General features: G+C 37.6%; 13 protein-coding genes and 2 long non-coding RNA genes across 33 annotated transcripts; 12 read left to right on the top strand and 3 right to left on the bottom strand.

The window, feature by feature from the left end:
- The first annotated feature begins 3,731 nt into the window (after nt 1-3,731).
- On the top strand, nt 3,732-7,411 carry LOC126618725 (receptor-like kinase TMK4). Its single transcript, XM_050286871.1, has 2 exons — nt 3,732-6,131; nt 6,574-7,411. The coding sequence occupies exons 1-2, from the start codon at nt 3,869-3,871 to the stop codon at nt 7,083-7,085; spliced, it is 2,775 nt and encodes a 924-aa protein (XP_050142828.1). The 5' UTR covers nt 3,732-3,868; the 3' UTR covers nt 7,086-7,411.
- A 15,095-nt stretch (nt 7,412-22,506) lies between these two features.
- Nucleotides 22,507-26,691, top strand: LOC126618724 (probable glucan endo-1,3-beta-glucosidase A6). 4 transcript variants are annotated; one of them, XM_050286869.1, is made up of 4 exons: nt 22,507-22,753; nt 24,512-25,519; nt 25,903-26,220; nt 26,471-26,691. In XM_050286869.1, the coding sequence occupies exons 1-4, from the start codon at nt 22,723-22,725 to the stop codon at nt 26,506-26,508; spliced, it is 1,395 nt and encodes a 464-aa protein (XP_050142826.1). In that variant the 5' UTR covers nt 22,507-22,722; the 3' UTR covers nt 26,509-26,691. The 4 variants fall into 4 exon arrangements, with proteins under 4 accessions (XP_050142826.1, XP_050142827.1, XP_050142825.1 ...); XM_050286870.1 differs by having other exon boundaries at nt 22,507-22,757; XM_050286868.1 differs by lacking the exon at nt 22,507-22,753 and adding an exon at nt 23,515-24,396 and having other exon boundaries at nt 24,512-25,524; nt 25,908-26,220.
- A 2,771-nt stretch (nt 26,692-29,462) lies between these two features.
- Nucleotides 29,463-39,056, top strand: LOC126618722 (probable acyl-activating enzyme 16, chloroplastic). Its single transcript, XM_050286865.1, has 18 exons — nt 29,463-29,940; nt 30,447-30,644; nt 30,850-30,964; nt 31,073-31,160; nt 31,521-31,726; nt 32,198-32,316; nt 33,035-33,184; nt 33,520-33,587; nt 33,905-34,010; nt 34,843-35,001; nt 35,363-35,416; nt 35,496-35,576; nt 35,886-36,023; nt 37,090-37,249; nt 37,971-38,050; nt 38,188-38,333; nt 38,551-38,608; nt 38,692-39,056. The coding sequence occupies exons 1-18, from the start codon at nt 29,722-29,724 to the stop codon at nt 38,782-38,784; spliced, it is 2,238 nt and encodes a 745-aa protein (XP_050142822.1). The 5' UTR covers nt 29,463-29,721; the 3' UTR covers nt 38,785-39,056.
- A 2,438-nt stretch (nt 39,057-41,494) lies between these two features.
- LOC126618723 (F-box protein At3g07870-like) lies at nt 41,495-43,058 on the top strand. The gene has a single exon (XM_050286866.1). It carries the CDS (start codon nt 41,668-41,670, stop codon nt 42,892-42,894), a length of 1,227 nt encoding a protein of 408 aa, XP_050142823.1. The 5' UTR covers nt 41,495-41,667; the 3' UTR covers nt 42,895-43,058.
- Nucleotides 43,059-46,999: 3,941 nt separating this feature from the next.
- Nucleotides 47,000-54,547, top strand: LOC126618720 (probable acyl-activating enzyme 16, chloroplastic). Of its 11 annotated transcripts, none has more exons than XM_050286863.1 (18): nt 47,001-47,450; nt 48,730-48,921; nt 49,563-49,677; nt 50,191-50,278; nt 50,535-50,737; nt 50,910-51,028; nt 51,283-51,432; nt 51,638-51,705; nt 51,775-51,880; nt 52,065-52,223; nt 52,337-52,390; nt 52,471-52,551; nt 52,788-52,925; nt 53,188-53,347; nt 53,661-53,740; nt 53,836-53,984; nt 54,160-54,217; nt 54,313-54,547. In XM_050286863.1, the coding sequence occupies exons 1-18, from the start codon at nt 47,220-47,222 to the stop codon at nt 54,403-54,405; spliced, it is 2,244 nt and encodes a 747-aa protein (XP_050142820.1). In that variant the 5' UTR covers nt 47,001-47,219; the 3' UTR covers nt 54,406-54,547. The 11 variants fall into 11 exon arrangements, 2 of the variants coding, with proteins under 2 accessions (XP_050142820.1, XP_050142821.1); XM_050286864.1 differs by having other exon boundaries at nt 47,330-47,450; nt 48,654-48,921; XR_007621831.1 differs by lacking the exons at nt 54,160-54,217; nt 54,313-54,547 and adding an exon at nt 53,429-53,490 and having other exon boundaries at nt 47,000-47,450; nt 53,836-53,909.
- Nucleotides 54,548-56,883: 2,336 nt separating this feature from the next.
- LOC126618719 (pentatricopeptide repeat-containing protein At4g14050, mitochondrial) lies at nt 56,884-58,988 on the top strand. The gene has a single exon (XM_050286862.1). It carries the CDS (start codon nt 56,982-56,984, stop codon nt 58,812-58,814), a length of 1,833 nt encoding a protein of 610 aa, XP_050142819.1. The 5' UTR covers nt 56,884-56,981; the 3' UTR covers nt 58,815-58,988.
- A 2,754-nt stretch (nt 58,989-61,742) lies between these two features.
- Nucleotides 61,743-66,395, top strand: LOC126618717 (selenium-binding protein 2). Its single transcript, XM_050286861.1, has 7 exons — nt 61,743-62,007; nt 62,994-63,189; nt 64,029-64,256; nt 64,562-64,793; nt 64,911-65,018; nt 65,130-65,402; nt 65,988-66,395. Exons 1-7 carry the CDS (start codon nt 61,851-61,853, stop codon nt 66,267-66,269), a joined length of 1,476 nt encoding a protein of 491 aa, XP_050142818.1. The 5' UTR covers nt 61,743-61,850; the 3' UTR covers nt 66,270-66,395.
- LOC126618718 (uncharacterized) lies at nt 66,186-68,240 on the bottom strand. The gene is made up of 2 exons (XR_007621822.1): nt 67,017-68,240; nt 66,186-66,602 (listed from the first exon to the last, which is right to left on the bottom strand). It is a non-coding gene; the product is annotated as an uncharacterized LOC126618718 (long non-coding RNA).
- Nucleotides 68,241-75,597: 7,357 nt separating this feature from the next.
- LOC126618714 (thaumatin-like protein 1b) lies at nt 75,598-81,210 on the top strand. The gene is made up of 2 exons (XM_050286858.1): nt 75,598-75,754; nt 80,362-81,210. The coding sequence occupies exons 1-2, from the start codon at nt 75,703-75,705 to the stop codon at nt 81,045-81,047; spliced, it is 738 nt and encodes a 245-aa protein (XP_050142815.1). The 5' UTR covers nt 75,598-75,702; the 3' UTR covers nt 81,048-81,210.
- A 2,638-nt stretch (nt 81,211-83,848) lies between these two features.
- LOC126618716 (uncharacterized) lies at nt 83,849-99,372 on the top strand. Of its 2 annotated transcripts, none has more exons than XR_007621820.1 (3): nt 83,849-84,398; nt 97,994-98,313; nt 98,915-99,372. It is a non-coding gene; the product is annotated as an uncharacterized LOC126618716 (long non-coding RNA). The 2 variants fall into 2 exon arrangements; XR_007621821.1 differs by having other exon boundaries at nt 83,849-84,621; nt 98,208-98,313.
- On the top strand, nt 93,538-94,828 carry LOC126618715 (thaumatin-like protein 1b). The gene is made up of 2 exons (XM_050286859.1): nt 93,538-93,694; nt 93,970-94,828. The coding sequence occupies exons 1-2, from the start codon at nt 93,643-93,645 to the stop codon at nt 94,653-94,655; spliced, it is 738 nt and encodes a 245-aa protein (XP_050142816.1). The 5' UTR covers nt 93,538-93,642; the 3' UTR covers nt 94,656-94,828.
- Nucleotides 99,373-108,177: 8,805 nt separating the features above from the next.
- Nucleotides 108,178-116,381, top strand: LOC126618713 (BURP domain protein RD22-like). The gene is made up of 3 exons (XM_050286857.1): nt 108,178-108,262; nt 108,600-108,723; nt 115,093-116,381. The coding sequence occupies exons 1-3, from the start codon at nt 108,224-108,226 to the stop codon at nt 116,007-116,009; spliced, it is 1,080 nt and encodes a 359-aa protein (XP_050142814.1). The 5' UTR covers nt 108,178-108,223; the 3' UTR covers nt 116,010-116,381.
- Nucleotides 116,382-126,793: 10,412 nt separating this feature from the next.
- On the bottom strand, nt 126,794-129,333 carry LOC126618712 (uncharacterized). Of its 5 annotated transcripts, none has more exons than XR_007621817.1 (3): nt 127,497-127,716; nt 127,265-127,412; nt 126,794-127,139 (listed from the first exon to the last, which is right to left on the bottom strand). XR_007621817.1 is itself a non-coding variant. In XM_050286855.1 (3 exons), the coding sequence occupies exon 1, from the start codon at nt 129,001-129,003 to the stop codon at nt 128,329-128,331; it is 675 nt and encodes a 224-aa protein (XP_050142812.1). In that variant the 5' UTR covers nt 129,004-129,333; the 3' UTR covers nt 126,794-127,412; nt 127,497-127,594; nt 127,725-128,328. The 5 variants fall into 5 exon arrangements, 2 of the variants coding, with proteins under 2 accessions (XP_050142812.1, XP_050142813.1); XR_007621819.1 differs by having other exon boundaries at nt 126,794-127,231; nt 127,315-127,412; XR_007621818.1 differs by having other exon boundaries at nt 127,315-127,412.
- A 7,233-nt stretch (nt 129,334-136,566) lies between these two features.
- Nucleotides 136,567-137,135, top strand: LOC126618711 (protein RALF-like 32). Its single transcript, XM_050286854.1, has one exon. It carries the CDS (start codon nt 136,628-136,630, stop codon nt 136,964-136,966), a length of 339 nt encoding a protein of 112 aa, XP_050142811.1. The 5' UTR covers nt 136,567-136,627; the 3' UTR covers nt 136,967-137,135.
- Nucleotides 137,136-138,040: 905 nt separating this feature from the next.
- On the bottom strand, nt 138,041-141,008 carry LOC126618710 (uncharacterized). Its single transcript, XM_050286851.1, has 9 exons — nt 140,906-141,008; nt 140,683-140,796; nt 140,518-140,580; nt 140,274-140,340; nt 140,008-140,108; nt 139,178-139,222; nt 138,782-139,099; nt 138,594-138,696; nt 138,041-138,315 (listed from the first exon to the last, which is right to left on the bottom strand). The coding sequence occupies exons 1-9, from the start codon at nt 140,915-140,917 to the stop codon at nt 138,233-138,235; spliced, it is 906 nt and encodes a 301-aa protein (XP_050142808.1). The 5' UTR covers nt 140,918-141,008; the 3' UTR covers nt 138,041-138,232.
- Nucleotides 141,009-143,049: the final 2,041 nt, after the last annotated feature.

The raw sequence follows: 143,049 nt of genomic DNA, 5'->3' as shown, positions 1-143,049 counted from the left end.
CACGAGTGTTGTCTAAGTACTAAATACCTTCTAGTGACCCTATGAACCTATGTCTATCTCGGTTTCCCGAAATTCAATTGTTTGATGTGGTGATCAAATTGGACCACCACTTGTTTGTATGATTGATGATAATCCGATCATTGGATGGTCGAACAATTTTGTGAGCACCTTAGTTATCAGTTGTTGGACCTTTAAGAACTTACGGATCAGAAATCCTATGTGCGGATCTTCCCATTTGAATAACCTTAAATTGTTGATCTTAATGGAATTACCTTATCGATGGTTGACGTTCTAATCAACGTGCTATACTCTAGAGTGTCGTTTATCTCTAGTTTGTTGTTGAGGCTTGATGGAACTTAGTTGGCTCATCACGATGACGTGTCATTCTCGGTTGACATGTGTCTCGATATATGTATTAGTGGCATCATATTGAGTTATACTTGTTAATTAAATGTGCTTTCTATTGAAGTGTTATTTTATTTTTAGCATTGATCTATGTTTCTTAATTGTGATTCAACTGTAGCTTGGGAACGTTTATGAAATGTGGTTAGATATGTATGATCAGTATGATGTGTATGATTGTTTTTAGGATGATGTGAACCCAAAATCTTATGAGAAGTATTATGTATAACTTTCATGCTTGTATGATAAGATAGTTAGTGGTCTTGAGAAGTTGATAGTGCAAGTGATTCCATTGAGTGATGGTCCAGAATCGTGTCCTTGTTTGGATTCCGTTGAGTGATGGTCCGGAATCCCTTCTATTTCGCGATTCCGTTGAGTAATGGTCCGAAATCGTTTCTTGGTTTAGATTCTGTTAAGTGGTCCAAAGTTGCATCACTTGACTTGTTGGTTTCTTAGATTTGATATCAGCTTCAGAGATGTAAGCTTGGCTTAACTGTGTCACTCTAGCCTTAGTTTTAGAATATTTGTGAGCAATGGTTTTAAGAATCTTGTGAATTGAATTAGAAAAGATGTTGGACGTTTGGGTGACTCCTTCAGGATTTTCTATGATTCGATTATGATTTCATAAAGTATGAATTTAGAAGATATGGTTATAGTTGTTATTATTTTGGGCAAATTAGTTAATTAATGTGGCTAGAGAATTGTATTGTGCTTTGTCGGTTCCTTGATATGATATATGTTGTGAATTGCGGTATCTTGTTGCGACATAATGACTTATATAGAAGATGGAAGGGAAATCATGATTTTCATATGGGTTTGTTATGTAACCCTGGGTCTAGTAATTTCATGATATTGATTGAGAAACGTTATGCCTTTCGGCTTAAATGGACTGTGACATATGTCAATTATAGTGCATGACGAACTATGAATGACTTTATCCCTATTTAAGGTACGTAGGCAGTCTAACGAGGAGGTTAGATGCAGCCATAAAGCATACGAAAAATTACTGTGTGATTCGATTATCGAATTGTGCTCTGCCCATATCCCGAAGGCGGGGTATGATAGATACGGGTATTAGGTGACGTCACGTGTCGATCCTAGACGTATGTCGGGATTGGGGTGTGACATGCTGATTTTATGGCTCCAATGCTATTTACCCAAACCAAAGGTGTTACCGGTTGCCAACACAGTAATGTTTATCTAAACTGAAGGTATGTTGGTGGGAAAAAAGGCAATAAAAATCTCAAGATGTTTGAGAGGTTTCACGTAGAGCGAGAGTTTGAGCAGGGTAATTCTGTGTGTTGATTTGGGGAGACTTGAATGATGTACTCTTCTATCTATTTATAGTAGTGATTCCTCACAGTCGAAGTAGAACCCTACTCGAACCTCAATTCCTTGATTAAATCCAAATGGGCTTTGGTCAGTCCTGGTTCATGTGGGATTCTAAATCTAGCTTTATTATCACCCAAATTGAACCCTTGATTCTTGACATCTTTTCCTATTTAGAGCATAACTGGTCTATAAAGATTCTTTATTATACTAGGACTCGGCCACTCACCCTTATCCAAATGAAACCATTTCCTAATAGAACTCGACCGTATCCTTATTGGGCGGGGCCTTTGGTGAGAATATCCTGAAATTCATAACACCTTTCTTATTGGACCGAAAGTGATTATGGGCTCAACCCAAAAACGTCATTTTGGGCCCAAACAGAGGTTTTATTTATTTATTATTTTATTCATTATTTTTAAATAGAGATGACCAAATCAATTGTAGGTGAGGTTTAAAAAAAAACCAACATTTTATTCTTTAAAATTACGTTACTATCCTTAACATTTTTGTCGTGATAGAAGACAAAAATGTCTTTTGACTCTCTTTTGGTTGACAAATAGGGTTTCAATAATATGTAGTTTAGATATGGGTGTTGAGAATAAGTTGGCATAGAAAAAGGTTCAATAAAATTCCTACACTTTCTATCAATGGCAGAGCTAGCATGGAGTCTATGGTTATTCTTGACCCCAACACTTCAAACGCCCCATGTATTTTATTTGTGTATTATGTTTGACTTCTATAAATAACTAAGACAAATTAAATTACAACTTCCTCCTATTTCTTATATTTTATTCTATCATATTTGGCTTTCTTTTCTCTTTTATTGTGTGTGACTTTATTAAGTGCATCATATGCTCGATAAAATGCCTTATTTGACAAGTCTTGACAATCTTTAACATTACTTTATAGTATTCTGCATTCACCCTCGACAAACCTTTATAAATAATAGTAGTTGTCGACTTATGTTAGCATAAGTTTTCGACATATGTTGGCATGAATTGACAAGTGTCTAGTAGGTGTTCAACGAAATTACTCAATGGAGTATTTTTGGTTAGTATTATGACCTATTATTTGAAAATCATGACCCCACCGCTCTGTTTTTATACATGATCGTACTTTCAGCTCACTAAAAGAATTCTCAAAAAATGAGAAGCTTGGGCTTTACGTGATGTTCAAACGAGCAATCCGCAAATGGCGTTAATTAACGCGAAACTTCGGAAATAATAAACCATCGGTGTGATGACGGAGGGATCGTATTTTCTGCCGTTTTGGTGAACTTGAAACGGTGGGAGGTCCACGCGTTATCAGTGAAGCACCAGCTCATTCTCACGTGGGGGACCCACTGCCACTTCAAGTCCAGAGTGTATCAGTTTGCGTCTGTGGGCCTCTCATCTACAATCTACATGTACATGTATGACCCACATCAACCTTTTTTCTCTTTTCCTTGTTTTTTTTCTTTCTAAAAGCAAAAAGCTTCAATTTTTTTAGAGCTTATTATTATGGAAGATCGAAAATTGCTCTCTAATATACAATAATATTTCTTATTCTTCTTGTAGACTCGTTTTGACTTTATTTTTAAAATTATTGAAAGTATTTTTAAAAAAAAATTAATTTTAGATTTCTAAAGCATTTTAAGTATTTTCAGAAAAAATACCATATATGTGCTTCTTAAAGAGATATACTTAAATTTTTACTAATAATTGATTTCAAAAACATTTTACCAAAAAACACTTTCATTCATTTCTCAACGCGTTTTCAAACAAGCTCTTTATAGTAAGAAAATAATTTAACTTCAAATTCGTCATCCATGAAATCTGAACCTAACCCCTCTTGTTTTTACTAAGCGGCTACATTTCTCATTCATGAAGGGATTAATTGAAAATGGGTATTTATATACATTCTATAATACAAATTTAAAAAAGAAAAGAAGATTGATAAAGGAAATAAAAAGTAAAAAAATAAAAAAGAAGAAAACCTAAGGCTTCAACAGCCGTAGCGAACAGAGGCAGCATCCTTCCTTTCGTCGTCTTTCTGTACAAAACGCCTCCCTCTCTAAACCAAAAACAGAAACACCAAACCAAAAAACCAGACCCCCTCTCTCTCTCTTTCTCTTTCTCTCTCTAGAAACCCAGAAATGGGTAAGCAGAAAATCCTACAAGCTCTCATTCTAGCTCTCTCTCTCCTTCGCCTGATCGCCACCGCCCCCACCGCCGCCGACGACTCCGACGTCATGTCAAAACTCACAGCAAGCCTCAACCCCGCACCCAAAGGCTGGTCAACAAGCACCGCCTACTGCAGCTGGGACGGTGTCAACTGCGACACTTCAAAGAGAGTCACCTCCATCAACTTAGCCTCCAAAGGTCTCTCCGGCTCTCTCCCTTCAAATCTCAACTCTCTCTCCCAGCTCACCACTCTCTCTCTCCAGAGCAACTCTCTCTCCGGCGCCTTTCCTTCTTTGGCCAACCTCTCTTCCCTCCAAGAAGTCTACCTCGACACCAACAACTTCACCTCCATTCCCGCCGGCTGCTTCACGGGCCTCTCGAGCTTGCAGATTTTGAGCATGAGCCAGAACATCAATCTCGACTCTTGGGTTTTCCCCTCGGAACTCACTGAAGCTTCCAGCTTGGTCACTTTCGCTGCAGGTAATGTGAATTTATATGGGTCGTTGCCTGATGTGTTCGATTCGTTTCCGAACTTGCAAAACCTGAGGCTTTCTTACAATAACTTTACTGGTCCTTTGCCCAAAACGTTTTCTGGATCTGGGATTCAGAACCTCTGGCTTAACAATCAGCTACTTGGGTTGTCTGGCACCATTGAAGTCTTAGCAAACATGACCCAGTTGTCCCAGGTTTGGCTTCAAAACAACCAATTCACTGGTCCGATCCCAGATCTCTCAAAGTGTGTAACTTTGTTCGATCTTCAGCTTCGCGATAACCAGTTTACCGGCATTGTGCCCGCCACATTGATGTCCATATCTTCTTTGAAGAACGTTTCTTTGGACAACAACAAGCTGCAGGGTCCAATGCCGGCTTTCGGGTCCACCGTGGAGAAATCCACAGTTGATGGTAATAGCTTTTGTCAAACGACTCCAGGGACTTGTGATCCGCTGGTCACCACGCTGCTTGAGGTTGCAGGGGCTTTCGGATATCCGGTTTTGCTTGCTGATTCTTGGACAGGAAACAAGCCTTGCAGTGGATGGAGCTTCATTGTTTGTGATCCACAGGGAAAGGTTTTCACAGTGAATTTTGACAACAAGCATTTCAATGGGACCATTTCGCCTGCTTTTGCCAATCTGACATCTTTGAAAAATTTGGTGTTGACTCGTAACAATTTGGTTGGGTCGATACCGGATAGCTTGTTAAGCTTGACTCAGCTTCAGCTTCTTGATGTTTCCAACAACAATCTAAGTGGGGCAATTCCGAAATTTCCATCTACGGTGAAGTTAGTTACAACTGGTAATGTGTTGATTGGGACAACTCCGAGCACTGGAGGTGGAGGAAGTACTCCGTCGGGTACTGGTTCTAATGGAACTACTCCTAGTGGGAGTCCGGCTCAGGCAACAAATGGTCCTTCGGTATCCCCTGGTATGATTGCTGGTATAGTTATTGCCCTTGTTATTTTCATTGTGGTAGTATTGTTTGTGTCCTATAAATGTTATGCTAGTAAAAAGCATAAGAAATTTGGAAGGGTGGCTAATCCATTAACTGGGATAGAAATTGCTAAGAGTGATGTTATGAGTAGCGCAAATGGGTACAATGGAGTTACAAGTGAACTGCAAAGCCAGAGCAGTGGTGACCTTCATGTTTTTGAGGGTGGAAATGTTGCGATTTCGATCCAAGTTCTAAGACAAGTGACAAACAATTTTAGCGAGGACAACATATTAGGCAGAGGAGGATTTGGAATTGTTTATAAAGGCGAATTGCATGATGGGACTAAAATTGCCGTCAAACGGATGGAATCTGTGGCAGTAGGCACTAAGGGATTGAACGAGTTTCAGGCAGAAATCGCGGTCCTTACTAAGGTCAGGCATAGGCATTTGGTTGCGCTTTTGGGATCCTGTATCAATGGCAATGAGAGACTTTTGGTCTACGAGTACATGCCACAAGGGACTTTAACTCAGCATTTATTTGAATGGCGCGAGATTGGAGTGCCTCCACTGACTTGGAAGCAGAGAGTAACAATAGCATTGGATGTGGCGCGAGGAGTGGAATATTTGCACAGCTTGGCTCAACAAAGTTTCATTCACAGAGATTTAAAGCCCTCAAACATACTTCTGGGCGATGACATGAGGGCCAAGGTTGCTGACTTCGGACTGGTTAAAAACGCGCCCGATGGGAAGTATTCTGTTGAGACAAGGTTGGCAGGGACATTCGGGTATCTCGCACCAGAATATGCAGGTAAGAGAAACCCTCTCATTTTTAGATATTCATCTATTAATTGAACAATCATGCATTTACCTAAGCTTCAATCATTCCAGACTTATAGCATATCAAGCTAACTTATATATGTATGCAGACCTGCAAGTTAATATTGCCAATGAATTGCATTGAACATGTCAACCAATTCCTTTGGAGGAGGAAATAGTATTTGTCTCCACTGCATGTTTTGTTTTGACTAGATTCTAGAACTCAAAAAGAGTAAGGAAAAGAGACAATATAATACCCTTACGTAATTTGTTGAACTGGACTTTTGAATTCACTGGGAACAGATGCTACGATTTAAGAGTTTTGTAAATTCGTTGTTCACTTTGAAATTGTGAAATTACATTTTTCTCTATGATTTAACTGTCGTTGTGTCATTATTCTAGAACGTTGATGTGATTTGTGTTCCTATAATCAGCTACTGGCAGAGTCACTACAAAAGTAGATGTTTATGCGTTCGGAGTGGTTTTGATGGAGTTGATAAGCGGTAGAAAAGCTCTAGATGATACAATGCCAGATGAACGGTCTCATTTGGTCTCATGGTTCCGCAGAGTCCTTGTCAACAAAGAAAACATTCCGAAGGCTATTGACCAAACTCTTGACCCCGATGAGGAGACAATGGAGAGCATATACAAAGTTGCTGAGCTGGCAGGACACTGCACTGCTCGTGAGCCGTACCAGAGACCAGACATGGGACATGCTGTCAACATCCTGGGTCCTCTTGTTGAGCACTGGAAACCTACCACCCATGAAGAAGAAAACTCTGGCATCGACCTGCACATGAGCCTTCCGCAAGCGTTGCAAAGATGGCAAGCCAATGAAGGTACTTCTAGGATGTTTGATGATATGTCCTTCTCTCAAACTCAATCAAGCATCCCTTCAAAACCTTCCGGATTTGCTGACTCGTTTGATTCAATGGATTGTCGATGATAAAAAAAGAAATAGACTATAACATTTTGGAACCAAGAAAAAGAAACTCGAAAGAGTTGGGATGGGGAAGATATGATCAAGTAAAGCAGCAGGTATCACAAATTTATTGTATTTGTTGTTTTTTTTCTCGTTCTTTCCGCGATCTTTATGTCACTAAATCTCATGCGTGCCTGAACCTTCAGTTATTGATCCTTGTATTGCTAACAGCTTGATTGAGTTGCTACTGATCGTGAGAAAGAAAAAAATTAAAGAAATTAAAGAAAGTTTGTTGTATGATATTTCACATACTCATTAGTGATTGTTTAATTATATTCCTCTTTCCGTTTTGCTTTCTTCTTTTGACAATTCATTCATTGTATTTGGTATAAGGCTTTGTTGGCGTTCTGGGATTCATAAACCCAACCCTATTTAATGGGATAAGACTTTGTTGATGTTGTATTCATTGTGTTAGGTATATCTGTTTAGATGATGCCCTAGGCTGTAGAACAACATGGCTGCTTAGGATTCTGGTCATTATGCTTGCAAGATTTAATCAAAAGAAGCAAAGATTTTGGTTATTAATGGGGTAGGTTGATATGATTAGATTTAAAGCTGGAAGAGAGAGAAAGAGAGATCTTGAGAGAGACAATTGCACATGGAAGAGAGCAAGTTAGATGGAAACATGTTAGGTTGGTTGTAAGGGTGGACCTTTTGTTTGAAAGTGACTTTTGTAGTGCTGCACATGTATTAGGAAAGTGACGGGGATGAGTAGTGGAGTCCAAGCTACATCTAACTTCATCGACTTAAACTATTTATTTTTTAAATTGCACCTCTTGAATGATTCTTGCAAAATATTAGTCAAATTGGAAATATTTAAGCCATCTAATTGAGTTCAAAGAAATTGACAATCACTATGATCTAAGAAATATTGAAATTTCATCGTGACAATTGAATGAGTAAATGGTTTCGAATTGAATTGATTTTTGCAAAGATGACCTATGAATTGAGATTTATAATATAGACGGTTTGAATAGTTGGAATTTGATGTGGAATGGGTCCCACAATTTATCCTCATTCTTTCTTTTTTCAAAATTGTAGATCCCTCCCCTAAAAGGCTTGTGTACATACAAAACATACATCTATATACATATATATATATATACATACATACATACATATATATATATTTATATATTCTTTCATGTCTACCAATTGTTAATAATTTAGAAACGTAAGGAGGAGACGGAGACCATAAAACCAATCTGATTGATTGTTTACGTGGAAAGATAGTGAACGATTTTATATACGGTTGAATGTCAAAGCCGCATTAGGAGGTCATGTAATGCAAATTGCAGTGGTTACAGCTAGATGATAGGCCGGGCAAGGTGCCTTCTTCTATGTTCTTGCTCAAGTTGTAATAACTAGTGTTAGGTGCTTTGAGTGGTAGTGTTGTCTTTGAGTGTAATGGCCCGCTCGAAAAAACGTAACCACTTTGACGATGTGAAAAAAGTGCACACATACTGAAGAAAAACCGGCTGTTGTGTAGTATGAGTTGATGAGCAAACAGAGAGATGCGAAAAATCACTTCAAACACTACTACAAGTAGGTTCGTGCTCTTAAACATGTCCCTTCACGACTAACATCTCTCTAAGTCAAATACATAATTAAGCAACCACCACGGGTGACTCAGTGGTTTGCGGTGAATTTATGGCCATATCCCACAAGCCACATTCTGGGCTTGATTTCTGGTGCTGGTGAAGCACACGATGGGGTCAGGGAATGAAATACCTCTGTCAAGGTCTAAAATATCGATATTATCCCGATATTTCTATCGAAATTTCCGTGTTTTTGGACTACCGATATTTCCAATATCATCGATATTTTAGACCTTGATAGGAACTCTATGTGGTACTAAGTCACTCATGTCTCTTACCATGCAATGTATAAAGTGTAAAATATTGTACTAATTCATTATATATAAATGATTATGGTGTGTTTAAAGTTCTTTCATTAATTGCTACATATTTTCTACACTTACAATGTTTGCCAGCTCGCTATATAATCAACTTAAATCAGTTAAATCCATCATGCAATGCATTTCCTTCCAATTTTTTTGTGATAAACTAATTGATAATTGACTAAATAAACATCCTGCAAAGTTTCAATAAAAATTTCCAAGTTTTTCTTACAATTTCCCTGGTTTTTATTCAATTTTTATCGATATCGATAATATTCCGATATTTCCATCGAAATTTCCATATTTTTTAACTACCGATATTTCCGATATCATCAATATTTTATACCTTGGCCTCTGTGAGTCTTTCCAACTCCCTAAAGAGTGGACCACTATGGCGAAGTCACCAGCTAGTTCTTTAAAAATATATATAATTAAGCAACCCATGCGTAATAGCATGCTTCATTAGGTGATGTTGAAGCACGTACGGTGTGGTCCCTCAATACGTAAATAGCATATTATAACGTGATCATCCTAGCATGTTTTTAAAACTATAATGCAAGACTTAATTTCCGTTATGCAGAGGATACTAGTGTGGACATGTATTGAAGAAAATTTGTACAACAGCGGATAACAGCTCATAGAGTTAGTTTATTCAGTAGTTAGGATTGTTGATTTATTGGTTAGATTGGTAAGCTAAGTTGATAAGCTGTCACAATTAATTAGTACTTGGTGAAAAATGTAAACATCTGTGTTTTCCTTTAGGTTTTTTTAGTCAAAATGGTTCTTGAGATTTGCATAACACATCACTTTAGTTCCTGAGATTAAAAATCAATAGAAATGGTCCCTGAGATTGTCCACCATCCATTATTTTGGTCATTCCGTTAAAAACTCTGTTAAGTGTCCCGGAGTTCTTAGCTGAAAGTTTGGACAATTTTCAAAGTTTCGTAACTCAATCATTTCTTAACCAAATTCGACCCATAATATATCAAAATGAAGATAGGAAAGTGTAGAACAAGATTAATAGCTTGAAAGGTGACTGGTCAGCGGGAAAACTGGAAAACTCGCCGGAAACTGAGTAAACTTTAAACGTTCATAACTTCTTCAATACTCAACGAAATCGAGTTAGCCATTTTCGAGCCATTTTCCAGCCAAACCACGACGAATTAGCCATTTAGAAAGGTACCATTCTCTTCGCCTCGTTGAGAAGTATGATTTTCAATTTTGAATTACTCGATTTCGTTGAGTATTGAAGAAGTTATAAACGTTTAAAGTTTACCCAGTTTCCAGTGAGTTTTCTAGTTTTCCTACAGACCAGTCACCTTTCAGGCTATTTTTAGACCATCTCCGTCAACCATTGGGCTTCCAAATAGGTATAATCTTATTCTACACTTTCCTATCTTCATTTTGATATATTATGGGTCGAATTTAGTTAAGAAACGATTGAGTTACGAACCTTTGAAAATTGCTCAAACTTTCGGCCAAAAGCTCTAGGACACTCAACGGAGTTTTTAACGAAAGGACCAAAATAATGGATCTTGGACAATCTCATGGACCATTTCTATTGATTTTCAATCTTAGGGACCAAAGTGATCTGTTATGCAAATCATATGGACCATTTTGGCTATAAAGCCTTTCTTTTATAATAATACGTAATAATCGTTTCATTTACTAACTTGATAATTGATGTTGGATTAGATACAAATCTAACAATAAGAGCTCATTTTGGGATGCTTTTAGAATAGCTAAAAGCGCTTCTCGTGAAAATGTTTTTGGAATCAATCCTTAGTAAAATATAAGTGAATTCTGGGACCAAAAAAAAAAAAAACACTTAAATTTCTTTTTAGCCCTTTTTTTTTTTTTTTTGACTAATGCTTCTTGCAAGAAGCACTTTAAGTGCTTTTTAGAACCTAAAAACATTTTTGCTAAAAGTAATTTCAATCATTTTAGAAAGACTTCCAAAGGAATTCTAAATCAACATCCTAACCACATACATGTTATTATGGATAATACTTAAGTACTCACTAGTGAGTACCATATATACGCATTTTTGATTTGACTTGATCAAAATATAACACGTGTTTCTTGTTTTAAAACCTAAGAAAAATTAAATAACACGTGAACTATTTTTTAAAACAATAAAACATATGTTAAAATATTTTTGGGTCAAATCTAAAAAGTGAGTATATAAGATACTTACTAGTAAGTAACTAAGTATTATAATGCTGTTATTAGTCACCCAATAACTTTTACCATAACTTTGTTCTTTATGGTTTATTTGTTGTTAGATTGTTGATTTATGGTTGATTTATCATAAAGTTGAGAACTTTCATGAAAATGGCTTGGGCTAAGTTTATTTTAACAAAAAACCATGTATAACTTTATTTAATGAAAAAGACTTAAATTTTATGGAAAAACTCTTAAATTTTAATAAAAAGGGAAAAAAAACTTAAATTTTAATGAAAAAGACATAATTTTAATATTAAAAAAAATTAAAAAGACACTGACGGTACTACACTATGTATGAAACTTAACAATACTACACTGTTTATGAAACTTAACGGTATTACACTATTTATGAAACTTAACAGTATTACACTGTATATATATGTCCTGAGCGTCCTCACACATACTGTTTATGAAACTTAACAGTATTACACTGTATATATATGTCCCACGCGTCCTCACACATATTGTTTATGAAACTTACTACACTATTTATGAAACTTAACGGTACTACATTATTTATGAAACTTAAGGTATCGTTTGGTATGCAGACGAGACAGGATGGGACGGAACGGAGAGGGAGCAAAGATGCCCTCGGATGGAAACAAGGAGGAAGAAGAAGGAGACGGAGAGGTTATAATTTTGTGTTCCACGAATATGGAACGAGTCGTTCCAGGGGGTGATGCGGAAAGAAAATTCACCCAAAATTTGTCCCGTGGAACAGCGCGTTCCACCCCTTTTAGGCGTACCAAACATGGGACGGAACGCCTCGTCCCACTCTGTTCCGTCCCGTCCCACGTACCAAACGGTACTACACTATGTATATATGTATATTATTTATTTTGCCTTAAGTAGGTACGAGTGAAATCTACATATATCACTTATATATATTATTTATTATATACATGAAAATACACCTTAAGAGATTATAGTATCAAACATGTGTTTGTGTTATCTTGTTTTGTCAAAGGCCAAAAAATAGGAGTCATTGTTGTTATAGTTAGCTAATTCATACATAATATAATATGTATGTGTATTGATGAGTCGATATTATACTTTATATTTTACCCTCATCTTAGTTATAATTTAGTGGTTATTTTGGTAAAACTTTGATACTTTGGTATGTATTTTCAATGTAGGACATTCGACTTCCTCTTAAGCAAAAAGTGATCAAACGGATGAATTTTGGAGTGATTCCAATTGGAGGATGTTCGTGAGTGTTTCAAAATTCCAGATTTTTCTACCAAGCCGTTTGACTATGGCAATGAAATAAAAACCCAGCGCGCAGATTTCCCAGATTGACGTTTCTGGACATTTTGGGTATTTAGAAAGTCAAGATGGCATATTTTAAGGAAGATTCCTTTTGATGATTTGTTAGGGACATCTCAAGCTTTAAAAATAGTCATTTTGGGACCAAATCAGAGTTGATTTGGTCGGTCAAAAGTCTGATTTTCTGAGAAGTCTGAATTTCAATTTAAATATGAATGTATTTCCTAGTTATCTTATTCTATTATATTTCCTAGTTTTTAGAAGACATTTTTTAGGCAGAATTTTATTTTCTAGTAGTATAAATAAGGCTTATTAGCCATTAGGGGGAAAGAACGCATTACTTTAGAGAGGGCGCTACTTTAAAGCTTTTGACGATTCAAGTTTATTTTCAAGGTGTTTTCTATCCATATTCTAAATAATATTTTGTTTTATGATTGTTCGTAACTAATTTCGTTTGCTAGGGCAAGGCTACAAGCCTTAGCAATAATATGTAGGTTTTTTTCAATTTGCTTATGATATTATGCATGCAAGTTTTGAATTATTAATCACCGTATTTGAACCTATCTAATTGTCTTGATGATTGGCCACCATTAGGGTATTTAGAAAGAAAAACTAACGAAAAGTCCAAAAAAACTTTAGTTTTAATGAAAAATGACAAATAAAGATGTAGTGAATAATACTAGGAAAAGGTAAAAATGTGATTTTTCGTTAAAAAGTGAACAGTACCATGAGTGTTTCGTTAAAACTCCCTATTTAGAAAAGTAATTTGATGCAATTTTGGTGGAGGACTGTCCCAGAAATTGACTAAGGCTTCTTGTGGTTAATATGTGTAAATTCTTAGGATGGACGACGCGTCTTAAGGGTTATATGGTTTTTCAAAAGGATTACACAAAACTTAATGAGTCTTGCATGTTCACATTCAATCTGGACGCCACGGACGAACTGACACACCCTGACCCGGGATGTCCACTAGGACTCCGAATCGAGTTGTGCTGGCCGATACCTAGAAGGTGACGAAACCATAAAGTATGATGATGTGGAAAATGTGAATAAATTTAAACCTAAGAGTGCCTAAACACCAGAGTGAGCTGGTGAGCGGGAATGAACCCACTTCACACGTGACGTTAAAGCATAAGTAAGTACAATAGAGTGGATTAAGAATCATACCCTTGAAAGAAATCTCCAATACTAAGATTTGCCACGAATCCTCGACGATAAGAAAACGCAGCTAATAAAACCTGGAGGGTGAAAATAAAACAAGGGTGAGTGGCCCTATAGATAAAATTTTAATAAAAACCTTCTAAATCGTTATAACCCCTTGCTGCAACACCTGTATAGTTTCCAAAAAATCATACCACGTATCAATGTGAAATCAACAGGATATCAACAGTAAATCCATAATTAAACCACGACACAACATCTCATCAGCAATATAAATAATCATGTGCTCAATAATCTATATTAGCACGCAAGTCGAAGTCACCTAATGTGACCTGTACAACTGCACCCATAGCTCATTAATCAATGCTAGCACATAAGTCAGAGTCCCCTATAGTGACCTGTACGACTGCACTCATAGCTCATCAATCAATGCTAGCACATAAGTCGGAGTCACCTATAGTGACCTGTACGATTTATCCATATCTCATTTATGCTAGCACATAAGTCGGAGTCACCTATAGTGACCTGTACGACTTATCCATATCTCATCAATCAATGCTAGCACATAAGTCGGAGTCACCTATAGTGACATGTACGACTTATTCATATCTCATCAATCAATGCTAGCACATAAATCGGAATCACCTATAGTGACCTGTATGACTTATCCATATCTCATCAATCAATATCCCAGTAATATGTCAGCCGGATCCACCTCTTGTGGCATGTACGGCTGAACCCATAGCTCATCACACATCCCTGCAAATGAGTCGGAACCACCTCTAGTGATCTGTATGACAGGCTGGGTGTAAATAATTACGCTCAAGTGCTACGATCACGTGAAAGTTGTGCGAAGTATCGCAAGTCACCTACGAGTCGGAACCACCCAATGTGGTTTGTATGACAGGCTAGCACCTACCTTGAATCCAAGGTGAGGGTGTGGTGTGAGAGGTAACCGATCACGTGAAGGTTAGGCCATGTCCTCGGGTGAGAGCACTAACACTGGGGTGCAGGGTTATGAGCTCTAAATGCATCTAATATGACATGTACGATTTATAGACAACATGTACGACAATGTTGGAGTTGCCTCTATTGCAACCTGTACGACATGGTCGGAGTTGCCTAAAACATACATGTAGTCATGCCATAACTCCAATCATTTCAACTAATACCATAACTCACCTGAACTTACCTGGGTGTCCTGCGTTCACCTTTGCACTTCAAAACGTTCACAATAATTATGTGCAGGTAATATACTTATAGATAAAACATGATGCAATCTAATACTCAACCATGTTATAACATTTTCAATTATATGCATATATATATATATAATATGGCATAAAAATGCATAAGTTGTAACGCCCTACTCCCGAACTATTTATTTTCGGGAATAATTATCGGTGATAAGCCCACCTAGACACTAGTTTAATTAACTATCATTACTTACATTTCCTTACTTCAAATTCTTGATTCTTCACACATTGATTTATGACCAACATTTAACCACCAAATCATAAGGTTAAATCTCACATTTTCCACCAATGTCCCTCACATTACTCAATTCCCTAAACAATGCTATTGTCTCAATTAATTAGTCTCATTTATTGTATGGCTGCATATAACGTCTCGTTAGACTGACTACATACCCTAAACAGAAATCAAGCCATTCGTAGTTCACAATAATTACTTCAAAGCATTCACAGTAATCGTAAGGAATAATCAACTTATAAACGTTTGTGGAATTATCAATCATATATATACACAATAGAAAAGAAAAGACCCACTTACCTGAGGTTCGCGCTACGACTCCCTAGCACGAATATCAAGACATCACGAACCATTGTCGCCTGTGACCAAGTCCAAGTTGGCCGGGAAAGGCTCTAATTTCACTCAAACCTGCAGGAACCGTAAAATGGGTGAACTTCTATTCTCCTTCCTCGATGTTCCAACGCACATAAGGCTGTTTGGGCTTTGCTCTAGTCCTCAAGGGAAGTCTAATGGTGGTGGTAATTGGTGGAAAACGTTTCACAATTGGTGGATTTCGACAAGGCTTACCGCCGCACCCGTGGTGGGTTTTTCACCAAACTACAACCGTTTTTCTTCTGATTTTGGATGGAAAATGGTAAAGATGAGGTTATGGGTGAGGTTACAGGTGATGGATAGGTGAAAATCGCTTGAAAAACGGTTGAGAGCCGTCGGAAAACACCCCGGGTCGAAACCGGGTTGTGTGTATATGGATGGTCGACAAGAAGGGGATAAAGGAAATCAGTCTCTCTCTCCTCCCCTAATTGGTCCTCTCACTCCAACCTTTATTTCTGATTGGCCATAATAACACAACCTGATTGGGCTTCTTTTGCCACAAAGTGGGAGTTTAATTATTTCCTAAACAAAAATTAGAGTAAACAATTTCAAACATCTGTAACTATACCATTATAATCCGAACTCGTAATCGGCTTTCGCCTATGTGTTCATACCAACGAGTACTACACAAATACGCTAAAAGAATAAGTCTTACGTTTCTCTAGACGATGATCAATGCAAGTCAAAGTCCTTGCCTCTAGGGTATTTTCGCCAATTCCCTCGGTTAAAATAAAAAAAAACGTAAATTTAGGAACGGGTTGTCACAATCTACCCACCTTAAAAAATTTGATCCCCGAAATTTAAAATCATTTGTCATACAAAAGTAGTGAAAAGATAGTAGAAAACAACTATGTAAAAATGATATCAAGTTAGAGCGATTGTATAAAAGAGATTGTCATTCTGTCACGATCAGTTTGCAATGGTTCTTCTTTCATGTCTCCAAACTCAAACTTTCTTTCTCCTTCAACGCAATACTAAAATATAATACTACAATATCAAATCCTTTATGAAAACATTAAGCCAAAAATAGATATACAATAACATATCGTCAAAATATACAAATCATATAATGTACCATTTAAATAGTTGTACTGAAATCAAAACTGAACATAGAAAAATTTCACCTACACTCTCGCAACGTAACTTACTCCGAAAATAAGTGTGTATTATCTTTGGGTCAAACCCAAACAATAAATAACTAATAAAATAAGTGAATTTAGCTGCTAATTTAGAATGACCTACTTGTTTACTTGCTTAACGAATCCAATAATAAGTTATTGATATTACGGTCTGCAGCTTGCAATACCGACAACTCACTTTTGTCTCAATAAGCAAGTAACAATCCCCGAGGGTGCATTATTACCATCATGCCTCCTATTGAAAAATACATACATCGCCTGAACAAAGCCTCAATCGTGTTCACCCTATCTAATGTTACCAAGCTCAAAACCAGGAATGTAATTGTAATTACACATAACTCTAACAAAGATAAGTATCTATCAATCATGTATTGTACGTAAATCTTTATATGTCGGCTCCAATGGTACTATAACTAAACCAATATTGTAACCGTAGTTACAAGCAACTAAAATACAGATAATGTTATGTTGCAACCATGCTAATTGTAGGGCCAACAAAATGCGACATATCCACTAAGGTCTAAGTAGCTCGTTTAAGACTAATCGTTAGTCACGTTGAACAAAATATAATACTTATGACCTTCAAAAACTTCCAAAGCTTGGAAATGAACCACGTAACATAATGAAATATAAATACATCAAGATGATAATCTGTTCGGTTTTTGTTTGACTGAACTTGCATAGAAGTTTAGAAACAGCTATTTTACAATGCCATCTTCCTCTAGAAGCAACCAAAGAAGAAACTGTGGTTGTCCATAAAGTTTGAATTGTATATCCTCAAACATCCTTTCAACTCTAACCCAAGGCGAGACGCCTAGACTGAAAATTCTCTTCAATCACCTCAAGTGGAGCCTCAATTTTAATTTCTGTTTTATCTCCACATTTGATCATGTCACGAATTGTCTTCACAAGTGTCTTCCAGCCCATTTTAAGAAAATAAACCATCGCCAATACTTTAAGCTTTGAGGCTGGAAGAATACTGCTTTCTACTTAAGTAAAACTACCACTAATTAGAACACCACATGAGCGTAACATTGGTTCAGCATCACGATTATTGATCTTCACATTCTCTACACATACAAAATACTTCGAATTGAGAGTGTATAATGATACTTCCCAACTCCATTCATATAACAAAATGATTATAATCATTCAAACCATTTCTTGATAGGTTAAAGGTAACTCCATATCGATACTCGTATTTTCCAACTGGAATAGAATAGGACAAGCTGAAAGTGTTCAAGAGTAAATATGTTCTTTTCATACAACCGGAAAGATACACTATAGTGCACTAATAGCTACTGATTAAATTCTTCTACTGCCACTGTCAGAAACTTAGTCCTTTCCAAAAAGTAAGTGTATTTAAGAAGTTCTAAGGTTGATAAAGATTTTTAAACACGTTCTCCATAGAGAAATGTCATTCGATTTCCAAGCAAAGATGATAATTGTTAACTTTAAATCACGGATAAAATAGTTCATTCCAAATGGTTCTATACATTGGTAAGACTACTATGAATTCAACAAGCTTCACAAGAAAACTCTGAGTTTCAAAAGTTTGTTACATAGACCACCAATTTGAAATAGGATTCGTGCGAAAAGATGCAAGAAAACTAATGTAGTACAAAAAGTGGAATGGTGGTATTCTCCCGAATATCGCCAAGGAATCAAAACTATTTTTTATTTCTACTCTCAAATGGTTTAATAATGACGGTTAACAATAGTGGTGAGATTGACCCATAAATCCCTGGTGATACACCAATATTGATACATTAACCTCACGTTAGGGCCATCAACTAGTCTCAATTCCACACCTTTCCTTGGCAGAAAAGTTCTTTGCTTATAATCTAGAGACACTCGCCAAAATGGTCTTCTAAAGATCTACGAGTCGTCAAATCTGCCCAAAACTTAGGAACAACTAACATATTTTCCGTATTCGACGAGGTGGCAAGATTCAAACATTAGATTCGAAAACCAAGAATGCTCACATCACGTGTGTGATGAACGCACTACTACCCAACTTATGCTCTGATACCAAACTGACACACCCCGACCCGAGATGTCCACTAAAACTTTGAATCGAACTGTGCTGGCCGACACCTGGAAGGTGACGAAGCCATAAAGTATGATGATGTGGAAAAATGTGAATAAATTTAAACCTAAGAGTGCCTAAAAACCAGAGTGTGCTGGTAAGCGGGAATGAACCCACTTCACACGTGACGTTAGAGCATAAGTAAGTACAGTAGAGTAGATTAAGAATCATACACTCGAAAGAAATCTCCAATACTAAGATTTGCCACGAATCCTCGACGATAAGAAAGCTCAACTAATAAAACTTGGAGGGTGAAAATAAAACAAGGGTGAGTGGCCCTATAGATAAAATTTTAATAAAAACCTTCTAAATCGTTATAACCCATCGCTGCAACACATGTATAGTTTCCAGAAAATCATACCACGTATCAATGTGAAATCAATAGTATATCAACAGTAAATCCATAATAAAACCACAACACAGCATCTCATCAGCAATATAAATAATCATGTGCTCAATAATCTATATTAGCACGCAAGTCAAGTCACCTAATGTGACCTGTACGACTGCACACATAACTCATCAATCAATGTTAGCACATAAGTTGAAGTCACCTATAGTGACCTGTACGACTGCACCCATAGCTCATCAATCAATGCTAGAACATAAGTCGGAGTCACCTATAGTGACTTGTACGACTTATCCATATCTCATCAATCAATGCTAGCACATAAGTCGAAGTCACCTATAGTGACTTGTACGACTTATCCATATCTCATCAATCAATATCCCAGTAATATGTCAGTCAGATCCACCTCTTGTGGCATGTACGGCTGAACCCATAGCTCATCACATATCTCTGTACACGAGTCGAAACTACCTCTAGTGGTCTGTACAACAAGCTGGGTGTAAATAATTACGCTCAAGTGCTACGATCATGTCAAGGTTATGCGAAGTATCGCAAGTCACCAATGAGTCGGAACCACCTAATGTGGTATGTACGACAGGCTAGCACCTACCTTGAATCCAAGGTGAGTGTGTGGTGCGGGAAGTGAACGATCACGTGAAGGTTAGGCCCTGTCCTCGGGCGAGAGCACTAACACCGGGGTGTAAGGTTATGAGCTCTAAATGTATCTAATATGGCATGTACGATTTATAGACAACATGTACGACAATGTCGGAGTTGCCTCTATTGCAACCTGTATGACAAGGTCGGAGTTGCCTAAAATATACATGTAGTCATGCCATAACTCCAATCATTTCAACTAATACCATAACTCACCTGAACTTACCTGGGTGTCTTGCGTTCACCTTTGCACTTCAAAGCGTTCACAATAATTATGTGCAGGTAATATACTTTTAGATAAACCATGATGCAATCTAATACTTAACCATGTTATAACATTTTCAATTATATACATATATATATATATATACACACATATGGCATAAAAATGCATAAGTTGTAACACCCTACTCCTGAACTATTTATTTTCGGCAATAATTATCGGTGATAAGCCCAACTAGACACTAGTTTAATTAACTATCATTACTTATGTTTCCTTACTTCAAATTCTTGATTCTTCACACATTGATTTATGACCAACATTTAACCACCAAATCATAAGGTTAAATCTCACATTTTCCACCAATGTCCCTCACATAACTCAATTCCCTAAACAAGGCTATTTTCTCAATTAATTAGTCTCATTTATTGTATGGCTGCATCTAACGTCTCGTTAGACTGCCTACGTACCCTAAACAGGGATCAAGCCATTCGTAGTTCACAATAATTACTTCAAATCATTCACAGTAATCGTAAGCAATAATCAACTTATAAACGTTTGTGGAATTATCAATCATAATATATATATATATATATATATATATATATATATATATATACACGATAGAAAGGAAAAGACCCACTTACCTGAGGTCCGCGCTATGACTCCCTAGCACGAATATCAAGACATCACGAACCATCGTCGCCTGTGACCAAGTCCAATTTGGCCTGGAAAGGCTCCAATTTCACTCAAACCCACCAGAACCCTAAAATGGGTTCAACTTCTATTCTCCTTCCTCGATATTCCGACGCCCCTAAGGCTGTTTGGGCTTTGCTCTAGTCCTCAAGGGAAGTCTAATGGTGGTGGTAATTGGAGGAAAACGTTTCACAATTGGTGGATTTCGACAAGGTTTACCGCCGCATCCGTGGTGGGTTTTTCACAAAACTACAACCGTTTTTCTTTTGATTTTGGATGGAAAATGGTAGAGAGGAGGTTGTGGGTGAGGTTACAAGTGATGGATAGGTGAAAATCGCTTGAAAAATGGTTTAGAATCGTCTGAAAACACCCCGGGTCGAAACCGGGTATATGGATGGTCGATGGGAAGAGGAGAAGGGAAATCAGTCTCTCTCTCCTCCCCTAATTGGTCCTCTCACTCCAACCTTTATTTTTTATTGGCCACAATAACACAACCTGATTGGGCTTCTTTCCCACAAAGTGGGAGTTTAATTATTTTCTAAACAAAAATTTGAGTAAACAATTTCAAACATCCATAACTATACCATAATAATCCGGACTCGCAACCGGCTTTCGCCTATGTGTTCGTTCCAACGAGTACTACACAAATACAGTAAAAGAATAAGTCTTACGTTTCTCTAGACGATGGTCAATGCAAATCAAAGTCCTTGCCTCTAGGGTATTTCCGCCAATTCCCTCGGTTAAAATAAATAAAAACGTAAATTAAGGGACGGGTTGTCAGAAGTTGCATGTTAGATATACGTTCTATGTTGGAGGTTCCACGTAGGGCATACTTAAGGAAAACCTAACCTTCAAAATATGCAAGGGTAATTTATAAGTAATTGGAAGAACTACGTAGAATTGCTAAGGTGACGGCGGAACCCTAGTGCTTAAATAGATTTTCAAAATTATTTTCTTTTGTTTTCTTTACTTTCCCAATTTATTTAATTATTTTTAATTAAATTCGTTTTTAATATTTTAGGTCATAAAATCACATTTTTCCAAACTTTGTTTTCAAATAATTAATTAAGAATTGGGTTTAACATAAATTATTCATTCAATCCTTGTGGAAAAAGATCTTACTTGAGCTGCTATACTACGATAACCTTATACTCTTGCAATTATAGATGGTTTTTGTTAAAATGCAAAGTTTTGAAACATTTTTTTATTAATTTTCCTAAAGATTAAACCAGCGAGAGAGTTAATCAAAATAAAAGGAGAAACGAAACACGGCATCAAAAATAAATTTCTCTTTTATCGAAACGACTTGGAAATCTTTAAAGTATATAAAAATAAAACTCCTAATTCTCTCCTCTAATCCAACCTCAGCTCGTCTAGCTCTTTGCCATTCTCATTCCAAATATGTAAGGTCTAGTGAGCAAAACCACAATTCAGTAGGGACATAAGTCTTATTAAAGATCATTGCCAAAGCTAAGCTCAGTGTCACAGTCACGTAATTCAATTATAGCATGTTATCAATCATAAAGGATACATATTATATTGGGTTAATCTCTGTTTACTACCCTGAAGTTTCGTGGTTTTCAACATTTAGTACATCAAGTTTTTTTCGTCCCAGAGTCATACCTAAAGTGTTAATTTTGGGACAGTCTCATACATCCGTTAGTCAAACTGTTAACTCTGCTGTTAAATGATGACGTGGCGCTTATGTAGACAATGACTGAGCGCCACGTGGAATATTAAAAAAATAAAAATAAAATAAAAAAAATTATAATTAAAACAATTTATAATTTAAATTTTAAAAAATTAAAAAACCAAACCTAAACCTAAAAAACCAATCTGGGTTATCTCTCTGTTTCTTCTTCCCCACCCAATCCCGCGACTAACCCCTATTTTCTGTTCTCCCTCTCTACTCCGCCCTTGTTGCTTACCCGACGACCCCCTCCCTCCCTTCTCTCCTCGCTCAGCTCCAAGTACCTCTCCCCCCACGCCTCGATCAGATCGCCCTCTCGCTCCAGCAATCTTCCCTTCCTGGTGGATGTTTTGCCATGAGTTCATGGCGGCACACAGTGGGTAACTCTCGACCATCTGTTTGTTTCCCTAGAAAATGAATTAGAAAATTTTTGAAAAATGGGATGATGCATTTCAGTTGGATCTCGATTTTCTGTTTCAATTTTGGTTCTGCAGCATTCGAATTTGTTATAGTTTACTGAAATAAGTGTAAATTCGTGAAAAATGAGAAGCTGCGTTTGTTGTGGGTTTTGTTGGATCTGTTATATTGGGCAATTTGTGTGTGATTTGAATAGAGGAAACTGATTTTGGCTTGTAAAGGGAAGGAGTCGGAGGGGATGAAGTTGAGGGAGTCGGTGTCGATTGGGGAGTACCAGGTGGTGTTTGGGTTGGCGGCGAAGAGAGATGAGCCTGGTGAGATTGTGGTGGCGGCGGAAACAATGGCGGAGAGGAGAGAGACGACCGAGAAGGGGAACAAAGGGTATCAGTTCATCGGTCAACGTGGCTATTGGGTATCAGTTCATCCGTTGGTGCTTGGGTGGGCAAACGGATAGTTGGCTGTGTTTAAGGAGGACGAGGAAGAAAGGGGGCGTAGGAGGGAGGTGAGGTAAGGACGAAGGTTAGGACCGGCTTTCTGGAGAGAAATGAGGGAGGGGGAAGGATGGATGTGCGGATGTGTAGATGTGCAGAGGGAGAAGGGAGGGGTTCGGGGTAGGGAAGACAAAGAGGATCTGGGGATTTTTTATTTTTTTTTACTTTTATTTATTAATTATTTTAATAGTTTAATTTTTTTAATGACACGTGGCGCCCAGTCATCGTCTACATAGGCGCCACGTCATCATTTAACGGCAAAGTTAACAGTTTGACTAACGGATGTATGAGACTGTCTCAAAATTAACACTTTAGGTATGACTCTGGGACGAAAAAAACTTGATGTACTAAATGTTGAAAACCACGAAACTTCAGGGTAGTAAACAGAGATTAACCCTATTATATTTCATAAATGTAGCTTAACTTCATAAACGGATCTGCATGTCTCCTACCATGCAATTTATACCACTATAAGAATGCTCTATTATACAAACTAACCCTTATAACTCAATAATCCTAATTTTCCCTTTTTTGCTAGTCATGTTATCTATATCATTGATCTCCAGCCTAAATCACCCAATAATCCACAATTATTCGGACGATATCCTAATATAACGTGGTGTATCAGATACACAAGAATTTATCAATATGGTGGTGCCTACTTATTAGAGATGATTTTGTATTTATAAAGAAATAACTAGTAAACAAATCAATGGAACCAAGGGTAGGCAAGAAGGCTCCATGTTGTCTATATAATCTTTTATATCATAACCTTTGCCTTTTACTTTATCAATCAGTATTACTTGACTACTTATTTGTATGGTTTGCCCCCCATCTTTGACCGCATATTAAACAAGAGTATTAAGATTTCTTTTCCAAACCCTCACAAAGATCACTTAGCAAATATAGCAACCCAGAATATCTTGCATGGACCTTTAAACTACCCAATATTCTTAACTCCATTCTCTTCACATTCTCCATTCTCCAAGATATATATAAGAGAGATCATGCTGCAAAACAGCATATATCCCTGCAATTGCATTGATCGTAACATCAACAACTGAAATGGCACCTTTCCTTTTCTTTCTCTTCCCTCTCCTTGGTCTTTCATGTAAGTATACGAAACCATGCACGTAATTAGATATCATCACCTTGCTATATAGTAATAAGTTAATAACCCTAAATTTCATGTTTCACTAACATTTTTCTTCTGTACTTGAGTACAGTTGCAGAGATCTCAAGCAAAATTGGCATAAACTATGGGCGGCTAGGCAACAATTTGCCGTCTGCAAACCAGTCTATCGAGCTCATCAAGGCCATGAACGCAGGCCGTGTGAAACTCTATGACGCAGACCCGGAAATCCTAAAACTCTTATCTGGAACGAATCTCCAAGTCTCAATTATGGTCCCAAACAAGGAAATCTCAACCATTGCATCAGATCAAACCAAAGCCGATGAATGGGTCCGAAACAATGTCCTCCCCTATTACCCCGAAACCATGATCCGGTACCTCCTCATAGGCAATGAAGTCCTTAGTTACAACTCCTCGGACCAAGATCGCCAAATGTGGTACGATCTAGTCCCTGCCATGAGTAAAATTAAGTCCTCCCTCAAATCACAAAACATCACAAACATCAAAGTAGGTACCCCATTGGCCATGGATACGTTGCAATCAACATTTCCACCATCAAAAGCCACGTTTCGGGCTGATATATCCGATACGGTCATGGCCCCGATGCTGAGATTCTTGAACCGGACCAGGTCCTTTTTTTTCATTGATGTGTACCCTTTTTTCCCGTGGTCTTCAAACCCTGGCAACATTAGCCTAGACTTTGCATTATTTACAGGAAACAGTACCATGGAGTACACTGACCCGGGAACTGGGTTGGTCTACACTAACCTCCTAGACCAAATGCTTGATTCATTGATCTTTGCCATGACCAAGCTTGGGTACCCCAACATCCGGCTCCTGATCACGGAAACCGGCTGGCCTAGTTCTGGGGACATTGAACAACCCGGTGCTAATATACACAATGCCGCCACATATAACCGCAATTTGATACACAGAATGGTTGCAAAACCACCTCTTGGAACACCAGCTAGGCCTGGTGTTGTCATACCTACATTCATATTTTCATTGTTTGATGAAAATCAAAAGACAGGACCAGGGACGGAGAGGCACTGGGGCTTGTTGCATGCTGATGGAACTCCCATTTATGACGTTGACTTGACAGGCATGGTCCTCAAATTCCTCTAGTAAACCAATTTTTATATATGTTTTAAAGAAGTGATTTCCATACACCAACACTCTTGTTTATTTCTTGCATTTAGATTAAATAAATCAAAAGAGAATGAAGAGAAAGAAATAAATATTGACGTGCAAAATGAAACCATCTTTACATTTCACTCAAAAGTTTGACATACTTTCATTTTTTTGGTTCTATTTTACATACTTTCTTAAATGAAACTTTCAATCGCATGTCTAGTGTATACCCTTTCTCTAATAAAGGTGGAATAGATGAAATTTTTAGATTGTTTAGCTGATAAGGTACTACATTTTCAAACTTTTTGATATTTCTCTTTAACGACTTGATTAATATGTGTATATATATTGTAGGGAAGCGGGTGTTGGAGGACTACGAGCCCTTGCCGGAGGAGCAAAACAACAGGCCTTACAAGGGCGCGGTGTGGTGCGTGGTGGCGAAGGGTGTGAGTGTGAATGACGAAGAACTGGGGTCGGCTGTAAACAATGCGTGCATTGCAGGGAATGCCAGTGGGACGTGTGACGCTCTTTCACCAGGAAAGGAGTGTTATGAACCGGTTTCGTTGACTTGGCATGCGAGCTTTGCTTTCAGCTCGTACTGGGTCAAGTTTAGGAGTCAGGGAGCTACTTGCCATTTCAATGGGCTGGCTGAGCAAACATCTCTGGACCCAAGTAAGTTTTTTTTTTTTGCTCTTCTCCAAAGGGAATGCCTATTAATACAAGAGTTTTTTGTTTTTTATTTTTTATTTACGCTGACGGGAATCGAACCATGAATTTATTCCAATTTTAATACATTACTCTACATCTGTGACTACTTGATTCGGGTTCAAATAAGATTTCCAACCAACATCTTCTTAATTAAACTTTTTCTCACACTATTTTCATGGGAATTAAGATTGATTAACTAGTATTCTTCTTGCAGGTCATGGATCTTGCAAGTTCCCAAGTGTGATTTTTTGAAGATTATCAGAAAATGCTTCTCTTAAAAATAAAAGCAGCTGATCAGGCTGAAACAATATTGCAAGAGATGGTGTCTCAATTGTTAGACTTGAAAGTATAACTGTAACAGATGAACGTTAATTTGCTTGTTATTTATATATAACTGAGAAAATGTTGCTTTTGTTCAATGCAACTCTTCAATTATCCGTTTTTGTTCAAAGCTGATGGGAAGTGTCCCAGCCCCCAAGTGTCAAACACTCTAGTTTTGGTCTCTATGACGACACTATGCCTCTTTTGACTGCCGAGGACATACAAGTACGCTATGCTGAGGGTAGACCAATAGAACAAATTTTCATTTCCAACGTTAATACCAGTCGTGTTGGAAATAAAATATAAAGAAAGAGATAATAAGAGAGAATAGAGAGAAACAAGAGAAATGTTGAGAGGAGAAATAAAAAAAGCGTCATTTCTTCTCACTAGTATGTCTATATATATATAATTTACATGGAAATGATCGTAACTAATTAGATATGGGTGTTCCTAAAAAAAAAAAAAAATTAGATATGGGTAGTGTTATTCACACATCTTTTTTTACTTCTCACATACTCTTATTAGTTTTTGTCTATTACTCTTCTTTAATTCATTTCATTATATGACCAAATATTCAAACAAAGAGTAAACTGTCGATTTGCCCCCTAAACTTTCACCGAACTTTCGATTTCCCCCCTGAACTTTTCGATTGGAAAATTTCCCCCCTGAACTAATTTTTTTAGCCAATTTGCCCCCTACCGTTAGTTTTTCAAACATTCCATCCAAATTTCTGTTAAGTGAGACCATGTGCACAACATATGAGGGTAGTTAAGTCATTTCACTCTTAAAAATGATTAAAAACCTGAAAATAAATTTTAAAAAAAAAATTCCCTCTATTTTTTACCTCTACCGCCGATCTCCTTGTACCCACCATTACCACCTCCTCCCACCCCTGAGACCCATCAACCACCATATCCGGTCCTCCCCCTTCCCACACACAGAGACTCCTCCTTCCCCTCTCTATTTGTTATTCTACGAACAATGCAAGGAACGAAGAAAGTGGGGAGAGAGAGAGAGAGAGAGATTTGTGATGCAGGAAGAGGGTTGGGTCATTGGGGTAGCAGAGGGTGGGGCCAAATCAGGGAGTGGGGGTTACGGTTGAGGGAGATGAGGGTAGGGGGAGGATGTCGTAGGGGTGGGTGATGGGGGTGCGGAAAGGAAGTGGTGGTGGCTGGGGTTTTTGTATTTTTTTTTTCTTCGATCTGTTTTTGTTTAATCATTTTTTTTAATAATGTAAAATTACTAGAATGTTCATGCCATGAAGACAATAACACCGTATGTTATTTTTTATACATAGGAATGAGTGAAAAATAAAATTGAGGATATGAATAAGAGGGAAATTTTCAGTTTTTTAATCATTTTTAAGAGTGAAATGACTTAACTACCCTCATATGTTGTGCACATGGTCTCACTTAACAGAAATTTGGATGGAATGTTTGAAAAACTAACGGTAGGGGGCAAATTGGCTAAAAAAATTAGTTCAGGGGGAAATTTTCCAATCGAAAAGTTCAGGGGGGAAATCAAAAGTTCGGTGAAAGTTTAGGGGGCAAATCGACAGTTTACTCTTCAAACAAATATGTAAAAAATAAAATTAAGTATGTGATTACAACCAGTCTTACATATTACATACATTGGGCCCAGCCGCATATTGCGGACAACCACCACTACTCGTCTACTATATAATGATATATGAAAATCAATGGAGGATTAGTGGCCACAATTATTGTAATAACATCAATCAATCAATGAGTAATAAAACCATATATAATAGCATAATGTCACTTAGTATTATGGTTTCGTTGTATTTTTCTTCACTGGTAAATGAAAAGTTTTAAGTTCAATTCTTGTCAATAATGAATTTGAATTATATTATTGCTAGATCATTATAAGATTTAGCCCACTCTCCTTAGTGTAGTATGGATTGTCCAAAAGAAAATCAGAATGTGCTAGTCGAGTGGTTGGCAAAGGCCTAGTGCTCAGGTGTTTAGGCGAGAGACTAGGCAGTTTTTTAATTTATATACCGTATAAATAAATGTCTACTTATACTTAAATAAAAATACATAATTGTATTGAAGTAAATAAATTGCAAATAGAATGACATAAATATTATAAAGTATTAGAAAATATTGAAAGTATGGGAAACAAGCATATAACAAGTGTTTATCTAAGTATTTAACAAATCTCTTACAATTTCTTGAAAAATAAATACAAAATAAAATTTATTTTCTATCTAAGTGAGAGTTGCTTGTGACTCAGCTAGTGTTTAAGCAGACTAAGCTAGCGTCTAATCATCTTTTTTTTTTTAATTTTTAAATGTTTAAGAATTAATTGAGGCATCGATCATCTGCCTAGCGCTTAAGCGACAAGACGTGAAAGTTGTGTTACTTTTTTTAGTAAATTGTAGCAATGGTCTCTCAACTTTAACTCAATTAGAGCAATAGTCTCTCAAATAAAAATCCATTAGCATTGATCCCTCAACTTATCAAAACGTACAGCTATAGTACCTCAACTAAAAATCTATTACCAGTAGTCCCTCAACTTTAATTTAATTGGAGAAATGGTCTCTCAACTTTAACCCAATTATAGCAATAGACCGTCCAACATAACCAACTTTGGCAAAAATTTGATGAAGTTGACGAAAATAACTATAGCTACACGTTTTGATAAGTTGAGGGACCAATGGTAATAGATTTTTAGTTGAGAGATCATTGCTCAAATTTGATTAAAGTTGATAGACTATTGCTACAATTTACTCTATTTTTTTTAAATAAAATTTTGGCTGGTTTTGACTTGGGATAAAGAACGAAAAAGACATGCGTTTAATACCGTAGACAAAGGTACATGACAAAACGACCATCTAAGGGTGCAAGGTTTTGATAAAGTACGGCAATTAATGATCTTCTCACTATCAAAACCAGTTGTGTTGTTAAGGGTGAACACCTCAAAGATCCCATCGAATCCTCCCACTTTTTTAATACTTTGGTCGACTAAAGATCTCAACTTCCACACTCCGACAAACACTATGAAGCTCTTATCGTTGTTCTTGTCGCTGTGACATCTCTCGTTCACACTATCAGCATATTACGCATAAAATCTGTAGAAAGTCAGAGGCGCACGATAACAAAACACACAGAGATATCAGCTATGCTTTCTTCATCTGCTGCTTCTGCAAATCAAATTGGCGCCACCTTTTCCTTGAGGCCCAACTTGTTGTTGGCAAGCTCTTCTGATTGTGGGGGTGCCCTTCAATTCCTGTTTTCTAGCTACAGTTTCAGAAGCAGATGTGTTTTTCTTCGAACATGGCATGGAAGGCGAGGTGGGTTTCTTCCGAATCGCGGGTTTCGAGTGTTTTGCGAATCAAAGGTGATTCTTGAACACCCTTTTCTGAGAATTTCATGAATTTTTTAAATTTTGGTTGGTTTATGTTGAATTTATATATTCAATTTCTGCTCTTTTTAATATGTTTTTGTTCATAATGTTACTGCTTTTGTAATTCTATTAGTGCTGGTGAGCTTGTGACTGCATTTGATAGTTTTCTGAGATAGGAGCTGTGTTGAGATTCTTAGACATGAAATCGCGTTTAGGATATTAGTTTCGGTTATTCTGGTTCTGAATGCGTTACAATCTCAGGAGGCAATCATGTTCTGTGCTCATTAGTTAATAGTTTGAATTGTTTTGGTTTTGTTGCTGGTTGCACCACCGTTTCTGTGACATTCTTACCACTATTCCTAGTTTCATGTTTTAAATAAGGAATCAGACACCGGTAGGTAATTCACCTTGCAATGCGGTCTAATGTTCCCGAGTATTTGGATTGAAACACAGCTAGAGGGTACTGAATACTGACATATATTTGTATCTGAAATATTCAGTTACAGACAGAGGAACTGCAGATAAGAAGGTATTCACCATTTCTAGAAAGTGCGTTCCTAAACAGGAATGGTGCTTCTGTATCTGATGAGTGGCAGGCAGTTCCTGACATTTGGAGATCTTCAGCCGAGAGATATGGTGATCGTGTAGCATTGACAGATCCATACCATGACCCGCCTTCAAGCATGACTTATAAACAGGTTAATTTTCTTTTCCGATTCTAATTCTCCCTTACATATTTGTTTTACCTTCACTGTTTGTTCCTTTATCTTCTTTTGCGTGCTTCATCCAATTGCCTCTATATCGGTTGGTTCAATTTTATCATTTCTTCTTCCGATGTTAATACGAAGAAATGATAGTACTATGTTTATAACTTTTGTTTTTATTCCAATTTTGAAATTGCAGCTGGAAGAGGAAATTTTGGATTTCTCTGAAGGCCTAAGAGTTGTTGGAGTAAAGCCTGAAGACAAAATTGCACTTTTTGCCGATAATTCATGTCGTTGGCTTGTAGCAGATCAGGGTACAGTTCCATTTTTGGCCTACCAAATGTGCTACTAAATAAATTTTGTATTCTTCACTATGTATGATTTATGGATTTTAATTATCCTCATGTTTTATGTTGGTTTAGGTATAATGGCTACTGGAGCTATCAATGTGGTAAGAGGTTCAAGGTCTTCAGTGGAAGAGTTGTTACAAATATATGATCACTCTGAAAGGTGTGGACAAAGTGCCTTCTTACTTGCCTGTTCTGCTTATTCAAGTCAATTTCCACCACCTTTGTTATATTAATATATGAATTATTAGATGTATATTTTACATTATATTCACCGGTAAAATTCATTTCCAATCTTGACACTCAACATGGTTTGTCTCATCGGTTTCTATTTGATACTCTTCTCATAATTGTGCAGTTGCAACTTTTTATAATAACATGATTTCACAGTCGATCTCTTTTCGAGCCTTAATGAGTGCAAATTTGTTCTTTCAAATAATCTAAAGCATTTTTAACACATGTTTCCTTCTCTTTTTGCCTTGATGACTCCATAAAATAATCTTAAGTTTCATCACGACTACAGTGTTGCACTTGCCGTGGACAGTCCTGAATTGTTCAATCGGATCACAGAAGCATTCTCTTCCAAGGTTGTCACGAAATTTGTAATTCTGCTTTGGGGGGAGAAGTCAAGCCTGGCCAGTGAAGAGAAGACTCCTGTTTTTAACTACAAGGAGATTCTGGATCTGGGTCGAGAGAGTCGTAAGAGTATGCTCGACTTTAATGATGCCCGTATGTCATCCCTCTGTCTTTGCTAACAGTTTCTTTTTTTGCTTTAAGATAGTACCAAAGATCTATGATGCTAGGGCTGCAGTAACCATAGTTTAAATAGTCTATTAGGAGACCTCGTATTCAGTCTATTACTAATTTCATGCCAGTAACCAGATTATAGAGTTTCTCTTGGGTGTCTTGCCGTTGAACTCAATCATAGTTGTTCCCAGTTTGATTTTATTTCTCTATTTCTGTTGTTTGTTTCTGGGAATTGTCTTCTATTCTGGTTTTCAATCAATGTAGCGGCTGGATGGCAGCTCATTACCACTGCCCTGCATTATAGTACTTTGGGAATACATATGCTCTTTGATAGTATTTGTTTAACATGGAAATTGCACTGCTTATAATTTTTGTTTCGATGCACTTCTTTAGCCAATATAATATACCTCTCTTTGGGTAAATGAATGCAACGCCCATATGGCTTAATTTCAGGGGGAAAGTATACATATGAAACTATCAACTCAGATGATGTAGCTACACTAGTATATACAAGCGGAACAACTGGGAACCCGAAAGGTGTCATGCTAACTCATCGAAATCTGTTGCATCAGGTTTGTATGTTGAATACTCTTGGTATGATCAACAAAGCAATAGTATCTAGACTGTAACTTCACTGGATAAATTTATTGTCATTTAACCTTTTCTGTTTGATAGGTAAAACTGCACTGACGAAAACATGCATCTCCCTGTTATATCAAAAGTACTGCAAAAGCCATTTAAAGAATAAGAAAAAGGTCATATTTGATAATCAATTTGAACGTGCAATATATGGTGTACTACCGAAGAAGTTGGAAAAGCTACTAAGTACATAGATTTAGCTCGTTTTCAACTCATCTTGTCTTCTCTAGAACTCTAGAAATTTGAATACGTGATGAGCCCTACATCATATGAAGAATCTGACATTAAAATAAAATATACAGACCCAAACTCTAATAAAATGGGTACGTATAATTTGCAAACTTTGTGAGTGATATGGAACTTATATCATGGCCAGGAGGCCGTCCAACTTATGATGTATGACAAGATGCACTAATAACGCCTTTGTCTCTGGAGACTTCTAGGGTGTTGCAAAGATGGATTTTAGGTGCCTTCCTTTTATGTTTAATTTGAGCTATAAATGATTGTTAGAGGTAGTTTAGTTCTTCCTTTGTTCCCTCTTCTTCCTTTGCATTTTGGATGACATTCCCCTGTTTCTTTTTGTTATAAATGGAGCCAATAGATGTCTATAATTGTTAACTTGAGGCTATTTTCTATGTGCTTTTTTCCCAGATAAAAAACCTATGGGATGTTGTGCCTGCTGAAGCTGGGGACAGATTTCTCAGCATGCTTCCACCTTGGCATGCCTATGAACGAGCTTGTGAGTATTTCACATTGACGTACGGAATCAAGCAAGTATACACAACTGTCAGGAACTTGAAGGTATTACTGTTTTGAATTGTTTATTTTCATGGATGTTAAGTTGCTCTGTTTCCAACTTTCCAGCATACTATACTCTGAAGAAATTTATTTCCAGAGCTGGACAATGTTCTCTCGAGAAAGTACATGATAGGGAAGTCATGCATGTGGCTTGCACATTGCCCCAACCCTTTTTTTTTCTCAAGGAATAACTTTACCTTAACCTTCTCCGGCGATTCAACAAATTACAAGAATATTGTTAGTGACAGAAAATGACATACTATTTGTTTCACATCCAGTTATTCGATACCTTTTCTTGCTTTTATGGTGTTCTAATTGATATGATTATTGGTTTATAGGAGGATTTGTTACAGTATCAACCAAATTTCATAATTTCAGTTCCTTTGGTGTATGAGACACTTTACAGGTATGTCCTTTTTCTTGGAAATTATGCTACTGCAGAGGTCTGGTTTTAATTAACAAAGTAGACAACTGTCTTATGAGTTTCCCTTTTTTTGTTGTTTGAACATGTGTCGATTTTTTTTTTTTTACCTTGTTCGCTTTGTTTTGTTTGTAACATTGTAAAATTGGTTGTACAATGCATCAACTAGTTAAAATTTTAACCTTTTTTTTCTTCTTCTTTTTGTATTCGTTTGCAGAAATATTTTCAATATTTAGGGTTATCTGTTAGTCGTTATTGTTCATTCAGGGTTCTAAAGAAGTTTTCATATTTTCATCATGCAGTGGGATTCAGAAACAGATCTCTACGAGCTCTACTGCTCGTAAGTTTATTGCACTTACATTCATAAGGATCAGTTTGGCACACATGGAGTTAAAGAGGATTTACGAGGTTCAACCACTGAGTACCTTGTCTTGTTTATGCTATTTTCTATTTGCACAGGCCATAATATACTGATGAAACAAAAGGCCTAAACGTAAACTGGATTTGTGCTTCTGCCTACTTTAACAACTTAGGCACCATGGGCCCAGTAGCTGAATGAGTTCATGTGCACCCACAATATAGACATCACATCTTCATAAATGACTTAAGTTCCGTGACGTGCCTCAGTATATTAACAAATTAGGCATCACGTGTCTGAGACACAGCAACCGGCCTCAACACTTTTTGCTGTCAAAACAGAACATATAAAGGAGAACAGACCCTGTTGATAGAGAGCTTACACCCCGCCCTTTATAGTAGTGACAGGAATATCAATAGAAAAATTTTCAACGGCAATTTGATCATTTGGGTCCCACATCAGCTATGTGTTGAGATTTAGAGTAGTTTAAATACAGCCTAGGAATTCAAATCTCAGCTGGAGATAGCCCTTTTGGAGGATGTTGTAGAACCGAGGCTCTAATACATTAATGATAACCCTAGAAGGTCTAAATAGAATATTGATCACAACAGTAATATAATTCTTTTATATTTAAACTATTTGTTCATAATTTTGTTTACCATCCCATAAAAAATAGAGTTTTTCTTTGATTGAATGCATTAGAATCTTCTGGTAAAATTTTTTTTTGGAGGCATCTTGTTTTAATTGCCTTTCTTATCTCAAACTTATTAACAACTGATTTCACACTCAGTTATTGATCTTTTTATGTCTAAGGTGTTACTAGTTAACAACTCATTTCCCAGCCAAACTTATTGGATTGATTGATTTGAATTTCGTTTGTAGGGAACATATTTGACAAGGAACCAGAAGCAACCATCTTATCTTGCTTCACTGTATGATTGGCTATGGGCAAGAGTTGTTGCTGCGATATTATGGCCTTTGCATATCTTGGGAAAGAAGCTTGTCTATAGTAAAATTCATTCTGCTATCGGAATATCAAAGGTCATCTTTTTTCGAGTCATTTATTGTAGTCACAGCTTCTTTTTACTAGAATTTGACAGTGTGAAAAGTGGGTATTTAGTGGTTTTCTTTGGTGTATTGTGTGGTTTGGTTTGTAGATCATCGTTCACAAGCCAACTGAATACATTGGTTAATATATCTGAAGGATCGGTGTTTTAGTCAGGAAACTTTTAGAGTTCTTGTAACTACTTATTTTCTACATTTCTTTCTCATCTGCAAAAGTCCCTGTGTGTAAGAAGATTTAGATTGTCTCGTCATTTTTTTGGGTCTTCTAAGTATATCTCATGGATGCTTTTGACTGGAATGAAGTGAACTAAGGAAATCTTTCCCTGGCTTCCTGCAGGCTGGTATTAGCGGAGGAGGTAGCTTGCCATCATATGTTGATAAGTTTTTTGAGGTTAGACTCTCACTCATATATTACTGCCAAAGAGAAGTTTTGGACAATCAGCTCTCATTCTAGCGATGTGCGCTTGCAGGCAATTGGTGTGAAAGTGCAAAATGGATATGGTTTAACAGAGACTTCTCCAGTTATTGCTGCTCGCCGGCCAAACAATAATGTAAGAACAGCAATCTAATTTACATATAAATAATTGATATGTACTTGTTGGTTAATGGAACCTATGACAGTGCATGTGATAGCAGAAAATAAAATAAACAGGTGATATTTTGGAAAAATTATTGTTGCTTTGTTAGAGCAAAGCTCAAGTTATAACTTATATGTAAGAAAAAGTTCAAGGAATTATGATGATAATGTAAAGTGTTTATATGTGATAAAAGGCCCAAGGTTTTTATATGTTTTTATTCAAGGCTGTGAGTTCCGTATGTGGTACATTGTATGATAACATCACAGATTTAAATTTTTGAAGGTTCTTGGTTCAGTTGGGCCTCCAATTCGACATACCGAGTTCAAAGTTGTTGATTTGGAAACTGGTGAAGTTCTCCCACCAGGATCAAGTGGCATTATAAATGTTCGGGGCCCACAAGTGATGAAAGGATACTATAAGGTAACATTTAACTTTTGTAGATCAGAATGAGCTTTTTAATTTTTGAGTCGCTGATAAGATAATGCTAAAATTTTATGGGCATTTTGTGGGTTTAAATAGTAAAATTTGATAAAAGGTGGTATGATTAAAGACATAAAACTTGTGGTACTGTAATATTGGTGAAGAAAAAAGGGTTATTAAAACTCATTTTCCCATTCTTCTCGAGACTTCGTTATAAATAGATTACACGAGTGTAATTTAGAACCATGGAAATCTTCAATAGATGTAAACTAGGCATTATTAATTGATTAGTGATCCAACCAGGAACCGTCTTCTTAGCATCTTTATACTCACAGAAAAGATGTTCAAAACTTCTAGCTGACGGGCCCTTTCCCTTTGTATATTAGCGGAAATATTCTAGTATTTATTACGGAGCCACCTGTTAAATGTTTTAAAACTGCAACTTGAAAGGTACTGAACTGGTTAGTATTATCACATGGTAGGTGTCTGTTATGCACCAAATATTTGCAGGCATACATTACTTATATATTTACATTCATATGAGTGTATGTGTAGAGGCACCACTGTCGTTAAACTGAACCTACCCCATCAAGATATATCTTAAGTCCAAGCAGGGTTAGCACAGTGTTTCATACGCTCAGGATTTAACACAAGATTCCATATCATGATTGAATTGTTGGTTACCACTGTCCCTGACGCTTTTAAGAAGAAAAGCTTAGGTTATTATAATGTGAGCCCAATATTAGTTTATATTCCACATTAGCCTTAATTTTCCCCATATACTTGCAGACTGTCTGAACATATTTACTCTTGTAGAAACGTTACTTCTTCGTACCACTTATCCAAGTCCATAACATAGTATTTAATAGTTTTACTCTATTAATTTGGTGAAAATGTTGAGGTGCCCGCTAGTTCATGTGTGTAAGTGTTTGGAAAGTGTACTTGCTAATGTATCTTGGAGATTGGTGCCATTTTGCTGTTGCTTTCACCCAAAATAATCAGAATTCATATTATTTTTTCCTTGCGTAAGATGTCAATTGACCTTTGCATTCACATTTTGAACTAGAATCCAGCGGCTACAAAGCAAGTACTAGATGAGGATGGTTGGCTGAGTACTGGAGATATTGGTTGGATTGCTCCTCACCACTCAACAGGGCGAAGTCGTCATTGTGGAGGTGTTATTGTCCTGGAAGGACGCGCAAAGGATACTATAGTCCTTTCAACAGGTATACAAACATATTTTAATTTTCTTCTACTAGACCGCCATGTATCTTCTTGCTAAGAAGTGAAAGGAATAGTAGCAGATCGTTTAGGCCTATGGCCAATGGGGACACCCTCAGAGGCCGACCAGGTCCATTTCCGCTTCCCCATCCCCCACCTAGAATTACCAGCCATTTGATTTAACTTTTGGAATTTCTCTTCTTCAGCTTGTGGTAGTCATAATTGTTTGAACTCCTCTTATATTATTTATCTCATTTACATTTCAAATTAAGAGCTTTTAGTTGTTTACTTTATCATGCTGATCTTCAATTTCGTTGGCTTATCACTATTCCCTAAAGTGTAAGCTGTTTGGATGTGGGTCAGGTGAACTATTTGCTTTTATATTCTAAAATCTAGTCTTTTAGTGAGAAACAAAAGGAGTAATGGGATTTTTGAAGATTATGTCGGTGTAAGGGTTGTGTGAAAATGTTTGTCGGCTCTTGGGGGCTTGAGTTTCCATTGAGTTTCGGGATTCTTCTTTGTCTGAAATCTAGAGAATTTGACAAACATCTTTATGCTAATTTGTTGTTAAAAAAGTCTCTTTATCATAAAAGAAAGGTAATATAGTGGATTCCGATTTTAGAACTTTGTAATAAATTTCTTCTCATCTCCTTTTCCCCTTTTTCTCCTCTTAATACCCTACTTGCCATCTTTTGTTCTTTAATTTTTGTTTGCTTGAAAAATCAGGTGAAAATGTTGAACCAGTGGAGCTTGAGGAAGCTGCCATGAGAAGTAGTCTAATTCAACAAATTGTTGTGGTCGGCCAGGTCGAGTTTCAGCAGCTTTCTTTTGTTCTTTTTTCTTTTTCTGCATTGGACTTTCCAGAACTATAGTTATCTATATTCTGCTACATTTAAGAGAACATGTACTGATTTTGTGAGTCGTATGGCATTTCTGTATGTAGGATCAACGACGACTTGGGGCAATAATTGTTCCAAACAAAGAAGAGGTTTTACTTGCAGCCAAAAAGTTGTCCATTGTAGATGTTAATGCCTCTGAGCTCAGTATGGATAAAATGAAAAACTTGGTATATGAAGATTTAAGAAGATGGTAAGATTTCTTTGTAAATTATCTTTTACATAGCGGATATGAATTAGTTACCACCGAAATAAAAACTCATGAAAGAAATTGTCATAATATCATCGTAATGACATGCCGTTGAAAACTTCAAGAAACATAAAAGGAATACAGCCTATGAGGACAACATCAGAGGCCATTACAATCTAATGTTTTCTTTTTCTTATAGTTCCCTATCTATTTCATGCAGGACTACAGGGTGTTCGTTTCAAATTGGACCGATTTTGATTGTGGATGAACCCTTCACGGTAAAGTATCTTTGCCCGCGTCGTCATTCAAGTTGCAGATGTGACTGGTAATTATCTGGTTAGTAATACCTTCTATTGTGCAGATTGATAGTGGACTAATGACTCCAACTATGAAAATTCGAAGGGACCGAGTCGTAGCTCAGTTCAAGGAGCAAATAAATAACCTGTACAAGTAAACATCTTATCCCGAAATTCACAGAAGCAGTTTAAAGTGCATGTAATTTAAAGGAAATAAGAATTGCAAGACCTAGTGTGTAGCCAGTCCAATACTTTTTCGAGTCTCTGTAATGTAAGTTAAGTTCCTTGCTATCTCTTGAAACACAACACTATAAAGTTTGTATATTTGTATGTTGTATCCGAAAGAAGAGTATCTTGACCTGCCACCATAGCCTTCTACGTTACGCTGGAAATATAATGCCATAATATGAAATTATTGATCTGCATGCAAGCCTAAATCTTCAAGTTCGTTAGATTCTACTCTACTTAATAATTTTTTTTCGATTTTGGTTTATGTAAATTTGTCGTTATAAGATCTACTGTGATACATATGTATAATTCATAATCTTTTTTTTTAGTAGAACAATAAGTAGTTGTTATGAGAAGGGAAATTAAGGGGGTTCGAACTAGCACGGTTTTTTTTTTTTTATTGGCACCTCCATATTTTGTTGAACACGCTTCATTTAAAAACCTAATATTGAAGGGGATGAGAGTTAAAAAAAACAATCATCATAAAAACCCTGGAGATTATCACTTTAATCGGTAATTACGTACTGTGCTAAACTGAACCACAGACTCGCACAAAACTTACTCGTTATAGAAGCTCCCACTCTCTGCATGCGCTGGGAAAATTACAACTATATAGTGTGTTTCTTTAGTTTAAGGCTTATTAGTTGAATTGTATCTGAAACTGCCACTATGTCTCAATTTACCTCTTAAAATTGGTTTTGTCTCACTATACCCGTTGAAACCCATTTTAAACTCATTTGGTCTCACTTCACATCTTGTTGAAAATGTAAAATTCAAACCCAATAAATCATTAAATTCCTTTCTTTTCTTTCTTGAACCCTAATTTGTTTTGTCAAGAAGATTAGTCAACTAAACCCAAGCATCAGATGGAGACAAAACAAAGAGTGGTTTAAAAAGTGAAATGTCTAAAATACCTTTGAATTTAACATTAGGTGAAGTGAGACCAAAAGAATTGAAATTAGAATTGGCAGTTTCAGAGGATAGAGTGAGACAAAATTAGTTTCAAATGATAACTTGATATGTGGAGACTAAATTACGGTTTTAGGGGAATTCAACTAATAAGCCTTAATTTAAAGGTTGTTTTATTGGCACCCCCTATTGATGAATGCACCTCAGATAAAATTTAAATATCAAATGCCTTGTATGTTCTAAAATGAAATGACTTATATGCCCTAATTCATATTTCTCTCACCACTTTGGTTTTTGGGTTATTCTAATCATCCGTTTCTGAAAATTTGCCAACAATTTCATCCTGGTTTCGTTCAAGTTGATTAAAAAACCTGCTTAATTTTGGGAAATTTTGGTGTTTGAATATGTGGGGTGTTGTAAAAAATGATGACAATAAATTTGGGTTGTTGCAAGCATGGTCTACAATATTCCATAATATCTTGATATTTCCATCGAAATTTCCGTATTTTTGGACTACCGATATTTCTGATATCATCGATATTTTAGACCTTGCTAAGTCACTCATGTATCTTACCATGCAATGTATAAAGTGTAAAATATTGTACTAATTCATTATATATAAATGATTATGGTGTGTTTAAACTTCTTTCATTAATTACTACATATATTCTACACTCACACTGTTTGCCAGCTCGCTATATAATCAACTTAAATCAGCTATATCTATCATGCAATGCATTTCCTTCCAATTTTTTGTGATAAACTAATAGATAATTAACTAAATAAACATCCTGTAAAGTTTCAATAAAATTTTTTAAGTTTTTCTTACAATTTCCATGGTTTTTATTCAATTTTTATCGATATCGATAATATCCCGATATTTCCATCAAAATTTCCGTATTTTTGGACTACCAATATTTTCGATATCATCGATATTTTATACCTTAGTTGCAAGTACTATGTATTGGACCATGTTAATGAAGCACTCGTGCATATAAAAAAGACAAGCCTCAACTTTTTTCCCAGAAGCTGCTCGATGTAATCCAACCCACTTGGAAAACAGAGTGGGAGAGCAAGACGGCTTTTCTCAATGAAAGGGTTTTCAGGATGCCTTGAGATGAGCAGCTTCTTAGTGCATTGTCTTCTGAGAGTGAGAAATTTTTCTTTGTAATCGGAACACAGGTGGTACATCGCGTGCTTTTATATAGGTGATGGAAATTTTTATATAGGTGTATCCCCCTATGTTCCGATCACACTAAAAATTCTCTTCCTGAGAGTCAAGAGTGTAAGAGTTGCATTTCTCGTTTCGAAATGAGTTTCTCCTCAGATGATCTCTCATTTACAAATGAAAAGAAATAATACCATAGTAAAAAAAACCCTAATTTAATTGCTTTTATTTTCATAAATATTTAATTAAATGACTAGATAACATATGGTTAATAGACACGGTGACGTGGCCCAATTAATTATATAAGGATTAGGAGTAGTGCCACATCACGGTTAAGAGAAAATTTTCATGCATGAGATGGTACACTAGATGTTATTATATAAGTGGACGAAAATTTTATATTTTAAGTGTCGTTCTACTTATATGATAATATATATTGTATCATCTTGTGTTTCAAGTATGCTAAATAATCTCTACAGGTTAACTGGTGGAGCTAAAAATAAGCAGAGAATCCTCATCCGTAGCAAAAACGGACTCTTTTTCGTTTGTAGTTTTAAATCCATTCTAATACATATATATATGGCCTGAATCACTGAGAAAACAACAATTTTCTCCATACTTTCTTCTTCCTCTCCTCGCTCCAAAACAATCTACGGTCTCCGCAACTCAACGACACAACCAACCCTAAGTGGGGAGGTCATACTAATAAACACTTCTCCCTCCCTCTCTCTCGACGATGAAGAAAACTAAAGCGTGCTGCAGTCACCCACCAAGCAGCAGCGACGGATCCCTGAAACTAGAAGTTAATGAAGAAGAAGAGCACGATCATAAACCCTACATCCTTCAGTTACCAGACGATGTAACAGTGCAGATCTTCTGCAAACTCCCAATCAAAACGCTCGTCGAGTGCAACCGTACATGCAAGTCCTGGCGTCGTTTGCTATCAGACCCTCAGTTCACAGAAGACCTATTTTCACGAACGCCGGATTGCCTTTTGTTCAACGAACTGAATCACCCCAAATGGAAAGGCCAGTTTCTGGTCGACTTCGACAGGGCTTCAAACCGAAACCAGGTCGTGCTCAAGCGCTTCAGTAAAATCATCTACCCAAATGTCAAGGCTAAAGTACGTGAATATTCCCTTGTGGGTTCGTGCAACGGCTTCCTCTGCTACCGCGAATCTCTCCTGTACCCTGCGATGACAAAGGTCCATTGTTTTTACTTGTCTAATCCTGTTACCGGTGAGTCTTTAACTCTTCCAACACCTACCGAACCTGCAAAGAGAGATTGTTTAGGGTTTGGGTTTAGTCCCATTAGCAACCTCTATAAAGTAGTCCGGATTATGAGTCCGTTTGAAGGATCTTGTGATGTAATGGTTTTGAAAGTTGGCTCTGGGATTTGGAGAAAAACTGGAGAATCCATCGACAGTTTCCATGGAAATTCTCTTGGGGTTTATCTCAATGGATTTCTTTATTGGATTGCTCAAAGTCGTAACAGGGACGGTCCTGTTTCTCTAAGTGCAGGTGCTCCCTTTCTATGTGCATTTGACGTCGAAAGAGAGTGCTTCCAACAGTTACCACTACCGCCTTGCTGTTTGCATCTGACAGTTGCTCAGCTCAAGCTCGGAGTCCTCAAAGGTAGTCTCTTCCTAATTCTTAGATCAACACCTAATATGATTGAGATTTGGGTGATGAAGGAGTCTTGGACTAAAGAGCATGAGTTCACATACTCTTCTAAGTTTTGTGTTACTGATATATTGAAATTCACAAAGGAAGGGAAGATCTGGTTTACGCATGAGAATCGATTGTGGGCTTATACTCCTAAGATGATTGTAAGATTTGACCTTGATGGTTTACCTTCAAATCTTTCAGAAGGATTTCTCCATATTCCCAACTTCACACCGCTTTGGCCATCTTTACCAAACAGGAATCAGGTCAAGCAGGAAAGCGACAAGGAATCAGAATGAGCAGGAATCTCGATTCCCTTTCTGCATATTCCAAGCTTTTTTAGTAGGGTTTAGAGTTTGAGTTGACGACGTCTCATTACGAGATTTCGTATTTTAGTAGCTAATAGATATGTATTCTCTTGCTAGTAGAGGTTTGATTTTCTTCTGAGATGCATCGTCTTCTTTCTTGTTACCGTGTTTCTATTTCATATTGCGATCATAATCCTCATAGTCGCAGTTTGCTCAGCTACCAGACACTTCTCGTTTGTTTGGTCACTGAGACAATGGGAATTAAAGTAATGATATTTTTAAATTTTTAACAGTAAGTCTTTAACAGAGCTTGGCTTATAAAATTTTCAACCAATATTGCATATATATTGACATTACTTTTCCCTTCTTTATATGCTCTCACAGTGACAAATGAGCCTTTGAGGTTTCGTCTCGTATAGTCTTTCATTGTGTGGAAAGAATTCCTTAGTTGATTAGTCTGTTAGAATTTAGAGTGCAATTTTCTTACATGCGTGTTAATTTTTTAACACCATTTTGTTACGAGTTAAAGGTTTAAGATACAGGAGCAGCTTTTTCTACGGAGTAATGCTAAGGAGGCTAAATTTATTGACAAAATTTTAGAAATTAAGGGATATGGAAATTGATAATTGAGTTATTACTTAAACGTTGATAAACGTACTCATTTCTATTGTTGACACATCGTTTAGTTTACTAATTTAGTCTCGAAACTTAGTCTCCCTAACATTACCCTTTTTTTGCATCATGCCATCCATGCTGTTGTTGACAAGTTTTACAATCTGCAACAAAAGAAAATTTGCGTTGTCTATCTATAGAACCTTAACATTTGAACCTTTCTTTTTCCTTTATTTTTGTGGATTATCGCGGCAGTAGAGGAGTTCGATTGAGCATCCTCATCCGCTGAGTGAGCGTAGTGGTAAGGTCTGCAAAGAAAGAGCTTCCAGATGGCCGGAACCCCTAGTGGTCTGCTGTCGCACGTCTGCTAGTAGTGACGTGATACAATGCAGTAGAGCCGCTAGAGGCTGCAATGATGGGCCTAGGCACATGGAGCTGATGGTTGCTGCTCAGCACGAGGCGGCTGAACTGGTAGTGGGCTGTTTGACAGGAATCGGCTAAATGAGGTAGGGACGCTCTAATGGCGGTTGTTGTCTCTGCTGTTGCTGTTGTCGGGGCTGTTCAGGATGCTGCTGTTTTTGCTCTTGGAGATTCCTGACGGCAATTTGGGGCCTTCACGTAGCCACGTCAATCCCAATTCGCGGCGAAAGTGGCTCCGAGCCTCGGATAAAGGCTGGGAAGGGTCGTTATCAATGAAAACTTTGGATCCACTTTCCTTGACCGTGGAGAATTCATGACAATCCCAGATTGCAAGAATTGGCCGTTGTTGTTCTTGCTCGTGGTTCTTCACGTGTTCACCATTGTTACCCGATGTGAACAAGGATGATGAATGAAGGACAAATAACGATGAAGAAAGATATTGAAATTTACTTTCTTCGCTTAGATCTCTAAGCACGCGTTCTATAACTCAATTTTACTCTCAATAAAAACACTAATTTGTGGATACAAATTTCATACACGGTTGACTAGACGAAATTTCACCTACAAGAGAGCTTAGAAAAAATGAGAGGGTGTCCGCCAAAGGGCCTCCCCGATGCGTAAGTTAGAAAAGCAATTTGAGAGAAAATAAGAACTTGAAAAAGTTCTAAATAGTAAGTGTCGATTATCGATTTTCTCATTTGACTTAGTTATTTATAGACCTGAACCCTAGCAAACGATTGATTTTCTCATTTGACTTAGTTATTTATAGACCTGAACCCTAGCAAACAGTTGTGATGAAAGGTTGCAAACCATACTAGGTAGACCTTAATGTTTTGCTAGTGATGGTACACACCAGTCTTTGTAGTGTCCCTGTTGGTAAAGGCGTCAGCGCACTTGACACTCAAGTGGAGACTTTGTAGAATCAGCTTCCCACAAACACTGGGTCAGGTATGGCCCGATGGCAGGACAATCATGGCCCAAAACACCTTTCATTTGTTGGTGGCCCAAAGGCCTAATACTCAGAGGTTAGACTGGTGCTACAGTATATCATGTAGGATAGACAGATGCTACGTTTCCTGAAGTGGTTTATGGTATGCTCACAATGTCAAGAGTAAAACCGTCATAACGAGCATATAATCCATGTATTCTTAATTCAATCGAATTACCCATCTAAATTTTGATACATTTTGCCTCTGCGCATCATCTGTAAAGGGGAAACTATCATTTTGACACTAATGCTACTTTAGCATAGTAGTCCTAAAATGCGATTATATATACTTGGGAATCGCGGCAAAACCAGAAAACCACAAAAATGTCTCTTTATCTGATATATTTCTCACTGTCCATTTGTAATTTGTATAACTTGAGTTTATTTGAATAGTAGCCTTCTAATTTTGGACTAAGTAATCGTTTGAAAAATTAAGGTGTGGGGGTCGTAATTCTTGATGGGCATGGGCACTTTGTGGCGGCTAGTGCTTGGAGAAAGAAGGGCATTTCGTTTGTCGCACACGAAAGATTTTTTATTATGACCAGAACACCACGGGATACATTACGTGTTTTTATACAATTGGTGAAAAATTTTATTTTTAAATTATTAATTTTTTTAATACACATATCCTACCATTTATGTAATGACACGTAATGTATCATTCTGTGTATCGATTACATTGAAAAATTTCTCGTCGCACACATCAAATTGCTAGAAACTTGGGAGGGTATCCGGTAGCAGAGCGTATGGGTGTACTGCGTCTGCGTACAACAGATTGTGGTCGAGAGTAATTTCACTCATGCACTCGATGCAATTAACGACCAGCCTAGGGACATATCTGCTATTCGTATGATTGCGGAGGACGTGGTGTACTGGGCAGCTGTATTTTAATTTATACAGATCATGCCTAGAACTAGAAGTTGTAATGAGGTTGCCTATGAAGCTCAGTTTGCCGTGTTAATTGGCAACGAGATAGTTTGATTCGAGGATCAACATGACACTATTTAGGATTCCCTCGAGGGAGTAATCAATTGAGAATTTGAAAGACTTTAATGGATTTATAAATCCATGAATTTTTATAGAGTTTAATTGATTTGTAGAGATTCCATATAAAAGCTTGATTCAATTCCCTCGAAAATCTCATGAAAAGATGTGAGATTTGTGGATGTTTAAAATACACTACGAAATCTCTCCAATTCCCTTTAATTCCTTAACTTTCTCAAATTATTTAAAATCAATTTCTAATTGAATACATCTGGAATGTTATAAATTTCTTTAAAATCCTAATTGAATACACCCGGATTTCTAAGGATTTTAATAAATTATCTTAAAATCATGATTGAATACACCTTGAATTTCAAGGAATCACTTAGGGTGTATTCAATTGGGAATTTGAGATATTTTAATGGATTTATAAATCCATGGATTTTTATGGAGTTTAATTGATTTGTAGAGATTCCATGTAAAAATTTGATTCAATTCCATCAAAATCTTATGGGGAGAGGCGATATTTGTGATGCTTAAAATACACTATAAAATCTCTCCAATTCCCTCTAATTCCTCAATTTTTCCAAATTCTTTAAATTCTAATTCTAATTGAATACATTTGAAATGTTATAAACTTCTTTAAAATTCTAATTGAATACACCGGATTTCTAAAGACTTTAATAAACTATCTTAAAATCCTAATTGAATATACATTGAATTTCAGAGAATCACTTAAAATCCTGATTGAATACGTCTAGATTCATTAAAAGAATTAAAATCCCTCAAAATTCCTATTGAATACATCATCCTTAAAATCCTAATTGAATACCTTAGATTTATTAAAAAAAATTAAAATCTAGTAAAATCTCAATTCAATACACCCCTAGATTTGATGAAACTCTCATTTGAGGTCATTAATATATCGTTCTTTTAAAAAAAAATTCGTTTAAGAAATTAAGACTCCCTAATTAATTAAGCAAAGGAAAGATACCTCGTACCTCCCTCCTCCAATGCATCATCAATAACCTTAATAAAAGTAAAAGTAAAAAAAAATAATAATAAATAAATATATACCATTATCTCCTCAAATTCATGTTCTTGGTCCGACGTGAACAACTTCCATCGACTCGGCACAGAAAACGTTGTCTTGTAACTCTTTGCTCGCATTCTTTCACACGACTTTTGCATTTCCTTCACGGCTTCACCTTCTTTTCAACTTCCTGCAATCAATCTCCCACACTCCTCTCTCTCTGTGTCGATAAATACATTAAAAGGGAGACGCACAGAAGAAGCTGTTCTGGGAGCTCTGATGAACCCAATTTCCGTAGTTTCTGCTTCTGCTTCTGCTTCTGTCATCCAAATGGCCACCTTTTTCTTAGCGCCAAACTACGTCCTGGGCAGCTCTTCTGATTGCGGGCACACCCTTCAGTTCCGTTCCAACAATAATTCCAGAAGCGGACAACTTTATCATAGAAAATGGCACGGAAGCCGAGGTGGGATTTCTGTCAGTCGTGGATTTAGAGTGTTATGCCAGTCCAAGGTGATTCCTCAACACCCTTTCGAGAGTTCTATATGTTTTCTTTGAAAATGGATTCCTTACTGGGGGTATCTGTAATTATTCGTACTATTCAGTTTATAGTTTTGTGTTCATAGTATGTTAGTATAGCCTGTAACGTTAGTATGTCTTCAATTCTATCATTAGTGGTGAGAATTTATGGTTCCACGAAAACATGATGAGACGGTATTCTGAAATTGGCTGTTTTGACGATCCTGGACTTCTTCTTTTTGACAAGATGATATTCTCAACTACTCTTATCTACGAAGAGTGGTAATGGAACTTGGGGTGCAAGAGATTGAGCACACAGTCTCATCCACCTGACCTAACCCACGTCTGTGACATTCATGGAATTGTAAAACAAGGTTTAGGATATAACTTTTCGTTTGTGTGGAATATATTGTATTTTAAATTCTCATATAAGTGCTAGGTAATCAAGTTAATTTGTTGATCATCTTTGGCTTCATAAGGTTTTTGTATTCTATGCATTAGTTTTTGTTCCCATGAGTTTTTCTGTAGGGGAATGATTTTGCACACTCTTTTTCACATCCTGCAAAGCCCTCTCCTTTTTCAGCCATTGGATTGAACAATCAAAGGAGAATCAAGGGCTGGAATTAAGGGGACGGGGTGTAGAAGGTGAAAAAAGGTGTGAAGAAATCACTCTTCTTTATGATGTTATAGTATGGATTCTTCTTGATTACCAGAGTTCTTATTCATATTGGGCCAGAGTTTTGTATTGGAGAAAAAAGTTTTATTGGCTTTGAATTTGAATTTGAATTCTTACTGAAAAGCTGCTACCTTGGTTATGCTTTGAATTTCAAATACTAGATGTCACCTCCAGGCTCCGACTAATACACAACTGTGTCTGTAGACACCTGAACAAAAGCTGTATATGCCCATCATCTTCGTTCTTCACTCTTTTGCAGATTTCTTTTCAAATATGGAATTAGAACCTGATATATGCATGCTTCCATAGTTTATAGAGCTAGTATTTTTCCGGCTAGAGGATTTGGTCTGTACTCTTATTCCTCTATCTGCTTGATTGCTAAAGATCATGCCACATCCATATAGCTAGTGTGTGTCATCTTCTAACTTCACCTCATATTCGGAACTATCAAATACTTTTGATCTTGTTGTGATGGTCTTATTGAGTATATATTATAAAGTCTGTGTTTGTTTTCTCTTTAGCTGTAGAAGCCTTGGAATGTCTGATATACAGATGGTCACACCTATTTGTATTTGCAAAAAAAAAACTATGTTACAGACAGAAGAAAAGCAGATACGAAGGCATTCACCTTTCCTGGAACGTGTGTTACTAGATGATAATGATGCTTCAGAATCTGATAGGTGGAAAGCAGTTCCTGATATTTGGAGATCTTCAGCTGCGAAATATGGTGACCTAGTAGCATTGGTGGATCCCTATCATGACCCACCTTCGAGTATAACTTATAAACAGGTTAGTTTTCTTTTCCATTTCTGACTTATCACTTTCATACTTATTTTATCATGGCTACTTTGCTCTTTTTGTTGGTCACTGATTCATCACGATGGGAACTTAATGCTTTTATTAAGGGTTCATGTTTGTTACCAGTGGATCTAGTTGGAGACTAGGAGGACAACGAACAGAAAACAAAATTCCTCTCTTCTTTGTTGGGTTTCACAATATTCTTCGTTGAATTAAAAAATTAACTTTCATTGAATAAAAAAGATTACCACCAATGTTGTTGAGTCTACGCTACTTTTCTACTACAACTTTTTTCTTTCATTGTTTTGTTAAGTCGTCTCTGGTTTTGTACCAGTAAACATCAAATTTTTTCTTTCATAGGTTTCTGTTGTGGAGTCTACATTGGGGTTTTCACTTTCAGATTTTGATTTTGGGTGCTGTCTAACTTAACAGTTGACACTTTCAATTTGAAAAGCGTTTGAGTGTTGTAATTTGAAACCTTCTTGGCCATCAACTTGGTTGATTATATTAATTTGTTCTTGTATAATTTTTATGATCTCATACTGTCACTTATGTTTCACTTAATCTATTTTTGTGTTTAGAGTTTTACAGTTCCATTGAGTGTCTTTCTTTCGCTTTCTTCAAAATTGCAGCTTGAGCAGGAAATTTTGGACTTTGCTGAAGGGATGAGAGTTGTTGGAGTAAAGCCAGACGAAAAAATTGCACTGTTTGCTGATAATTCATGCCGTTGGCTTGTTGCTGATCAAGGTATGCAATTTTTATTCACATTGAATCATTCTTCATAGCCATCTTGTAGCACCTTCTCTAGGATGTGGCATGCTCATTTTCTCTATGGCCATGCCATTTCTCTGATAGCGTCACTTTTGCTATTCAAGTTTATTGCTTTACATCCTGCTATTTACTATTCGATTATAAACTGAGCACGTTTTTTAATAGTAAATCAAGTGTATATTCTATTCATAGCAAAATATACTTGAAAATTCTACAGATAAAATACATTGCCTGACACGGTCATGCTTATTACTTGTAAAGGAATTAACTTCTGCCACTGCTGATAGATCCTCCACCGACTGTATATTGTATACCCCTCTTTTATCGATAAGTTGACAATGCTTAGCTGATCAATGTTAATTTTGGGGCGAAGTCATTGAAAAATGTTAATCTGCTGCACATGATTCTGTTTGTGTTAATTTATGGATTTATCTCATTGGGGTTCCTGTAAAATTTTTAAAGCTGACTGTTTTGATTTATTTTGATTAGGTATAATGGCCACTGGAGCAATCAATGTGGTAAGAGGTTCGAGGTCATCAGTCGAAGAGTTACTGCAAATATACAATCATTCTGATAGGTTCGGGTCTACACTCTTCTTATTTAAAGTATATTACCAATGTCTATATAACTATATGATTGATAAACCTTAATTACTGTTTGATAATACATCTTAAATCTGAAATTTCCATTCTATGAAGTTAGTAGCGGGGTTTGGTTAAGATCATTGAAAGTACTTGGTCCGTAAAAACATGAATTTATTTATTTACAAAAGCATGTTTTCCTTTGTATCTTAATGAATCATGGAATAATGTTTTACTTCATTGCTCCGACAGTATTGCGCTTGCTGTGGACAGTCCTGAGTTATTCAATCGGATATCAGAAGAATTTTGTTCCAAGGCGATGAAATTTATTGTTCTGCTATGGGGGGAGAAGTCAAGCCTGAAAAATGAAGGAAAGGTTCCTATTTTCGACTACAAGGAGATTCTAGATTTGGGACGAGAGAGTCGCAAGAGTTTGCTTGATTCTGATGATAAACGTATGTCAACTATCTGTTTGCGTTATGTATGAAGTTCCTTTTTCGTTTTACAGGAATATGTGTGCACTCCCTCTCTTAATTCTGTCCATTAATTGTTCAATCTTCTTTCTGTGAATGGACTACAAAATGCTTGGTGCGTTTGCAGCCTCTGATGTAAATATTCTGATTGCAGAACAGTCTGATACGTATGAAGTTATTAAATCGGATGATGTTGCTACATTAGTATATACGAGTGGAACAAGTGGCAACCCAAAAGGTGTCATGCTCACACATAGGAATTTGTTGCATCAGGTTGGTTTTGTTTGTATTGTTTTGCACGTATTTTCCTTTCATAACTCAAAGAGTGTTATGAAAATGGTTTTTTGAAGAAGCTGTTCTAGTATCTATCTTTTGTTTTCTGCTCTGCTTACTTGCGTTACAGTTTAACCAACTGTTTTTTGCACCTCGGAAGGTCTTCGTTAGCTTCTTTTTGTTAAAACTGAATTCACTACTTGCCTCCATTATATTGAACTCATTTTTGCAGTTATTTGCATTTTGTTTCTCAGATAAAGAACCTAGGGGATGCTGTACCTTGTGTAGGTGGCGACAAATTTCTTAGCATGCTTCCACCATGGCATTGCTATGAACGAGCTTGTGAGTATTTCGCTTTTACGTGTGGAGTTGAGCAATTTTACACCAGTGTGCGGAAAATGAAGGTATTATTATCTCAACAGGAAACGATTTTTTTATCTTTCAAAATGAACTTTATACTATTCTCCGGTGATTTTGAAGAAGAATTGAAAGAATTGTTGGCCGGAAATGGAGAACCTATTTGCATCGCATCTGTTTATTTTCCATCTTGTTTGATTTTACATGTTCAAATTGATCAGTATTATTTGACAATTTTCGTTTATTTGATAGGATGATTTGCGAAAATATCAGCCAACCTATATAATTTCAGTTCCTTTAGTGTATGAGTCACTTTACAGGTATGCCTTTTCTTCATGTTGTCTATTTGTCCTCTTTTTAGGTATTAACGTACTTATTTCTCTTTGCAGCGGTATTCAGAAACAAATTTCATCCGCGTCTACTGTTCGTAAGCTTATTGTGCTTACATTCATAAGGATCAGTATGGCGTACATGGAGTTTAAGAGGATCTATGAGGTTCATTTACTGTGAATTTATTCTCTGAATAGTTCTGTTATTTTCTATGTTCATCTCCAAACTGGAATGCACTGCATACAGTGATTATATGAATGAGGCAATGGATTTTGTTGTTTCTGTTGTGTTTTGTTGTAGCACCTACTGTACCACCTAAGCTTATAGCGTTATCAATATTCATTTATAGGGAACGTATCTGACGAGGAACCAGAAGCAACCTTCGTATCTTGTTGCAGTAGCAGATTGGTTATGGGCGCGAATAATTGCTGCGTTATTATGGCCATTGCATGTGCTGGGAAAGAAACTAGTCTACAGTAAAATTCAATCCGCCATTGGAATATCAAAGGTCATCTTATTTCGAAGTTATTATTTGTGTCTTCTTTGTTCTGTGACGACTTTTGTTTATTACGTTGATTAGAAAGAGCGGGACTAATTAGGAAATTCTCTGGCTTCCTGCAGGCCGGCATCAGTGGAGGAGGTTGTCTGCCTTCACATGTTGATAAATTTTTCGAGGTTGGATTCTCACACGTACTTTCCTCGCCAAGTAGGATCTTTAGATAATCAGTTCTCATTGTACTGTTGTATGCTTGCAGGCAATTGACATGAAACTGAAGAATGGATATGGTTTAACAGAGACTTCTCCTGTTGTTGCTTCTCGACGATCAAATTTTAATGTAAGAAATACAAGTTAAATTGTTTGTTAGTTTGTATTGTTGAGTTGTGCTTGACATACCCCGGTTGGTATATACCTCAAGAACAATAGCAAACTAAATAAATGAACTAGTGATGATGCTATTATGTTTAAATTAGGACTAGAATGATTCTATAGCTATTGCAAAGTAATTGCTTATTGACCATTTATCGACTTTATCTATCCTGACAGACATTTCTTGTTCCTACTTTTCTGAAGGTTATTGGTTCTGTTGGGTTACCAATTCGACATACTGAGTTCAAAGTCGTAGATTCTGAAACCGGTGAAGTTCTTTCTCCTGGTTTGAGCGGAATTCTGAAAGTTAGGGGACCTCAAGTGATGAAGGGATACTACAAGGTACCATATATTGTGTTCATCAAATGTTCTTTCTAATTTTTAAATTATTGAAAGATCTGCCAAAACCATTTGCACTCATTTTGTATATCTGCCACAGAATTTCAGTATCGAAGGGTGTCTTAGTTATTATCCTCGTATTTCGCTTCAATTTTATGTTTACGTTATACAATTTTGAATTCGATTTTTAATGTTACTACCAGAATTCAGCATTTCCATTGCCTAATGATATGCTTGTGACTTTTTCTGTTCATGTTTGGACTAGAATCCAGGCGCTACAAAGAAAGCATTGGATGACGATGGGTGGCTAGACACTGGAGACATTGGTTGGATTGCTCCTCACCATTCAATAGGGCGAAGTCGTTGTTGTGGAGGGGTGGTTGTTCTTGAAGGACGTGCCAAGGACACTATCGTTCTTTTAACAGGTATACCAAAAGCTTAATTTTCTTCTGCAACATTGTCATGGATCCGCTAGCTAACAACTTGAAATGTCTTCCTAGTTTCAGTTCCATGGACTATGTAATTTCTTAAACACTGCGCTAAGGAAACAGTTTTTGTCACAAAACTAGTGAGTCCAAACTACCGGGTTGAGGGACATGTATTTAATCGAATCTTGCCAAACATCTCGATCGTATGAGTTTATACACATGTGTCTTTATTTTCTGCTGAAATCTACTCCTATGTGTCTGAATGTACTATCATTTCCCTAACGCTGTGCAAGTCGGCATTTTTTACAAGGGGAAAATGTTGAACCGGTAGAGATTGAGGAAGCTGCCTTGAGAAGTAGTCTAATTCAACAAATTGTTGTCATCGGCCAGGTTATGCCGCAGTTCATTTCCCTTATATCTGTCTACATTCCGCCATTTTACAACTGATGTACTGATTCTGCATGTGTTTGCATTCATATATATAGGATCAGCGACGCCTTGGGGCAATTGTTGTTCCAAACAAAGAAGAGGCTTTACTCGCAGCCAAAAAGTTGGCTGCTGTAGATGCTGCTGATGCCTCCGGCCTAAGCAACGATAGATTGACAAGATTGGTTTATGAAGAGCTGAGAAAATGGTAAAAATTCTTTATAGGTCAACAAATTGTTGTAGATGTTCTTGGGAATCACCGGGTTTCAATGATCGATAAATTTAAACTTCGTACGAGGCCTTTAAGATTCAGTTGTCTCAAGAATGGTATCTGTTTGCTACAATGCGACTGTCTCTCATGATCCGTCGTCCATCTTTTGCAGGACTTCAGGGTGTTCATTTCAAATCGGACCGATCATAATCGCGGACGAACCCTTTACGGTAAAACATCCATCCATCCATCCCAGTAGTTCCATCAGCACTGCCCTTGGCTTTACAGATGTGAATGGCTGACAAATTATACTTTCCTGTTGCAGATTGATAGTGGCCTAATGACTCCAACCATGAAAATTCGACGGGACCGAGTCGTGGCTCAATACAAAGAACAAATAGACAACCTTTTCAAGTAAACCAACACACTTGTATCGATTTTTCCATGCGCATGGATCACATATATCATAGTAAAAAACTCTTCATCAATATTGTGTTGTTTTTATAAGATGGAAATTCTTTCAAACAATGAAGGGTGGTCCCACAAGGTTCCCCATGATACACCTTTGACTCATGACAATAATAGAGGTCATAGATAGGCCACACGTAAAATGGGGCCGCAAGATTTCGTTTTTCTTTGATGCACGGCAAGTAAAGCATTGGACTGATTAGAGATAGACTCGTTAATGGAGCGAATTTTGATGGGAGTTTTAAAAATTAATAGGATATTCAGTAAAAAAAATTCAATACGATATAGATGATATTTCAAATTCAATAATCTAATTAGTAAGATAAGGTTTGATTGTTGTGTTATTTCCAACAGCATCCTCTTCAGATTCTTTTGGTGATGATTCTAGGGATTCGTAAATCGTGTTTGTTCATTGTACATCATGCGGTCAGTTTTTATCAAGTACTGTTTGTATTTAATTTTAAAATAAAAATATTTAAAATGATTTCTGACTGTACGGTGTACGATGAACATATATGATTCACAGATTTCTGGAATCCTCACAAAAAGAATATGGCAAGGATCCGGATTCGTGTTATTTGGTTTGGTTGCTATTTTAGCAAATTAAATATGAATTTTTGTCATTTCGTCCAAATGGAGTACCCTACTAGGTTTTCTGCACGAGACATCCTCATTGGTGAATTATGGGTCCAGTTGTAAAATGACGAAATTACGCATGCCACGACTTCAATTTTGACAAAATATTAGATTCGAGTTAATAAAATATTAGATTGAGTTAACGGCACGAGGTAAAGTTAAAAACATTAAACATCAGTCAAGGGGAAAAGTATGTCACTGAAACCTTCAGAGAGCAAATTGATATTTGACCATAGTTTATCAGCACGTTAACGAACAAGCCTAAGAACTTCTCTAACACAAGCTGTACAACAACAACAAAGTATTTTCTCATTAAGTGAGGTCGGCTATATAAATCTTAGAACACCATTGCGCTCGATCATGTGTCATGTCCTCCGTTAAATCCAAGTACTCTTAAGTCTTTTCTTAGAGTCTTTTTCAAAGTTTTCCTAGGTCTTCCTCTACCCCTTCGGCCCTGAACCTCTGCTCCGTAGTTGCATCTTCTAACTAAAGCGTCAGTAGACCTTCTTTGCACATGTCCAAACCACCGTAACCGATTTTCTCTCACATTTCCTTCAATTTCGGCTACTCCTACTTTACCTCAAATATTCTCATTCCTAATCTTACCATTTCTCGTATGCCCACACATCCAACGAAGCATCCTCATCTCCGCTACACCCATTTTATATATGTGTTGATGCTTCACAAGCTGTAAAATCACTAAAATTTTATTTTAAAAAACCAGACTATAAGTGATTCTATATATGATAGCAAAGTGAATGGCTCTCTTTAAATTGAGTCACTATTCATATGCTAAATGTTAAAAAACTAGTAAAACTCAATGGTGGACCGATGACCAATAAGAAAAGAAAGCGAGAAGAGAAGGCGGTTTTGAAAAATGGAGCTTTACCTATTAAGACAAAAACACAAAAGGCATGTTATAGAAATTCACTATCTTTGAATCATTTCAAGAGAGACAAAACTCAAATCGCAACAAACCTAACTAAAAAACAAGCAAACCAAATTAATATCTGACCCCGTTTGTAAAAATTTCAAACTAATTTTGCATCCACAATAACTAATATCTACACTTTTGTAAGTTCACAATTCATGCACTTCGCAAGATCAAACTTTAAAATTTTATGCACTTCTGCAAGGTCAATTCACAATCTATGCACTTCTGCACGAACGGTTTCAAAATTTCAATATTTATACAAGATTAGTTTCAAAATTTTATACATTTCTGCAATATCAGTTTCACAATTCATGAACTTTTACAAGATCAGTTTCAAAATTCTGACACTTTTGCAAGAACAAGTTTAAAATCCTAGCATCTCTACAATATTATTTTTAGAATGCTAGGGCGGTCAAATTTCTAAACCAAATGATATGTCTCCAATATAAATAAGGGGAAGATATCCTGTCCAGATCTCTTCTACCAAAGCCCACCAATCAATTAATCCAGACTCTTGAAATTTGATCCAACGGTTACAAATAAGGGGTCCATTTAAAAGATATAATAATTTTAGCCGTTAGATCAAATTTCAAGGACCTGAATTAATTGATTGGTGGACTTTGGTGGGAGAGATTCGGAAGGGATCTCTTCCCGAAAATAATGATCCCGAAAATAAGCATATTAATCAATACTTAAGTAACAATATAATAATCACCAACCACATCATTTGGTTTATTAAATTTAGTCTGAAATTTTGGTATTCTTAGCATTACCCATTCACATTTTAGTTTGTTAAATATATAATTTATTGGAGATGAAAAGTTAAATAAGCAGTTAAAATAATTTTTTGACGCTGTTCGCTTGTTAGATTTAACAAAATTTAGAATTTTTTGACGCTGTTCGCTTGTTAGAACTCCAACGAACACGGTGGGGCTTTGTGTAGAACTAGGTGATGAATGCCAGCGTCTCACTTCCTACACCAACTGCAACTCTGCGCCCGACGCCGCGTGCCTTTTATCGCCAAAAACCTCCACGCCCAAATCATCAAAACGGGCCTCCGTCTATGCGTGCCCTTACCCAACACACTCTTGGATGCCTACGGGAAATGCGGTCTAGTCGAAGACGCGCGCCGGGTGTTCGACGAAATGCCTCAACGAGACCTTGTCTCGTGGGCTTCAATTTTCACCGCCCACAACCTAGCCAACGTCCCCCACCGAACCCTCTCCATGTTCCCTGCAATGTTCGAGTCTGATGGTTTGCAGCCGGACCATTTTGTGTTTGCTTGCATTGTCAAGGCCTGCTCTGGTTTGGAAGCTGTTAGACAAGGCAAGCAAGTGCATGGCCGATTTTTGGTGTCCCCGTTTCGCTATGATGATGTGGTTAAGTCGTCCCTGGTTGATATGTATGCGAAATGTGGATTGCCTGATAATGCTCGTGCGGTTTTTGATTCAATTGTGTCCAGAAGTCTGGTTTCTTGGACTGCTCTGATTTCGGGGTATGCCAGGAGTGGAAGGAAATCAGATGCTATCGAAATGTTTGAGAGGTTACCTCTTAAGAATTTGTTTTGTTGGACTGCTTTGATATCTGGGTTGGTACAGAGTGGACACGGCGTTGATGCATTTTATTTGTTTATTGAAATGAGGAGAGACGGGGTTGATATAGTGGACCCATTAGTTCTCTCCAGCATTGTTGGAGCTTCTGCTAATTTGGCAGTGTTGGAGCTTGGAAAGCAGGTTCATGGTCTAGTTATTGGTCTTGGCTATGAGTCTTGCTTGTTTATTAGTAATGCACTAGTTGATATGTATGCAAAATGTAGTGACATTTTAGCTGCTAAGGATATTTTTGCTCGAATGCATCGAAGAGATGTAGTTTCTTGGACTTCTATAATTGTTGGGGCAGCTCAGCACGGGCGAGCTGGGGAAGCTTTGACTTTATATGATCAGATGATTGCAGCCGGAATAAGGCCAAATCAAGTTACCTTTGTTGGATTGATTTATGCTTGTAGCCATGTTGGTTTAGTTAGCAAAGGACGTGCTCTTTTCAGATCTATGATTGAGGATTACGGGATTAGCCCCTCCCTGCAGCACTATACATGCTTTTTGGATCTTCTTAGTCGCTCGGGGCACCTTGATGAAGCTTCGAATGTTATTGATTCAATGCCGTTTGAGCCGGATGAACCCACTTGGGCAGCTTTGTTAAGTGCTTGCAGACATCATGGAGATACCCCAATGGGAATCAGGGTTGCCGATCATCTTTTAAGCTTAAAACCAGAAGACCCTTCAAGTTACATACTGTTGTCTAATGTCTATGCCGGTGCGCGTATGTGGGAAAACGTAGCAGAAGTGAGAAAGTTGATGGTTGCTAGAGAAGTTAAGAAGAAGCCTGGTTATAGTTCCGTTGGCATTGGAAAGGAAAGCCAAGTCTTTTACGCCGGAGAGACATCTCATCCTATGAAGGATGAGATTTTCGGTTTGCTCAAGGAGTTAGATGCAGAGATGAGGAGAAGAGGCTATGTGCCTGACAGTAGCTTTGTTTTACATGAAATGGAGGACCAAGAGAAGGAAAGGCAGCTCTTTTGGCACAGCGAGAGGTTGGCTGTGGCATACGGGCTGCTTAAGGCTGTTCCGGGAACTGCTATTCGGATAGTAAAAAATCTTCGTGTCTGCGGAGATTGTCATACTGTATTGAAATTCATAAGCAGCATTGTGAAGAGGGACATCATTGTTCGAGATGCCAGCCGATACCATCATTTTACTGACGGGAAATGTTCGTGCAATGACTTCTGGTAACTCTATATATTTTTGGTTTCCCTTTCTTTTACAAAGTTCTGCATTCTAATTAAAGAAGGTAGACCGATGGTGTGTGGAGATTGAAGCTGCTTTCGCTGTGGTTATCGTACCAGAAAAAAAAAACTTCAATACAAAACTTCGGCTTGTGTCTCGTTTTACACTTCTAAAGAAAAATTGACTTGCTTAGCGTCGCCTAAATCATGATTTTAAGGGACGATAACCACACTTTTTTTCTCCTTCTATACTCGTATTTAATTTTGACCGTTGTTTCGGTTTGATTTTTTTTTTAATTCAATGAAAAAGAAGAGCGTTTATGAGGAAAAAATAGTTTGTCTTTCTATTGAGTATTGTTATTGGTACTCTGAAATGATTTTGTGCACTTCAATTTTTTTATATTTAAATAGAAAAATACAATGCACAATAAAAAATTTTAGATTATTAATAACATTACCCTTACTATTTATGTAGTCAACCAATTAATAGATGGGTGCCTGGTGAATCCACACGATTCAACCTACCAGTATTATGAGTGAAATTTAGAATATTTAGGCAGGGTTAGAGGGAAGACCTAATTGCAACAAATTATAATTTAGGGAACTTTAACGAAAAACTTTCGGTACGGTTCATTTTAACAAAAAATCACATTTTTACACTAAAAAGTCAATCATGGTACTATTTACTTTACATTTTATTTTATCCTTATCGTTAAAACTCAAAATTTTCAAGTTATTTTTATTAGTTTTCCTTATAATTTATGGCTCATGTGCTTTTGCATCATTTTAATATTTTCGACATAGCGATCTTAATTTATGGAACATTTTAGCATCATCTTTTCTTTTGGACATAGTGATCTTCACAGATAGGACTTTGAGATGTGTGGTTATCTGGTGCTTAATAAAATAAGAATAGTCGGAAGGCTTATAAGATTCCTATAACAAATTTTCTAATGCAATCCCATTCCCACTTCGGTCCTATCTTCAGGATAAGGACGGATCCTGTTTGTGGTAATTCGAGAATCAATTAATCGTGTCCGTTCATCGTATATCATGCGGTTAATTTTCGTTAGATACTATTTATATTTAATTTTAAAATGATTTATAACCGCACAACATACGATAAACAGACACGATTAATTGATTATCCGGATCCTATTCCATATCTTCATACACCCCACATCACCTTCGTGCAATTCGTTTAGATCTCTAGATCTGTTGACTTCGGATTTCGAGATTTGAATTTGAGATGTGTGGCTTATAAGAATCTGTTTGGTATTCAAATTAAATCTTTTTTTTTAACTCAAAAATAGTATTTGAGTCTCAAACCAAAAAATTTTGTTTGGTAGAATTATTTTGAAAAACAATTTTTGAGTCTAAGCCTACAATTTTGTTTGGTAAGATTATTTTGAAAAATTGAATTTTTTTTTCAACAAATGATACACTAAAGGGGAAGGAGGGGTACGCTAAGGTTTAGCCTCATAATAAGCTAACAATAATGTGATTCAAATTCGTATTTGACGAGAATCAAACCTAAAACCTCTCATTCACAGACGACGATGAATTTAAAACTAACTTGAAAATATAGCTTACTTCATGAAAACATAAAAAGTCTGTTTTTTTAATTTTTAAAACTAAAGGCCCCAGTCTTATCCTCTTTATTTCCAGATCATTTTTTCTTCATCCTCTCTCCTGTGTCTCATCTCTCTCTCCCTTCTCTCCCCTCTCTCTCTCTCTCTCGTATGAAGAGATTCGGCAGCAAAGACCCCTGCGATATCTTCCAATTGCTTCTATCTCTCTCTCCCTTCTATCTTTCTCTCTTATCTCATCTCTTCAGATCTCGATCTCCCTACTCCGGATCCAATAAGGAGTTGCTGGACAGAGAGCTATGTTTTTCTTTTGAAAAGAACTTGTGTGAAGATTTAAAAACAATTTTGTGTTATACCAAACAAGTTTTTAAATTTTATGAAAAACTGATCTTAAGAGAAAAATATTTTCGGTAGGGTACCAAACGGGCCATAAAATTTGTACTTAACTAATTTTACAATCCAATTCCGTTCTCACGTTGTTATCTTATCTTCATACCACCCATCCCCTCCACCAAGTTCGTCAAAATTCCCAATACCCTAACACAACACACTCGTTGACTCCTTGACATAACAACAAATCTCGTTGTAACCAAAGTCTAGCTTTTATTTTTCCAAGTACGCAATTTGGTCATGCACACGACATGTACTCTTGTCACTAATTCATCTCATAATTATTTGGATAATTTTAAATACTCGTTTAAAAATATTTTTAAAATAATTAAAAGTACTTTTAAAAGTATTTACTAACGAGCTTTAAGACAATCGACAACAAAAGTGATTTACCTCTTGTATATGTAACAAATATTTATTTCAAATGTGACTATTATGGTAAACAATTTATTTGATATGAGTACAGCGTAGTAGAATACTCATGTGGTTATTATTCTCTATCCAATTCTCTTCTGACACGTGGTGTGGTTGTTACCGTACTAATCGAAACTGAGTAGTGAAATACGGAAAAGGGATCCTCGCCGGATCTCTTCCTCCTAATTTACCAAATTAGGGGATTCTTGCCGTTGAAATTTGATCAAACGGCTACAAACAGAAACCCATTTTAAAAGTTATAATAACTTCAATCGTTAGATTAATTTTCAACTGTACGAATCCTCTAATTTAGTAGATTATAATGAATGAATTCGAAGAAAATCCATTTCCGTGAAATACCATGCGCATCAAGACAAAAATGTGGCCACATACAGATAAAACCGGTTTATAGAACTCTGCCACGTCATCAAAGAGATGTATACCATGCGCATCAAGACAAAAATGTAGACCACATACAGATAAAACCGGCTTATAGAACTCTGCCACGTCATCAGAAGAGTTGTATATGTATTTTGCCCATCCCAATGGCTTTGTTCACTACGTGATTATTCTGTTCATCTTCTTCATCTGATCAGAGCCAGAGAGAGAGACAGAGAGAGCGCGCGTTTTAGAGAGAGAGAGAGAGAGAGATGGCAACGGACGTGGCGGTGCTGCAACATGGAACGGTAGGGAAGAGCCTGGGCAATGGAGGAGCGTGCTGCAAAAGTGGGCCCGGGTACGCCACCCCGCTCGACGCCATGGCTGGTCCGAGAGAGGCTCTCATCTATGTAACTGCCGTTTACTCAGGTACCCGATTGCACTTTTTCCCTCATCACAAATATTCAAGCCTTCATTTCTTCTTCGTTGAATCATGGGTTGAAACTTACTCCCCCACCCTCGTTGTACATATATCTTGCATAAAATAAAATTAAAAAACAAATTATCTTCTGTGATTTGGGTTTTTAATTTTTAATTTGTTCTCTGTTTTTTTTTTTTGCTGAATTTATAGTAAAATCTTAAATTGGTTAGGTTACAAGTAAAAGATTTGAACTTTGAAGGGATTTATGAACTTTATCTCCTTAATTTTGTTGAATCCCACATGATCATAGTAAAAGAAAAGTAATAATTTTAAATATTTTAATCTTACTTTAACTAATACCGATATTTTTTATGATAAATCTTGCCCAAAGAGATGTCTTTTTAATCCGTCTCTTTAATAATTTTACAAAGGCAATGATGGTGGGTCCTTGGGTCCCTTGGCCTCGCATGCCTTGGCTCCACGTGGCGATGATGGTGGGTCCTTTGGTCCCTTGGCTCTACGTGATTTGGTTCTACGTGGTTGCCGATGTATGGATCTCTCACGTGTGACCTATTAATTCGATCTCATGTGAGAGGGTGTGTTCGATTATAGTAAAAACAAATTTAATAGATTAAACATCCTAACTTCACTCTAATTAACACTGAGGTTTTTTATGATAAAATCTTACACCTAATGGATTGGGCACTTGGTAATTACCAAGTTGGGGATAATATTGGTGTTCGTTGGAAGTGGGCTTTTTATGATAAAATCTTACACCTAACAGATTGAGCAAGTAGTAATTACCAAGTTGGGGATAATATTGGTGATCGTTGGAAGTGGTCTTTGGCCTATCTCTTTGATAATTCTACAAATTTTATTGTTTCTTTAAATTGTTGCTTATAAAGAATTATTTACATGGACTGTTTTTCTGCTTGCATTTGGCAATGAAGATGTAAAATTGATGTTAATTCTTCGAAATGGTATTGCAAATTAGGAACGGGAATAGAGAAGCCGGATTACCTTGCCACGGTTGATGTCGATCCAAGTTCGCCTACTTATTCCAAAGTAATCCACAGGCTGCCCGTACCCCATTTAGGTGATGAACTGCATCACACTGGCTGGAACTCGTGCAGCTCTTGCCATGGAGATCCATCTGCAGAACGGCGTTTCCTTGTACTACCTGCATTAATGTAAGATACTAAATTTCATGTTGCATGGACTGTTATACTGTTTGGTCTTAATTGGAAAAGTAGTTCTTATGAAGTTAAGCAAGTGAAATTTCTTGTTAGGCAGCCAGTCTGAAATGGTTAAGGATAAACGAAAAGAAATTTGAGAAGAATCCGCACAGATCAAAATTTTCAAGCTGGAACCTCCTCGATCTTAAAATGTTTATTAAAAGCTTAATTGATGTATGTTGATGTGGTGCAACCTTGGTGAAAGGAAAGATCGCAAATAGTTTGGAGTATCACTTATTTTTCATGATGTTGCGATTCACTATTCTTAATTTCATCTAAAACTGAGGCTTTACATGTAATCGAGCAGTTGAAGCTGTTCTACTGAACATTTTGTCTTCTGCTACCTGTGATTTCTTTACCATTTCTTATAGTACAGGAGATACGAATTTCATTAGCTGATTAGGTATCTGGAGCATTTTTAAGATTGTTTGTCTAGGAATGACATCCTTGGTTGAAGTTTTGAAATTTCCCTCGAAAAAAACACAAGCATTTCGATCATCATGTTTGGCCTGACCGGAGTGTCAAAATCAACTATCCGAAAGTTTAAAAAATCAGCATCTTCTTACACAGAGACCAGTGTTGTGAATTGATGGAACATATAGTAATATAAGTGACATCAACTAATGTTTATATATACTTGCTACTCCCTATTATTTGACAAGTTCTGCATGCTTTAAATATCACTTAAGCATTACCGGCTCTTTTCTGTAAGATTCTGAGTGAGTTCTTTCAAGCTTGTATATATGTGTAGGCCAAAGTATTGCACTTCTTATTAATCCTATTTTATCTTTCAGATCTGGTCGTATATATGTGATAGACACAAAAACAAACCCGAAGGCTCCCTCTTTGCATAAAGTTGTTGACCCTGCAGATATTGTTCAGAAGACTGGATTGGCATATCCACACACATCCCATTGCCTTGCTTCGGGCGATCTACTGGTTTCTTGCCTAGGAGATAAAGATGGCAATGCTGTAGGAAATGGATTTCTTCTCCTTGACTCTGAGTTTAATGTGAAGGGCAGGTATGACCTTCCGCTGGAAACCTCAATTCATTTATTGTAGATTTTGAAGAACTGTCATGTAACACCATGTGGAATTGACTGATTCCCACACACATCAATATCGTAAAATTTGAGTTTATATGTTGACAATATAAACATGGAACATGAGATTGATCATACCTAACATTTATGTGCATCCTTATTAAACATTTGAAAGAGATCGAACCCCACTTCTCTGGGCTTGGTTGCATGGTAGCCTTGGTAGGTTGAAGACATCTGCCACTTCCACAGTTTTGATTACATATAGATATCCTAACATCTGACAGGTGGGAGAAACCAGGGCACAGTCCACTTTTTGGCTATGATTTCTGGTACCAGCCACGACACAAGACAATGATAAGCACATCATGGGGTGCCCCTGCTGCTTTCACTAAAGGTTTCAACCCTCAGCATGTCTCGGATGGACTGTATGGGAGGCATCTTCATGTATACAGCTGGCCAGAAGGTGAATTGAAACAAACATTGGATCTTGGAAATACAGGACTCTTACCCTTGGAGGCGAGTTGTATAAACTTAATCAACATTCAGCAGTACTCGTTTTCACAGTTTATTTTCCTATATAAAGACATCAGGCGACTCTGGATCTGTTTTATAACTGAATCTCACTGTTTGCAGATAAGGTTCCTGCATGATCCTTCTAAGGACACTGGATTTGTTGGGTGTGCCTTGACAAGTAACATGGTGCGATTCTTCAAGACAGATGATGGTTCGTGGAGCCATGAGGTAATTCGATTCATTCTTACTGTCTTTTGAATCCTTATTTTCTTTTTTGTTTTGGAAAAAATTAAAGTACTAGGTCCGGAGTACCCAATAAATCCTAATACATTTTTACAGGTTGCAATATCAGTGAAACCATTGAAGGTGCAGAACTGGATTCTTCCGGAGATGCCTGGGCTTATAACTGATTTTCTGATCTCACTTGATGATCGTTTTCTATACTTTGTGAACTGGCTTCATGGAGATGTGAGACAGTATAACATTGAGGACCCCAAAAATCCTAAGCTGACGGGCCAAATATGGGTCGGGGGGCTAATCCAAAAGGGATGCCCAGTTGTTGCTGAGGCTGAAGATGGTACAACAAAGCAGTTTGACGTCCCAGAGATCCAGGTCTGTGTGATCTTCATCTGATAACTTTCGGTATCAATTAGTATTCCTTACCATCACTTAAGTCTTTTTTTTTCTGTGGATTAAGAGTTGGTTTGGCTGCTGTATCGTAGTAGTCCTGTACCAAAATTTGCTCACCATTTTACATGCTATTGTCTAATAAAAGGCATCAGAATATTGTTGATATAGTCACTCTCCTGTCCAATGTAGAGTATAATTGCTAAGTAAATAAGATGTACTCAAGATCCTAGGTTAATGTCTTTCCGCACCAACTCTCCAACTCTCTCGGTTTTCAGTTTTGAAGCGAGTAAGGGGTGAGTAGCGGGTGTGAATTATAATGCATCGCCTTGACATGAAATGTTATCATCTCTTTGCAGCATTTCCCATGCATCACATGTTCTATCTTCTTCTCATGTATGTCTCATTCACCACATGATTGTAGTATAAAAAAATAGATACATCTAGCTTTTATGAGGCATAAGTACGTTCATGGTTGCCATACTTGATGGTAGTTCTCAAAGATATTTCATGCCGGAAATTTCGTTTTACTGTTTAACATTGATTGATGAGTTCATGTCTTCCATTCAGGGGAAAAAGTTGAGAGGTGGACCTCAGATGATCCAGTTAAGTTTGGATGGGAAGCGGCTTTATGTCACCAACTCGCTTTTCAGTACATGGGATCGCCAATTTTACCCCGACCTTCTGGAGAAGGGATCTCACATGCTACAGCTTGATGTTAACGCTGAGAAGGGTGGTCTTGCATTAAACCCGAACTTTTTCGTCGACTTTGGAGCTGAACCGGATGGTCCTTCCCTAGCCCATGAAATGAGATATCCTGGTGGTGACTGCACTTCAGATATTTGGGTTTAATCATTCTCAAAGTTTCTCTTGCAATTGCTGTCTAATTTTATCATCTGGTACTGAAAATAATGTAGTATGAACTTATCTTTTAAAATAAATAAAATAAAACCATCCGGTGTGTGAATTATGACATCATATGTATGGCATGACCGTGATATCCATCTCTTTTTACAAGCACAGTATTGCTAGCCTCTTCGCACGCTCTCATCTTTTGGTACAACAATCAACATCCATTTTTGGAGTGAGATTATACTAATTGTTTCATGATAAGGAGATCTTATTGTGCAGGCGAAATTTGGTGCCCTCTTCTTTGTCCTATGGAGTTGCTTTCAACATTGTAATCTGTCGAGATTAAGAGTCAACAAGGAAACGAAATCAAATGGGAAACTAACCTTAAGGTTCTATTTATTGTGCATAAGATTCAAATAGGTAATTAACAAAAATTTTGCATCTTTGTGGCTCTGCGACTGTTTTTGATTCTGAAGTCTTCCACTATTTTCCTAAATCTTATTTAATGTGCCTTAAATGGTTAAATTTACTTTGGTGTGGAGATGGTGGTGGATTGAATTGAAAAGTTTTATAATTTAACTAGCCTATAAAAAAACCACATACTAAATTAGAAAAACCTCATTTTATTTTCGTCTTAGGATTAAGTTTGCATTGAGACGGCTCTGCAATTTAGATTTTGTACTTACCGCATGCATGTAGTTTTTCTTCAAACATAAGAAAAAAATGTTATGTTTGCTATGCAATTACCTCTTTCCTCCTTGGAAAATCAACATGCAGAGACATTTATTGGGAACCCGATGGGCACGGGGGTAGTTGTCTGCAATTTTCAGTCTCAATCAAAATTAGAGACGGATAAATGAAGAACCTGAAGAGAAATAGAGACAATGAAGATTGTAATCAACAACTGCGGGGCACAATCGTGCCTATACCATGAAAAGAATGAAAAAACCGAACTGATGAGAGTGTTTGGATACAGAGAAAACTACGAAGCCAGTGAGACGTTATCGTAATCAAAATAATTCCACTGCTGACTTGCTTATGTGGCCCACGAAACTGAGGACACCTGTGTTCTAAGAATTCTCTTAAACACAACCATACACTTTTTTTTTTTTTTTAATATTTTTTTTGTAGAGACGGATTAGATGAGATTAGCTCTTCGTCAACCGTCACGTGCAAGGCACCAATCCTCTTCCAAAAGAGAAAAGACCATTGCACCCAGAAACCCCCGTCCATCCCCCTCTACAAGATTTTATTAATAATATGAAGAAAAAAAGAAAAGTAAAACAAACGCGGGGAAAGGGCCCGGGGAGGCCTGGGCCAATACCCGCTAAAAACAATTAACGAAAGTAATATGGACTAATTTAAGACTACTTAGCTTCGGTCACCTGAAATTGATTTCCCATAATTCACACAACCATACACCTTGAAACACACAACCAAACACCTCGTTTCTTCTTCCCTGCAACTTTTTCACTCTTTTTCCTTCATCTTCCTTCGCCCATTCCAATCACCACCATGGCTGCCATTCATCATAATTGCAAATTTAAATAAAAAATGATTTCTTTTCAAGATGAACAAAATAAGACCCATATGGAGATGGGAGTCACCATCTTTGTTGTCTTTTGCACCTTCGACAACCGTCCTCACCCACCACCAACAGCCACCGTCGTTCATCAGCTTTAGAACCGATGATTAATTGTATCTTATGAAATCGTTGAGTAATCGAATTCATGGCACCTGTAAGAATTGGTTTTGGTTGGTGCACTGGTTTGGTCGAATTTGCAGAGGAAGGGCGATAGTTTGGTTGGGTTTGCAGAGGAATAACGATGACGGAGGAGAGAGGTTGGGATTGACGGAGCGGCTGCCACAGGGAAGGGAGGAAGAAGATAGGTGTTTGGTTATCAGGATAGCAAGAATTTGGACGTGAGTTTTAAAGACAGGTGGTGGACAAGGGGTGGATTTTTTTGCTAAATTGCCGTACTAACCGAATTGCCAACCGGTATCATACCGATTTTGTGCCAAAATTTTTGTTCCAATCGGTAATGGTACGGTATTATACCGTACCAAAATTTCATGGTACGGTATTTGTAATGGATACCATTACCACGGTATTACCGTACCATACCGAAAATGTAATACAATTTATAATTTATAAATTATATAATAGATAATTATATAACACATATTTATAATATTCCAATAATTTGAAAATAAAACCCTACTTATATTATCATTGTTGTTGGTGACTTTGATCTCTTGAAATTATGGAAAGAAATCAAACACAAAAGAGTTCCTAATTCTTTCACAAATAGCCATAATATCTTTGTAACCTCCACTTCTACTATTGCTAGTGAAAATGCATTTAGCCTAGGGAGGAGGGTTGTGGATCCTTTTAGGGTATCTTTGACTCCTAAAATAATAGAGGCACTAGTGCGTACTAGTGGTTGACTTAAGGGCAGATGAAGTAAACTTCTACAAGGAACCAACAGATGATATACTTCGATTTTACAAAGAAATGGAAGAAGAGAAAACAAGAAAGATATGCTTTAATTTTTTTAGTAAATTTATTATTAAATGGTCTTCAACTTTAATTCTTCTTGCTACTAATTAATATGTTTTTTTAGTTTGTAATGTAGGCTTGACACAAACTCAATATTCTACAAGTTCAATGCCTTCTCCAAAAGCTTCAACATCCCAAGCTTGAATAAATGATCAATGAATTCTCCTTTTTGAAGTTTACTTCCAATTTTCATTTGGTTTGAAACTTTAATTTATATTTGGATTGTTAACTTCTATTTGGATTGTAAGCTTAATTTTCATGATGAATCTTGATGCATCATTTGAATTATTATGTATGTGAATTGTGAATGATGAATAATATATAAATTTAATCTATAATGTATGAGATAAAGATACAAAAAAAAAGTTTTGCCCTTGAATTGGGTTAAAAAAACAAAAACAGATTTTGTCCTAAAACAAAATGGCAATTACCATTGCCATACCATGCCAACCGAACTTTTGGCAATACCGAACTTCATTATACCGAAAGTTTGGTACGATAATGGTAATAGATTTTACCAAACCGAAAGTTTGGTACGGTAATTGGTACAAGGGTTTTGGTACGGTAACCGTACCGAACCCACCCTTAGACAATTATTGGGCCATCTAATAAGTCAGTCTGGTACTGACAAGGCAGTACCCAAGTTTTATCCCCTTTGTTATATAGAAAAGTTAATGTTTTGTCTAACAGACTAACTAGTTAAACGAAATCATAATAACTACAAAAATGCTACTTTTATCACGTAGTTCTATCATCATTTATACTATTTTGTTAATAGAAATGAGACCTACATGTGTTGGCGAACCTTATCTCTATTAGAGAGATGAGACCTATATACGTTGATGGATTCCTATCTCTATTAAAAAAATGATATAAATAATTGTACAACTAGCGGTAAGTATAGCATTACTCAACTACCACACTCATCTAAATAGCAATTGGCGCCGGGTGCTAGGCGGCGTAAAGTGACAAATTCTCGTCACCGGAAAATGACCCTCTCCGATTCTATTTGTATTTATTTCTTTGAACTAGCAAAAGCCCAGTTACGAGCAACATCCATATTTGGATTCAGGGCATTTCCACGGATCCAAATTATTAACCCTGGTTCGTTGACATCCTAAATTAGGGGTGGTACGGATTGGTATGATTCAGTTTGACATAAGAAAAAAAAAGCCGATTCAATTAGTTCTCAAAGGTTCAGTTTGGTTCTGTACCTCCAATACCGTCATTAAAACTACACCAAACCTAACCATAGTTAATTAGCTTGACTCGGTTTAGTTTGGTCGGTCTAAATCTATTCAACACAAATAAAAAAGTTCAAGATTTCAAGAGTTTTAACCTCTAAACATTCATATATCTCACGCATTCTAATTCAATTGAATGGTTTAAGTTTTTCAGAACATAAAAAGTTCATCAAGTGGGATATAAATTAGTTTCAATTAAATAAAGAGTAAATTGTAGCTATGGTCCCTTAACTTTAACTCAATTGGAGCAATGATCATTCAACTAAAAATCCATTATCATTGGTCATTCAACTCATCAAAACGTGCAGCTATGGTCCCTCAACTAAAAATCCATTACCTTTGATCCCCTCAACTTTAATTCAACTGGAGAAATTGTCTCTTAACTTCAACCCAATTGTAGCAATGGTCATTCCAACATAACTCGTTTTGACAAAAAAATTTACGTAGTTGACGAAAATGACCATAATTACACACTTTGATGAGTTGAGGGACCCTAATTATATAAATGGTTATTCCAACATAACATATTTTGACAAAATTTTGAAGAAATTGATGAAAATGACTATAGCTACACATTTTGATAAGTTGAGAGACCAATGGTAATGGATTTTTAGTTGAGGGACCATTGCTCCAATTTGATTAAAGTTCAGGGACCATTGTTACAATTTACTCTTAAATAAAAGGGTGATTTTGTATAAAATCAATAAAAAGTTACAATATTGACAATATATCAACAATATTTATGTTATTGGTACGATACTTAAATACATTTAAAAAATTCATCATGTATTATGATACTTAAATGCATTTAAAAAAAATAAAAATTACAAAATCTGTCACTACAACTGTTACGACCTTCAACTAACACTAGGGGTGATATTGGTATGATTATTGTACCAAAACCCATGTACCAATTACCATACAAAACTTTTGGTATGACAAAACCTATTACCTTTACTGTGCCAAACTTTTGGTATACCGAATTTTGGCATGCCAAATAGTTATGTTGGCATGGTATGGTAATGGTAATTACGACTTTGTTTTGGGTCACTCTTTTCGCCCAAAATTTTGGAAATTTTTCAAACCCAATTCAAGGCGCAAACATATTTTTTGTGATAACTCATCCCTAATTTTATGTTTTTATAAATTTTAAATGAGTGAATTAACGAAAATGCCCTTAGAGGCGAGAACGTTGACTCCAGTTGACCATCATTTCGTGAAGCGTATGGGCTATTATTTATCATATTCTTGAAGTACTCAACGATACGGACGCGTAGGCGCAAGCGGAAGCGAATATAGAGTTACGGTTAAAATTTTACAGAACTACAAATTCGAAAAAGTACCCTTGTAAAGATTACTATTTATTATCTTATATATTTCTCATAATTATTATATTATTATTTTGAAATTATTTTGTTATCATATTATTATTATTTTATTATTAGTTGAGAGAAAAGAGTGGGAGTATTGGCCAATCGGAAAGAGAATGAGAGGAAAAAGATGACTGCTGCCCAATTGGAAGAGAATGGCAGGAGAGAGGGAGAGCAACCAGAGAAGGGGGAAAACATCATGTTGTTATAGAAGAAATAAAATTGCATAAAAGAAATAAGGACCTCGCTCAAAAGCGAAACAAAATGGGGGACACTATCAGGTATGCCTGACAGAGAGAATTGCTTGCAACACAACTACAAGCCCAGATGCACAAATGAAAAGAATAAACAAGCTTTTAGCTCAAGAAGGCATCTTTTGAACGTTGAACTTTCACGCTCATATAGCGAGAAACTATTCCAATCGGGAAAAGGGAAGAAAAATGAGTGACCAATCAGAAATAAGGAAATGATGGAAGGGAGATAAGAGAGGAGACCACCCAACTCGGACCCTCACCTGACCCGGGTTTTGACCAGGTTTCTATCGACTTTTCCGTTGCTTTTTCTGTCGGATTTCCGGCATGTTGAAGCCATCCAACACCATCACCTGACTCATCGATCTTCCCTCTTCAATTCCCACCCAAACTCGACGGCTTATAGCCCCAGTTTCATGAGGAACCGAGTGAGTGGCGCCGAGGGTCTCACGGCAGCGATCAGCCATTTCTGAAACAAACTTCGTCGACCACCACCATGGGTTGAATTCTCTTGAACCTAGGAACAGTCTCAAGGCTTGGTTGGAGTGGCGGAGCACCGAAGAAGCCGAATTGACAACCACCCTTTTCTAGGGTTTCCGGCGGGTTCGTGGAGATTTGAAGCTTTTTCCGGCCAAATTGGACTTAGCCACAGGTATAAAACTTGATCTACTCATTGAGATTTTCATTCTACTAAAATTTTAGAATTTTTGGAATTAGTTGAATTTTCCGGCGAGTCGGGATGGCCGACCGCCATGTACGGCAGAGCATGGCTAGTGGGCTGACGCTGCCTTTGTGAGTTAAATTTTATGTCAATTTGATAACCGTTTGTTATAGTTTGATAGTTTGAACCTAGTATGGAATACTATGTCACTTGACCATTTATGATTCGACTATCTGACCGTTGGATCATCACCAAACTTTAATACGTTATAGTACATAATATTTGAAGATATTAGAAACTTACGGATCAGGAATCCTACGTATGGATCTTCCCGAATTGGATTTGTAAGTTCGTAAAATAAAACGTCAGCTGCCACTTAATTTTAGCGATTGGCGAAGATCCAACCATTAGATCGTTCCGAAACTTTAGGATGTTGTTTTGGAAGCTTATTGAAACTCTTGGGAAGTTACGGATTGGAAATTCAGGGTGCGGATCTTCCTGATCGAGTTACCTAGGGTTGTGGACCCTACCTTCTACCTTTGACCGATGGTTCACTTTTGGTCAATGGGTTAGCAATCATTCTAGAATTCTGTTGGGATGCATTTTATGTAAGTTACGTGTTCTATCGATAATAATTCTGAGACATGATTTGATAATTGTTCTAGGCGCCGATTGTTCGAGACACCTCGATATTCGTGCTAGGGAGTTGTAACGCAGACTTCAGGTGAGTGGGTCTTTTCCTTTTTATAGTATATATATGATTGATAGTTTCCAATTATGCATTTGAAAAAGAATTTCTTACCTATGCCTGGATTAGACTAAAGTTTATAAAAATTAGCAAAATGACGGAATTTATGAAACATGTTGCATCCTACGAGATGCATGGGTATGCTTATAATCTTTGATGCCATAATTATATCTACGGCTATGAATGTTATTATGTTGATTAGAATTATTGCATCATTATGGCATGCTTATATTCATGTAGTCTGCTCATCATTGCTGCACCTCGGTGTTAGTGCTCGCCTCGGGCCAGAGCAAGTGCTTCACATATATGTTCACCTCCCGCATTGCACACTCACCTTGGATCCAAGTAGGTGTCAGTCCTGTCTTACAGGTCGCATTAGGCGACTCCGACTCGTAGGTGACCGCGCATAGCGCCAGTCTTCACGTGATCGTAGCACTAGAGCGTATATTATGATTACACCCAACTATGTCGTACAGGTTGCATTAGGCGACTTCGACTCATGTGCTAGCATAGATTGATGAGCAATAGGTTCAATCGTACAAGTCCCATTAGGCGACTTTGACTAGTGTGCTAGCATAGGTTATTGAGCACCTGATTTTACTTATATTACTGTTTAAATTTATATTTATTTCAAACCCTAATAGATTAGTGAATATGAATTTTTGTTTAATTGATATAAGATTATAGGGTAATACATTATATGGTTATTGATTATAGATTATTTATATGAATACTATGATGATTATTGATTTTTTTTTTTTGAAGTACATAAAAGAGGATATATATATATATATAGGAACTTGAATACACACATGGTCTAGCAAGAAAAAAAACAGCTGAACATGGTGAAGACATTTACATCATATTTATATTAACATAATAAACCCCAACTCAACCAACTAAAACCCTAAATAAAATGCAGCTTTGCAAATGACAAAAAAATGATTACCGTAACCACTATAAACCCTAATCAACTTACTCAATTACTTAAAAGACCCTAATGACCAGTTGTTGTTTAGAATAAAAATTGAATTCTTGATTATTCATATGATTGTTGATATTGATTAATTAAATTCTTGGTTTGATTATATATTAGTCTACTCTAGGATTAAGAGTCTAAGATATTTTTTTCTTTCTTTCATTATACAATTACGTAATGGAACGATGCTATAAAAAACAGTGTTTAAATCCTTCTCCAAATATTCTGGATAGTCCTCCTCTTCCTTCAAATATTCCGGGTAGTCCTCCTCCACCTTCAAATATTTCGAGCAGTCCTCCTCCGAGTAGTCATCCTTTGAGTATTTTGGGTAGTCCTCTTCCTTTGTATTGATTAATTATAGAAGACATTACTATATAAAAAGATTTGTTTATTGTCATTTTTCTTTAATCTTACACTCTTTTAAGTTCGCTCATTCCTCCGAGAATTCCTGACTTCGCCATTGAGTAGCTGTGAAATTTGTAATCCAGAAATGAAGAATAATAAGTAATAATATTGTGGAATATTCCACTGCTGTGTGAGTCTTCAAATCATAATTCCTTAGCCTAACCCCCTCATGCACGATAACTTGCAGCCTTTAGGCCCGTCCATCACGGCAGTGTTGTTGACCATATAAAGTTTGGCATTTTATGGGAATTCAATTATGAAGCCATACCAGCTGTGTTTTAACAATGAAAGTTCTCTAGTGACGTAGAATGGTAGCAATGATATCAGCAAATACCGACATCGGTTGTATTACAGTTTCAATAACCGAGAATCACATCGTTACTGTAAATTATGTAGCTTCTTGTTTTCTTTGTTTTTAGAAGGCGTATTACCTTTATTCACGTAATCGAAAATTCCCAAATATCACCTTCAAGCTCAACCTACAACCATTGAAACTCCATTCCTGCGTTTATATTCAAACCCACCAACAGAGCATATCATGATCAACACTAATACTATTTACCTCAAAATCTAAATTTCAAACATATGGAACCCAATGATTTAACAGGTATTGAATTGGATCGAAAATGAACCTAATGTAAGATGTAGTTAATTTAACATAAATTTAACTGATGCTTAACAGATCTGAAATTTTCAATAGACTAGTTACTTGTTTGGAATATTTAAAAAGGATGGGACTACTTTGAAATAACACTAAAAGATTGAGGAGTTCTAGGTACTTAATCCTTTTATTTTTTTTATAAGAAATAAGCTTTATCCTGACGCTTCCTGAAACTCAAGTTCATTCTCATTTTACCCTGTAAACTCAAATTGTCCCACTTAACTCCTGTTTGGCATTTTTGCGGAGAAATGTCTTGGGTTGAATGAGGAAATAGCTTGCTAGGGGTCAGTCCAGGGACCAAATACGCCTAATAAAGCCATAATTAAGACAAGTCGTCTCATCACTTATTAGTCGTAACGTGGATCCTCCTGTAGCAGACATGCAAAAATGAAAAAGTCTAAAGTTTTTTTTTTTTTTTTTTTTTTGAAAAGGTGAAAAAGTCTAAAGTTAGGTATGCGCTTATGCCTATAAAACCAAAGGCCCATCGGTTCCCAACTTCATCATTTCATCACCAAATTAATTTGGCAGCAAATTGAAGAACTGATTGCTTAATCATGATGAACAACCAAGTAATCCTCAGTCTCACCTTAGCCATCTTCTTCGCAGGTAAACAAATTGACTTGTTATGTTCTTTTTGTTTACGGTTATTTGTATGTGATCTGGTACGTGTCATGATTCATGAAAAATGTTATATCGATCGTTAAACTGTTAGACATGAAATTTTAAACTGATGATTTTTGTTTTGTTTGAACGTTATTAATTTGTGTTCAAATTGATCCATAGTTGGTAACATTATCATAGACACATTGTTGACCCTAGAAACTACAAAGCCTACGTGGCTCGCAGGCCGAGTAATTAATGAGCTAACTACGTCCTTCGGTGAATGCGGGGCGTGCCAACTCGTCGGCCGAGCTCGGCCGAGGAGTAAATTTGTTGATGTTGCGTTGAGTCGCGCTACTGACTTCTGCGTCTTGCGATTGCGGCCGAGAAAGGAACACGTCTCGGCCTCTTGGGCTCTCGAACCTGAAGACAAGGTTACTATTCTTACGAAGTTCAATATCAAATTCGGCTTTCAATGTGCCGAATGTAATAACTGTAACACCTCACTTCGCCGAGAAGGCTGATGAGATGACCTCGACCAATAAGGATTTAGAAACCCTTCTCGACCGAGACTTGGATAGGTAATCAATCGTTCTCGCCGCAGTGCTGTTGATGCCAACGGAAGATACTGCGAGACCGACTGACTCTACGGTGACAGAGCTATCTATGCCGACTTAAGATATCACCGGTTGCTTCCACAGTGCTGTTGATGCCAACGGAAGATGTGTCAGCGAAAAAGGAAAAAGAAAAATCACAAGTTGTGAGAATTTGCGCAGGGCAATTTTGTGTGTTGAATTTGAGGGGGCCTCTTCCATTGTTTGTAGCCTTGTATTTATAGGTATCATCCTCATCTCGACGGCTCGCGTTGTAAAGCCGCTGCCAACATCAAAGTTTTCATTCATAACAATCTCCTAAAAGATTGTTATCACTTACCAACACGACACCATCTCGTGCTAATTAATAGTATATTAGCATATACCAATTAGTGCTAGTAAGCATCTTGACTTGAAATAATGATATGCATGCATGGCTCCGCCAAATCCAATCACACGTGGCTATCCATCTCCAATTTAACATCTTCATCTTCATGCAAGCATAATTCGTCGGGCGCCGTCCAAAAGCATATCCCATTTAGAATCCTTCATGCATTCTGGCGTGGATCAAACCCAACTGCATGCAATTACCCAACCTGATTAAAAATCCCCACCATTATCTCAATATTTTACGCAAGTAAATCCTGATCCAAACGTTTAATGGCCTCCACGTGCTGAAACCGTGCAATCACACAAAAAATATTCAACTTGATCACATCTCCCATTTATCCATGTCGTCTTATCCCATTTATTTTGCATCAAAACCGAGATAACTTGTTAAGAGATAATTATTATAATTAAAAATAATAATAATATCTCTTAACAATAATATCTTAACTTTTTATCCAACGGTTGAGAACCCTGCTTACTCAACGGCATTGACCGCTTAGGCCGATGGTGTAAAATCGGGTCCAAACATTGCCCCCCAATTTCCTTGAACTTCGGCTCGTAAGCCGAATGGTTAAGGAAATTAGCGCAATTGATGTTATATATGGTCGAGGAATCCACTTCATGGCCTGGTCGAAGTCCTCCGCCCACTACTTTTCATGGTACTCAGTTAAGTCCGTTCGACCAAAAGTTAAGTCAAATGACTTTCTCTATTAGCAGAGGACTTTCAAATTCTTAATACTTCTTCAGCCAACCCTCCTTGACCTTTTCGAACTACTCTTCTCGACTTCGGCCTATCTCAACTTCGGCCTAATGGTTGGCCGAGCGCAGACCACTCCACCAAGCTTGTCCTTGAGTTCATATGTGCTAACTTCGACCATTCCTAACAAAATCTTTGCATGCCGTGATATATCTTTTTTGCATGCCACCCTTTTTTGGTCGAGATCCCAATTTGCATGCCATGTTATATCTTTTTGCATGCTACCCCTTTTTTGGTCAAGATTCGAATTTGCATGCCATGTGGCGTGCAGGCCTACATAAAGTCCCACCGAGAAGAACCTAATTCTTAATACAATTGGTGGATGATTTGCTTAGGACGTGGTGGCTTGCATGGGACCGAGAAAACTAGGCCGAGAGGAAAGGCCATACTCGGCAACAATACACCCCGCTGAGCTCAGTACGTATGGTTATATATATATATATATATATATATATATATATATTAGTCGTCCGAGGAAGATATATATGGATTGCCGCAGTGTTGTTGCCCCTTTATTTTCTTATGCATCGGCTTAATTAGCCAGATGATTAAGAAAATAATTTATTCATTTTCTTAATAAAAGAAAACAAAAGTGGCCAAGCTATAAAGAGGAGGAGGCCAACGATGTTTTATTCCAAGCCGAGATCTTTTTACATCAAAATTTTCACTTTGACATTTTCCAAAGCCGAATAAAAGATCATCTCCAAATACGTTCGGCTTGAAGGAATATTTTTTATCGGTTGCCGATTGTGTTAAAAATTTATTATGCCCCCCAGGCATAATTTCGGCTTTTAATTCAAATAACTTGGCCGAATGAGATATCTCCTTATCGGCTTTATCGCCAATAATCATATCAATTAGCGTAGTTTCTTGGGCTAGGCCAATATCTCGGCCTCGTTCGTCATTGGAGCATTCTTTTGACGAATTATTTTCTGAGTCGATTTGTGGCTCAAAAACTTGAATTTTTCCATCTAGGCCTACCACACTTTCAGTCTCGACCGAAAAAATAGGTGGCCTAGGTTTGTCTTCTTGGCCGACCATATTTTCAGCCTCGACCGAAAAAATAGGTGGCCTTTGTTCTTCGGCCAAATTAACAATTTTCTTAGGCTGATGTTTGATTACGGCCGGAGCGGAAAATTGCCCCCCGGCCTTTGGACCTAACCATTTTTCAAATGGAATTGATCTGTAATCAGAAACGTAAGGAAAATTTTCTTTATCTAGCCAGGCATTAAATCGAGCTCTGTCTTCATTTACCCATTGCTCTTGCAGGGTAACATGAGCTTTTATTCTCAACATGCAAGCGAATGACTTTTGCATCTCTCCATGGCCACGAAGAACTTTTTCCACTTCCAAAGATCTTTTACATTCCTCATTGTGTTTTTTCAATTCCTCTAGGAGCTCGTACAATCGGCTACGTTGAGCCAGATTGGAATCTTGATATATCATATGAACTTCGTAGTATTAGCACTGGGTCCCACTGGGCGTGCCAAAATGTTGACCCTAGAAACTACAAAGCCTACGTGGCTCGCAGGCCGAGTAATTAATGAGCTAACTACGTCCTTCGGTGAATGCGGGGCGTGCCAACTCGTCGGCCGAGCTCGGCCGAGGAGTAAATTTGTTGATGTTGCGTTGAGTCGCGCTACTGACTTCTGCGTCTTGCGATTGCGGCCGAGAAAGGAACACGTCTCGGCCTCTTGGGCTCTCGAACCTGAAGACAAGGTTACTATTCTTACGAAGTTCAATATCAAATTCGGCTTTCAATGTGCCGAATGTAATAACTGTAACACCTCACTTCGCCGAGAAGGCTGATGAGATGACCTCGACCAATAAGGATTTAGAAACCCTTCTCGACCGAGACTTGGATAGGTAATCAATCGTTCTCGCCGCAGTGCTGTTGATGCCAACGGAAGATACTGCGAGACCGACTGACTCTACGGTGACAGAGCTATCTATGCCGACTTAAGATATCACCGGTTGCTTCCACAGTGCTGTTGATGCCAACGGAAGATGTGTCAGCGAAAAAGGAAAAAGAAAAATCACAAGTTGTGAGAATTTGCGCAGGGCAATTTTGTGTGTTGAATTTGAGGGGGCCTCTTCCATTGTTTGTAGCCTTGTATTTATAGGTATCATCCTCATCTCGACGGCTCGCGTTGTAAAGCCGCTGCCAACATCAAAGTCTTCATTCATAACAATCTCCTAAAAGATTGTTATCACTTACCAACACGACACCATCTCGTGCTAATTAATAGTATATTAGCATATACCAATTAGTGCTAGTAAGCATCTTGACTTGAAATAATGATATGCATGCATGGCTCCGCCAAATCCAATCACACGTGGCTATCCATCTCCAATTTAACATCTTCATCTTCATGCAAGCATAATTCGTCGGGCGCCGTCCAAAAGCATATCCCATTTAGAATCCTTCATGCATTCTGGCGTGGATCAAACCCAACTGCATGCAATTACCCAACCTGATTAAAAATCCCCACCATTATCTCAATATTTTACGCAAGTAAATCCTGATCCAAACGTTTAATGGCCTCCACGTGCTGAAACCGTGCAATCACACAAAAAATATTCAACTTGATCACATCTCCCATTTATCCATGTCGTCTTATCCCATTTATTTTGCATAAAAACCGAGATAACTTGTTAAGAGATAATTATTATAATTAAAAATAATAATAATATCTCTTAACAATAATATCTTAACTTTTTATCCAACGGTTGAGAACCCTGCTTACTCAACGGCATTGACCGCTTAGGCCGATGGTGTAAAATCGGGTCCAAACACACATATATAGAGATATAGAGATATTTTTTTGTTAACATAATGGTTATTTGATTATTCGTTTACAATTGGCATGTAGGTGCACATGCAGCTACGATCACCTTCACCAACAGTTGCCCCTATACCGTATGGCCAGGGTCCCTAACCTCCGATCAACAACCACAACTATCCTCCACAGGGTTCGAGTTAGCATCCGGCGCTAGCAGTTCCTTGACCACTCCAGTCCCATGGAAAGGCCGCTTCTGGGGCCGAACCGGATGCTCCACTGACGCCTCAGGAAAGTTCAGTTGTGCCACAGCAGAGTGTAGCTCTGGCCAAGTCACATGCAACGGTAACGGAGCAGTTCCACCAGCAAGCCTAGTCGAAATAAATATTGTCGCAAACGGAGGCCAAGATTTCTACGACGTAAGTCTTGTTGATGGCTTCAACTTGCCCGTGTCTGTTGCCCCACAAGGCGGCACGGGCGACTGCCAGACCTCTTCCTGCCCCGCCAACGTCAACGCTGTTTGCCCAGCTGAGCTGCAAGTGCAGGGGTCCGATGGGAGCGTAATTGCATGCAAGAGTGCGTGTACACAATTTAATCAACCACAATACTGCTGCACTCCTCCTAATGACACACCAGATACATGTCCACCCACAAACTACTCTCAGATATTTGAGGACCAGTGCCCTCAGGCTTATAGCTACGCTTATGATGATGTCAACAGCACCTTTACATGCAGCGGTGGACCAAACTACGTTATTACATTCTGTCCATCAGCCTAAAAATAGAACTAGAAAGGATATTATGTAATATCCCTTTATATCATACTATAGGAGAAATAAACTTTATGAATTTTGACGCTTAGTATTGTCATGAATTTGTAATAATTTCAATGAAATAAATAAAGAATAATACTCTTGCATTCCCCTCTTCGGGGATGAGCTATTCATGAATATATGCAAATACATATTTTTACCATAGAAAATTTATAATTAGAACCGTTCAATTTCTTAATCTTTCTTTAAATATTATCTTGACAAAAAATCATTTGAATCATAAATTATTTTATTTTTTAAATGTATCAAATAAATTAACCATGTATGCAAATAAATCAACAGCCTCTTTACATATTAGCCTAAAAATATAGGTACTTGAAAGGACAAAATTCCCTTTATACCATAGGACAAATAAACCCTATTAATTTTAACACATAGGTATTGTCATGAATATGAAATATTTCTATGAAATAAGATGTTGTCCAAGGCCTACGTAGCTAATGCGCTGTTTCTAGCTAGCATTAGTGCAAGAACCGACGAGTTTAAATTTTTAACCCAAAAAATTTAGGGTTTAACCTAGAAACATGTTTTCTGCTCCAACTCTTCTGGGTTAAATTTTTAGTCCGAGATTATTAAAAAATGAATTTAGGATTCTTAAAGTAACTTTAATATATATATATATATATATATATATATATATATTTGTAGACTATCCTAATTTAATTTTATGAATTTTTTAACCTAAAAATATTTAGATTCCGATAAATATTGAAAAATTACTAAACTGACACCATGAAACTCGTCAGACACTATGAAAGAATATGAAAAAACAATTGCTTTTAATTACTTTAGCCGTTGGATCTAAATTTGGAGAGTTAAATCTTTTTTTTTTTTTTACAATTAGATTTGATCTTAACTGTTAGATTCAATGAATTTATAAATATAAAACTAAAAAAAATACATATATTTGGTGAGTCAACCCTACTAACCCAAAGGGAATCCTGGCCTAAATTTGCCCCAGAAATGAGTTATGGGTTACAACTCATATTTACCCTAAGGGTTGGAGCAAATTGGGGTAGGTTTAGAACCTAAAATTTGAATTTTACTCTAAGGGTTGGAGGATATCTAAAAGGGGTAAAAGCTACATCTCAACGGAAAATGGTACATTTGCCAATTTTTCAGTAGTTTAGGACTACTTGGAAAATGAAAGAAGAAGTTTGATTCCAAAATTTTATTTTGTTTTATTTAAAAAATGGACTAGCTGGTGGTTTCGCCATGACAGTCCTCTCTTCCAAGGGCTGGGAAGGCTTATAGAGGCATTTCAGTCTCCTCCTGACCACCATCATATGATTCACCAACACTAGGAATTATTACTATAGTTTAAAATTGAGGGGAGTTTGGCATTGTTCATAAGCACTGTCAAATTGGCTACGTTTCCATTTATTTCCATTTAAATACAAAACTACCACTCTTCTGAAAACAATTAAAAGGAGTTGGGTTTATTCAATTTCGGCCTGGAATTGGGTTGTGCCGTGTAGGCCGGGCCTGTTTTCAAAGAGGGCGATTTCTAAGGTGCAAACGGAGCTTTGCGGACAGTGTGCAGATGGGATGTGGACCATATGATTAAATTTGAACGGTTGAAAACGAATTCATCAGAAAGGGCTTAGTGTGAAACCGGGTTAAAAAAGACTTGTGAGTTAATGAAAACGGTATCCGTGAAAATTCAAAAAATAGGAAATTAAGCTCTCCCTCCTATCTGCACGACAACAGTTGAAACCATAAGCAACAGTTGAGACTCTATATAGAATTATAGTCACCCTTTTATGTTTATGATAATTATAATTAAAAGTTGATATGAAAGTACTTGTATACTCTTAAAATGAGTTTTCTTATCACAACCAAAAAAAAAAAAAACCCTACAAAAACACTCAAACGTTGATAGTTTTCATTCTTAGGATTGAAAATACGGGTAAGAACGCAAAATCCAACTGTCCATATATGTGTGTTTTAGATTCCCAGAGTTTCTTAGCAAGCAAACAGAGTATAACAAGGACCCTAAAGTCATATTAGTTGATATCTCTTCTCTCAATTTGTGTTATGTGGTTTTTTTATTTGATAGTTTTCCTGCTTTTACTTGTTTGTTCACATGTAAGTCCCTAACGCACTGCGTCAAGGGATGATAAGCCTTTCTCAAGCTTCTACAAATGCAGCAATTCTACTTTTCTGGTGCAAATGAGAAGAGAAAAAAAAAAGCACACATGCATAAAGATTTGTATGCAATAGAGAGAGAGAGAGTTACAATGACGGTGGTGGGCTGGGCACTAGCTTCGGTTGAGATGACGGTGGTTGCGGAGTTGATAGTGTCAACGCTGCTATCCATGATTGCTTGTGTGATCCCAAAAAGCTCGTTGCTTTGCTTTTGGAGCTAAATTCCTCTTCTTCTTTTTTTCTCAAATAAACAACTCTGGTGAGGATTGACTATATGGGTTTCGAATTCCCTGTTATGTGGCCGGAGAACGACAGTTTTCTGGCTAGATTTGACCGACATGGCAGATTCAATCTAAATGAACATTTCTTGAGCTTGAATTTTAAATTTTTTCATTTTGGTTTTATAGGAAAACTCATTTTAAGGGTATGTTAGTAATTTCATGTAAAATTTTGGTTATAATGACCATTAACTTAAAATGGTGGCTATAATTCAATATATAGGGTCCAAAATTTGGTTAATTTTGCAAATTTCCCTAACAAACCTTCAAAAGAAGATAAAGAAACATGAGAAGAAACCCCACACACATTGTACATTCCGCAATTTCCAGCCACACAATAATAGAGATCTCAACCAAGACGCTCACCCAATGCAGACGAATGTCCACTGGCTCTCAGACCGCCACTTCACCATGTCCCTATTTTCACAAGCACCGGCTTGCATTTTGCTCCATTGCTTCAACGCCCCTAGTGCCAAATCGATAGGTCACTTCATGGTTGGCCTCGACGAGCACTCTAACCCAACACAGCGATGTCGAGAGGTTTTCTAGAGACTCCAGTATTGAGTACGGGTTCGCAGTCGAAATTGTGGGTTCTTGCAATGGCTTCTTGTGCCTATACGATGGTAGACCTAACTTCGGCCATTTTTTGGATATCTAATCCCATTTACTGGTGAATCTTTGGCACTTCCAAGTTCCAACACCTACTTAAAATGAAGAAATTGGTCCATCTGTTTGTGGGTTGGGTTTAGTCCCATCAGTGGTGTCTTTAAAGTTGTTCGGTTTAGCAATCCAAGCAAAGCATTTGATGGAGAATTTGGTGAGCGGAGGTAATGGTTTTGACTGTTGGCTCTGGGAATTGGAGTCTTGAGAGGTTCTCTCTCTAATTGTTCCTACACATTATAAATTGTAGACGTTAGGGTGATGAAAGAATATGGTGTTAAGGAGTCTTGGACCAAGAGCTTGAAATTATCGACTGTTTGATTATCATATTCATCGAGTGGTGAAATTTACAGTGGAAGGAAAAATCTTCTTCTTACGTGATTTTCAACTTACAGAATTATATTCCTTGAAAATTTGGCTCTCTATGTGTCGAGGTTGATGGAATGCTATTCGAGCTTTCATTGACCTCGATCATGCGTGTGTCCATATTCCAAGCTTTGTCTCGCTTAGAGATGCCATTATGGGTTAGAGCTTTTTAAGGCTAGTTAAGCATTATGTCTTTCAAGCTATGTCCAATTTCAAACTTCTAAGTAGTCATTTTGTTACTGATAAGGATGCTTAGTTAAAGATTAGAACTACTATTTTTCACAATTAATTGCAATTCATCCTCTACATTAATCCGTCTTTGTTCAATTTACATATTTTTTTTCGTACATATTGGATTTCTATGAAATTATAAGGCAAGCCCCTTCATAAACAAATGTTGCAAAAGGATGGGTGATTACAAACCCTTCTCATGAAATGACAGGTTGACAAATGGTGAATTCAAATATACAAAGCTGTCTATTTTTCTTGTGGTAAATACATGTTTTTATAGTCAAATATTTACCTAATATACACTAAGATGAACAAGAAGAAACTATACTAGCTATAGCATTAGTCAGTAGTTAACATTTTTATTGTTGTTTCTCAAATTTATATTTGGTATCTCCTAGGATTCTTGAATGCAAGAGAACATTTCTGTTTTTTAGGAGGTATAGGCACACGTTCCTTTGTTGTACTTATCGAAGTTCTCATGTAGATAAATTTTATTTACAGATTGATGAGTTTAGTTATGTCTTTGATTCAGGGAATTGGCAAATGATCCAGTTAAGTTACGGGAAGCGAGTTTCGATCGATCACCACCTCACATTCCCAAACATGTTGAGGTTGATGTGCTGAGAACGGTGATCTTTCAAATGAGCACATATTTTGGTATGGACTTAGCAGCTGAAAACGACGGGACTTTTTTCTGTAGCTCATGAAATGAGAGTTGTGTGTGTGTGTGGATTTGAGAATCAAAGTTACTCTTCCAAGTACTGTCTTCTACCTGGTTTTGAAAATATTCAAGTGACTCGATACAGTGTGTTCCCTTGACATCATGTATATGGTTGGGTCAGGAGTGCGTAGGTTGGGCATGATTCTCAAGTGCCCTTTCCTGTGCCTCCGTTGGTCTTCTTTGGGTCCTTTTGATCCTGTTCTTCTAGCTAGCCAAATGATAAATCCGAGGCTTTGAGTTTTCATAATGCTATTCCTTAAGAGCAACTCCAGCAAAGGCCCCCTAGGGAAACTCACTATTGAATCTGTTTATACCATATTTAGGATCTCGTATTTAGACCTCGTATAAATACTCGAGGGACTTAAATGTAATTATGTAATAAAGGAATGGACAAATATGTAATTAGGGGAGGAGCCCTTATTCTATAAAAAAGGCTCATTCTCACCCTCAGAGGCCAATTCCTAAGCCTCTCACCCCCTCTCAAAGCTCTCACATTACAGAGCTCACTCTCAGAGCTCTCTTTCTCCCTCACTTCTCAGAGAAATACAATACAATCAGTGTGGACGTAGCCCAAACCTTGGGGTGAACCACGATACATCTTGTGTTATTTACATTACATGCAGATTCACGGCCGGATTTACGTTGTTCCAAGACCCTCCGGTTTTGTGCATCAACAGAATCCACACAATAACTACCTTTGATAAACAGTAACCATCTTTTACATCTCCACCCCAAAATTGAATAATCATGACAATAGACAATAAAATATTAATATTTTTATCATAACAACTACAAAAATGCTACTTTTATTACGTAATTCTATTATCATTTATACTATCTTGTTAATATAAATGAGACCTACATGTGTTGACAGACCTTATCTCTGTTAGAGAGATGAGATCTATATGCGTTGATGGATTCCTATCTCTGTTAGAGAGATGATATAAATGATTATACAACTAGTGGTAAGTATAGCATTACTCAACTACCATACTCATCTAAATAGCAATTGACGCCTGGTGCTTGGCGGCGTAAAGTGACAAATTCCCGTCAACCGGAAAATGACCCTCCCCGATTCTATTTGTATTTATTTCTTTGAACTAGCAAAAGCCCAGTCACGAGCAACATCTATATTTGGATTCAGGGCATTTCCACGGATCCAAATTATTAGCCCTGGTTCATTGACATCCTAAATTAGGGGTGGTGCGGATTGGTATGATTCGGTTTGACATAAGAAAAAAAAAAGAAAAAAGAAAAAAAAAAGCCTATTCAATTAGTATTCAACGGTTCAGTTTGGTTTTGTACCTCCAATACCGTCATTAAAAGTAAACCAAACCTAACCATGGTTAATTAGCTTGACTCGGTTTAGTTTGGTCGGTCTAAATCTATCCAACACAAAAAAAAAAGTTCAAGATTTCAAGAGTTTTAACCTTTTAAACATTCATATATCTCACGCATTCTAATTCAATTGAATGATTTAAGTTTTTTCAGAACATAAAAAGTTCATCAAGTGGGATAGAAATTAGTTTTAATTAAATAAAAGGGTGATTTTGTATAAAATCAATAAAAAGTTACAATATTGACAATATATCAACAATATTTATGTTATTGGTACGATACTTAAATGCATTTAAAAAAGTTCATCATGTATTAAGATACTTAAATTGTCACATCCCAGCCCGGGATCCACCACATCCCGGGCCCGCTCCACCATTGTAGCACAATATTGTCTGCTTTGGGCCTCGACTACGTCCTCACGGTTTTGTTTCTAGGAACTCACACGAGAACTTCTCAGTGGGTCACCCATCATGGAATTGCTTTCGCGCGCTACTCGCTTAACTTCGGAGTTCCGATGGAACCCGGAGCCAGTGATCTTCCAAAAAACCTCGTGCTAGATAGGGATGAGAATATACATATAAGGATCATTCCCCTTGGTGATGTGGGATCTTACATAAATGCATTTAAAAAAACAAAAATTACAAAATTTGCCACTACAGCTGTTATGACCTTCAACTAACACTAGGGGTGGTATTGGTATGATTATTGTACCAAAACCCATGTACCAATTACCATACCAAACTTTTGGTATGACAAAATCTATTACCTTTACCGTGCCAAACTTTCGTTATACCGAATTTTGGCATGCCAAATAGTTATGTTGGCATGATATGGTAATGGTAATTACCACTTTGTTTTGGGTCACTCTTTTCGCCCAAAATTTTGGAAAATTTTCCAACCCAATTCAAGGTGCAAACGTATTTTTTGTGATAACTCATCCCTAATTTTATGTTTTTATAAATTTTAAATGAGTGAATTAACGAAAATAGCCTTAGAGGCGAGATCGTTGACTCCAGTTGATCATCATTTCTTGAAGGGTATGGGCTATTATTTATCATATTCTTGAAGTACTCAACGATACAGATGCGTAGGCATAAGCGGAAGCGAATATGGAGTTACAGTTAAAATTTTACAGAACTACAAATTTGAAAAAGTACCCTTGTAAAGATTACTATTTATTATTTTATATATTTCTCATCATTATTATATTATTATTTTGAGATTATTTTGTTATCATATTATTATTTTATTATTAGTTGAGAGAAAAGAGTGGGAGTATTGGCCAATCGGAAAGAGAATGAAAGGAAAAAGATGACTGCTACCCAATTGGAGGAGAATGGTGGGAGAGAGGGAGAGCAACCAAAGAAGGGGGAAAGCATCCTGTTGTTATAGAAGAAATGAAATTGCATAAAAGAAATAAGGACCTCGCTCGAAAGCGAAACGAAATGGGGGACACTATCGGGTATGCCTGACAGAGAGAATTGCTTGCAACGCAACTACAAGCTCAGATGCATGAATGAAAAGAATAAACGAGCTTTTAGCTCGAGAATGCATCTTTTGATCGTTGAACTTTCACGCTCATATAACGAGAAACTATTCCAATCGGGAAAAGGGAAGAAAAATGAGTGACCAATTAGAAATGAGGAAATGAGGGAAGGGAGAGAAGAGAGGATGCCACCCAACTCGAACCCTTACCTGACTTGGGTTTTGACCCAGTTTCTGGCGACTTTTCCGTTGTTTTTTCTGTCCGATTTCCGGCATGTTGAAGCCATCCAACACCACCACCTGACTCATCGATCTTCCTTTTTCAATTCCCACCCAAACTCGACGGCTTATAGCCCCAGTTTCATGAGGAACCGAGTGAGTTACACCGAGGGTCTCACGGCGGCGATCAGCCATTTTTGAAACAAACTTCGTCGACCACCACCATGGGTCGAATTCTCTTGAACCTAGGAACAATCTCAAGGCTTGGTTAGAGCAGCGGAGCACCAGAGAAGCAGAATTGACAACCACCATTTTCTAGGGTTTCCGGCGGGTTCGTGGAGATTTGAAGCTTTTCCCGGACATATTGGACTGGGCCACAAGTATAAAACTTGTTGTCCTCATTGAGATCTTCATTCTAGTAAAATTTAAGAATTTTTGGAATTAGTTGAATTTTCCGGCAAGTCGGGGTGGCCGACCGCCATGTGGGGCGAAGCATGGCCAGTGGGCTAACGCTGCCTTTTTGAGTTAAATTTGATGTTCTGATGTCAATTTGATAACCGTTTGTTATAATTTGATAGTTTGAACCTAGTATGGAATACTACGTCACTTGACCATTTTATGATTCGACGATCTGACCGTTGGATCATTACCAAACTTTAATACGTTATAGTACATAATATTTGAAGATATTAGAAACTTATGGATTGGGAATCCTATGTACAGATCTTCCCTAATTGGATTTGTAAATTCATAAAATAAAATGTCATCCGCCACTTAATTTTAGATTGGCGAAGATCAGACCATTGGATCGTTCTGAAACTTTAGGATGTTGTTTTAGAAGCTTATTGAAACTCTTGGGAAGTTACAAATCAGAAATCCAAGGTTCGGATCTCCCTGATCGAGTTACGTAGGGTTGTGGACCCTACCTTCTACCTTTGACCGACGATTGACTTTTGGTCAATGGGTTAGCAATCATTCTAGAATTCCTTAGGGATGCGTTTTATGTAAGTTACGTGTTCTATCGATAAGAATTCTGGGACGTGATTTGATAATTGTTCAAGGCGCCGATCGTTCGAGACACCTCGACATTCGTGTTAGGGAGTTGTAGCGCGGACTTCAGGTAAGTGGGTCTTTTTCTTTTTATAGTAAATATATGATTGATGGTTTCCAATTATGCATTTGAAAAAGAATTTCTTACCTACACCTGGATTAGACTAAAGTTTATAAAAATTAGCGAAATGATGGAATTTATGAAACATGTTACATCCTACGAGATGCATAGGTATGCTTATAATCTTTGATGCCATAATTATATCTACGGCTATGAATGTTATTATGTTGATTAGAATTATTGCATCATTATGGCATGCTTATATTCATGTAGTCTGCTCATCATTGAAGCACCTCGGTGTTAGTGCTCGCCTCGGGCCAAAGCAGGTCCTTCACGTGTATGTTAACCTCCCGCACTGCACACTCACCTTGGATCCAAGTAGGTGTCAGTCCTGTCGTACAGGTCGCATTAGGCGACTCCGACTCGTAGGTGACCGCGCATAGCGTCAGTCTTCACGTGATCATAGCACTATAGTGTATTATGATTACACCCAGTCATGTCATACATGTTACACTAGGCGACTTTGACTCGTGTGCTAGCATAGATTGATGAACAATAGGTTCAGTCGTATAGGTCCCATTAGGCGACTCTGACTGATGTGCTAGCATAGGTTGTTGAGCACCTGATTTTACTTATATTACTGTTTAAATTTATATTTATTTCAAACCCTAATAGATTAGTGAATATGAATTTTGTTTAATTGATATAAGATTATAGGGTAATACATTATATGGTTATTGATTATAGATTATTCATATGAATACTATGATGATTATTGATTTTTTTTTTTTGAAGTACATAAAAGAGGATATATATATATATATAGGAACTTGAATACACACATGGTCTAGCAAGAAAAAAAACAGTTGAACATGGTGAAGAATTTTACATCATATTTATATTAACATAATAAACCCCAACTCAACCAACTAAAACCCTAAATAAAATGCAGCTCTGCAAATGCCAAAAAATTGATTGCCATAACCAATATAAACCTTAATCAACTTACTCAATTACTTAAAAGACCCTAATGACCAGTTGTTGTTTAGAATAAAAATTGAATTCTTGATTATTCATATGATTGTTGGCATTGATTAATTAAATTGTTGGTTTGATTATATATTACTCTATAGTCTATTCTAGGATTAAGAGTCTAAGATATTTTTCTTTCTTTCATTATACAGTTACATAATAGAACGATGCTATAAAAAATAGTGTTTAAATCCTTTTCCAAATATTCCGGATAGGGATTGGCAAAATACTCATGGGTTTGGGTAACCGCGGTTACCCACCCATTTAAAGTTAACGGTTATGGTTATGGGTAACCGTTTAGACGAACTAACGGTTATGGGTATAATCATTTATCCGTGAAATTTAAATGGACGATTATGGGTATTACCCACGATTATAACGGATATCCATCGGTTATGGGTATTATCCGCGGTTATAACGGATATACATTTACCCATTTAATTTAATATATGTAAAATTAAAAAAAAAAAAAATTAATTTTCCATATTTTCAATTTCCATATTTTCTTGCATTTTCTCATAAACCAAACAGGGCATCAAATTTAATTTTTCTTTTTAACTCTTATTCGGTGCTGGGTTTTGATTGCTCATTATTTCAAGTTTCATGAATTCGGTTTCTCCAAGAATTGCGATATTTTTATGAATTTTTGTGCTTTAGCAATTGATGAAGCTTGAATTTCTATACAATTGATTATGTGTTAAAGAATAATCATACCCTTTTTTTTGTCAATGGAGAAAAAAAGGTCTAGATATGATTTTTACATGTTCAATTTATGTTGGGCAGCCTTCTAACTTTGTATTTTATAGGATTAAGTATTATGTTTTCTATGGTTGATTAGCTAAAATGTCGAAAAAATGAGTCTAGATATGATTTTTACATGTTCAATTTATGCTGGGCAGCATTCTAACTTTGTATTTTATAGGATTAAGTATTATGTTTTCTATGGTTGATGAGCTAAAATGTCAAAAAAATGGGTCTTCGTTAATGTTGTATATGTTGTGAAACAAAATGCAATGTGTGACCGTGATGTTTAGTCGTCTATTGAGCCTTTGAAATCCCCGAATTTTGTAATTTTCAAGTTGTTAAAAAAAAAAAATACATGTAGACGGATGAAAAAAAGGGTAAATGGGTAAAAAATGATAAACAGGTTCAAAAACAGGTAAACGGGTAAATGGTTATGGTTAAATGGGTAAACGGTTATGGTTATGGTTAAATGGGTACACGGTTATGGGTATGGTTAACCATTTATAAACGGTTATGGGTATAGGTATAACCGTTTATGCAATTACCCGACGGGTAAACGGTTATGGGTAAATAACCGCAGTTACTCACCCGCCATAACCATTGCCCATCCCTAACTCCGCATAGTCCTCCTCTTCCTTCAAATATTCCGGATAGTCCTCCTCCACCTTCAAATATTTCGAGTAGTCCTCCTCCGAGTATTCTGGGTAGTCCTCTTCCTTTGTATTGATTAATTATAGAAGATATTACTATATAAAAAGATTTGATTGTTGCCATTTTTCTTTAACCTTGCACTCTTTTAAGTTCGCCCCCCCTCCCCCCCCCCCAAAAAAGAATTCCTGGCTTCACCATTGAGTACCTGTGAGATTTGTAATCCAGGAATGAAGAATAATAAGTAATAATATTGTGGAATATTCCACTGCTGTGTGAGTCTTCAAATCATAATTCGTTAGCCTAACCCCTCATACACGATAACTTGCAGCCTTTAGGCCCGTCCATCACGGCAGTGTTGATCATATAAAGTATTCAACTATGAAGCCATATGGTTCAATGGTACCAATGATATCAGCAAATACCGACATCGGTTGTATTACATTTTCAATTACCGAGAATCACATCGTTACTGTAAATTATTTAGTTGCTTGTTTTCTTTGTTTTTAGAAGGCGTATTACGTTTTTTTTTTTTTTTGGAAACTTAGAAGGCGTATTACTTTGCCTCAAGGAGTTACTGTAAATGGTTGTTGTTTTCATTTTGGGTTAAGTACTTAAAACCCTTCAATCTTTTAATGTCATTTTAAATTGGTCTCAATTTTTTGATATATTCCAAACAATTATCCAACTTATTGAAAATATTACATCTATTAAGCCTCAGTTAATTTTTCTATTAAATGTATATGTGGCAACAATGCGTTCCACTTTTTAGCTTACTTGAACATTAAAATAATACTAAAATTAACTTAAAAAAGACATGAAAATAAAAAATAAAAGTAAATAAACAAATTCGCCAAAAAAAAAATGAAAATAAAAAATTCCTAAATATCACCTTCAAGCTCAACTTACGACCATTGAAACCTCATTCCTGCGTAACCCACCAACGGAGCATATCATGATCAACACTAATACTGATTACATCAAAATCTAAATTTTAAACATATCGACAATGATTTAACAAGTATTGAATTGGATCGAAAACGAACCTAATGTAAGCCGTAGTTAATTTAACAGAAATTTAAATCAGGCTTCACAGATCTGAAATTTTCAGTAGACTAGTTAGTTGTTTGGAATATTTAAAAAGGTTGGGACCATTTTGAAATGACACTAAAAGATTGAGGGGTTTTAGGTACTTAATCCTTTCATTTTTATATAAGAAATAGGCTTTATCCTGACACCTCCTAAAACTCAAGTTCATTCTCATTTTACCCTGTAAACTCAAATTGTCCCACTTAACTTCTGTTTGGCATTTTTGCGGAGAAATGTCTCGGGTTGAATGAGGAAACAGGGACTAAATACGCCTAATAAAGCCATACGACAAGTCGTCTCATCGCTTATTAGTGGTAACGTGGATCCTCATGTAGTAGACTTGCAACAATAAAAAAGTCAAAAGTTAGGCATGCGCTTATGCCTATAAAACCAAAGGCCCATCGGTTCCCAACTTCATCATTTCATCACCAAATTAATTTGGCAGCAAATTGAAGAACTGATTGCTTAATCATGATGAACAACCAAGTAATCCTCAGTCTCACCTTAGCCATCTTCTTCGCAGGTAAACAAATTGACTTGTTTTGTTCTTTTTGTTTACAGTTATTTGTATGTGATTTGGTACGTGTCATGATTCATGAAAAATATTATATCAATCATTAAACTGTCAGATATGAAATTTTAAACTGATGATTCTTGTTTCGTTTGAACGTTATTAATTTGTGTTCAAATTGATCGATAGTTGGTAACATTATCTCATAGACACATATATAGAGATATAGAGATATTTTTTTGTTAACATAATGGTTATTTGATTATTCGTTTACAATTGGCATGTAGGTGCACATGCAGCTACGATCACCTTCACCAACAGTTGCCCCTATACCGTATGGCCAGGGTCCCTAACCTCCGATCAACAACCACAACTATCCTCCACAGGGTTCGAGTTAGCATCCGGCGCTAGCAGTTCCTTGACCACTCCAGTCCCATGGAAAGGCGGCTTCTGGGGCCGAACCGGATGCTCCACTGACGCCTCAGGAAAGTTCAGTTGTGCCACAGCAGAGTGTAGCTCTGGCCAAGTCACATGCAACGGTAACGGAGCAGTTCCACCAGCAAGCCTAGTCGAAATAAATATTGTCGCAAACGGAGGCCAAGATTCCTACGACGTACGTCTTATTGATGGCTTCAACTTGCCCGTGTCTGTTGCCCCACAAGGCGGCACGGGCGACTGCCAGACCTCTTCCTGTCCCGCCAACGTCAACGCCGTTTGCCCAGCTGAGCTGCAAGTGAAGGGGTCCGATGGGAGGGTAATTGCATGCAAGAGTGCGTGTACACAATTTAATCAACCACAATACTGCTGCACTCCTCCTAATGACACACCTGCTACATGTCCACCCACAAAATACTCTAAGATCTTTGAGGACCAGTGCCCTCAGGCTTATAGCTACGCTTATGATGATGTCAACAGCACCTTTAAATGCAGCGGTGGACCAAACTACGTTATTACGTTCTGTCCATCAGCCTAAAAATAGAACTAGAAAGGACATTATGTAATATCCATTCATATCATACTATAGGAGAAATAAACTTTATGAATTTTGACGCTTAGTATTGTCATGAATTTGTAATAATTTCAATGAAATAAATAAAGAATAATACTCTTGCATTCCCCTCTTCGGGGATGAGCTATTCATGACTACTTCCAAATATGTATTTTTATCGTAGAAAATTTATAATTAGAACCGTTCAATTTCTTAATTTTTCTTTAAATATTATCCCGACAAAAAATCATTTGAATCAGAAATTATTTTATTTTTTAAATGTATCAAATAAATTAACCATGTAAGCATCAAATAAATCAGCAGCCTCTTTACATATTAGCCTAAACTATAGGTACTTGAAAGGACAAAATTCCCTTTTATCTATTACGATACATACAATAGGACAAATAAACCCTATTAATTTTAACACATAGGTATTGTCATGAATATGAAATATTTCTATGAAATAAGATGTTGTCCAAGGACTACGTAGCTAATGCGCTGTTTCTAGCTAGCATTAGTGCAAGAACCGACGTGTTTAAATTTTTAACCCAAAAAATTTAGGGTTTAACCTAGAAGCATATTTTCTGCTCCAACTCTTATGGATTAAATTTTTAGTTTGAGATTATTAAAAAAATGAATTTAGGATTCTTAAAGTAACTTCAAAAAAAAAAAAATTTGGTAGACTATCCTAATTTAATTTTATGAACATTTTAACTTAAAAATATTTAGATTCTGATAATATTGAAAAATCACGAAACTGACACCATGAAACTCGTCAAACACTATGAAAGAATATGAAAAAACAATTGTTTTTAATTACTTTAGCCGTTGAATCTAAATTTGGAGCATTAAATCTATTTTTTTTTACCGTTGGATTTGATCATAGGAGATCTTAACTGTTGGGAAAAACTAAAAAAAATACATATATATGGTGAGCCAACCCTACTAACCCAGGGGGAATCCTGGCCTAAATTTGCCTCAGAAATGAGTTTTGGTTTAAAACTTATATTTACCCTAAGGGTTGGAACAAGTTGGGGTAGGTTTAGAACCTAAAATTTGAATTTAACTCTAAGGGTTGGAGTAGATCTAAAGGGGGTAAAAGCTACATCTCACCGGAAAATGGTACATTTGCTAATTTTTCAGTAGTTTAGGACTAGTTGGAAAATGAATGAAGAAATTTGATTCTAAAATTTTATTTTATTTTATTTTATTTAAAAAATGGACTAGCTGGTGGTTTCGTCATGACAGTCCTCTCTTCCAAGGATCGGAAAGGCTCACATAGGCATTTCAGTCTCCTCCTGACCACCATTATATGATTCACCAACACCAGGTATTATTAGTATAGTTTAAAATTAAGGGGAGTTTGGCATTGTTCATAAGCACATTGAAATTGGCTACATTTCCATTTATTGCCATTTAATTACAAAACTGCCGCTCTTCTGAAAACAATCAAAAGGAGTTGGGTTCATTCAATTTCGGCCTGGAATTGGGTTGAGCCGTGTAGGATGGGCCTGTTTTCAACAAGGGCAATTTCTAAGGTGCAGACAGAGCTTTGTGGACAGTGTGTCCAGATGGGATGTGGACCGTAAGATTAAATTTGAACGGCTGAAAACAAATTCATTAGAAAGGGCTTAGTGTGAAACCGGGTTAAAAAAGACTCGTGAGTTAATGAAAACGGTATCCGTGAGAATTTAAAAAATAGGAAATTAAACTCTCCCTCCTATGCGCACTACAACAGTTGAAACCATAAGCAACAGTTGAGACTCTAAATAGAATTATAGTCACCCTTTTAAGTTTATGATAATTATAATCAAAAGTTGAAATGAAAGTACTGATATACTCTTAAAATGAGTTTTCCTATCACAACCAAAAAACAAAATCCTACAAAAACACTCAAACATTGATAGTTTTCATTCTTAGGATTGAAAATACGTGTAAGAACGCAAAATCCAACTGTCCATATATGTGTGTTTTAGATTCCCAGAGTTTCTCAGCAACCAAACAAAGTATAACAAGGACCCTAAAGTCATATTAGTTGATATCTTTTCTCTCAATTTGTGTTACGTGGATTTTTTATCTGATAGTTTTCTTGCTTTTACTTGTTTGTTTACATGTAAGTCCCAAATGCACTGCGTCAAGGAATGATAAGCCTTTCTCAAGCTTCTACAAATGTAGCAATTCTACTTTTCTGGTGCAAATGAGAAAAGAAAAAAAAAGCACACATGCATAACGATTTGTATACAATAGAGAGAGAGACTTACAAAGACGGTGGTGGGCTGTGCACTAGCTTCGGTTGAGATGACGGTGGTTGCGGAGTTGATAGTGTCAACGCTGCTATCCATGATTGCTTGTGTGATCCCATAAAGCTTGTTGCTTTGCTTGTGGAGCTAAATTCCTCTTCTTTTTTTTCTCAAATAAACAACTCTGGCGAGAATTGACTATATGAGTTTTGAATTCCCTCCTATGTGGCCGGAGAATGACAATTTTTTGGCTAGATTCGACAGACATGGCAGATTCAATCTGAATGAACATTTCTTGAGCTTGAATTTGAATTTTTTTCATTTTGGTTTTATGGGAAAACTCATTTTAAGGGTATGTTAGTAATTTCATATAAAATTTTGGGTATAATGATCATTAATTTAAATCGGTGGCTATAATTCAATATATAGGGTCCAAAATTTGGTTAATTTTGCAAATTTCCCTAACAAACCTTCACAAGAAGAAGATAAAGAAACATGAGAAGAAACCCCACATTGTACATTCCGCAATTTCCAGCCACACAATAATAGAGATCTCAACCAAGACGCTCACCCAATGCAGACGACTGTCCACTGGCTCTCAGACCGCCACTTCACCATTCCATGTCCCTATTTTCACAAGCACCGGCTTGCATTTTGCTCCATTGCTTCATCGCCCCTAGTGCCAAATCATAGGTCACTTCATGGTTGGCCTCGACGAGCACTCTAACCCAACACAGCGATGTCGAGAGGTTTTCTAGAGACTCCAGTATTGAGTACGGGTTCGCAGTCGAAATTGTGGATTCTTGCAATGGCTTCTTGTGCCTATACGATGGTAGACCTAACTTCGGCCATTTTTTGGATATCTAATCCCATTTACTGGTGAATCTTTGGCACTTCCAAGTTCCAACACCTACTTAAAATGAAGAAATTGGTCCTTCTGTTTGTGGGTTGGGTTTAGTCCCATCAGCGGTGTCTTTAAAGTTGTTCGGTTGAGCAATCTAAGCAAAGCATTTGATGGAGAATTTGTTGAGCGGAGGTAATGGTTTTGACTCTTGGCTCTGGCAATTGGAGTCTTGAGAGGTTCTCTCTCTAATTGTTCCTACACATTATAAATAGTAGATGTTAGGGTGATGAAAGAATATGGTGTTAAGGAGTCTTGGACCAAAGAGCTTGGAATTATCGACTGTTTGATTATCATATTCATCGAGTACAGTGGAAGGAAAAATCTTCTTCTTACGTGATTTTCAACTGACAAAATTATATTCCTTGAAAATTTGGCTCTCTATGTGTCGAGGTTGATGGAATGCCATTCGAGCTTCCATTGACCTCGATCATGCATGTGTCCATATTCCAAGCTTTGTCTCGCTCGGAGATGTCATCATGGGTTAGATCTTTTTAAGGTTAGTTAAGCATTTTGTCTTTCAAGCTATGTCCAATTTCAAACTTCTAAGTCATTTTTGTTACTGATAAGGATGCTTAGTTAATGTATAGATTAGAACTACTATTTTTCACAATTAATTGCAAATCATCCTTTACATTAATCCGTCTTTGTTCAATTTACATATTTTTTTTTCGTACATATTGGATTTCTATGAAATTATAAGGCAAGCCCCTTCATAAACAAATATTGCAAAAGGATGGGTGATTAGAAACCCTTCTCATGAAATGACGGGTTGACAAATGGTGAATTCAAATAAACAAAGCTGTCTATTTTTCTTGTGGTAAATACATGTTTTTATAGTCAAATATTTACCTAATATACACTAAGATGAACAAGAAGAACCTATACTAGCTATAGCATTAGTCAGTATTTAACATTTTTATTGTTGTTTCTCAAATTTATATTTGGTATCTCCTAGGATTCTTGAATGCAAGAGAACATTTCTGGTTTTTCGGAGGTATAGGCACACGTTCCTTTGTTGTACTTAATCGATAATCGAAGTTCTCATGTAGATAAATTTTATTTACAGATTGATGAGTTTAGTTATGTCTTTGATTCAGGGAATTGGCAAATGATCCAGTTAAGTTACGGGAAGCGAGTTTCGATCAATCACCACCTCACATTCCCAAACATGTTGAGGTTGATGTGCTGAGAACGGTGATCTTGCAAATGAGCACATATTTTGGTATGGACTTAGCAGCTGAAAACGACGGGACTTTTTTTCTGTAGCTCATGAAATGAGAGTTGTGTGTGTGTGTGGATTTGAGCCTCAAAGTTACTCTTCCAAGTACTGTCTTCTACCTGGTTTTGAAAATATTCAAGTGACTCGATACAGTGTGTTCCCTTGACATCATGTATATGGTTGGGTCAGGAATGCGTAGGTTGGGCATGATTCTCAAGTGCCCTTTCCTGTGCCTCCGTTGGTCTTCTTTGGGTCCTTTTGATCCTGTTAATCTAGCTAGCCAAATGATAAATCCGAGGCGCTTTGAGTTTTCATAATGCTATTCCTTAAGAGAAACTCCAGCAAAGGCTCAATAGGGCAACTCACTATTGAATCCACACAATAACTACCTTTAATAAACAGTAATCGTCTTTTACATCTCCATCTCAAAATTGAATAATCATGACAATAGGCAATAAAATATTAATATTTTTTCCTCACCTAATCCATACACCCCCATCACCCTTGCCATTTTTTCCCTCATTTGACCGGTTATTCCTCTTTCTTTCTTTTCTCTCTCTCTTGCTTTTTCTTTCTTTTTCTCCCTCTTTTCCAGTTCACTCTCGTGAGCTCTCTTCCTCCTTCCTCTTGAAACCTTCAACAAATCAAGCTCAAAAATAATATTTTTGGAATCCTTGGAACTCAAGGAACCCAACCATGGCCTTGCATGTGGCATCGATGCATGGTGCGAGGTCCTACCATTGAAGCCAAGAGCTTGAGCTCTCAATCTCGAACCCAGGTGATGTTTCAATCTCTATCTTGTGTTCTTGAGCTTTAAATCTTGTTGTGTTGCAATTCTTGTGGTTTAATTCGAGGGCTTAATTCTCTGCATGCATCCCATTCTTTTTCCAGATTCCAACAAAGGAAAACAGACGAATTCGAGCTGGGTCACCCTGAGGTCAGCCACACATCACACAGCCATCAGGCTGGCCTGTCCACCAGGCCTCCCCCGAGCTCCATTGCTTGCATGGGCTGGAGCCAATTGCTGGGCAATTGGGTGATTGGAATCACCTGTCCATTTGGCTAAAGAGCACACAAGAGTTGCTCTAAGTTGGTACTTTTCTAAAAGCCAAAACACTTATGACTACGTACTGGTTTGGTACTGAGGTGCTTTTATAAAAATGGGTATAAAAAAAACTGAGCTAAAAAAGGTGTTAGATAAACACTTAAAAACAACTTATTTTCACAGTTTTTGGTGAAAAAAAAGCTAAAAACGTGAAGCAGCAAAAATGAGCTTTGAAAAAAAAATTGAAAACGTGAAACAACATAAATTTTGGATTATATGTTGAACGTTGGATTATGATTTGTTGTAAAACGTTGGATTATATGTTTAAGTTAAAGTTTATAAATATTTTTCTTTTAAAAATAAAGCATATTTAGTAATTCACATTTATTTGTTAAGAAAATTAAATTAATGGCACATCTAGTATTGTATCATTTTTTTATCATTTCACACAATCAAAGCTGTTTTACATAAAACTACGAAGCACTATAATATTGCTTTTTTTTTTTCCAAAAGCACTTTTAAAAAAAGTTTACCATACACTTTACTGCTTTATTTCACATCTGCTTATTCTCACCGCACAGCAGAAGCAATTTATTTTTTTTTTTTCAAAACACAGCAATACAAAACCAACCCAATAGAAAAAGTTAGAAAAGTTTTTTATTCATATAAGTGCTTTTTGGAGAAGCTTCTTAATAAAGCACTTTCAAGTACATTTTCAAGAAAACTTCTGATTTTAATAAGAATTTTAACTTCTGATTTTAATAAGAATTTTAACGCCAATTAGGTCTAGTAATATTCATCTAACCCTCAGTCGACAGTCCGACATCAATTTATGTCAACATTATAAGACATTCTGAAATCACAACAACAAGACATTAGGATCACGAATAAATCAAATCAATATAAAATAGAGATTAACTAATTATATTAAACTTATCTGTTGAAGTGGAGGAAGAAGAAGAAGCCATGACTGCTAGGGTTTCATAAGGAATCTTCTACACTCAACGGCCTGAAGTTCCAGCATAGAATAGGGTTTTGCTCATAATCGATTGATGCCGTGAGTGCAGGGATGCTCCTTATATATAGCTAACAATTCGGATACCAGGCCTATCAACCAATACCCGGATATACCATATCAATTAGGGTTTCGCAGCAGTCAAACTTGCTGCTGAACTCTTGTCAAATACCTGATAAGGTTTCTCACATATAGTTGCATGTCATTAGGACTCTCAACCTCAGCCAAGTAATAGCGTAATCTTCTCAACAATAACTCATAACCGAATTACAAGTTGTTGAGAACCAGAAGTCATTCTCCTTGACACTCACAATCTTACATTCTCCCACTTGAGTGTCCAAGAAGAATGACATTACATTGGTTGAGACTAAGGTGATCACTTAGTCCACAAAAAGACCGCAACAAAACCTTTAGCAACCTATCACTCATGACTTGAATACTGGACCATAAATGCAGTATGTAATTCCTTCTACACGTGCAATTTATCATCACAAGCATTCAAACCATGAGCACTATGTTGTCTGACAAAATTCAAAAGTTTCAGGTTGATAAACAAAATTCAACTCCTGAAGTGAGCCTTATGCAAGCATGGCTCATATTTTCTGTCAATTAAAACATAAAAATAAGAGAAGATGCAAATACAATATACTGTTACAAAATTACTCTCTTATCAAGATTTATGAATAAAATTTCGCTATTAAACCATTTTCCACTAACACTTCAATTCGATAATGCAAAAGCAATTTTAAACTCCCACCGATTAAAAGAGTAAAAAAAATCTCATAAATGCACATACTTCTTAAAAGCTCCCACTGATCAAGCATTAATCAAGCATTTATAAGTATTGAGAATTCAACATCAACTACTAATTTTCTGACTATATCTCTATGTCAGATATTGCAAGGAAGTGAGTGGCTAAAAGGATATACAAAATCTTATGGTCAGTTTTATTCATCTAAAATTTGACAGAAACAGAAAACTTTAACAGAACGTTTTCTGATAGCAACAAAAACATATAATTCCAGAATCATCTTTGGACAAAATCTGATTATACTAGGTTTTCATAGATAAAACATAAAATACAAGGGCAAACGTATATAGTTTCAACACTTTTGAGCAGATGAAGTATATACAATATTGTCAATTCCATGTTTAACCGTTCATTGATTTATAGTTGGACTGGATAAGAAAACACTTTTGAGCAGATTAATTATCCATCAATAACATATAAATCACAAGTCCAATTTCTTGAACAACAAACAAGGATTAATGAGCAAACACTTTTGAGCAGAATATACTCATTAACCCTTCTTGAATTTTCTGCAAGATTAGTTGCATATATATAACAAATAAAATATAAATAAGTATGATAATGTACGTTCTATCTACCATAACCATTAAAAGCATGCAAAATTGATGAGTGTGAAGCCCATAATACATTATTTCTCCCACTTGGGCAAACACTCAAAATTGCAAGTTCAAACACTAAATAAAGTGGTTTTCATATAACAAAATATAGGCTAGTTGAATCAATAAAGATAGAGTAAGCTTTACCAAAATTTCAGATTTAATCATAATTTAAATAAAACCAATTTACAATCTTTAATATGCTCAAAACACGAAAATTTCTTAAATAAATTAAAGGTTCATTTCATTAGATAAATAACTTTTAATATGCCCAAAACGTTAAAATTTCTTAAACAAATTAGTTGTGTCACAAAATAGTTGGTTTGGACATAATAAACCAATCTATATGTATCAAAATTAGGCTTATATAAGGAACAATATCTAAACATTATTAATCAATCTAAAAGGGACAAGTGATTAGATAAACCAATGGCTACAAAATTTATTTTAGTGTATGAGAGAAGACTCACATATGTTTTAAAGATTAGGTCATAAATTAAAATGAAACCTAATAAGAGAATCCAAACTCAAAATTTATGTTTTAATTCTAAAACAAAGTCGATTAAAGTAAACACATAGATTTCTCAACAACATCAAATTTTCAACAATAATTTTAATCCAATTTAGAATTCACAGAAAATTAAGGCAAAAGATTGGCAAATTTACCTACTCATTTTCGATTCTAGAAGATTCATCATGGAAGTAGTCGAGTTGTGGAGGATCGAACAAACTCCAAATTGCATGATTGTTACACCTTTGGGCAGAAACTAATCATGCAAAGAAAATACCTGCATAGCTAGCCAAAACACAAAATACACAAAATACATATAACTTCAACAGCTTTGGCTAGATGAACATATGTTAAAAGTATTTTATGATTTGCTATAATACTAATTTATAATTGGTGAGTGATTTCCTGAATTTCCCATTGGGACAAAAGTATTCACCATATAAATTAGAATTCTGATTTTTCAAAATAATCTTTTAGAATAGTATTAAATAACCGTTTTGTTGGATATTCAATGATTCTCAAAAGATTCAATCAGACATAAAAAGTATGTCGTTGTTGACATTGAACAATAGAGTTTTCGAAAGAGGAAACATGGTTATCCAGTTATTCGATAGCGACCAAAATGATCAATTAGCAAACTGATGCCACTTTCCAATTTCTCTCAAAAGACAATTATCATCATAGTCAGAATTGATGACCAAACAAAACATTGGTTTAAGCAAAACAAACCAATACATCTTTAAATCAAAATTTAATCAGTGTTGTCTATAAAATTCATTAGTATTGAGAATTTGCATAAAATAAAGACATATTGGAACCATAACCTTGTATAATAATCGGTACTAATAGATGTGCACATATCAGTGAAACAATATCACATAACAAAACTACTTTTGAAGTACCAAAATTCAGCAGTACTACTTTAGTTTGCAAATTCACTAAAAACTCAATTCTCTTTAGATTGTCTTGAAAATTTTCTCGTATGAACTAGACATATATGACTACTATTTTGCAAAGTTTTATGATTTTTAAAATCTTATAAGCGAGCCAAAAATGAATTTGAAAAGAGAGGTTATGCAGAAACAGCAGAAAATGTTCAGAAATTACCTGAGATTACAGATTCACCAAATATTCATTGTTCATCCGATATGCATCAGAATTTTCAAACATAAAGTAAACATAAAAATCTGTTATTTCCCAAAATTTCATAATTTTTGCAATCTTAAAAGTGGGCTAAAACTAAAATCAAAATGGAATGTGCTGCAGAAGCTGCAGAAATTCCGAACTACATACCCGAGACTAAAACAAAATTCACCAATAATTCATTTTGCAGCCAATTGTCGTGCAAATTTTCAGATTTAAACTAGATATATCGATCTATATCATACTAAAATTTCATGAATTTAGGAGTTGAATGGGTATACCAAAATAATATCACAAACAGACAATGTTGCAGAAATTTGAAAATTTCAGTAGCATAATCTCCTTTTTAAATTTTACAATGATTTCATGTCATGCCAAAATGACGTGAGAACTTTTAATTATAAAAATCATATACTAACATAGCATGATAAAATTACATAATAATTCACAACTGACCATGAGTAGTTTTAAAATAACCTTTAGCATGTCCATAATGTATCAAAATCTCCCTTTAAGATAAGAACATAATTCAAAAGGGAAACCAAAAACGCCCAGTCATTAGTGTGTATTTGAGAAATTTCCCAAAAGCACTTGAGTCTCAACTTTGCAATTTTATGTTTGAAGATGAAAGTCACAAAGGACAAACGTAGCAAAGAAAGTCTCAACATTAATTGGTCCCAACCATCAGTCATAGAAGCATAAGGGAAATCAAAAGTTACCAAATTCTTATTACTGAAGAGGGATGCTTCCAGGCATAACAATAGATGGAAGCGTAATCAACTTAATTAATATGTATGGGAAAGTTAGTTTGCAAAAGCAGATGGACTTAATATTCAAATTAGTTCAACTAATCAACTAATACACCAAAGTGGCCATACCATTATTCTTGTAAACCATTACTCAAAAACATGCAGCGGACTGGAATAAACGAAATTAAATGCAATTGAGGAAAATCCTCAAAGCCTCATTCTAGGCATTAGGAATTGAAGGCCCAGAAAACATAAAATGTGAACATGATATAAGATCACAATGGCTCACCCAGGAAGTCTGTATCCATAAGGTAAATTTGATCCATCAACTCAAAATAATATGAATACAAGCAAACTCACCAAATTTAAAATTTAAAGGCTAGTTTATATGGCAATAAGCGGAAGCAAGAAAAAAAAACACCAGAATCATAGCACTAGAGCATGATTAGTCGAACGGTTCGACTTGAACCAATATATATATATTTTAAATTTTAGGGTTTATAGGAGACAAAGAAACCTGAGAAAACTCACTTCTTTATGCCTTATCCATGAAAGCAAAACAAACCCATTCCTAATAATTAAGCGAGAGCCAAAAGGAAAAATAAAATTTCATGAATACTACTTAGCGGCAGCAGTATCCATAGTCACCACCCAGACCAGTCCATATATTATAGTCAATAGGAATCATACCAAATAGAATTATATCACGGCTCTCTTTCATCCGAACCCTAAGCTTGTTGTGTGGCTCTGATACCACATATAAGACATTCTGAAATCACAACAACAAGACATTATGATCACGAATAAATCAAATCAATATAAAATAGAGATTAACTAATTATATTAAACTTATCTGTTGAAGTGGAGGAAGAAGAAGAAGCCATGACTGCTAGGGTTTCATAAGGAATCTTCTACACTCAACGGCCTGAAGTTCCAGCATAGAATAGGGTTTTGCTCATAATCGATTGATGCCGTGAGTGCAGGGATGCTCCTTATATATAGCTAACAATTCGGATACCAGGCCTATCAACCAATACCCGGATATACCATATCAATTAGGGTTTCGCAGCAGTCAAACTTGCTGCTGAACTCTTGTCAAATACCTGATAAGGTTTCTCACATATAGTTGCATGTCATTAGGACTCTCAACCTCAGCCAAGTAATAGCGTAATCTTCTCAACAATAACTCATAACCGAATTACAAGTTGTTGAGAACCAGAAGTCATTCTCCTTGACACTCACAATCTTACAAACATGAGTCCTTCAAATCCCTCTTAAAATGTGTAACATGTGAATCCATGTCCCAATCAATGGAAAAGTCCAGGTATGGCTCCCCCTGTCCAACCATTGCCCCTCTCTTTTCGTATTCTTCCATTGCTTTATGTTTCATGCTTTGTTCAGGGGAGGACGGTTGGGTTTTCTTGGATAATTACACAAAACTACTTTAATTATAGATCGAATCACAATTTTATATCTTATATTTTAAAATTTACAATATAATACCTTATTTTACGAATTTGTTACAACGTCAGACTTATAATTTCTCTATCAATTTCTTTAAAGCAGGCCCACTCCGCATCCCAACTAGATTTAAAAAAATAATTAAATATTAAAAAAAATTAAATATGGGACCCACTCCCCACAACCTACCGGGTTCTACATCTCTCCTAAGGACAAAATTATCTACTCTCTTTGTTTCCGTGCTTTTTCGTGTCCTAGTGTGATCATAATTAAGTCACGTCAATATTTTATATATATTTTTTATAAAAATAAATAATAATATAAAATATTAACGTAACTTAACCGTGATCTCATGAAGATCTCACGAAGGGAAAGAAGGAGGGCAAACAATCCTTGGCCATCTCCCAGAACCCTAACCCAGATCAACATCCAGTTCCTTGAGGTCCACCACCGAGAGCCGCCATGGAGAAAGGACCCAGATACAGAGCCTACACGGAACTCAGAGAATCGCGGCTAAGGAGGAAGTACATGATCCCAGAGGAGCTCGAAGAACCCGAATCGAAATCGACCCCATTAAAGAAACAAGTCAAATTTAAGACCTATCTGACCAATTCGTGAAAAGGGTCTTCCGTTCTCGTTCAATCTGTGTCCAATTTCTCAGCCGTGTTGCGAAAAGAGAACCGCAAGCCGCCGTCGAGGCTTCCATCGATGCAGGAGATGGCCACGCCGGCAAAGAGTTTGGCGAAAGCAGCGTACGGGGTATTGTCGAATTCGAGAGGGAGTAAGTCGGCGAGCGCGGGGGAGGAGAGGTACAACAATTGCGGAGGGGTCATGGCGAGGAAGAGCTACGCGAGTATGGAGGAGTTGAAGGGTTTGTCGTCAATGGCAATGGTGGAAGGGAATGCCAATGGCAATGGCAGAGCAATGCCAACGACTCTTTTGGGATACAGACGGTTCTGAAAGTCCGGTTCTTTTGGGGGCATTTTTCTCTATTCATTCTTTCTACACCACACAAACAAAATAATTCAAGTGAAAGTGAGTGAGCGACGGATGGTGGGAAATAGGGACAAAATAATTCAAGTGCAAGTGAGTGAGCGACGGATGGTGGGAAATAGGGTAGGATTAGTTCACGTTAAATCACATCAATAATTTATATTAAATTTTTATAAAAAAAATAAAAAAATAAATAATGTAAGATAAATAATAAAAAAAAAAAGCACATAATCCTATTCCATGAGAAAAAATCATAACCAAAAATCTTTTTTCTGTTCTTACACGTAATTCAAGTGAAAGTGAGTGAGCAACGAATAGTGGGAAATAATTAAACTTGGTGGGTAGACTGTTCACTTTTGAAAGGAAAATCATAACCAAACATCTTTTTTCTATTTTTTCACATTCTTATTTAAACATGTTCGTTAATCTTTTTTTATTGTTATTTTTTATTTGACTTATTTAATATGATTGTGAGAAATAAGATAAGTGTTTTGTGTTGAATAAAGTAAAAAGTCTTACATCGATCATCTCACAAAACAAATCACAACTTATATTAAATTGTTCCCACTTCTAATTGCATCAAGATTTTCTGTTTGAGAAAAAAAATCTCAAACTTACTAATTGCACGATTGATTAAGTCAAATTCGGATACTATCAATGCAATTAATATGGTAGACTAACGATTATGTGAAGAAAATATTTTGTGGTTTTCATCTCCCTTCTTTTTAAGTTTTTTAACCATGAATTTATGTTCATACAGATACAAGTTCCTCTATAAATGTTGAAGTCACTTGCTCTTGTGTCGCACCATACATGAGATCTAAGTTCTCAAGTTTTCATATATACTTTCAATTTCAGTCCTAATGGCATTTCATCTCCCACTCTTTTTCTCTCTTCTCAATGTAAGCTCTGAGATTTGAGTTTTTATAATGAATCAATGATTTTAATACTCATATTTTACCGTGAGTCTAGAAAAATTATAAAATATTCGGTTTAAAGCGCAAATGGTTATATATATATATATATATATGTATATGTATATATATATATGTATATATGTATATATGTATATATGTATGTATATACATATATATATATCTCACTCTTGTCTACATATATATGGAACAGTTTGTTGCTGCGTTGATTTAATTATCCCTGCTTTAACTAATGAAATTTAGTTCACATTGTGCCGATCTCATTCCTACGTACTAATTAATCACTAGAGTGAAAATGTTGCAGATGGCAGTGGTGGTGGCACTGGCAAGCCAAGGTGCTCATCCACCGTTACCTCATGAACTCTACTGGAACTCGGTCTTGCCAAACACACAAATGCCAAAAGCTATCAGTCAACTTCTCCAACCTGGTTTGTATTAACGACATAATTTTAGAGAGCTTTTCTTCTATCTACCATAATATCGATGATAGAATTTCATGTTAAAAGTTGTTTGATCTTTTGGCAAATATAATTTTGAAGGAAGGGGCTGGATTATGCCACCACTAGGTACAGAAAAACCGAACTAAATACCAGGCCGAAAGTTGGTCTGGTTTTGCTAAAGTTACAGAAAAAATTGATATCAACCCACTAATTACAGAAGTTCTTACTGAAATACATCAAAATTTTTAATAATACGATAATGCCAGCTAGACTAAATGTATAGACTAAATTTTATAAAAAAAAATAACATGGAAATTGATAATTAGATTATTACTTAAATGTTGATTAACGTGCTTATTTCTTATTGATAACACATTATTTACTTTGCAAATTTAGTCTACAAATTTGATCTCTCTAACATTACCCTTAATAAAAATGCAAGTGATCCTAAAAAAGCACTTGAAGTGCTTCCTAAAAGAAGCACAAGCACCGTTAGGTGTTTTTGGAACCCAGCACCATTAATTTTCTTTGAAAATGCTTTTAGTCTTTTTAAAAACAATTCTAAACGAGCCTAAACTGCCAATATTACAAATGTTTATAGGGAATAACAATTGGCATTCCAAAAATCTCATTTTATACTTTAAATTTTCTACAATTAAAAAGAAAAATACACTTATAAAAAATGTAGAATGAATTTTTTGGAATTCTAATAACAGTGCACTAGTATACATTTACTATATTTGAATACATAGGGAGCTTTCTGATCAGAAGACGTGTGTCAGCGTGTGGTCATAAGCCAGGTCGTTTATTCTTGGTCTTTCATTTGATTAAAGATTTGTCCATGTAAAAATAATCAGTCAAATCGAAAACTTTTTTTTTTTTTTGGAAGAAATCGAAAGCTATTTTGTAATCTAACTGGAATAAAGCAAGACGAACAAAATTTTTCCAGCAAACATATAAGTAATCAATAACGAGAATCAAATGGATGATATCCGATCTGCTATACTTCTGTATATATGAAGAATGTTAGAATTAGAAGAAAATGTAGTACAACAATGGAGGATATGCTGCAATGACTAGAGTGAGAGAGAGGGAATGAATGAGAGCAGAGAATATGACTCTGCAATTCTTCACACACGCATTGTTTGATTGCTCACGTAGTGAGAGAGGAACATCTCTCTACACTTAACAGTTACACTTCCAATCTTTTGGCAGTATTCAAAATTACATCCAAGTAATCCTAGCCATCCATCTTACACCCTATGAGATGAAGACACATGTACACTCACTTACTTAAGAACTAAGAGACTTAGATAAGAAAGCATACAACCAATTTAGCTAAACATCCTAGCAATATAAGCTAGAAATACAACTACCACATCAGATCACAATTTACACACTAACAGCCCCCTTTAAATTGTGAACTGATTTAACTCCAAGAAGTTCCCTCAGATAACTGAATTGTTCTCTTGCCAATGCCTTTGTAAAGATATCAGCAATTTGCTCTTTTGTAGGACAATGCAACAGCTCAATTACTCCTTGCTGCAATGCTTCCTTTATGAAATGGTATCTCCTGTTGATGTGCTTGGTCTTCTGATGAAAAATAGGGTTTTTAGTGATAGCTATGGCTGAAGTATTATCACAATTCATTGGTGTTGCAACTGTTTGCATTTCACCAAAGTCCTCCAAAACAAATCTCAGCCATGTAGCCTGTGCAGTTGCTTCAGATGCACTAATGTACTCTGCTTCAGCTGTTGATAATGCAACACATTGTTGCTTGACTGAAGACCAAGAGAAAACTCCACTGCCAAAGGTGAATGCATACCCCAATGTACTTTTCATATCATCTTCTGAACCGCTCCAGTCACTGTCACAAAATCCCATTAAGATTGCTCCTTTGCCTTTCTTGTATTTCAAGCCAAAATCAAGAGTCCCTTGAACATATCTTAGTACTCTCTTTGCTGTACCAAGGTGCTTGTTGGTTGGACAGTGCATAAATCGTGATAGCAGACATGCAGCATACATTATATCAGGTCTAGTTGCTGTGAGATACAGCAAACTGCCTACAATTTGTCTATATTGAGCTTCATCCACAATCCCACTTCCATCCTCTTTTCTCAATTTATCACTTGGAACCAATGGAATACTCACTGACTTACAGTCTTGAAGTCCAAATTTCTTCAGTAGAGAAGAAGCATATTTTCTCTGATGAATGAAAATATACTCCTCAGTTTGCATTACTCCCATACCAAGAAAGTGATGTAAGAGTCCAAGATCAGTCATTTCATATTTGAGCATCATATCAGATTTGAAATCATCCATCAATTCCTGACAACTTCCAGTGTATATTATGTCATCAACATAGATAGACACAATAATCATTTCTGAACTTTTCCTCCACTTGGTATACAGAGTTGCTTCACTAGTGCTTTTCTTAAACCCACAGAGTGTAAGGTATGAGTCTATTTCACCATACCAGGCCCTTGGTGCCTGCTTCAGACCATACAGTGCTTTATGTAACCTGTAGACCTTATCTTCTTCCCCTTGTACAATAAATCCATCCGGCTGATCAACATACACTTCTTCTTCTAGTACCCCATTCAAGAATGCCGATTTTACATCCAATTGAAACAACTTCCATTTGTTCTTTGCTGCCAGGGCAATTAATGTTCTGATTGTATCCAACCTTGCCACAGGTGCAAAGGTTTCATTCTAATCAATTCCGGGCTTTTGTGCATAGCCTTTTGCAACAAGCCTAGCCTTGTTCTTTTGAACTGATCCACCCAAATTCAATTTAGTTTTGTACACCCATTTCACACCAATCACAGGTTTATCAGATGGTCTTTTCACTAATTCCCAAGTCTTATTTTTCTCAATCATGCTGATTTCATCTTTCATAGCTTTCTTCCATGCTTCATCCTGTGCAGCTTCATAATAGGATTCTGGTTCAACAATACACACATGACATCTTTCATAGATTTCACTCGAACTTCTATATCTCAAAGGAGTATGATCAATCTGAGATGCAGAAGTTGAGTCACTAGCACTTCCAGATTCAATGAGTGGAGAATCTGTAAGTTGAGTATGAGAACCTTCAGCAACAGCTTGTTCCATGGAATCCGAATCCTCATCAGCTTCTTTCATCTCTAAAGATTCACTTGCAGCAATTGGAATGTACACTTCTTTGATCTTCTGTCTATCCCAATCCCACGTACCATTCTCATAAAAAATAACATCTCTTGAAATGATTACTTTCTGATTTTCAGGATTAAGCAATCTGTACCCCTTTTCACAAGTGCCATATCCAATAAAAATACCAATGACACTTGTTTCATCCAGCTTTTGTCTCAGGTTTCCAGGAATAAGAGAATAACCTAATGAGCCAAACACTCTCAAATGTTGAATTCCAGGTTTTCTTCCACTGAATTTCTCAAAAGGTGTCACATTTTCCAATGCTTTTGTAGGACATCTATTTAGCAAGTAGACAGATGTAACTACAGCTTCACCCCAAAGACTATAAGGAAGACCTTTCTCATGAAGCATACACTTTGCCATCTCCACTATAGTTCTATTTTTCCTCTCTGCAACTCCATTCTGTTGTGGAGAGTATGCAACAGTAAGCTGCCTCTCCAAACCCAAAGCTTCACAAAACTGTTCAAATTCATTTGAGGTAAATTCTCCTCCTCTATCTGTTCTCAATTTCTTCACTGAAAAACCACTTTGAAGTTCCACCATAGCTTTGAATTTCTTGAATACATGAAAGACATCTGACTTGTGTCTCAAGAGATATATCCAGCACATCCTCGAATAGTCATCAATGAATGTAACAAAGTATCGATTTCCACTCATGGTTGGTGTTTGCATAGGACCACACACATCTGAGTGTATAAGTTCCAATGGCATTCTTGCTCTCCAGATTGACTCCCTTGGAAAGGACACTCTATGATTCTTACCAAATGCACATCCCTGACATACACCTTCACTGTCATGCATTTCAGGTAACCCAAGAACCATATCATGCTCCTGCAATTGTTGCAAACTTCTAAAATTCAGGTGGCCAAACCGTTTATGCCACATTGTACTACTCTGATGCACATTGGTTTTCAGTACCAAATGATCGTTTGACTTGAACACAAGTGGAAAGCATCTGTTTCCTTTTTGTTTCACACTAACAACTAAATTTGTCAGAGTTCTATCATCAAAAATATCCACCTTATAATCACCAAATAACAGAAAATACCCATGTTCAGTCATCTGCCCAACACTGAGAAGGTTTTCTGCAATTCCAGGTACCAACATAACTTCTCTTATGTACCTTTTTCCTTTATCCGTGTCAATGACCAAGGTTCCTTTGCCTTTCACATCAACAAGAACCCATGTGCCAACTTGCACTTTTGCCTTAATACTTCTATCAATTTCCACAAGTAACTCCTCTCTGGAAGTCATGTGATTACTGCACGCACTGTCAATATACCAGGCATCACTCACAGCTTTCACTTCAGTTGATTGCTTGACCATGAAGAGATTTCCAGGTTCTCCCACCTTGTTTGTAAAGTTTCTTTGCTCTCCCACTTTGTTTGCAAAATTCCCTTGCTGAGCATTTTTGTTTTGATTGCAGATCATAGCAATATGACCAGGTTTTCCACACTTGTGACATTTAATCTTCCCTTTTAGCCAACATTCACCATAGTGAAGTTTATCACAGTATTTGCATGCCCCTCCAGTGTTGTTAGCTTCATTTCTTACACTTGGAGTAAACCTGTTAGTCCACTGCTTCCCTTTGAACTTGAAGTTCTTCGGATATTTTGATCCACCAGTATTGGTATGTTGATTACCAAATTTACTATTCTTAGATGAGATATCTAAGCTAGCAAATGCACGTTCTGTGCTACTCTCTTCATGTCTGATTAATCTTAGTTCAAACCCTTTCAATATGGCAACCACATCTTGTGCATCAATTACATCAATATCTTTAGTATTTTCTATAACAGAAGCAATGCTATCATATGTTTTGGGTAAACTGATCAATAACTTTTGCACAATTCTCTGATTACTAAGATCTTCTCCATAGCTTCGCATCTGATTTATCATATCAAACAACCTAGCTAAATATGCAGCTAGAGATTCACTTTCACTCATACGGGTATATTCAAAATCACGACGCAGACCTTGTAATTTCACAGATCGTACCTGTTTGTCCCCTACATACTCTTGCTTCAGAATATCCCAAGCTTCTTTCGCAGTTTCCAAGGTTGCAATGCGTGGAAAATTTTGATCCGATACGGCTCCCTGAATGATTCCAAGAGCCCTTGCATCCTTGACCAGATTTTCACTCCGCAACTTCGTTTCCACCTCAGTGAGGTCTCCTTCCCCTTTCGCTGAAGTGGTAAAACCTTTTTCAACAATATTCCATAACTCGTGAGATCGGAAGATTGTTTTCATTCGAATCTGCCAGAAATCGAAGTTTTCTCCGTTGAACACCGGAGCTCAAAGCTCCCCTCCACCAGATCCAGCCATGTTAGACTCAGATCACACCTCTCTCTACTATTTTCTTTGCAACAATGTGTTGCAAACACTTGCTCACTATCTCTCACAGAATCGACGCCCAGAAATTCAGACCCAACAAGGCTCTGAGGCCATGTTAGAATTAGAAGAAAATGTAGTACAACAATGGAGGATATGCTGCAATGACTAGAGTGAGATAGAGGGAATGAATGAGAGCAGAGAATATGACTCTGCAATTCTTCACACACGCACTGTTTGATTGCTCACGTAGTGAGAGAGGAACATCTCTCTACACTTAACAGTTACACTTCCAATCTTTTGGCAGTATTCAAAATTACATCCAAGTAATCCTAGCCATCCATCTTACACCCTATGAGATGAAGACACATGTACACTCACTTACTTAAGAACTAAGAGACTTAGATAAGAAAGCATACAACCAATTTAGCTAAACATCCTAGCAATATAAGCTAGAAATACAACTACCACATCAGATCACAATTTACACACTAACAAAGAATTCTTCACTCGGGATCTGAAACAAATCATATCTCGAGTGGCCGAGCAACCAATTTGATCCCTTACGATAAATCTTAAGAACCACCACATATATATTGCAAAACAAATTCTTTGATGCAATACATATGCAAGAATCAACGTGATCAATCAATGGTTGAAATTTATATCTGTTCCTCCCAGTTTCTTCATTTTTATTAAATCATTTGACATGGTCGATTATTTAGAATGTTGAATTAATCACTCTTAAAATAGTTTAATGCGGGCATTAAACTATTGTGAATATCACTTATGTATCGCTCTCATTTTTTACGTTGTTGCTAAAATAATTTGCAGACTTCATGATTAAAGAAGATATGAGAATCGCTGTCGAACTGGGGAAGGGTTCTTGTTTCGACCTCATTGCAGGAGAAGAAAACCCTAGACCTGCTGGAGGCACAAATGTCGATCTTGTTGGAAAAGATGGAACGAAACCTGCATATATTGGAGTAGCACAAGAACGAGTCCCATTTCTTTACCGTTATCATGTACATGCCACTCATGAGAATCATCAACTCCGTAAAGATGACAACCCACAGGCAACTCTATTCTTCTTCGACAAGGGCATGCGTCCTGGGACAACAATGAACTTGAACTTCACTAGAAATTCGAATACGGCGAATTTCCTACTGCGCAAAACAGCAGAGTTGATCCCCTTCTCGTCGAATGAATTACCTGAAATTTTCAACCACTTTTCAGTGAAATCGGAATCTGTGGAAGCCAATATAATTAAGCAAACTATTGAAGAGTGCGAAGCTCCAGGCATGAGAGGAGAGGAAAAATATTGTGCCACCTCGTTAGAATCAATGATTGATTTCACCGCTTCGAAGCTCGGAAGAAACGTTCAGGCATTCTCGACGGAGGTGTTGGAGAAAGGAGGAACCATGTCCATAATTTCTGTAAAGAAGCTTGCAGGTGACGAAGCCGTTGTGTGCCATAAGCAGAACTATCCGTACGCAGTGTTTTACTGCCATGCAACAAAACCTACAAGAGCTTACGTGGTGCCCCTGAGAGGTTCTGATGGGGTGAAGGCTAAAGCAGTAGCAATCTGCCATGTGGACACATCAGAATGGGACCCACAGCATTTGGCCTTCCAAGTGCTCAAGGTTAAGCCCGGAACCATTCCCATCTGCCACTTCCTTCCTAGTGATCATGTTGTTTGGGTTCCAACCCCCAAATCTACATTAGTAGTTGAACCCATCAGTTCTACTTGATTATCCCTGACTGGCGTCTGAGAAAGCTTTAATTTGGAGGTAATTGGTTGTCTAAATAAAGAGGCTCTCAGTTCGATTGTCGATTCCCGGTTCTTTGTTCGTTTATTTGTTTGTCTTTTGCCTTCATTTTATCTATTTCACGAAGAGTTTTCATCGTGGAATGGAGGGTGTAAGCTTGATATCTATATTGTGATTATTAATCTGTAATATATAGCTTTTTAAGACCTAAAGAGCGGTGGTAATACTGCATTAGTTAATGATACTGGGTAACAATGAACTTCGAATGTTTGAAAAAAAATGTCACGTTTGATAAACCTGTATATGTGGTACTTTGCCTCGAACAATTTCCTCATCAATGAATTGTTTTTCACTTTCAAGGATAACACAATAGTTAGCGAGGGCTCTAGTCTAAGCGAGTCGCCCTAGTCTCATTTATCTTTGTTACGCGTCCTTAACTCAGTAGCCTAAGTCATCATCATTTGTCATATGATGAGTACCATCAGTATCCGGATACCATGTTGGATAAGAGGGAGAAGCAATATGCATACCTGCAAAAGCACAAGAAGAATCATCATCTGAACGAGTAGCTTGAGGACACAATGCACCAATGTGGTTGCAGGCCCAACACTGAGGCCCACGGTTGACAGGGGCTGGCTCAAGAATACCATGGCGTTGTTGCTGCACAGCACGACGCTGACCATATCGCCCACTACCACCATGCTGATTGGAACGTCCACCACCATTATTGCGAGGAGCCTGATTGTAACCAGAAGCACCATTGTGTCGAGAAGACTGACCATCACGTCCATTAGACGAACCACCAACAGAATTACGGGTAGAATAGAAAACAAAAGGAGACGAAGCAGCAGCCTGATTCATAGTGTGCTTGGATTCAAAGACCAGGAGACGAGACGAGTACGTAAATCATTAAACGATGGCAATGGTGAAAAGTTGGCCAGTGCCACTCAGGCCCCAAACCGTGAAGCACATACGTCACCAGATCTTCATTCTGAACAGGTTGACCAATGGAAGCCAACTGATCTGCCAAATGCTGGGTTAGACCCAGGTATTTCGAAATCGTTTTGTTCCCTTTCTGAAGAGAAAGCAACTGAAACCCATTATAGGTAGAATTGGCAAGGGATTGTTGAGAAAAATTTCTGACGAAGATACTCTCAAATCTCACGACAAGTAGAAAGCCCAACAATAAAAGAAAGAACGGGCTCAGTAAGAGTAGCACTCAACATGCTCACTAGTGTCTGATCAGTTTGGTACCACACAAGGTAGTCGGGATTAAGAGTCGTAGTGACCAGAAGAGGAACCATTGTAGAAACAACATTATAATCAACAAAAGCAGCATGAGAGGCAGTAGTCGTAGTGCTGGTGGTAGAAGGAGGGGGACATAGATGAGTTCTATAGACAAAACGGCAAAAGTTTTGGCCAATCAGGAAAGGCTTAACCTAACTTTCCCAAGGAAGATAGTTGTTTCAGAAAGCTTAACATAAACCAGAGTAGAGATATTGGGGATTGAAGAGGTAGAATATGAAGTTGCGGAAGTAGGGGTGATGGTGGTGTAGGCGGTGAAGGTTGTGGTGGCGGCTGGTGCTGGTGCTGGTGACAGCCATGGTGGTGATAGGTGGTGGTAGTGGCAGAGACTGTGGCAGCAACGACAATTGTGGATGGGGTGCTGGTTTTGATGACCATGGTGGTGGTGACATACCTGATCACTTTCTCATCAAAACTCTAACTTTGTTCTATACCTATGTTGTGTTCTCTATTTTTGTGGATTGTGTTCATGGGAAAGTGAAACACATGAAACATCAATTTGACGTTTTATAGACCATAGGTTAAATATTGTAATTTTAATTTTTTCATTTTTGGAGTTTCTCCTTTAAAAGAAACCTACCAAATGCATTTAACACATTTTGGTATTTGTAAAATGAAATTTTCAGTGCAAATGTCACCAAACAAGCCCTTAATTCTAGAAAGATTTGAAAAAACAAAATGATAAATACTTGTTTGGTAACAATATATGAAAATACAAAAGAGAATTGTTATTGGCACTCCAAAAAACTCACTTTGCACTCCAAATTTCCTATAATTAGAAAGAAAAATACACTTATGAGGAGTGTAGAATAAGATTTTTGGAGTGCTAATAACAGTTCCCATACAAAATAGTAATATCAGTAAAAATTTAGTGGCAATGGTGATGGTGGTAAGAGTGTTGGCGGTAGCCATTCTGGTGGTAAGGGAGAGCTAGTGACAATGTTGGTGGGAGTGGTGGTGATGTCAATGATGGAGGTGGCGGGAGAGGGATCAGGATCCTCTCCTGAGCAAATGGAGATGATCCTCTTGATCAGGCCCATCGGGCCGTTCAATTTTTATCTAACGGCTACAAACAGGGGGCCCCTCTAAAAGTCATAATAATTATAGCCGTTAGATAAAAATTGAACGGCCCGATGGGCCTGGTCAGGAGGATCCTTTCCATCTGCTCAGGAGATGATCATGATCCGCGGGAGAGTGATAGATCATGTCTATTTTTTGGGATTGTATATAATATTGCAAAACACCAAAAACATCAATTTCACTTTTTTTTATAAAACTTAGGTTACTGATTTTTGTGTCCATCTCTTGTGGTTTTCATTTTTTAATTTTTTTTTTAATTTTTAAAAATAGTACCAAATGCATTTTATACTTGTTTCTGTATTTGAAAAATGAAAATTATTTTCAAAGTCGTGATCTTACTAAAGTGGACTCTTGACTATCTGTTATCTCATGTTTTTAACACAATATTTTTTAACGTTTGACATGAGAATTAACGTTAAAAAGTTAGGTGATAGGTAGTCCATGTAGAGTCAAACTTTAAGAGAGTTCCCTTAACACAAATGTATTTAACACATTTTGGTATTTGTAAAATGAAATTTTCAGTGCAAATGTCACCAAACAAGCCCTTAATTCTAGAAAGATCTGAAAAAAAAACAAAATGATAAATACTTGTTTGGTAACAATATATGAAAATATAAAAGGGAATTATTATTGGCACTCCAAAAAAATCACTTTGCACTCCAAACTTTCTATAATTAGAAAGAAAAATACACTTGTGAGGAATATAGAATAAGATTTTTGGAGTGTTAATAACAGTTCCCATACAAAATAGTAATATCAGTAAAAATTTAGTGGCAATGGTGATGGTGGTGGCAATGGTGATGGTGGTAAGAGTGTTGGTGGCAGCCATTCTGGTGGTAAGGGAGAGCTAGTGACAATGTTGGTGGGAGTGGTGGTGATGTCAATGATGGAGGTGGCGGGAGAGTGATAGATCATGTCTATTTTTTGGGATTGTATATAATATTGAGAAACACCAAAAACATCAATTTCACTTTGTTTGTACCATACTTGACCAATCCCGAAACTACCGAGCACCGGCCAACGCTATACTGTCAAGGACCCAGAAGAGTTCCCCTCCGACCAGGAGGCCAATCACTACTCGACACGTGTCAAGATTAGAAGCCAATCAGAGCGCAGCACGTGTCGACATCAAGAACCAATCATAACATGACACATGTCAATGTGACAAAGCTACAAGTTTTTCTATAAATAGGGGTCATTCCCCCACAATATGGCCTAATGCCATTTGGGTTAAATCATTCACAAGAACTCACTAAATTGAGAGCTTGATCCTTTGTACTTGTGTAAGCCCTTCATTACTAATAAGAACTCCTCTACTCCGTGGACGTAGCCAATCTGGGTGAACCACGTACATCCTATGTTTGCTTCTCTGTCTCTATTCATTTACGTACTTATCCTCACTAGTGACCGAAGCAACCAAGCGAAGGTCACAAAACCTGACACTTTCTGTTGTACCAAAGTCTTCGCTGATTTTGTGCATCAACATTTGGCGCCGTCTGTGGGAAACGACACTTATTCCTACTCTCTTCAGCTGTGTCAAGCTGGTTTCTATCATTCGTACACTTTCTTTTGACCAGGCATCCCTCTCCAACATGGGAAGCGAAGGAAGCCACAGCACACAGAATGACACCCCCCTTGCACATAGTGCGAAACAACGAAAGAAGGAAGGAAAACGAGTTCTTCTTCAAGCTAAAGTCGATGAGTTGGAAGCTCAGAACAACAAGATAGCAATGAGGAATGAGGTCCTCCAGGAGCAATATGAGAAGCTCTTCGAGACACTCCACGAAGCTAGGCAAGCTCAGACACGCGAGCTTGTTGCCCCCGTGGAAGTCAACCATCAACTGGGTGCCCTCCAACATGGAGGGTCACATGCATTCGACATAGATATCCCTGATAGGGAACAGATTACCCCTCGACTTGATAATCAACATGAGGCTTCTCTTAACCCAGTTGCTTCGACCCGAACCATGAGAAGTGGAGGGAGACACCTCTTTGCTGAAGGGGCAGAAGGATCGAAAGCCGTCTTTCGCGATTGTCGGGATTTCCTGAAGCAACGTCGAGAGAATTCCATCCATATAAGCTCAAAGATTAATGACCCAAGGATTTCTGAGAGACTCGGTCCCCTGCCACGGCCCAAGCCGGCCACCAATTTGGGGAAGGGGCAACAAGTCCTAGAGAGACATGAGGGTACAGGGGACTCAGAGGTGTTCCGACAGACATACCCTGGAAGCCAGTACAGCGAGTCCAGGGAAAAATCACATGCCCTTGATCAAACCTTCCTAATTCCAAGAGGAGATGGAGATTTACGAAAGAAAGCTCCAGTGACACATAACTCCGCTCAGGACCCCCTTGTCCTACAACTTCTTGAGGAAGTAAACAAGTTGAAGGCTGAACGTCAGGCTGAAATACCTGACTGGAACCAACCCAGGCCTGGCCCTCTTACAAGGAGGATCCTCAACACCCCCCTTCAAGCAAAGACAAAGCAAAAGCTTGGCTTGCAACTTTATACTGGAAAAGAGGACCCGATTGAGCACCTTAACCTCTTTGAGTCCACCATGGCATACCGGATGCACACCGACGAAGAGCGATGTCTTCTCTTCCCCTCCACCCTCTCTGGTGGAGCTCTAAATTGGTATTGTCGTCTTACACCTGATACGGTAGACTCATTTGAGGAATTGAGGAAACTATTTGTTTCCCAACACATTTTCCAAACCGATCGCTTGCACTCTGCAGATGACTTGTACACTATCCGCCAGAAGCCAGACGAGTCATTACGTATGTATGCTGGCCGCTTCAGCCATGAATACTCCCGGTGTGCCGAGGCAGACGACAAGACTGCCCTCAAAGCCTTCACGGCAGGCCTACGTGATTGTTTCTTTAAATACATGATCAATGCCAATACTTGGAAGACTTACTCTGAGGTGATGGCGCAGGCTTATAACCATGCCTCCGCCGAGGCAAAGACATATCAGGAGAAACCCCCTACAACCATCATTTATCAACAAGTGGGAGGTGGAAGCCAGACTCACCTAAATGAGAATACCTCGACTTTCCAAACAGCAGTGGCACCTCCCCATGCCTTGCATAATGCTTCGCCGAATCAACAGACATATCAATTTCAAGGCAAGAGGAAGGATTTCCATCCTCACCATTCTCCTTTCAGTAAAAAGAGTAAGGGACACTATCCCGATAACCAAGGGTATCGCCACAATAACGCTCGCCCCCAGGCAGTCAATGCAGTGGGTCAAACCCGCGTCAAGATACCCCCTACCCCAAGGTATGAGACATACACGCCCTTGAATGCCACATGCGCGGCCATTTACCCCAGCATAGCTCACCTGATACCAAAGCCAAAGCCGAGGCACCCAGATTACACGCCCCCGAATAACGCGGGCATGTTTTGTTGCTACCATGAGCATAACGGCCATGATAGCGAGAAATGTATCATCCTCCGTGATCGTATTGAAGCTTTGGCACGAGAAGGAAAAATTGATCAATTCCTTCTTCACCCTCAAAGGGATAACCGTAACCAACGCCAGGTGAATGTCATATATTCCATAAGCGGCGGCACACCCATATCTGAATCTTCCAATAGGGCCATGAAAAACAGTGAACGAATTCTGAGGCCTGGTCACCAAGTGTTTCACGTGGAAGACATCAGGGGAGGGAAGTATCAAAAGCCTAACTGGGATCCGATATGTTTCTACCCTGAGGAAGAAAGAGGCATCATCTACCCTCATAACGACCCATTGATCATGGAGGCTCACATAGCCAACTTTGATGTTCGACGAATCCTCGTAGACACAGGGGCTTCGGTCAATATCATGTTTGCCGAAGCTTTCAGGGCACTCAGTGTAGATGAACACTTGCTCGATCGCTCGATTTCTCCTCTGATAAGCTTCTCCGGTGATATCGTGCAACCCTTAGGGAGCATACATTTACCCTTTACTATTGGTACAGGCCCTTACACGGCTACCATTACCACTAACTTCCTAGTGGTCAACTGCCCGACGGCATACAATGTCATCTTTGGGCGCACAGGCATCAATGATCTCAAGGCCATGGTATCCACACATATGTTGTTGATGAAGTTTCCAACCCCTTTCGGCAATGGGTACATCAGGGGAGATCAACTTAGTGCTCGATCATGTTACAACACTTCAGTCAAACAACAACACCTGCCTGTCCCCAAGGAGACTCTCTTTATACATAACCAAGTCGTAAAGACCAGTCCAGATGAATCCAACTCGGGTCTTCAGGATGGTAACAGTCAACCCGACGACCCTCGAGATTACTCATTCACCCAGCAAGCACAACCCGCTGAAGAGTTAGAGAAGATCTCTATCTCCAAATACCATCCAGACCGCATGGTGAATATTGGCACCACATTGTCACCACCCCTTCGGTTAGCATTGATATCTTTTTTGAAAGAGAACACTGAAGTCTTCGTCTGGTCATACGAGGACATGCCAGGCATCTCTCCCGATGTCATCTGTCATCGTTTGAGTATTGACCCCAAGATCAAGCCGGTGAGACAGAAGCGAAGATCTTATGACGCTGAACGATACGAGGCAATGAAAGCAGAAGTTGAAAAACTCAAAGGCATAGGCTTTGTCCGCGAAGTCAATTACTCGACATGGGTAGCAAATGTGGTCCTTGTTAAGAAAAATCCGACCAAAGAAAGTCTTTTGCTTCAAAAGGTCTTGTGGAGAATGTGTGTTGACTACACCGACCTAAACAAAGGGTGTCCGAAAGATAGCTTCCCTCTTCCTCTTATTGACAGACTTATAGACTCTACGGCCGGGTGTGAACTCCTGAGCTTCATGGATGCTTACTCAGGATACAACCAAATCCTCATGAACCCTTCGGATCAAGAACACACAGCCTTCACTACCGACAGAGGACTATACTGCTATAAAGTCATGCCTTCGGCCTAAAGAATGCAGGAGCGACTTATCAGAGACTAGTCAACTCAATGTTCGCCGAGCAGATTGGGAAGAGCATGGAAGTTTACGTTGATGATATGTTAGTCAAGAGCAAACATGCTGACCAACACATCACCAACCTATCTGAAACTTTCACTATTTTGAAGAGGTATCGAATGAGGTTAAACCCCAACAAATGTGCCTTCGGCGTAGGCTCTGGCAAATTCTTAGGTTTCATGATTAGCCAACGAGGCATTGAAGCTAATCCCGAGAAGATCAAAGCAATCCTCGACATGAAGGAACCGGTAACTTCAAAGGACATCCAGAGCCTTACTGGCAAGGTGGCAGCCTTAACCAGGTTCATTTCTAAGGCCACAGACAAATGTGCTCCCTTTTTTAAAGCACTTAAGGGAAGTATGAAGTACATTACATGGACTGATGAATGTGCCGAGGCATTCAAAAACCTCAAGGAGTACATGAGTAAAGCCCCTCTACTCTCCAAGCCCGAGGTAGGAGACATTCTCATTATCTACCTATCGGTATCAGCTTCAGCCGTAAGTTCCGTTCTCATTCGAAAGGATGGGAATATTGAGCGACCTGTCTACTACGCTAGCAAAGCCTTACAAGATGCGGAGACACGGTACTCTAACATTGAGAAATTGGCTCTGGCATTGGTCATGTCTGCTCGAAAACTCCGCCCTTACTTCCAAGCGCACTCCATCATCGTGCTTACCAATTATCCTCTTCGACAGATACTCCAAAGTCCTGACACTTCAGGGCGAATGATCAAATGGGCAATAGCGTTGGGTGAGTTTGACATCTCCTACCAACCAAAGCCAGCTGAGAAGGGCCAAGCAGTGGCAGACTTCATTGCCGACTTCACATATCCGGTTGACATTGCTTCTACACCTGAAGCAGTGGCTTCATTACCCCCGGAAGCTCAGAAGATAGAACCAACAACCCCAGCATGGAGTATGTATGTTGATGGCTCATCCAACCAACAGGGCTATGGAGCGGGACTAGTCTTGACTACACCCGACAAAGTAGCAATGGAGTATGCTATTCGTTTCAAATTCAAGGCATCAAATAATGAGGCCGAGTATGAAGCCCTTCTAGCAGGATTACGTTTGGCCAAACACCTCGGGGTTAAACAAATTGATATTTTCAGTGACTCCCAATTGGTGGTCAACCAGGTTACCAACAACTTTGATGCTAAGGACAGCTCCATGGCAGCATATCTTGCGCAAACACAACTTTTGCTCAAGCACTTCCACTACCAGATCACCCAAGTTCCTCGAGCGGCAAACAGTCATGCAGACGCCCTGGCTCGCCTCGCCTCGGCTGTGGAAGACAAGATTGGAAGAAAAATTCATGTCGAACTGTTGGCAACACCAAGCACCATGGCCGCAGAAGTATGCAACTTACAACAGGGGGATAGTTGGATCACCCCGATCTATAATTTCCTTGCTCATGGCACCCTCCCAAATGATAAAGTCCAGGCTAAGCAAATTCGATACAAGTCTACCCGCTACCTGATCATCAATGATCAACTCTATAAGCGAGGTTTTAGCCTGCCATACTTAAGGTGTCTTACGCCTGCCGAGGCGGAAATCTTCCTTCGGGAAATACATGAGGGAGTCTGTGGAGATCATGCTGGATCTCGGTCCCTAGCACACAAGACATTTCGCCAAGGATATTACTGGCCAACACTCCACCAGGATGCCATCAAAGTATCCCGCTCATGTGACAAATGTCAACGATATGCGGCTATTCCTCATTCCCCTCCAGAGCCTCTTACTCCTATGATCAGCCCTTGGCCCTTCGCCCAGTGGGGACTTGATTTGATCGGCCCAATGCCGGCAGGGAAGGGCAAAGTCTGTTACGCAGTCGTTGCAGTGGACTACTTCACAAAGTGGGCCGAAGTAGAACCCTTGGCAACCATTACTGAGGCAAAGATAGAAGACTTCGTGTGGAAGAACATCCTTTGTAGATTCGGCATTCCCAATGCGATAGTCACTGACAATTGGCGACAGTTCGACAACAAGAAGTTCAGGTTGTTCTGCTCTAAGTTCAACATCAACTTATGCTTTGCCTCTCCAGCTCATCCCCAGTCTAATGGACAAGTTGAGGCCATCAACAAAATAATCAAGCGCACTTTGAAAACCAGCTTGGACAAAGCTAAAGGCTGTTGGCCAGAATTTGTACCCCAAGTTCTTTGGTCATATCGTACTTCATATCGGACTTCAACAGGAGAAACTCCATTCTCACTTGCCTTTGGCACAGAGGCGGTTGTCCCTGTTGAGCTCGAGCAAGCAACATTCCGAGTCCAGAACTACATTCAAAGTGAAAATGACAAACAACTCACCCTCAACTTGGATTTAGTCGAGGAACACAGAAACCAAGCTCACTTGAGGAATGTCGCCTACAAGCAGCGCATCTCCAACTATTATGACTCTAGGGTCAAGCCTCGCTCTTTCAAAATAGGAGACTGGGTCTTAAAGAAAAGATTACTCTGCGACAGAGTCCCGAGTGAAGGCACACTTAGTCCAAACTGGGATGGACCGTATGAAGTCATTGGCATCAGTCGCCCTGGCTCTTACACACTTAGAAGCTCCGATGGCAAGACCCTTGGCCATCCATGGAACGCTGATCACTTGAAGTACTACTACAAATAGACTCACGATGTACAAGTGTTGAGCTATAGCCGTTCGGCATCCTATGTAATGAAGGCCATTTGGCAATGAATTCACTAAAGAGGTAATTTAGCCAACTTGGCCCTCACTCTTTTACATTCCTAGCAATGGAACACTCAAGTGTTGAAACCTCAAAGCAGATATATCCAACACGAAACAAAATCTAAGTATGTGTCGACAAGACTATACAAAGAAAGGAACAACTAAACAATGGCTTATATCCAAACAATAGATCTATTCATACACAGCCAAAAAACTTCACTTAAAACAGCTTCACCCAAAAAAAAAAAAAAAAAAAAAAAAAAAAAAAAAAAACAAAGCTTCACCATCAAAGCTTCACCCAGAAAGCTTCATCTACAAAGCTTCACCATCAAAGCTTCACCCAGAAAGCTTCATCTACAAAGCTTCACCTCGAAAGCTTCATCTACAAAGCTTCACCATCAAAGCTTCACCTAGAAAGCTTCATCTACAAAGCTTCATCTACAAAGCTTCACCATCAAAGCTTCACCTAGAAAGCTTCATTTACAAAGCTTCACCTACAAAGCTTCAACACCAAAGCTTCAACACCAAAGCTTCACCTACAAAGCTTCAACACAAAACCTTGCTCCAAATAAACAAATTTTGTTCACAAAACCCAAGATGCCCTTGAACTTGTACAAAAACACTTGGGTAAACATAAACATTTTTTGTTTTACACCCACAAGGGCCCAAAATTTTCCTTCTTATTTATTCACTTATATATGTTCCCAAACATATTATAATAGATCCAACAACAAGCCAAAGTCCCAAGTTTCATAATGGACAAAAGTACAAGCAATTCATCAATAATGAAGGTGCTACAAAAATTGGAATCTGCCCCAAAATAGAAATCCAACCCAAGAGACTTTTTCTCTCTCTCCCTCTTCCGCCTCCTTTCATCTATCAAATTTCTGCAACCTCTGCTCTTCTCCAATGGAGCTGAATTTTGGACACCCTATAGTTCTTGAGCATATGAACAACTTTCAAGAAGGAACCATTTCTGTTTGAGCGACGGAAATTAAAGTGTTGAAGCTCCAAACATGACAGTCGGATTCTTGCAGATTTCGAAGCTGCTGTGATGTTTCGAAGATCTGGAAGTATTTAACCATTAGTTCATTCTGAATTTTTGATATGTTATGAAAGAGACGATGAGGAACAACTTCAATGAAGAAAGCATGCTGATCTGAACAATAGAAAATGGAGTTTCGAAGCTCACAACAAATCTGACGGGTTGACAGAAAAATAATAACCAGTCACTCATCATACTTGGATTTCTGGAGTTATACTGCTCCGAGGGACCTCAAATTTGGATATGTTGTAGTTCACAAGTTAAGGAACAACTTCGATGAAGAAAGTATGTTGATCTGAGCAAGAGAAAATGGAGTTTTTGAAGCTCACAACAAGTCTGACGCGTTGATATACAAATGACGAACAATCACTCATCATACCTGAATTTCTGGAGTTGTACTGCTCCGATGGATCTCCAATTCGGATATGTTGTAGTTCACGAGCTAAGGAACAACTTTCATGAAGATGGTTTTGCGATCTGAGCCACAGAAAATGGTGTTATATTGAAGAAAAGCTAAAGGAAGACTAAAGGAAAGCAAAAATGGTAAAGCAAAGCAAAAGAAAAGCTAAAGGAAGACAAAATCATGGCACATGATAATGAGTCATACCCTACCCCTCATTGGATTCGAATACACCCATCCTCCAAAATCATGACAAAGGCCACATTATAGATATCTGTACAAACATTACAAAAAAAAAAAAAAAAAAAAAAAAAAGGGCCTAGGCCTCCACTTCTTTGGGCCTAACACATCTTCATAACAAAAAACAGTATATGAAGAAAGAGCCCTGGGTTACCACTTCGAAAAGAAACAAGTGAAGTTTTCCTACTCATGACATTGACTACTAGCTAGACACCTCATTCGGCAACTCTCTTCGCCTGAAGACTTGGGGGACTCCCACCATATGCTACTGCACCTTGATACTCGGCAGTCTCACAACCACTCAGTGACTTGGATTTTTCAAGTCTCCAACCGAGAAGTTTTCCTCACTCGGGAAATTAAGGGAACACTACCTCAAACTACATGCTTCACTCACAAAGCTTCAACAATACAGGTTTCAACAAAAGCAAAAATTCAAAGAACTTTATGAAGAAGGCTTTGGTGTATTTAACACAATATGTTGAAATGAAGCAAAGCTTATTTATTAATATTTTCGATAAGCCACAAATATGTACATATACATGAGTCAAAATAAACAAACAAAAGGGAGCCTTCACAAAGGTTGCTTAGGGGAAGTCTCAGCAGTCGGTAGAGCCCCAGAAAGAGAAAGCACCGGAGGGTGGTTATCCGGAGCCTCAGTACTTGACAAAACCCCAGAAGGAGGAGGCATTGGAGGTTCATCATTTGAAGCTTCATTACCAGGTACAGCCCCAGAGGACGAAGGCAATAAATGCCTTTGGAACAAACCCACAAACCGCTGATGATCAAGTAAAACCTTACCATCAGATTCCTTCATCTGGTCAAGCTTCCTCTTCATGTTTGTAGCATAGTCATGGGCGAGCCGGTGCAACTGCTTATTCTCATGCTTGAGCCCTCTAATCTCCTGTTTGAGACTCATCACTTCAGCAGCCAATGATTCAACTTGGCGGGTTCTAGCAAATAGGCGTTGGGCCATATTAGACACAGAACCTGCACACTGAACACTAAGAGCCAGAGAGTCCTTAACAGCCAACTCATCAGACCGTTTGGAAAGTAGTCTGTTATCTTTGGGAGTGAGAAGGTTCCTGGCCACCACTGCAGCGGTCATATCATTCTTCATCACAGAATCCCCAACGGTAAGAGGACCAGTAGGGGATATGAAGGATGGGCGCCATATGTTGTCTGGAGAAGGCGTGGCTGTCTTTTCTCCAGGGTTCAAGTCAAAACGACTGTCAGAGGGTCCAGACATTTTCAAATGTGTTGAAAAGGGAAGAGGTCAGACAAATCAAGATCTTAGAAGTGCAAGAAATGAGCTTCTACTGGTAGAGATTCAAGTGTGCTGTGGAACTTAATGCCAGCCTCTATAAAAATCTGCACTCGACGGAGCTTCAGAAATCGAAGAGGCGTTTGCTTTCTCAAAAGCTGGGCTGCTTAGAGACCACGAGGGCCGATCTCAGAAATCGAAGAAGCACCTGCTTTTTCAGCCTCGTCAGCACCTGTCACATGCACACTCAGCTTTGCGGAAATTACGGGCAATCTGTCGAAGATTTCTGGTGAAGTAGAAAGCACGTGAATCTTACTGTTCAATCACCGCTCTCCATATGCACCATCAACTCCTCGGGTACCACATATAACTTTGTCAAAGATCTCTGACAAAGTTTAGGCACGAGAATTTCGAAGTTCCAGCTACCCTACTATTACCCATAAGGGTAAAGGAACAGCACCACTGCTTGACAACTGGAAAGTCCCTATGTGTGTCGACCTCCGTGTTTTGCGGCAAGACAGGTTGGCAAGAACGTCCAACCTTTACTCACATTCGAGAAAAGACTCCCAACATAATTACTTTCTCAAAAACCGGAGTAGCACCGCTTTCCGAATCTCGAGAGTCAGATCCTCGACGGGATTGCTTGTTCGAAAACCGAAGAGGCACAACTCTCAGAACTTCGAGAGCCAGATTTCCTTAGATAAAGCTTGTCTGTAATCTTCACACGTAACATCAGCTTTCCAGATACCACATACCACTTTTTCAAAGTGCTCTGACAAAATTAAAACACGTGAAGCTGGCAGCTCCCACTACATTGCTGTGACCAAGAAGGGTAAAGGAATAGCATTACTACTTGTTATTGGGAAATCCCTATATACATTGACCTCCCTCCTCAACGGACAGGCAAACCTGCAAAAATGCTCAACCCTTTCTCGCATTCGAAAAGGCACCCTCAACATAACCTCTCGAAATACTCAGCTTTATTTCCCCCCGATAATACCTCAGCAAATAAGCCACACCAAGAACAAGAGTATCTCATATCATCAGGGTCGAAAGCAAGAGTATCCCATATCATGCTTTCTCCCTGTCTTTGTCTTTGTCCTTGTCCACACCTGCAGGACAAGGAGAAAGAGAGCAGTCAGTCGGAACCTGAAATCAAACCTCCAATTTGGAACTGACTGCCTGGAGCCTTTGCCTGTTTGCTTACTTAGTATTGCTCTCGAGTACTCATCCTCAACTGCTGTCAAGGTCACGAATTCCACCGGCAAATGCCTCATGACAGTTGATCAGATATTGGCTCTTTACACTGAAGCTGCCAAGCGTGGATGAGTCACTATGAAGGAATGTTCTGAAGGACCATTTAAATGCAAAGGTTGCACACCACTTCTGCCATGCAAAAGATTGAAGCAGAAGGTTCAACGGTGAGCTGAAACAGATCACTACAGCACGACACCTTTCCATACCACATTCATTATTCCGTCAACAGCAAAAGTATCCCATATCATCAAGGTCGAACGTACTCTAGATTTGATGGACTTGTTTTGACCCTCAAATTTTTGAGTCGGCCTTATACTCTGAAGGGCACCAGAAAACCCTCCAGCACAGTTCAAGAATAAGCATGTGGAAAGTTACTTCTTCAAAAGCAAAAGTATCTCATATCATCTATTATCCATTTGCTTCTTCTTATCCTGGCAGTTGAATGAGAGACAAGGAGAAGGAGAACAATCAACCGGAAGCCGAAGTCAAACCTCTGATCCTGGGTTGCTTACTTGGAAGTTTGACTGCTTACCTTGTCTGTTACCTCTTTCGGCAGATCTCCTAGCTCGGCGACTTGGGGGACTCCTACTATAGGGTTTGTATCACACTTGACTAAGCCCGAAACTACAACTAAGCTTCAAGTGAAATTGATACATTACCTTGTGCGTCAACATCAGCTAAATACACCATTCCCGGATGGAGGAAAGGTACTTCCAGAGAAGGGCAGATGAAGATCAGACCACACTTCAGTACTTAGAAGTTTCGTGATTACTCAAGGGATTGGATCTTGCAAGTCCCCAACCGAGGAGTTTCCCTCACTCGGGAACTTAGAGGAGTTCTGTTTGTACCATACTTGACCAATCCCGAAACTACCGAGCACCGGCCAACGCTATACTGTCAAGGACCCAGAAGAGTTCCCCTCCGACCAGGAGGCCAATCACTACTCGACACGTGTCAAGATTAGAAGCCAATCAGAGCGCAGCACGTGTCGACATCAAGAACCAATCATAACATGACACATGTCAATGTGACAAAGCTACAAGTTTTTCTATAAATAGGGGTCATTCCCCCACAATATGGCCTAATGCCATTTGGGTTAAATCATTCACAAGAACTCACTAAATTGAGAGCTTGATCCTTTGTACTTGTGTAAGCCCTTCACTACTAATAAGAACTCCTCTACTCCGTGGACGTAGCCAATCTGGGTGAACCACGTACATCCTGTGTTTGCTTCTCTGTCTCTATTCATTTACGTACTTATCCTCACTAGTGACCGAAGCAACCAAGCGAAGGTCACAAAACCTGACACTTTCTGTTGTACCAAAGTCTTCGCTGATTTTGTGCATCAACACACTTTTTTTATAAAACTTAGGTTACTGGTTTTTGTGTCCATCTCTTGTGGTTTTCATCTTTTAATTTTTTTTTTTAATTTTTAAAAATAGTACCAAATGCATTTTATACTTGTTTCTGTATTTGAAAAATGAAAATTATTTTCAAAGTCGTGATCTTACTAAAGTGGACTCTCGACTATCTGCTATCTCATGTTTTTAACACAATATTTTTTAACATTTGACATGAGAATTAACGTTAAAAAGTTAGGTGACATATAGTCCATGTAGAGTCAAACTTTAAGAGAGTTCCCTTAACACAATATAAAAGTGTTTAGGGTTTGAATTGTATGTTTATTCTTCTCTCTAGGAGGTAAATATATAGTTGTACAATATCCCACATAACAGGAAATAAGAATCCCAATTATACAAGGAATAAATTATAGGATTACATTCCTAAACTAAATGGTTGACTTATGCCAACACTCCCCCTCAAGTTGGTGCATAAATATCTCATAAGCCCAACTTGTCAAGTGAGTCTTGAAACACCATTGCGGAAACCGCATGAGTTAACACATCTGCTAATTGTTCTTCAGACCTCACGTATGGAATATCAATCAATTTGACATCTAACTTCTCTTTGATGAAGTGTCTATCTATCTCGACATGCTTTGTACGATCATGCTGAACGAGATTATTGGCTATTTCTCTCGCAGCTTGATTGTTGCAGTATAATAACATAGCTCCCTGAGGTTTGAACCCAATCTCAGTGAGAGGAATCCTGAGCCATAACAACTCACAAATTCCATGTGCTATCCCTCTGTACTTTGCCTCGGGCCGTGGATTTAGCCACTACATTTTGATTCTTGATTCTCTAAGTTACCAGATTTCCTGCTACGAATGTGGAGCAACGATCACTAATGTTTCCTGCCCAATCAGCATCTGTATACCCATTTACCTCCATATGTCCATGCTTCCTGAAGATTAGTCATTTACCAGGTGCACATTTCAGATAACTTAGTATATGCATCACTGCTGCTATGTGATCCTCACTAGGAGCATGCATGAATTGACTTACAACACTAACTGCATACGCAATATCCGGACGTGTAAGTAATAGGTAAATCAATTGTCCTACCAATCTCTGATATCTTTCTTTATTGGTAGGAACTTGATCCTGGTATATCATCAGGTGATGATTCTGCACAATGGGAGTTTCAACTGGTTTACAAGCCAACATTCCAGTTTCATAGAGAATATCAAGAACATACTTCCGCTGAGACAAGTAAATACCATCATGAGAACGAGCAACTTCAATACCCAAGAAGTATTTCAAGCCTCCTAGATCTTTCATCTCAAATTCTGGTGAAAAATACCCCTGCAGCCTTTTTATCTATTCTGTGTCATCACCAGTAACTACCATATCATCCATATAGATAATTAACAAAGTAACTTTACCTCCCATTCGTTTGATGAACAGGGTGTGGTCCGCATTTCCCTGTCTATAGTCATACTTTTTCATTGCTTCAGTGAACCTTCCAAACCATGCTCTGGGTGATTGTTTGAGTCCGTAGAGAGCCTTTCGGAGTCTACATATTTTCCCTGCTTCATTCAATGTTTGATATCCTGGTGAAAGATCCATGTATACTTCTTCTTCCAGATCTCCATGTAAGAAAGCATTCTTCACATAGAACTGTTTCAAAGGCCAGTCCAGGTTAGCTTCTAAAGATAAAAGGACTCGAATAGTGTTCCTTTTTGCGACTGGAGTAAACGTTTCTTGGTAGTCAACTTCAAATGTCTGTGTGTACCCTTTAGCTACCAATTTTGCCTTATATCTGTCAATGGATCCATCCACCTTGTGTTTTATGGTGAACACCCATTTACATCCCACTGGTATCTTCCCTTGTGGTAATGACACTACATTCCACGTTCCGTTTCTTTGTAAGGCTTCCATTTCTACTCACATGGCTTCTACCCAATGGGGGTCTCGCAAACCTTCTTCCACTTTTGTTAGAATTTTAATCTCAGCCATTTGATTCACCATGGCTTGGTACTTGGGTGATAGTCAATGAGTGGACATATACTGTGCAATTGCATATCTCACTTTTCCTTCCAAAGAAAACCTGTCAGGTGGTTTCCCACGATTTTGCCTAGAAGGTAAAATATAGGAATTTTCAACAATATCTGAAGTATGAGAACGTACCTCTTGGATATCCGCGGGACATGAGCATGGACTAGTGGAGAAGAATGAGGGTTATTTTTTGTTTGCACAGTCTCGGTATCACTCGCGGACCCATTACCTTCTACTAAATCCATAAATGGTGTAGGCCTATTATTCGATGTTGCATGAGCTATCTCTTGGTCAAGGATTTCACGGTCAAAATCTACTAGGCTTTGGCTTGTTGTGTCGTTGGCCACTATCGGGTTCTGAACTGCAATGTCATGGCCTACCTTTGGGCTTTGAATTGATGTGTCGCGACCCTCTAGTAAGGCGCGGTCAGGTGGGTTGCTTATAACACCTAAGTTTTCAGTCTCGGTCTCCCATGTACTACTAGGACCATGCCAACTATCTCGTTCATGTGGAACATCAAACCAACTGTAGTCTTCGTATTTATTATTCAACTCCCCCTTAAGAGTACAGTGGGTTTGATCAAAGATGAAGAACATCTCGGTTTCGGAGAACGTGACATCCATGGTGACATAGAAATGCTTAGTAGGTGGATGGTAACATCAATATCCCTTTTGTTGGCTATTAAATCTCAGAAATACACAACGAACACCACACGAATCCAATTTACTCCGTTGATTCTTGTGAAGATGCACATAAGCCACACATCCAAATATGCGAGGTGATAATTGAAGAGAAGATTGTAGAGTGACATACTCCGTCGAGACTTCCATAGGAGTTCGGAAGTTGTGAACTCGAGAGGGCATTCGATTAAGAAGATAAATGGAACACGTAATTGCATTTGCCCAATGGGCATGAGGAGCATGAGCCCCAATTAGAAGAGCCCGTGTAGTTTCCAAGATATGTCTGTTCTTACGTTCTGCCACACCATTTTGTTGAGTAGTTTGAGGACAAGTAGTCTCATGAAGTATGCCGTGCTCTGCGAAAAATTGTGATAGTTCAGAATTAAGATATTCTCCACCATTATCGAATCTCAGGACTTTGATAGGAAGAGAAAATTGATTTCCAATCATCTAATAAAATTGTTGGAAAATTTGCCCAACGTCACTCTTCTATTTCATGGTATAGAGCCAAGTCATTCTGGTGCAATCATCTACAAAGGTACCATGGAGCGCCGCTATTAGTGATGGACCTCATACATCAAAGTGAATTAAATCAAAGGGCACTGATCTTTTATTGAGACTCAAGTGGTAAGAAGTACGATGACTTTTTGCAAGAATGCAATCCTGACACTGAAAATCAGAGTCTGAAACGCCATTAGATAAAGACGGAAGTAATTTTCTTAAATAACCAAAAGATGCATGTCCTAGTCGACGATGCCATAACCAAATTCTCTTAACCTTGTTGTTGTGACCACTGCTCACTTGGTTGACTCGGCCCGGTACCACATCATCCACATAATATAACCCTCTCATCTTAGTACCACGCCCAATAATTGCCCGTGTTTGGATATCCTATAGTAGGCAAAAACTAGGAAACATGAGTACAACACAATCTAATTGTTCCGTAACTTGACCAACATAAAGTAAATGATTCGATAGTGAAGAAACAAGAAGAGTGTTATGCAGTGATAGAGAGGGAGTAAGGGCGATGGAACCCGCTCCTGCAACTGGAGCAATTTCACCATTTACTGTGATAACATTCTCCTTGGGTGGCATGGTTAAGTGGTGAAACAAGGATTCATTATATGTCATATGGTCTGTAGCCCCATAGTCAATTATCCAACCAGAATCTCGGTTAGCGGATGTTGTGAATGCAATATCAATTTTACTTGGATCATCAGATTGTTCTTGGGACGAAATCAAATTCAATAATGAAAGTTGCCGGCCCATACTGTCTGGGTCCAAACTGTTTTCCAAATGGCTGTCTCATGATGGGCTCAGCATGCCCACATGGCTGTTCTTGTACACAGCGAATTGTTGCTCGGTTGGACTCACACCGAATTTGTTGCTTATGTCCATGCTTGATTGATGCACTGTTGAACATTGGGCTCCAGGCACTGCAAGCCCAGCCCGCTGGAGATCACTGCCACAAGGAATCATGCCATGGTGCTTGTCGGCCATGGAAGCAATGGTCTATTTGTGATTTAGATTTCTAGGTATTTTCAGTGGATGGTTCTCTTGCTTTGAGACCATTGGGGTTTTGTAATTTAGGTTTCTAGGTTTTTTTTTTCTATTCCCGTAGGTGGTTCTCTTACTTTGAGACCACGCTAGGATTTTTCTGGGTTTTCAGGGATCAGTAGCTAGGGTAAAAGGTTAGAGGAAAGAGACAAGTCGAAACCTACTCTGATGCTAAGATAAAAGTGTTTAGGGTTTGAATTGTATGTTTATTCTTCTGTCTAGAAGGTAAATATATAGTTGTACAATATCTCATATAACAGGAAATAAAAATCTCAATTATACAAGGAATAAATTATAAGATTACATTTCTAAACTAAATAGTTAACTCACGTCAACATATTTCTCAATAATATATTATCAAACTCCGTATTCCACATGAGTTGCTTCCCACGTACAAGTCAAGAATACACTTATCGGAAAAGGGTTTTTTTCAACACAAAGTTGGTGGTCCATATGAGAGAGAGCCCCTAATTTCAGTAACCAAATTATTAGCCAAGACTTTACCACCCTTTTTCATTTTTTTATTCATTGAAGGTGTGGTCGAGAATAAGTAACACATGGAAAATAAAATACATGGCTGCGCCGGACTCTATTGACAGGTTTGGTGAAGTGCGCATCCCACTACCATCTTCTCATAAGCAATTTTATAAGATAAATATGACATGACCCCCTATAAAGTTGTTCAAAGTGTGAAGAAAATATAACCCAAACACAAAATGCAAAGGCCTAACAGAGTGTTCCTTCTGCTAATCACCGGCCTTTGCTACCTCGCCTGCACAACTGCCTCGGGAACGAGCCCTACGTCCACATCGTGCAACGGTTCGATAGCGGAGTGCGACAACGAAAGCGAGCTGCTGATGGAGTCGGAGATAAGCCGGAGGTTTCTTCAGACGAAGAAGTACATATCGCCCGGGGCTTTGAAGCCAGACCAACCAGTTTGCAAAGGCGGCGCTAGAGGTGAAGCGTATAGTAAAACAGGAGGCTGTCTTCCTCCTCCGTCTCATCCTTATCAAAGAGGTTGTTCTAAGTATTATCGTTGTAGGTCGGACTCGTGATCAGGGAGGACATGAGCAAGTTCGAATTTTTATTTGGTTTTGATATATAGGGGGCGATCTGTGGCGTCACTTTTTTTACATAACTTTTGACATACGTTTTTTTTACGGGGCTGACTTTGTAATATATTTCAACGATCGGAATTATCTATCTATTAAGTCTTTGCTCAAAGGTATGTCTACCAAAATAACTCAAATCTCAAACAATGACCATTAAAGGTTTATGATTTCTTTGTAGAACTGTACTAGTCTATTTTCTTCACTACGGTTTTAGATTTGCCTAATCTTTTGTCTAATCTTTTGCAACGGCGGCGGTAGATGTGAAGCGTATAGTAAAACAGGAGGCTGTCTTCCTCCTCCGTCTCACCCTTTCTAAGTATTATCGTTGTAGGTCGGACTCGTGATCACGGAGGACATGAGCAAGTTCGAATTTTTATTTGGTTTTGATATATAGGGGGCTGAGAATCAGTGAGTTAGGAGGTGTGCCTTGATCTTCCAAGGGTGCTTGAAGGTCTCCCTACTTATAGCATAATCGATCCTCCTAGTTAGCAAGCCTTGTAATTCATGGCATCACTTTTTTTACACAACTTTTGACATACTTTTTAAAGTCTTTTCTCAAAAGTATGTCTACCAAAATAACTCAAATCTCAAACCATATGATATCAAGGGTTTACAGTTTCTTTGTGGAACCGTACTAGTCTATTTTCTTCACTACGGTTTTAGATTTGTTTAATATTTTGTAAGGATAATCTATGAATGATGTTTTAAAAGATAAACAGTTAAGATCGTTAAAATACATTATGCAGTAGACCCCACAAAAAATGTGTCAAAAATTGTAAAAAAAAATTGGTGCCATAGATCTGCCCTATCTATATATGTACAACACTTCTATCTGAAGCTATTTCTCTTGAGTTTTCAATGACTTCTTGTTTTTGCTTCAAATGTTCAATAAACTCATCCCATAGTTTAAAGAATAAAGCTTCATATCGATGTAGCACACTCCTCGTAGATAAGGGTTATACGTATCACTTCGAAATTGTCATCATGCATTTCTTTACAATGATCTACTAGATAAGATTGCATGATAACTTTACTATGATCTACTAAATTAATTTAAAATTTAATTTCCTTGTCAATGCTGATGACAGAGAACATTTATCTTCCACTCAAGACAGTAAAAATAATCTTGATGACAATTACAACTTTTGAAATTCTTCCGGGCAACTTAGGGTAAGGTACAATACTGTTTGGTCAACATGAATTTGACGCCTACTTAAACGAAAGCTTCCATACCTCTCGGACATTAGAAGAACCATCTGCAACTTCAGCAACCATGCTAGAAGCCAACACCCCTGCACAAAGGAATTCCAAGAAAATGTGTTTAAATTTCTTACTGAAGCATAAGTAAATACTAAACATAACTTCATAACAGTCGATAACACCATTGTCGCAACTTTAAGGCCTCTGAAACACATATTCATAGAACAAACATATTCTGCAACTTGTTCTTATCGCATTTCGCACAATCCCATCAACCCAAGGAATAGGGTAGGAAAGAAATAAGAAACGAAAACTTCTACTGTGATATAATTCCTTAGTAATTTTCTTAAAATAATTAAAACTAGCTCACCATCTTTCTCGACCACAGATAGGAACCTTCGAGTTCCCCCGCCTACTCCAAAATAATGCTTCTTTGCAGCCATGTAGACTACTCCATGAGAAGGAGTTAAGCACTGTAAAATAAACAGTATTACACTTAAAGCCGCTCCAAGTTCGCAGTCCAAAATCATAAATAATGACAGATCAATGAGAGAATACCTTTTTTATGAGTTCATAGAGATGTGGGAGAGTAGAAATTGAGTAAACTGTCTCCGCCATTAAAATAATATCGTACTGAGCATCTAAACTTTGCTCTGAACTAACATTAAGATCCCTCTCGTCATTTTGTGCATAAGGAAGAAGCTTATGCATTTCACGCCAGTCACCAGCAAAAAAACCAATTTCGGCCTCCACATTAGACTTTGTCACTTGCACTGATGGGGGTTGGAAGTTTGGAATATTTGAATTTACATTAGGAATGGTGAGGCACCGCAGGACCTCCGCATTGAAGTCCTGGAAATGAATGGCAGCTGCACCCTGATTGGCAATAATGAAGAATATTAAGAAATCTAATCTACAACACTAAATTGAGAAGCTTATGAAACACAACTTCACCTCAAGGCAGGCAAAGATACCGGGAAGTCCATGGCCACAACCAAGCTGAAAAACATGACAGGAAATAGGGTGAGGCATAGTAAGAAATGGGAGAAGGAGATACATGGCGGTGGCCTCAACTTCTATGACAACCAGGAAATCAGTCAGCATAGATAATCACTTGTAGTAGTGCTTAATGATTTTCTTTGTTGGTTAATGATCAACGATAGCAGTTTAATTTATTACGAGTAAAGGGGCACCAGTGAACACTTAATTCAATGATTGTGCAGATGTGAAGAGATGTACTTATTGTCGCAAGTAAGACTCCAAGAAAAAAATAACTTCAGTCTATTTCTACAGAGTGTAAACTCAGGGGTACTATTCTCAGTAAACCCTTTGTTAGTTAAAGTATTGCAACAAAAGTGCAGTTCATTATGAATTGTGTTGAAATTCTCCACTTACAAGCTATTATATTAGAGCCTAAAAATTTGAACTAGCCATCTAGAAAGTTGAAGAGTTTCCCTGTATGATGTATGAACATGAGATTAATGGAATTAACACTTAGTGGGGAAACCTACAAGCTGAACAAAGCGAGCAGAATGCGACCAGAAACAAAATTAGTTTCTGCTTGTAAGGATATGATACATTTCAAGGTAAAGAAGCTAGTATGTCTCATTTCACAAAAGCACCGTCATGAACTTATGACTAATACAAGTTACACTCGAGAATTAGACTACCAGGCAGGAATCATATGAACTAAACTAGCAGGTGAAATATTAGGATCTGAAATGTTAACAGGTGAAGGTATTGTGAGACAGTATGCATTCACCGGGCAATATTAGGATGCCCACCTCTAAAACGCGTTTACCGGAAAATGATAAATGCCCATTTTGAACTTCAGAGCTTAGAGCTTTAACCAGATCAAGAGAACCTTCCCACAGCTTTAATCCCCCTACAACCCGCCAAAACCAAATACACAGAATCACATTTGGGTGCCGCAGCGCATCATCAATAAAAGACTCGATTTTTAAAAAAGAATACGATAAACTCAATTAAACATCATTTTAATTATTGAATGACTACTAACAAACAAATGAAGATGGAAGAAATGTATAACCTTCATATTGCCCAGGAACTAAATCAGAGTTGGACAGCGTGAAAACGTCTTGAGTACTAACGCGACCCTACAATCAAAGCACGCACGATCTCTAAGTTACACTCAAATCAAACTTAACTTCAGAAACTACCAAGTACACTAAAATCAGCTTTTTTTTTATTTTTGGAGAAAAGATTGAAATGTAAATTGCTCCACTTTCTGAGAAACCAAACAGAAACAGAAAGAAAATGGAAAAAAAAGTGACCTTGAGCAAAGTAAGTCCGCCCAACTCCACCGGCTCCACGGTGTACTTCACAGACGACGAAACCTATTCCACATTAAATCAATCATTTGTGTGTTTAAAACTACAAATTACGCTAATAATTCTTAATCAAAGTAAATTAATAAGCAGTAATTAACTAATTAACACCTCGGAGGGAAGCACTTGGACGGAAGGAGGCGGCGGAGGAAGAGGGGGCTCTGATTGTTCAAGAAACCCCGACCCTGGCGATGAAAACAGCCGAAACGGTTCGAAACTTGGTTTCTGAGAAACGCGGAAATGAAGATTCAGCATTCAGCAAAAGACTGAGATTTCGTAATCGGGAATCAGTATAAGGGAAGGAATAGGCTAATAGGGCAGAAGAGAAACTCACCTCAGACTCCATTGCTGCCTGCTCTCTGCTCCTCTGATCTTTTGGAGGGTTTTGGGTTTTTGTATTTCTTGGTTACAAGGTTTTTGGGTTTTCTTATTTTATCAATGTAATGCAAGCCCAGGCCCAAATGACAAGCTTTCCCTTCATCTTATTTTGCATTAATATTTTGGCATTATCATGAGTAATTATAACTTCCTTGTAGCTCAGCCATTTGGTATTACGGTCAAAAATTATTATTTTTTTCTAAGATTGTGGACTATCGGGACGAAACTATCAGCTTATCTTCTTTCAAAAATTGATATTTTTATTTCCTTAAATAGATACTTATAAAGCATTTATCCTGCACTCCAAATATTTTCTTGTGTATTCCTCATAAGAGTTTTTTTTAATATAGAATATTTGAAGTGCGCATTAAAATTTTTGCAGTGCTAATAATAAAAAAAAAATTATTCAAGCAATAGTTTCATCTAAATTACAAGAGAGACTTCGATTTTGAGTTTAGAAGAAAGTGTACACTGCTGTAAGCAAATTAGCTATGCTCAAATTTGTTTTGATGGTTTGAGTTTGACCACTATCTTTGTTAACGTGTTGACATGAATCAAAAGTAACTTCATTTTTTTTTTTTTGGAAACTATCAAAAGTAACTTCATAAGTCCATAATGAATGGTATGGTGAAACAAAAGTTTGTTAAGCTAAGGTGTCGTTTAATAATCAATTCGTTTTCAATTTTTGTTTTCACTCTTTTGAAAACTGAAAATTGAATTTTTATTATTATTATTATTATTTATAACTAGGGTCGGTTTTCAACTTTAAAAAAAATATTGAAAATTGAAAACTACTTTTTTTTTGTCAAACGATAGATTTTGTTAGATTAGCCATCGACGAGGTTTGAACCCATGCCGTCATACAATGACTCAACATATTTCCACCACTGTGGTAAATAGCCACTTTCTTGAGTTTTCAAAATTTGGTCTTGGTTTACACTTCTTGGTTTTCAGTTTTCATTTTTTTAAGCTGAAAAATGAAAGTAGTTACTGAATAAGATTATTTTAGTTTGTCAAAAACTGAAAAGTGAAAGCTAAAAACTAAACATTGAAAATGAAATAATTATCAAATGGCTCCTAACATGTTGATTTCACAGTCCAAAAAAACGTATTGATTAGGGGTCCATGTGTATTGGAATGGAAATTTTGTGGAACACGAAGCCACGATCAAGGGCGTAATATGGGCAGCCTAAATCTCAAACTTTGCCATCCAAGGCATTAGCGGGTCCCAACTCAAGTGTCGGCACACAAAAACAACAGAAGCTTGTGGAACTTCACTCTTCTTTACAAACAAATCACCCTACAGCGAGATAGGCATTGTGCATTGACGCAGTGGCCCTAGTGGGGCTCGGTAAAAATATAATTTCAAAGAAAATCTCATAGCCTAAAGACTTCGAGATAGAACAGAAAGCGTCACGCGTTCAACAATTTCACGTCAAATCAAAAAGGAATTGTACCGTTGAAAACACTCTACACAAAAACCTAATTTCTCATAAATTGGTGTAATTCAAAATATCAATTTGACCAGGTGGTTCAGTGGTAAATTACGAATTACAATATTTTTTAAAAATTAAAAACCAAAGATCTTGGGTTCGAAACCTGCTACTGATGTGGAAGTCTGGCTTTGGCCAAGGGAATCCTTTTTTGAAAAAAAAAAAAATATATATATATATATATGTTTGCAAAAGAAAATAAAATACGAATTTGAATGGATATATGTAGATGCGCTCTCTAGTATTTAGATAACTTTTTTTTTTAAGTTTGAAGGGATGATCATTTACCTGGAATGAGAGAAGTGATGAGTTAGAAAAACTAGAAAAAAGAGTGAGAATGGAGGTGCATGAGATCAAGCAAATATGATTTTGCTTTTTTACGAGAGAAACGAAACAAATAGAAATAATTACATAGGCTTTGCCTTTGCTAAATTTGCCTTTTGCTTTTGCCTTTTTTGGGTCCTTTATTTTTTGTTGGCTAAAGAGACAAAGGGTCTCACAAGTGCACCACTCCATAAGAACGTAATGAATATCTTGCAATGCGTGTTGTTTTTTTTTTAATGTAATGAATGAATGATATCATTTGAATTTTGACCCCGTCACGTAA

This window comes from Malus sylvestris, chromosome 4 (assembly GCF_916048215.2).
Source record: "Malus sylvestris chromosome 4, drMalSylv7.2, whole genome shotgun sequence".
Classification (NCBI taxonomy): domain Eukaryota; kingdom Viridiplantae; phylum Streptophyta; class Magnoliopsida; order Rosales; family Rosaceae; genus Malus; species Malus sylvestris.
The sequence above is the reverse complement of the archived record's forward strand: the minus strand, read 5'-3'. Positions and strand labels throughout refer to the sequence as shown.

Excerpts from the sequence above, each read along its gene's own strand:
- LOC126618719 (XM_050286862.1), top strand. The coding sequence starts at position 56,982 with ATGCCAGCGTCTCACTTCCTACACCAACTGCAACTCTGCGCCCGACGC.
- LOC126618720 (XM_050286863.1), top strand. The coding sequence starts at position 47,220 with ATGAACCCAATTTCCGTAGTTTCTGCTTCTGCTTCTGCTTCTGTCATC. Across the intron at positions 51,433-51,637 it reads CCAGTGTGCGGAAAATGAAG|GATGATTTGCGAAAATATCA; the intron begins GTATTATTATCT and ends TTTATTTGATAG. Across the intron at positions 52,391-52,470 it reads ATGTTGATAAATTTTTCGAG|GCAATTGACATGAAACTGAA; the intron begins GTTGGATTCTCA and ends GTATGCTTGCAG.
- LOC126618717 (XM_050286861.1), top strand. The coding sequence starts at position 61,851 with ATGGCAACGGACGTGGCGGTGCTGCAACATGGAACGGTAGGGAAGAGC. Across the intron at positions 64,794-64,910 it reads CAGGACTCTTACCCTTGGAG|ATAAGGTTCCTGCATGATCC; the intron begins GCGAGTTGTATA and ends CACTGTTTGCAG. Across the intron at positions 65,019-65,129 it reads ATGGTTCGTGGAGCCATGAG|GTTGCAATATCAGTGAAACC; the intron begins GTAATTCGATTC and ends ACATTTTTACAG.
- LOC126618723 (XM_050286866.1), top strand. The coding sequence starts at position 41,668 with ATGAAGAAAACTAAAGCGTGCTGCAGTCACCCACCAAGCAGCAGCGAC.
- LOC126618713 (XM_050286857.1), top strand. The coding sequence starts at position 108,224 with ATGGCATTTCATCTCCCACTCTTTTTCTCTCTTCTCAAT. Across the intron at positions 108,263-108,599 it reads TCTTTTTCTCTCTTCTCAAT|ATGGCAGTGGTGGTGGCACT; the intron begins GTAAGCTCTGAG and ends AAAATGTTGCAG. Across the intron at positions 108,724-115,092 it reads CAGTCAACTTCTCCAACCTG|ACTTCATGATTAAAGAAGAT; the intron begins GTTTGTATTAAC and ends AATAATTTGCAG.
- LOC126618710 (XM_050286851.1), bottom strand. Across the intron at positions 140,109-140,273 it reads AGTTCCTGGGCAATATGAAG|GGGGATTAAAGCTGTGGGAA; the intron begins GTTATACATTTC and ends GGCGGGTTGTAG. Across the intron at positions 138,316-138,593 it reads ATCTGTGGTCGAGAAAGATG|GGGTGTTGGCTTCTAGCATG; the intron begins GTGAGCTAGTTT and ends TCCTTTGTGCAG.
- LOC126618715 (XM_050286859.1), top strand. The coding sequence starts at position 93,643 with ATGATGAACAACCAAGTAATCCTCAGTCTCACCTTAGCCATCTTCTTC. Across the intron at positions 93,695-93,969 it reads CTTAGCCATCTTCTTCGCAG|GTGCACATGCAGCTACGATC; the intron begins GTAAACAAATTG and ends ATTGGCATGTAG.
- LOC126618711 (XM_050286854.1), top strand. The coding sequence starts at position 136,628 with ATGCAAAGGCCTAACAGAGTGTTCCTTCTGCTAATCACCGGCCTTTGC.
- LOC126618712 (XM_050286855.1), bottom strand. The coding sequence starts at position 129,003 with ATGTCTGGACCCTCTGACAGTCGTTTTGACTTGAACCCTGGAGAAAAG.
- LOC126618725 (XM_050286871.1), top strand. The coding sequence starts at position 3,869 with ATGGGTAAGCAGAAAATCCTACAAGCTCTCATTCTAGCTCTCTCTCTC. Across the intron at positions 6,132-6,573 it reads TCTCGCACCAGAATATGCAG|CTACTGGCAGAGTCACTACA; the intron begins GTAAGAGAAACC and ends TCCTATAATCAG.
- LOC126618724 (XM_050286868.1), top strand. The coding sequence starts at position 24,351 with ATGGCACCTTTCCTTTTCTTTCTCTTCCCTCTCCTTGGTCTTTCAT. Across the intron at positions 25,525-25,907 it reads ACGTTGACTTGACAGGCATG|CGGGTGTTGGAGGACTACGA; the intron begins GTCCTCAAATTC and ends ATTGTAGGGAAG. Across the intron at positions 26,221-26,470 it reads GCAAACATCTCTGGACCCAA|GTCATGGATCTTGCAAGTTC; the intron begins GTAAGTTTTTTT and ends TTCTTCTTGCAG.
- LOC126618722 (XM_050286865.1), top strand. The coding sequence starts at position 29,722 with ATGCTTTCTTCATCTGCTGCTTCTGCAAATCAAATTGGCGCCACCTTT. Across the intron at positions 35,577-35,885 it reads CTCGCCGGCCAAACAATAAT|GTTCTTGGTTCAGTTGGGCC; the intron begins GTAAGAACAGCA and ends AAATTTTTGAAG. Across the intron at positions 38,051-38,187 it reads AAATTGTTGTGGTCGGCCAG|GATCAACGACGACTTGGGGC; the intron begins GTCGAGTTTCAG and ends TTCTGTATGTAG.
- LOC126618714 (XM_050286858.1), top strand. The coding sequence starts at position 75,703 with ATGATGAACAACCAAGTAATCCTCAGTCTCACCTTAGCCATCTTCTTC. Across the intron at positions 75,755-80,361 it reads CTTAGCCATCTTCTTCGCAG|GTGCACATGCAGCTACGATC; the intron begins GTAAACAAATTG and ends ATTGGCATGTAG.